The sequence below is a fragment of the Phyllostomus hastatus genome, unplaced genomic scaffold (assembly GCF_019186645.2).
Source record: "Phyllostomus hastatus isolate PE091 unplaced genomic scaffold, TTU_PhHast_1.1 phas_contig_1, whole genome shotgun sequence".
NCBI classification, from domain to species: Eukaryota; Metazoa; Chordata; class Mammalia; order Chiroptera; family Phyllostomidae; genus Phyllostomus; species Phyllostomus hastatus.
Genome location: NW_025333498.1, coordinates 19,225,746 through 19,369,924, shown reverse-complemented (window position 1 = coordinate 19,369,924; position 144,179 = coordinate 19,225,746). Strand labels below are relative to the sequence as shown.

Genomic DNA, 144,179 nt, shown 5'->3' with positions numbered 1-144,179 from the left:
TAATTTAAAGGGAATCAATAGTAGAGTAGATGATGCCGAGAATCAAATCAGGAATTTGTAATATAAGGAAGCAAAAAACACTCAATGAGAAGAGCATAAAAGAAAAAAATTAAAAAATGAAGATAGTATAAGGAGCCTCTGGGACAACTTCAAGTGTACTAACATTCACATCATTGGGGTGCCAGAGGGAGAAGAGAGAGAGCAAGAACTTGGAAACCTATGTGAAAAATAATGAAGGAAAACTTTCATAACCTGGTGATGAAAATAGACATACAAGTCCAGTCAGTGCAGGAAATCCTAAACAAAATTAACCTTAAAGAGGACCACACCAAGACACATCAGAATTAAAATGCCAAAAATTAAAGACAAAGAGACAATATTAAAGGTGGCAAGAAAAAAGCAGTTAGTTACCTATAAGGGAACTCCAATAAAAGTGTCAGCTGATTTCTCAACAGCAACTTTGCAGGCTAGAAGGAAGTGACAAGAAATATTCAAAGTGATAATAAGCAAGGACCTACAACCAAAATTACTCTGCCCAGCAAAGCTATAATTTAGGATAGGATATATAAAAAGCTTCCCAGACAAGGAAAAGTTAAAGGAGTCCATCACCACCAAACCAGTATTAGATGAAATGTTGAAAGGTCTTCTAGAAGAAGAAAAGATAAAAAACATAAACAATAAAATGACAATAAATACATATCTACCAACAATTGAATCTAAAAATCAAAATAACTAAGCAGAAAAGAAACAGACTCATAGATACAGAACTTGGAGGATACCGGCCAGCAGTATCCATCTCGGCTGCGGATGTTCATCAAAACATGCTAAAAACATACACAGACAACCAGGTCCTGTGGGGGAATAGGAACAGCAGGGCCACTCCTCACGTGGGGAGCACGCCGCTTGGCCACCCTCCCTAGTGGGGAGAGCTCCTCGTTCCCCTCTCTGGAGAGGCTTTTTATTGGCTTCATTTGAATAAGAATTCAGGTAAAAGCTCATTACTCATTGCTAGGAAGTAAGGATCAAACAATAGATAACAAGGAAGTGTGAGGGCCTATTTTGAGTCAGGGTCAAACAGCTGTAAAACTTTAGAGAACAAACTTACTTCTTCCTTGGAACCTTATCATTCAACTGAGAGCATTCTAAATAAAGCAGGTTTCACAGGATCTTACATATTCTTTCTTAGGCCTGATCACCCGGGGAACCCGCCCTTTTCAGCACAGAGCTGCACCACCCTGTCATTGTTTCAGGCTAGGGTGGAGCAAGGGAACTAAGGCAACCAAGAGATAAGGAGATTTTTCTCCCAGACAATGAGGACTCAGGCTATGTCAAAGCCGAGGATTGAGGGTCCATCACCCCCTTTTGCTGTAGCCCCCAAAGTCTTTCTTTTGGGGGCCTCCCATGTGATCATGCCTGTCTTAGATTGTTCCCCCCTTGGGGAATCTTACCCGTCATTGGCTAACCGACCAAGCTTTGGGGTTCAGTTATGAATGAAGCAGCAGAAGCAGCGCTCCTGCCAGGGAGATAAGCTTTTGTCTCCTTGCTGGTTTACAGTCCAAGGCCACTCCCTCAGCCTTAGCCTTGGTGGCTAAGGTGCTTGGTGGGGGTTACAGCTTCTGATACCAGGCAGGGCAGTTCCCAACAACAGAGAACATTTTGATGGTTGCCAGATTGGGGGGAGGGGGTTGCGGGAAGGGTGAAAAAACTGAAGGGATTAAAAAGTACAAATTGGTTGTTACAGAATAGTCATGGGGATGTAAAGCACAGCATAGGGAATGTAGTCAATAGTATCCCAATAACTATGTATGGTGTCAGATGGGTACGAGATTTATCAGGATGATCAATTAGTAAGTTATATAATGTCTAATCACTGGGGTGTACACCTGAAACTAATATAATGTATGTCAACTGTAATTAAAAAAAAATTTTTTAAAGAAAGAAATTGGCTTGTAGAACAGGAGAGCGGTCCATGGCACCGCCTCTGAAGCAGACAGCCTGGGGTAACTCCTGGTTCACCCAGCTCTGCACGTCACTGTCCCTCTCTGTGCCTTCTTTTCTTTACATTAAAACAGAGATAAGATACTGCCTCTCTCTTGGGGTGCTTATAAGATTAAATGTATTAATTTACAATAAGGTACTCCACATAGTGCCTGGTATGTAGGAAGCACCCCCCAAAATAATCTAATCCCTGACCTCCAAGACTCAGTGGGGCCTGTATACAATATTTATTGTTAGAAAAAAACATAAGAATTTCCTCAGTCATCAGGTGTTTAGCTTGCTGAATTAAGCAATGGAGAGCAAATGAGTTAGAGACCACCAAGTGACTTCTTTGCTTTTCTTTATGGCTTTAATGCTGCAGTTGTGATCATTGAGTCACACTTCTTCATTCAAAGAATAGAAGGGTAAAGGAACCCTCTGAATTTTTCTTTTGTGGACTCCAATTTTAGAACTCTCAGAATCTGGTTCAATCCCATGATTCAAATCTGGGTGAAGAGATGCCATGCCCAAGATCACCCAGCTCATGAGACGCAGATGTAGGATTTGAACTTATATCTAACTCCACACTTAGATTTTAAGTTATATCTTATACCTTCCAACTAAGAGAAGAAAAGCTTCAAGAAGTACATTTTAACTGTCAAAATTTGATAGTGGGTCATAAAAAGGATCAGTGTGTTTCCCACTCCTCATTCCCCAGTGTCATCAACATAGTTCAAGTCAGGACCCAGCGTGGCATCTGTGCAAAGATCAGCTCCTGACTGACAACAGAGCAAAGGGACCTACTTTCTTCATAAAATGGAGAAAGAGTTAGAAAAGGGGCCCCATGTGCACCATGAATTGGGCTAGAAGTCTGTGTCCCAGTGACGTTATCTCAGGAAAATTAGTCTTCCCAGTTGAGGCAACAACTGTAGGTGCATGTTTGGGAAAGCAGGGGGAACCTGGTGCTCTGAGAGCCTGGAGTTTCCCTAGCTCCTGCAGTGATTACAGTCTGGCTACCAATCCCTATCTGCCTGTACCCCTGCCTGCCTCGCAGTGATCTCTTTCACATGTCTTCATCCTGCTTCAAAACTAGAATGCCATCACCTCTGTGAAGCCTCTGGGAATAGCTAACCATTCCCTGCCCCATTGAGTTACCAGCTTTGGGCTGGTTTCATCCTGACATTGCTTCTCACACTATGTATTTTTGTTCTTTTCTTGTTACACCCAAATTAACCCACTGAGCTCAAAGAGTATTACATGTTTTAGGGTTGATGGGAGATAAAACTGAGATGATATAAATAAAGTAACAGACAGTGTCTGGTACTTAACTGGTGCTCAAAAAATATCCTCCCACTCTGTTGGCTCTGCCTCTGGAAGACCCGGCACTTGGTGCAATTCCTTCAAGGCCATGGTTACTAAACAGAGTTTTCTTGAGTAAGTGAATGAGTAAATTAACAAATGCATTTCACCCCTGCCTTGAGGGTAGGCATCACAGCTCCTGCGTTACCTTCTTTTATTTCTATCCTCTGTACAGAAATACTTATCTTATCCATAACAACTGAAAACAGTAAGTAACTGGATGGATTTCCTATTGTTGCAAGGATACTGGTAGACTGAGCATCTTCCTCTGGGACAGTGACAGGAAACATGTCTTCTATCATCTGTTTCACCTCAAATAGTGTAAGATTATCAGGGGCCTTAGAGATAGAGCTCTTGTCTCTTGTAAAACTTTAGCTTAACCCACTTGTTAAGGAGAGGACTGTTTTCCTTCCTTTCCTTCTAAACAGTTAATAACCAGTACAAACTCCAGAAGAACAGCACCCCAAAAGTGTGAACACTGATGGAATCCAAGTATTCACTGTTATGATCCTAAAGAGGCCAGGAAAGTCTCATTTATTTTCATATCCCTCCCACCCCCCTGCCCATGCCAGTGTAGTATTTAATGCATTTGAGGCATTCCAAAAAGCTTTTCTTTAATAAATGAAGTCCCTTTTAAGGAAATAAAGAGGAGGAAAATGATGAACTTCACAGTTTCATTTTGTGATAACCCATGACTTTAAAGCCACAGTACAGAGAAGAGGTGAGAAAATAATAATTCACATATTGAGATAGCATTACACAATTGTAAAAACATTTTCCCGCTTGTTTTATAGTATTATTTAGGTAGCATTAATTGAGCCCCTACTGTATAATAGGTGATTTACATACCATTGTGTTACCAATCCTGACAACAGATACCAGAATTGGTATCTGTTGCTTACAATAGATACCAACCCTGACAACAAATCTTGAAATGTTATAATAGTACAGAGTTTATAGTTGGAACAAAAGCAGCTTAGAGGGGCTCAGCGACTTGCCCCAGGTCTCAGACAAACACAACTTCCTCCCTGCCCCTGCGCCCCATTAAAATGTGAGCCTCACAGGGAAGCACCTCTGGCACCAACAACAGCACCTACCAGAGAGTAGATGCTGAACAAATATTTGTGGAAAAATTAACAATTTTTAATTTGTTTTAAAATTAAAACAAATTTAATTTTAAGTTAAAAATTTAACTTAAAAATTTAATTTTAAGTTAAAATTAAATTAGCGGCTGGCTGACTCTTTCCAGAATGCCACCTACTACTCTGTAAAACAGTCTTCCGCAGCATCCAGAGAAAGCAGTGCACTTCTCTGCACCTTGAGGAACCAAGGTCCAAGAAAGTGAAGTTAGTGTGCTTACAGCTAATGAGTGGCTGGGGTGGAACTAGAACACAAGGTTTTGGATTCTTAGCTGCATCTTGTTTTGGCCAGTCTGCCTGGAGGCCATGAGGCTAGGACAAGTTGTGGCCCACTGTCTTTCCCCAGGAAACTCCAGGAGCCTGGACTGGAGAAAAACAGTTAAGGAAGAGTTACATCCAAAATTTTCTGTCCAGGAATCAAAAAACAATCTGATGCTGGAAAAACATAATGTTCTTACAGTAGATGGGTGGACAGCAGAATCTGATGTTTTGAGATAGGACCAGTCTTGTGGTGAAGCCTAGCAAGGCAGCTGCAACTTGACAGTAGCTCCTTCATCACACAACTGTTTTTCTTTTAATCATTTCACTTAAGAGGGCCATGGGTCTTGAACTTCTCTATGAAGAGAAATGTGTTCAGTTAAACTTCTTAAGGTTATACAGACATGATTATATATATATATATATATATATATATATATATATATATATATATATATATATCTCCAAATAGATTCTTCTCTTTATCCATTCCATTTTAGTACCAAAGAAAATGTCTATGCATATCCTACTATTAATATAAGTTAGTAGCTTCCCTGGCAGGTGTAGCTCAGTGGATTAAGCACTGACCTGTGAACCAAAGGGTCACTGTTTCAATTCCCAGTTAGGGTACATGCCTGGGTTGCAGGCCAAGTTCCCCATTGTGGGGTGTGCAGGGTGCAAGAGTTAACCAAACATTAATGTGTCTCTCCCTCTTTCTCCCTCTCTTCCCCTCTGTCTAAAAATAAATAAATTATATATATATACACATATACATATGTTACAGAACAGACAAGGGGGGCCTGGGACGATATACTATTATTGAAAGAAGGCCCCGGGTCCGTTATGTCCGCCGCCCTAGGAAAGACGTCTCTTAATGCCAGAGATTCGTGAAAAGGAAAGGAAATGTTTATTTAATGCTATACAGACTTCAAGTAGTGACCTAATGTCTTCATCAAAAATCCTAAAGTCCCTAAAAACACCCACAAACAGACACAGTCCTTCCTTCCTTCCCCCCTTTGCCCAGTCCAGAGTACCGTATCTCAGGAAAGGAAATAGAAGTCCATGGCTCAGGCAGTCCTCTGGTTCTTAATTAGTCCTCCATCTCGACTGGGAGACCTCCCTGGGTTCCCGGCACCCTCGGCTGAGTCGCCAGGATCTCTGCTAAAACCAGGTGGTGGTTCCCCTTCTAAAGCTGTGGGGGTCTCCACTCTGTCAAGGCCGCGTGGTTCTCTCTCCTAAAGCAGCATGGTTCTCCCTCAATGGCTGAGGTCCTCCTTATTCTGCTAAAGCCGCATGGTTCTCTCTCCTAAAGCAGCACGGTTCTCCTCCTCAGGGCTGTGCATGGTTCTCCCTCTCAAAGCAGCATGGTTCTCTCTCTCAGGGCTGCACATGGTTCTCTCTCAGGGCTACGCATGGTTCTCTCCTTCCTAAAGCAGCATGGTTCTCCTCCTGTCAATGGCCGAGGTCCTCCCCATTCTGCTAAAGCTGCATGGTTCTCTTCCTCCAATGGCCGCCAAGTCTGGGTTTTAAATCCCCGCGGCCAATCTTCCTCTGTAGCCTCATTTCTGACTCCTCCCACACTTGGCTTCACATGCCAGAATTCATATCCTTCCAGCTTTACTGGGCTGCCATCTTGAGTCTGGGCAGGTGTGGCCCCATGTCCTGGAGCCAATCATCTCCGAGCTCCCACACAGGCGCTGTAGCTTGGGGGATCTGCCCCAGTCACATCTTGGTGGGGAAGTTACTTCCATTCCCCTGGCTCAGAGATGATCACAGCTATTTAACATATCCATGCAACCAGCCAAGGCTATAGATATGTTAAATGACCACACCAGAGGGTAGCTGCAAGGCTGTTGCTATGCAAAACAGCTCTCAATGGCCCTGCTCCATTTGTCCCTTCCCCCAACCCACACCCTGGGTGGGGGGGATGGAGACATCTTAAAATCTCCTGGACACCTTAAGTTCTGGACCCCATTTCAAATGCCCATTTGGGGTCCCCCCTCTTGGCTGCACCCTGTAACACATATACTATATGTATATGTGTGTATACACATACACACACACATAGCTACTATATACATATACATATACATACATATATACATACATATACATATACATACATACATATATACATACACACACACACACACACACACACACACACACACATATATGTATATATATATTAGTAGCTATGGCATCTCCTATATCTGTTTAAGTACCCAACTGGGTATGTCCCTATGCTAGGTATAAAATGAGTAAGTAAATATATACATAAATAAATTAGTTAAAGTTCACATATTCTATACAGTATTAAAGAGCACATAAAGTAGAAACATATACCAAACCCACAGACAATCAAATAAACCCATGATCTGATATAATGGTTGATGGAGTATTTATAACTGTATAAGCCAAAGGACTAGCCCATCTCAGTATCATTTCTTCCTTGTGTTCAGGCTCTCTATTCTTCCACTTCTTTCTTTCTTTCCTTCCTTCCTCTTCTCCTCCTCCTCCTCCTTCTCCCTCTCTCCCCTCCTTCTTTCTCTCTGTTTCTTTTTTTTTTTAAGTTTTTATTTATTTATTTTCAGAGAGGGAAGAGAGGGAGAAAGAGAGAGAGAGAGAGAGGAACATCAATGTGCAGTTGCTGGGGGTCATGGCCTGCAAGCCAGGCATGTGCCCTGACTGGGAATCGAACCTGCGACACTTTGGTTCGCAGCCCGCGCTCAATCCACTGAGCTATGCCAGCCAGGGCTCCCTGTTTCTTTTTTAAAAAAAAATCTTGGAGTACTTCCCCTGTCAATCTTTTCGAAGCATCAATATGTGCGTAGAGACAAACTGGAGCCTATTCTGGTTACATCCACCTCAGGAATCCCCACATATAAGCTTCTGGCAACAGGCCGCAGAAAAGCCATACGACCCACTTCTGGTGGGGAAAGAAGTCAGCAACTCATGTGCTGCCAGAGCCCCAACAAAAGGGACTATGTGTGGTCACAATAGCCATCAGATATGTCTGCCTTTTGCAGCTGACACACTGGTTCCTGAGTTCTCACATTGTGTCTGGTGTGTGCCCTGGCAAAGCTCACTCTAAGAACACCATGGAGTACTGGAGCTATGTCTTCCTTGGCAATTGTTTCTCTCCTCGCCCCCACCCTCAGTGACTCCATGTTGTGCGGAGAAATACTCGGCAAGGTAAGAAAGAAATCGAGCCTAGATGCCAGGGGTGACTCCTGTCAAGGGCGGGGTCTGTGGTTGTCTCTTGCCCTTCTCTCTTCTCCTCGGTGCACTTTTGCTCTCCACTAATTTTTCTATCTTATACATCTTTTATTGTTTTCTAAATATAGACACGCTACAACCTCAGTGGAAAGATCATCTATTGAAACAAGACTGATAGCAAGAGTAATGTGCTCAGTAGGCAAATTGTAAAACAAACAGAGGGTGCACTCAGCATTTTTGCTTTTGCTGCACAAAAGAACCCAAATAAGGCTCCTGGAAACATGGGTTGAGTAATCAAGTCCTTTTCCTGGATGTACAACAGCACAGCTTTGGGAGATAACTAATTCAGCTCGTGTAATTGTACACCCGTCTGGGAGAGCAAAAAGAAGCACAAAAAGAGAGAAAAGGAGAGTGGGCCAAACTTTTAACTGCTTGCCCTCCTTCTGCACCTGCCATGAATTGCAAGCATAATATCGTGTCCCAGCTGGCCACTTGTGCTGAATTCTGAGACCCCAAGACACCCATTGCCCTTGGAATTAAAGAATTACAAATGGAATTTTTGCACCTGCAAATTAAAAAAAAAAAGATAGTGAGAGGACTTAGAAAAGACCCTTTGAAACATTTCTATCACTCTTGTCAGGCTGTGTTTCCTGCCCCTGGTGAACGCTAACCAGACATATGAGTAAGGACTCTCGAGGACCATTTGGCCGTTTCACTGAAATTAATTTTTGTTCTTACAGATTAACCATAAAGACATGTACTGGCTGCAGGTGTGCCAAAGCCAGTATTAGGAGCAAACCCAGCAAATTTTGTGGAGATGGTTAATGACTCCTGCAAAATTAATTTAAATCGAAATAGGATAAGAACATATGGAAAGAATCAATCATTCCCTATTTTGAGTTCATATTATTTCAGCATGCATAGATTTCTGATAGAATTTTCTTCATTTCCCTTAAGGGTTGGGATGTACTCACACATGAAGTCATTTTGCAAAAGAGAAGATTCCCTCCCACCCCCAGGAAAGAGTAGATAGGTGTTTCATAAATCTTTTTCCTTGCCTACTGCTAACACATGCACCTGGGGCTCCAGAGACACTGATAAAAGCCCTTTCCGAAAACACGCCTCTGCTCTCGGGGTATTCATGCTTCCCCAGTGTCTGACCACTGGCTCCGGCTTCCATTTAGAACATGATCTGGGCCCACTTGTTATTCATGTCCACATAAGCCAGACAGCTTATAGAATTTAAATGTGAAATGAGAAGAAAGCACAGAGGCAATCATGCTAGAATGGAAAATATAAGAGAAAAATATTTTTCAAGTATTTGAGAGGAAATGACTACATTAACAAAAATCCCACAGCCACATGTTCACACTCTTGCACTCCCATCGCATGTGCAAAGCCATCTCCAAAGTGCAGCTCAAGTTTTTCTCGAGGGGAGGAAAGCAGAGGCAGGCACACCCATTCTAAAAGAAGGGTTCCCAGGGCAGAACTTACACCAATATTGTCTCCTCTTCTCTACAGACATTCTTCTAATATCATTTATAGTTTACTTGCCTGAATTACTTATACCACAGATACTTATGGATATTTATTTAATTATATTTATTTATTATTTATTCAATAAATTTGGATTAAGATTCTGTTTTGCAGCAGGTATTATGTTAGGCACAAGGTAGAAGAAGATAAGAAGAAGAAAGACTAGTGCCTATTCTTGAGTACCACATAAACTGGGGTGAAACTGACACATAACCCCCTAAATTTAAATACAGCAATATTGTTCATGCAAAAATGATCTACTGTTATTTTTTCTTCTTTTACTTTGGATTTATTTTCACATATCTTTATTGGACATCTTTTATGTGCCAGACAGTATGCTAGGAATTGGGGATATAAATTTGGATATAAAAAATCCAAAGAAGAATTTCAAAACAACATTCCACAATTCTAGGGACAGCAGGAAAGAAGTCAGAAGACATCTATTTGTAGTATCTGTGCCAATGGAGGTGGAGCAGAGAATTCAGAAAATACAGAAAAAGAAAACCATTCCTGTGTAGTTTTGGAAGAGATCCTAAATGCTGGGAAGAGCACAGGAATATAATTGCTGTGAAGAGCAAGGGAATAGGGAGTAGTGAGGAACTAATGACTATCTAATTCAACTTTCCTTAGGCTAATGTTACAGCTAATCCCTGTTCCCTAAGCATTCATCAGCTGGAGGTGGGGGCCTGATGGGAAAGATTAAATATACAGATTCTGGTAGCCAGAACTCAAACATTAATTGTATAAAGTCCACAAAAGAGATAATCTGGAATTGGCTGTATAAATAGTAAAAAGTAGGAAAAGAAAGGGGACATGAGATAGCCAGAAAAGAAGTCCTCAAGAGAAAAAGAGAGCTGAACAAGAGTAACATAAAAGACAAAAATCAGACAGTAACAGACCAAAATAGCAACACTCTTCTGACCTTGTCAGCCAGAACCCTGGTGTTTGAGCACGGAGCCAATTGGTGTAACCAGTTTTTGTGTTCCCTTCCCTGCTAATTCCTCGGGGCTGTGATTGTATTCTGGTTCCCTGAGTCTCCAAACCTCAGCACAGGGCCAGGCCCAGAGGTGGCCTTCAACAAGCGTTGGTTAAAGGGCTAAGAAAGTGAATCAAGTGGAGGAAAAGATAGAAATAAACACGCACATGTATTCTGTACATAGGAGGCATTTGCTGCATCCCATAAGTTTTAGTATGTTCTGTCTTCATTTTCAACTACCACAAAGTAGTTTCTGGTTTATTCTTTGACGCATTGGTTATCTCAGCCGCGTGGCGTTTAATGTCCACATATTTGTGAGTTTTCCAGATTTTCCATAGAGAAATAATAATCTTGAAGGGCCTCAGCTTGGGGTGCCCAACAAGAACAGCATTTAGAGAGGACACAGGTTAGAATGAGCACAAGGTTTCCTGGTAACCTCTGGTCAGGATAAACTCACCTATACAAGCCTGCCCCCCAGCTCTCCACCTAGAGAACACAGATGTGCTCAGCAAGTTCATATTCTTCCACATCATAGGTGAGAAATACACGTCCAATCCGCACGTGGAAAGGTGTGGCCCAAAGCAGAATCATGGTTCTGGGCAGAGAGCAGAGCATCAAGGTTAGGAGCTTAGGTTCAAATTCCTATTTTGCCTTTTCTCTTTTTTCTTTTCTTTTCTTTTCTTTTCTTTTCTTTTCTTTTCTTTTCTTTTCTTTTCTCTTTTCTTCTCTCTCTCTCTCTCTCTCTCTCTCTCTCTCTCTCTCTCTTTGGCTGTATGATCTTTGGAAAGATACTTAATTTATCTAGGTTTAAATTTCATCATTTGTAAAATGGGGATATCCCTGGTATATCTCCCATAAGGTTATAATAATAATAATAATAAACACAGAACCATAGGAAGCTTTCAATAAATGTTAGCTAGTATTATTGTTAGCACTTTGGGGCCTGGAGTCTAAAACCTTAAATAGCAACTATGCTGCTGTATTCCTGGGACCCCATTGAGTCCAAGAACTAGAGCCAGACCTCCTGGGTCTGAGTCCTGGCTTTCCCACGTAATAGCAGTGTGATCTGTACCAGACTAACTTCTCTGTGTCTCAGTGTCCTCATCCCTGAAAGGGGGTTAGAAAGACCCTCACCAAGTTATTGTGAGTAGGTAAATGAATACAGGTACAGCTCTGAAAATAGTGCCCTCTGTACGCATGCTGAGTAGGGATTCAGTCCCTGTAATGATATCAGAGATTTAAATTTTTGTTGAGGAAACAGACAAAAACCGATAAAGAGACAATTCAACACAGCAGTCACAAATTATGAGTGATGTGAAGGCAATAAAATAAGGGGATGGGAAGGGAACCTAATTATGATATGAGGTGGTCCGGGAAGCCTTTCCTGGGGAGGCAACATCTGAACTGAGAACATAGGAGAAAAGATGGAAGGGATGGTCACCCTTGCCAGGAACCGAAGGAGAAACTTCCACCCACAGGGAACAGAAGATTCAATGGCCAGAAATGCATTTCCGAGTGAACTCCTAACAACATCTGCTGTTGACACATTTCCTTAATGTGCACATAGCAAGTTCACAGAAACAGGGGTTCAAATGACATAACATGATGAGATATGAGAACATGTGCTAAATACACACACCCTAACCTTGCCTGGCATTTCATTGGGCTATGCATATGTGCTATTGTGGTATACTAACGTGTACAATTTTATATAAGGGGACATGTATTGACCTCAATTTTTATAAAAGACTAATGCAGACCTAAACCTTCCTAATTAATGATACTTTTTAAAAGAAGATTTTATTTATTTATTTTTAGAGAGGGAATGGAGGGAGAAAGAGAGAGAGAGAGAGAGAGAGAGAGAGAGAGAGAGAGACATCAATGTGCGGTTGCTGGGGGCCGTGGCCTGCAACCCAGGCATGTGTCCTGACTGGGAATTGAACCTGCGATGCTTTGGTTCGCAGTCTGTGCTCAATCCACTGAGCTACACGAACCAGGGCTTAATGATACATTTAAGACATTCAAATACAAGTGCAGAAGAGGCAGAAGGACTCCTATTTTTAGGCTTGACCCAAACCAAATTTACCTGGAAGCACAAGATATTTCCAATGTGTTCAAAATTTTGATAGGTAACACATCTGATGTGCATGTTGTGTTTTAACAGAATATTTTAAGTGGCTGGAAATATAAAACACATTAAGAAGTGTCTGTGGAACCCCTAAAGTGACTGCACTAAACTCTTAGTGTGACAGGACAGTTTGAAAATCACTGCTGCAAAAAGACCCCAGGTGGAAAAATTAATTTATCACTGCCCTCCATTCTCTCCCCACTGGTTAGTTTTCATTCATTCGTTCAACACATGTACTAAGCCCTGTGCTGATTATTCTTCATCCTCTGCTCGCTTCCTGCTCTGATCTACTCTCCACTTTGCACTGCTTAGTGCCATGGAGGGTGGGAGGTGACTCCTAAGGCCTGCATCATTCAGCATCTCCTGCTCTCAGATTTTTCTTTCCCTGCAGACAGTGGAAACACAGCAGATCAAAGATAGGTTCTCTCCCTCCTTGGTTCTAAGGTTCTGGCAGTGGCTGGGCTCTTTTATAATTAGAAGTCCTGCTGAATGATCCTCTGAATGCACCCCCATGCTCACCTGCTCTAGTAACATCATTTCTTCCTCCTTTCTTAGGTTGAGTGTTAACTGCTTGCCTCTGTTGCTAGTCACTTGGTGCTTCAGCTTCTTTGTGATTTCTTAACCTGCTCATACTTCAGTAAGTTGTCCCTTTGTTAACATCTCTTCAAACTGAATGTATCTTTTTTTTCCTACAAAGACCCTAACTTGAACAAGCCTCTCCTATGTTCTAGACCAATTCTGTCTAAAAAAAATATAATGGGAGCTACATATATAATTTTATTTTATTTTATTAAGATTTTTATTTTATTTTTTAGAGAGGGAAGGGAGGGAGAGAGAGAGAGAGAAAAAAAAAAACATCAATGTGGGGTTGCTGGGGGTCATGGTCTGCAAGCCAGGCATGTACCCTGACTGGGAATCGAACCTGCAACACTTTGGTTCACAGCCCGTGCTCAATCCACTGAGCTACGCCAGCCGGGGCATAATTTCCTTTTTTAAAGATTGTATTAATTTGTTTTTAGATGGAGGGGAAGGGAGGGAGAGAAACATCCATGTGAGAAAGAAACATTGATTGGTTGCCTGTTGTATACACCCTGACTTGGGACTGAACTCACAACCCAGGCATGTACCCTGACCAGGAATCAAACCAGTGACATTCGCTTTGCAGTATGATGTCCAACCAACTGAGCCGTAGCAGTCAGGACCACATATATAATTTTAAACTTTCTAGTAGTAAAAAGAAACATAAAATTAATTTTAATAGTCTATTTTAACTCATCCAAAATTTAAATATATAATCAATATAAAATTGGTTAATGAGATATTTTACATTCTTTTATTCATATATCAAAATATAATATGTGTTTTATACTTGCAACATGTCTCAATTTGAGCTGGCCACATCGCAAATGTCTGCTGGTGGCTACTGTGCTGGACAAGGCAAGTCTAGATGCTGTTAAGGCTGGAGAGACAGAGAAGAGATGCTGTCTCTACCATCATGGAGTCAGTGGTCCAGTCATGAAGTTGGATAAGCAAACCATTACAAAACAATGTGCGTACCAAATGCATAGTTAGTGCCATGCACCAGATGCTATGGAAGTAGAGCTCTTTCCACCAGTGAGATTTACAGAGAGGAGGTAATAGGTAACATCTGAGTGGATCCTGAATGTTCATTAGGATTCTGCCAAGAAAACACAAGTGGGAAGGACAGTGCAGGCACATAGAGAATCCTCACCTTTCCATCTGTCCTGGTTATGCCAGCTCTTCTCCGACTCCACACGCAAGGGGCACATCCTGACCACCTCGGGTGGACTTGGATCTCCCTGGTTATTCTGATCCAAATTTGGATACATCTCTGCAGTCTTAGCACAGACTCTGAGATGAGTTTTCAAAGGAAACTCAACTTGGAAATAAAGAGTGGGTGCTGGTGAGATATGTATATGAGAAGAATGCCTATAATCAGACATATTGGGAGAACCTGGATCTGTTTCCACAAGTTAACATAAATCTGGTCACTGATTGGCTTAGTTGGCACAGGTTCCTGGGCACAAAGCCCGGTTTTACTTTCCTCATCTCATCTATTTCTTTTGTTATTCAGTAAGTGTCGTCACTGGACAGATATTAGAACTCATTGTTCCTACACTTTGGAGATGCTTCTTTTGTTGTTATTTTTCATCACTTATCTTTATGAGCCTCATTTCTCTAGAGGTTCTCAGTACTTAAGGCCCAGCATCAACAGCCCTAATTCTGTGTCTCACATGTAAATCCCACTGCCTTTAGCCAAGTATGTCTGTCTTTTCCCACTTGAAAATGCACACTCTCTATATAAAACAGCTCAAGTTCTTGCTTCCTGTCTGAGAGGCACTGCTGATGCTTTGCCCTTTGAAGGGAAGAGATAACTTAAATGACATTCAGGAGTGGTCCCATCTGTCTTACCTCAACCTACCTTCTCAGCATACTTTGTTAGGTATTTTTGGAAGACTCACTTGGCTCTCCTGAATCCCCCAATTTCTGTTTCTAGAATAAAAGTACTTGACACATAACAACAGTAACAAAATAGAGATGTCACCTTACAAGCTGAGGGCCATATGTGAGGTTCCTCCGATCCCCCTTGGGAAGTAATCAAGTGCCCTACAGATCTCTTTTGGTAACTGCATGGTGCTTTCTAGCTGGCAGGAATTTTTAAGGATACCCAAACAGTAATGGGGAAGGAAAGGAGAATGACTATTCTTAGATTCTAAAAAAGAAGTGTGCACTTAACTCAGGCAAACATTCTGGCGCCTTTCTGTGTGAGCAGAGCTCCGATTTCCAGGAGGTTGGAGAGCGATGGCTGTTTACATCCTTGTCTACAGCAGTCAGATGGTATACGCTGTAGCCTTATTTTCCTTGTCTCCTTCTTAAAGCAACCATAAATCATTTTCAACACTGAGCTTTCCACAGAAATTCCCTGTGGTTTCTTTCCGTCTCTCACTCCAACTATCACATTGTGATTCCCATTGGCAATTATGTCAGCATCTGTTCTCCATACCAGCACTATTTGCAAATACTTTGAAACCAAGTCCTTGATTACTACTCAAAAGTTCAACTTCTGTTTTCTCAGAACCAAAACACATACTGTGTTACCCAGTTTAAATAGCTTCCAGTCCTCATTGGGGCAGTGGGCTTCTTCAGTTTCTCCCATTACTCATGATATTTAATTTATTGCTCTTAAAACTTTCAATCCACTCATTGTATGATGATCAACTTCAGTGTTTTTTAAAAAATATATTTTATTGATTATGCTATTACAGTTGTCCCAAATTTTCTGCCTTTGCCTCCCCTCCATCTGGTAACCCCCATTCCTTTTAGCAATCTCCCCCTTAGTTCATGTCCATGAGTCATGCATATAAGTTCTTTGGCTTCTCCATTTCCTATACTGTTCTTAACATACACCCTTCTATTCTGTACCTAATAATTTGTACTTCTTAATCCCTGAGCCTTTTTCCTTACATCCCCCTTCTCCCCTCCCAACTAATAACCCTCCAAATGACCTCTGTATCTATGATTCTGTTTCTGTTCTGCTTTTTTGCTTAGTTTGTTTTTAGATTCGATTGTTAATAGTTGTAAATTTATTGCCATTTTAATGTTCATAGTTTTGATTGTCTTCTTTTTCTTAAATAAGTCCCTTTAACATTTCATATAATAATTAAATTTTGGCAGCCTCCCTATGTTTGTTTCTATGTTTTAGGTATAGCTGCTTTGACCCCCTGTCTCAGTAGCACGGCCTATTTTAGAAAAGTGCACCTGTAAGTTGGATGGGGCAGAGTCCCCATGGTAATTGCCATGGTAGGGCAACTTGTGTGAACAAGGTTGTGAGGGTCTCCATATGGCGCAATAGCTCTGTGGCTCTGTGTGAGGGAGGACTCAGAAAGGGAACAATGTGGCTGCCTGGTCTCTGGACTTTTGTCCAGGAGGAAGCTGTCCCCTAGCACTTGCTGTGATGCCAGACACTTTATTTTCTCCCTGTATGCCACTGGTGCCCTTCCAGCTGCTGCCCAGGTGCTGGAGCCCAGAGGGAGTGAGTCTTTGTAAGTCCTAAGTCCATTGTGGGACCTTTAAGAGGAGACACCTGAGAATCCCAGTTTCTTCTGCCATCCCTGTCCCAGCCTCACTGGTTTTTGCAGCAGAAGGAATGGATACTTATCTTCATGGCACTGGAACCCTGGGCTGGGCGGTCTGGTGTGGGGCTGGGATCCCTTGCTCCGGAGATACCCCTCCTGATTTTTACCCACCACATGTGGGTGTAGGACCACCCATTCCACATCTCCACATCTGTGTGTCTCCCTGTCTCTTGCTCATCTGGATAAATGTGGCTTCTTTAATTCCTTGGTTGTCAGGCTTCAGTACAGCTCAATTTTATGACAATTCTGGGTGATATTTGTTTTGTAATTTAGTTGCAATTTTTGCTGTGGTTGTGAGAGAAGACAAACCATGTTTACTACACTTCCATCTTGACTGGAAGTCCCTCTCACCTAATTTCAGTCTTGAACACTGCTAACTTGACCCTTCTCAGCTGTGCATGATGTTGTGAACTCTATGAGTTCTTTTACTCTCAAAGGCAATTGGTTGACCCCACCTTTTTGTTTTCTTACTGAGTAGTCAAAGTTAGGCCTCTCTATGCCAGGAATCAGGCAACGATTGGGCACAAAGAATCAGTTACTCTTAAAGAGAAATTTCCATGGTGTATATCCAACTTACTTTAATCTCTCTGGCTTAAAACATCTGTAGTTCCATTTGCTTGTAATATGTGTTTGTGTGTATGCATGGTTTGTTTTTGTTTTTTGTTTTGTGAGTGTATGCATGTAGTTTGGCTTTGGTTTTGTTTATTTGTTGCTTTTCTACACGACTTGGTTGAACAGTTTTTCAACAGATCTGGGTGTGTCATTCTGAGCTCTGTCTGCCATGAACATTTTTATGAGCTGTCCCTTTCACACAGACTCTGTGTTTCTGGACTTGTGAGAAAGTACATAGTCATACACTTAGGTGTGCATGGGTATGCTCACACATATACAAAGCTAATACCAAAATTAAAACAACAATCTGGAGAAAACATTGTACCAAACCAGTGACCAAAGAAGTCACATCTATAGCATATGAAGTGCTCTCTTAAAAGTTAATCAAAGATATGTATGCATTTATATAAGGACTAAAAGAAATCATATAAATTATAAAGAGCCCTGGCTGGTGTGGTTCAGTGGATTGAGCACCAGCATGTGAACTGAAAGGTTGCTGGATCGATTCGATTCTCGGTCAGGACACATGCTTGGGTTGCGGGCCAGGTCTCCAGTGGGGGGTGTGCAAGAGGCAGCTGATCAGTGTTTCTCTCACACATCGATGTTTCACCTTCTGTTTCTCTCTCCCTTCCCCTCTCTCTAAAAATAAATAAATAAAATCTTTTAAAAAATTACTAATATCCTATTAGATAACTAATAATAGTGCTACTATTAACTCTAATTTTAACATTTTGGGGGGCAGGTTTTCCATATGCCAGGTACTATTATCGATGCTTTATATTTAGAAATCCATTCAATCCTTACAACAACTCTATCAATAGATTATTTTCCTGTTTACAAATGAGAAAATGGAGCCACAGAGAGGTTAAATGACTTATCAGTGGTTGCATAGCCAGGTACATGAAAAAGGGCACAGTGAGATAATTCACAGAAGATAAAATGCAATCACAAATGGAGAAATACTCAGGATTGCCAGTAATCAAAGGGATGTACATTAAGACAATAAGTATCATTTCATGCCCTACCATCAGTGAGGCTGCAGTTAAACTGTCACTCTCAGATATTGTTGAAACAAGGTAAAGCAATGTAAACTTTTAGGAAAGCCATTTGCCAATACTTATAAACAATCATTAAGAGGCGCCCGTGAACTCAGTAGTCATCCCCCTAGAACTTATTCTTAGAAAGTTATTCAAAAGGAGAGTCATATGAATAAAAAGTTTGCTGCTGTATTTTTGTTATCAAATATTGACAGCAGTCTAAATTTCCAAATATAGGAGATACTTAAGTAAATCATAGTATGTTAGTGAAATGTGTAATATTATAGTAGCCATCTAAACTGTAATTATGAGTGATAACAGTAATATGTTATATAATGTCCATTTCAACTATAATTATAAAAAATAACAGTAATATAAAAATGCTAAATAATGTCAAGTGAGCCAAATATAAAATTTTATCTACCTTATGGTTGCTTACGCATACATGTGTTCATGGACCAGAATGGCACACAAAATGAAAACACATGAGATGTTAGGAAGGAATAATTTAAGACCATTTTTTTCTATTTTTAATTGTCTTTATTTCTGTTATCTTCCCATTTGTGATGACAAAACCAGGAGTTGGGAAAAAATGGGCAATGCTGTTTTTGCCTTTTGATAATACATAATTTTTCTGAGAAGTCATACAATCATTGACTTTCAGAGACGGAAGGGAACTTATTCGACTATTGGTACAGCTTCCTAATTTTACAAATACATCCTCTGAGGCAGAAAAAGACTGACTTGTTCAATGATACATTTAATTAGGAGCCAGAAATTCCAACTGCAAAATGACTCTCAATCATTTAGGGTGTATTTGTTGTAGAGAGATTTTGTTAGGACCCTATCTTGAAACATGTCACATCACTAAAAATGACTATTTTAGCCCAGTTGTACTTTCTTATTTGCACTACCAACTGCCTCTTTTCACCACCTCAGATAAGCTTTATTTCAAAGCAAGAGCACCAATTCTTTACTGTATTGTATACTGTATGCATATCTTTGGCATTTCAAAAAATGTCAAAATATTTACATAGAGAAGATATATATATTTCAATAACAATGGGAAAGCTGCTAGTCACTTTCCTGTGAGGGTAACAGCAGGAACTCAATTAAGATTTGATAAATCCATTAAGTTGAATTTCACTTTGAAGTATTTTAAAATATGTTTTCTAACACTGTTGGACTCAAAAAACATTTAACCCTCAAAAAAGCTTGTTTCTGTGACAGAAATGAAGAATATGAGCGAGTCTATAAATGTTCACATAAGCCTTGCAGAGAGGCCCTCATCTACTCACCTGTGACTGCAAGAGAAAAGCACATCTTCGGGAAAGGAGAGGCCCACCTGGCAGGCAAAGTTCCGTCATCTTCAGCCCATTTAGATCATGACAGATTCTGGCTGGGCCCTCTGAAGGGACAGATGAAAAACAAACACACGTGAGAAGAGGCTAAAGAAATTTTGGAATTTGCTATTGGCATGGGGATACCAAGGTCATTCCAGTTTTTACATTTTTTCCCTTTCGGACTGGGGGCAGCATTATGTCCAGCCCACAAGGCTGACTTGCAAGGTGTGTGTTAAAAGGACATCTCGAGGCCACAGTGTGCTCACTACTGGGCTCAAACCCACCGGGCAGAGAGGCTTTAGCCTACTGAGTGGCCGGGGGCAGCCATCTGAGGGGCCAAAGTTTGCTTTGCCCTGAAGCTGCCTTTTGGTACATTGATTTTAGGTTGGTTATTATTAAGAACCAAAAGACTCAGAAAGAACCTTTGGCCTTCTTCAGGAAGGAAATCTTAGGAAGTCTGTGGTAGCCTAATTTGAATCGAGTAAAGTGGATGGGAGGGCTGCAGGCAGGGGCCTGGGAATTAGAATGCCCTGTGTTCCACTGAAACAAGACTCTGCTTGACAGACCCTATGCTCCGCTCTTCCCCAACCACCTGTAAATTGCCTGCTTCCTTTGCAATCCCGTCACTGCCCACTGGCTTCTCTCCTTTATCCAAAATGACCGTGTATACCCAATTTTACCACACTGTCTTTGGAATTTTAATGCTTATGTGGATTCCCCTTGTGCACATATTAAAATTTGGTTTCCTCCTGTTAATTTGTCTCTGGTAATTTGATTATTAGCCCAACCACAACTTAGAAGGTAGTGGGGAAAGTATTACATTTTTTAGCCCCCACAAACCAAACAGTACCAGTAGCCAAAGTGTGAGTGACAGCTGCTCCCCCCAGCATCGGCACCTGAGCCTTCAGCAGCAGCAACGGGAGCACAGCTCTTGCACTGGGCTGAGAGGGCAGCCCTGGATGTGCCCTGGCCCCATTTAATGGAAGACAGCTGTGGAGACACTCTAAGAACTGGGGATGTAGGAAAGAGAAAGCGAAGGCTTAAAATAAGAGGAGATGTTTAAGAAGAAATCACTTGTTATATACCATCTGTAGTTTCAAGTTGATATATATATTTCAGTTAAGAAACCTATTCAAATGTAACATTCTGACTCTGCTTTTTGCAACTCTAAACCAGTTCAAAATTCATGGAATTCTCTGTGGCATTTTCCTTGAAGTCACACTCTAACCCAGTGCTTCTCAACCTTGGCTAAATAACAAAATCTCAAGAGAATATAAAACAAACACACACTAATGCCCTGGCCCTCATGGAGGGTGAACTCAGAATCTGGTGGTAGGAGCCAGGCACCATATGTTCTAGGAGCTTCCCAGGTGCTTCTTGTGAACAACCCTGGTAGAGGTCCATTTCACCAATAGGAACAATTAGAAACCTTCTAGAACAGTTCTGGTTTGGGTGTGTATACGAATTATTGGGGACCTTGTTGAAATGCAGATGCTGGTTTGATAGAATTTCTGGGCTGGGACCTGAGATTCTGAAATTCTAACAACCTGCTAACAACCTCCCCTGTGATGCTGATGCTGCATCACCTTTGAGGAAGGGTGAGATCTATGCACATGAAAATAGGTGGTTCATTCCGGAATGGAGTGGGCAGAGATAAGCAACTAACAAAATAATGAACTTTCTCCTAAAAAATAGGGGAACACAAAGTATATGTGACCTCTTTTTATCTGACCAAAACTTTTAACTTGGTCCCTTAACCTAAATATTCTGTAAAGCCCAGAAAATATTGATATTGGTAGCAGAAGCCCTGCCTCACAGGTTTGTCATATGTGACTTGTAGTCATGTCATATTTGTTCAGAAGGGCCTGCTGGGAGTGACAACCCTTAGTACCAAGCTTCAGGCAGCACAGTAGGAGGGGACATTTGGACTGACACAGCAGAGAAGCTGAGGTCATAGGTGAGAAGATTAACATGAATTCTGAAGGGAGATGCAAGATCAGAAAAAGGGAAATGAATACTTTGGTCAGAAGGCAGAAGTCTAGAGAGCTGAAAAAAATATGTAGTGCTTAAAATTTGAAACTAAGGCCCTTTGGCTTCTGCCCAAAAACAAATGCTGTTTTTTTTTCTTTTGTGTCCTGCCAGCACACTTTGTGGGGAGAGTCAAGCATCATTCCCAACCACAAGTGCTGGTGGAAGGGCTGAAACTTTTCCAGGTTTGCTTGGTAAAGGGTTTGGATGATCCATACTTAGGGGCAGGGAGTTATAAGAAGCTACTGTGGTGATGGCAGCCCAGGAATTCTCATTCTTAAATTAAGCCCGCTCTCCTGGGACTGGGTGATGAGAGTGTGTGCAAATTGCTAGGATGAGTCCAAGTGGATTGGGCAGAGAGAGAAATAGTGGGGGAGAGGGTGATGTGTATGGAAAGTGGGTGGAAAGGGCAGGGAGCTGGAGAGAGAAGACAGCAAGTTCATGATTTTGGAAGGTCAAGTTAAACATAGGGTTATGTGGTTAGTTTTTTAATTGTGGTAAAATACACCTAAGATAAACTTTTACCATCTTAACCATTTTCAGTGTGCAGCACTCATTAACAGTGTGTGCCACCATCACGACCGTCTACCCACGGAACTCTTTCTCATCTTGCAAAATTAAAACTCTATACCCATTTAACAAAACTCCCCATTCCTCCCGTCTTCCAGGTCCTGGAAACTACCATCCTACTTGCTGTCCTATAAATCTATTCTAGGTACCTCAAATAAGGGGACTCATATCCTATTCCATTTTTGTGGTGACTGACTTATTTTATTTAGCATAATGTCCTTAAGGTTCATCCACATTGTAGCGTGTGTCAAAATTTCCTTTCTTGTCAAGGCTGAATACTCTTCCTTTGCATGTCCATGCCATGCTGTGTTTACCCATGCCTCTGCTGATGGACACCTGGGTTGCTTCCACCTTTCGGTTCTCACAAATAATGCTGCTATGAACATGCGTGCACAAGTATCTTTGGTCTCTGCTTTCAGTTCTTTTGGATACATATCCATAAGTGGGATTTCTGGGTCATATGATAACTCTATTTTTAATCTTGAGAAACCACTGTAGGGAAGGGAAAAAAATTCCCCTTTCCCTTCTCCGGTTCTTTTCAGCTGCCCAAATAATCAAATGAAAGGGGGCAGATTGACAAGAGAAAGTAAAATTTAATCTTGTGCATACAGGAACCCCATACGCATGATAGAATTAGTGGTAAAAAGAGGATTGAGGTATGTAAGATGCCTTGAGCTAGGGAGGAAGTAAGGTGCTTCAGGGGTTTCAAAAAGTCATGGCAGGGTAAGAAGAATGGATGTTCAGTAATTGGTAGTTTGCCCTGCCCTGTAGACAGATCAAAAGAGTTATCTCAGATCATCTCTTCTGGGTAAGGCCTTCAATTCAAATTCTTCTGGGTAAAGCGGCGGGGTCGGGGGGGTTTCTTCTGGAGCTTAAATCTAAAACCGCCTTTAGTTCAAAGTAATCTGCATACCACTGAGTCACGTCATGGGGTGGCTTGTTCTGGACCCCCCCCCCCCACCACCCTACTGTTTTCCATAGGTATTGCCCCATTTTACATCCCCACCAACAGTGTGCAAGGTTTCCAATTTTTCCTCATCCTTGCTAACACTTGTTATTTTCTTTTTGATAGTACCCATCCTTATGGGTGTGAGCTGTTATCCTATTGTGGTTTTGATTAGTGATATTGAACATCTTTCCATATGTTTACTGGACATTTGAATATGGAGAAATATCTATTGAATCCTTTGTTCATTTAAAAAAATTTTTCTTTGTTGTTATTGAGTTGTAGGAGTTCTTTACATATTCTGGATACTAACCCCTTATCAAGTAATTTGCAAATATTTTCTCCCAGATTGTCGGTCCTATATTTAGGTTTTTCATTCATTTTGAAGGCTAGTTTTTGAGTTTATGTGAGAATCAGGTGTGACGACAGCAAGAGGTAAGCCAGACCAGGTTCCTTCCTTGGATTACTAATTCAGATGAATGGTGCATGGTGCCTGGGATGGGGCTTTGTAGCACTATTAGAGGGATTTTGCAGATCTCTTGAAGGCAGCCCAGGTCTCATTTCAACTGTGACGAGTTGGATGGATTGTGGTGATGCTGAATGTTGCTGAGAGATATTGTGAGTGGAAGCCCTAAGTGCTAAGACGGGAGTTGGTCTGTGTAGAGGTATGAGCAGCATTATTAAAAACAATCTTGAACACCAGAGGGTATGTGGCACAAGGGCCACACCTTGAGGACTGTTTCACATGCTTTCTTTGGCTTTTGCTGGGTAGCACATGACTAGATTTATTGATGGAGGACTTTGAAAAGGGTCTGTCAATGAGGATGCCAATTGATATGATGGGGTTGGGTAGACTATGGTAGTCAAATGAGGGTGGTCACTGGAGCCAATAGATTTAGGCAGGAGAGACCACATCTCAGACAAATGGGTATCTATCCTAAGTTGTAGGCATCTAAGGAGCAAGAGCCAAGTCTTACTCATTCCAGTATTCTGTGGCCAGCACAGTTTCTGATACATAATAGATGCTTTAAAAATATTTGAACTAAATTGAACATAAGCCAAGGACATAGCAATGACTTTCTGAAATAAGAAAACTCAACTCTTCATAATTAGTGTGAACCCTGAGGACTAAGAAGGGCTTCTGGTGGCTAACTGGGCTCAAATGAAAAACAAACAAACACACACACACAAAAAAACAATCCCAATAAAGCCTAGCAGCCATTTCTGCATGGGTGCCTCTCACACAAACTGCACTTCCCAGAGTAGCCTCTGTGCTAAACTGCCTGCCTGCACTACTGCGTTTCTGACATCTAAGCTAGCGCTTATAAATGTTTTCTGGAATCCTACTTCAACCAATAGGATCAAAGCTTTCCCCATCCAATCAGAGCTGCACAGTTCTGACAAATCAGAGTGTCTCTGTTCTAATCAGTCAGGAAAGCACCTTCTGGACCAATCATAATTCGAGAATTTCTCATCCTTATTTGCATGAAGAAGGGCCAATCAGGAGCTAGGGGTGGGACCTCTGTCCACATTAGTCAGCTCCCCTCTGGCTCCAAAAGTGCCGTTTCCTCAGAAGAATGCATGTTCTGGATGGAGCTAAAATACTGAATGTGTCTCCACACACAGTAGCAGTTCCACAGCAATGTTTCCTTTTTTCTTTCCAAAGATTTTATTTATTTATCAGTCAGAGAGGGGAAGGAAAGAAACAACAATATGTGCTTGCCTCTCACGCACCCACTACCCGGGACCTGGCCCACAACCCAGGCATGTGCCCTAGACTGGGAATCAAACCGGTGATCCTTTCATTCACAGGCCAGCACTCAACCACTGAGCCACACCAGGCAGGGCCCACAGCAGTGTTTTCACAGGCATGCCGTATCACTGTTCGCACTGAAGAAAGTTTCCTTCTTCACTGCACCCCAAGTTGGGGATTCCTGTTGGCGCTGAATTGGCACCAATGACCATCAGTGGGTATTAGCAATAGTTACTTACAGCTAATTTAAATTATTTATACTGTAGGAAGAGTCCATTTCTCTTCTCTTCAAAAGAGATGAAGACCTAATCAATCCTTGGTTTAAAAAAACCTGTTAATAATGATATTGCCACTTATTAAGCACCAATCATATCCAAGCATCATGCCTTGCACTAGATGTGCATTATATTTAGTCCTTGCAACAGTTCTCAGGTAAGCAATATCTCCAATTTATAGTTGAGGATGGGAAGGCTCAAAGATATTAAGTGTCTTGCTTAAGGTTATACAACCAGCAGTAGCGAAGCCAGGGTTTATATCCAAATGGGTCCCACGCTTCTCTGCCTCTTTCTACGTGGGAGCTGTCATTTTCATCTCCTAGTGTGCTCTCCTTCTGGGTGAACAGACACACTCCCTTCCGCCTCTAATCATGACCCTTATAAACAAACTATTAATAATCTTTTATCTGTCCCTGGCCTTTCCCTAAGTTCTTCATGTTCTTTAAGTTTGGCATTGACCCAGCCTTTACAACACTGTTCAGTGGGAGAAAAAAAATCGTAAGTTTTCACTTTAACAAAAGAATAATATCATCTCCATTTTCATTTTAAGTCAGCACAGAAACTATTTTGCACTTACATACAAAAAGTGAAAATTTTAAAAGTGAACAAATAAAAGGAACAACAACCACCAGGAGCCCTGGTGACAGCCGGGTGGCCCAGTGTCTCTTATGCTTAACTCAGTCAATTGCATGAAAAAGATACAGAGAAAAGCACAGAGCACCTGGGCCAAATATTTTCTAGGTGCAATATAGCTCAGGTCCTGGCACTGCACACCTCGAGGTGAAGAGAGACAACAGGGTTCAGGAAGCAAAGCAGGACCAATACTATAATGTGGATGTTTAGTCCCCATGCGGTCCAGAGAGAAGAGCAGCAGCTCAAGGTGGGGGCGGTGGGCAGGTGCTGGTCTGCGAACTGTTTCCCTCCTCATCTGTGACAAGGTAAGTGGAGAAACCAAGTAAGTTTACACTTGTTGAATCTAATACAAATCTTGGGCTTATGTATTATTTATCTTTATTTCTTCCTGTCCATCCCTTCATTCCCAAAACCAAAGTGGTGCCTGGAATGCCCTGACTGGAGGTAATAAAGAGAGACTCTGGTGAGAGGGTGGAGACCAGGAAACAAAATGCTGGGAACTGGAGTTTGTCATTCTTTTCTCCCCTCTAGTCATTCATCTCCATTGTGTTTTACAAAAGTATTGGTCTGGGACAGGCTGGAAATGGGCAAAACAAAACAAAAAGCAACAACTCTTCCTTCACCTCAGGTAGTTGGAGAAGCACTGGTCTGAGCAACAGCTGTTTGTTTTGTGAGTCCGTGCAAGAGTGGGGCTCAGCACAGTTGCTAGACTTCCTGGCCACTTGTTAAGCAGTCTAGTAAAGATTTCAGAGTAGTAGCGTTCCCAGAATTAGTCACTGGTTATAACTTTGGAAACTCATTTTGTTTGCCACATCCAGGTGCCAGCGCACACCGTGCAGATTCCATCCCCCACTAAGGCAGATAGATGCTGACAGGTCAGGTGAGCTGCCTTACGCTTATAAGTGATGCTGAAGAATCATTGACTATCCCTCTGTGCAGAAACTCAGCAAGTGACAAAGAGACAATGTATTTTGCCCCTTTCCCCATTGTTCTAGCTTTGGTATATATGGAGTATGGATTACTCAGCACTTAGAAAAGATTTAGGCAATTCCCACTCCTGTTTCTTGCAATGTAGGACAGCCTGGTCTTTTTAGTCCCTCCCTCCTCATTCTTGGGAGAAATGGAATGATTTATCTAATACGTAAATTAAGAGATGAATCAGACGTTAAACCTAGTCTTCCTCCACCGTCCTGTAGAAGCCGGCCACTCTGTCCAAGGCTTTACAGGGGCAGAACCCCCATGAGTAGAGTCCTGTGGCTGTCCAGCTGTGTCTTGGTTCTTGAGATGGATACTAGGAAGGTGGTTGTTTCCGTGCATCCTGACCATTTTCTCCCATATCAGCTTCAAGAGTAATTAAACTCACATTTTAATTTTCATCATTTGACACCGTAGTTTTTCTCAGTTGGTTTAAAATTTGGTCAGGAAACATAGGGATATTATTTATTGGGCCTCTCTCAAACATCACTAGACAGCCGTGATTATGCATTGTAGCCTTGTCTCTTAGACTATTCTGGCCTGCATTCTTCACTTGCCCTCCTTTTATTTCCTTGCAGAGAATCAGCAGATTTTGAATCACTTGGTGATTCAAATCATTATAGTGATACGTAATCTGTTCCTTCTGCAAAATACAAGCTAGCCCTTCCTCTGCCACACTGGAGAGTGGGGGCAATCTTCTCACTTGGTCACTGTCCCCTTCCACCTGCATCTCTCTGGATATGTTTCTCCTACAGCTATATCCCATTGTTTCAAGTTTTTAAAGATCAATAAACTCATACTTTCTGACATGCCATGGTAAAAAACAAACACAAGGGCTTTGGAATAGAAAGGAGTGTCAGATAAAGGCAAGTCTTTGATCTTCTAAAAAGTGTCAGGAACAAAATGTCTTACTAGCCGCTTCTGTGGTATATAATTCAAGCAAGCAGAAAAAGCTCGTGGCCTCTGTAGGCTTTCTATTCTCAAGGCTCAGTTAGGGCTCTTCAACTCTCCTGAGCTAGGCCAGGGGCATTTCAGCTGACAGTCCAGTTCTCTGAGATCCATTTACAAGTCACTCTTGCCACAATCTTCTCTGACTTTGTGTTTTTCTTCGGGTCACTGGAAGAGTGTTTGGCTCATCTGCCTGGGAACACTATTTTCTCTGAGCCTGAATGTGGCTTCCTCCTGCTGGTAGTCTTTTGTAGCGGTGCCTGCCTGTGCCTGTCTAAACTTCAGAGGAACAGCTGACTCCAGATTCCTTGTCACCATATTGACATAGTCCATGTCCTCAGTTGGACCTTGCCTATACCAATAGCTTTGTCTTTGTACATTGCTCCCCCAAATATGGTATTTTATTTGCCATAGTACCTTATATTACAGATTAAGGCCTTAAAGAAAGACAATACCTACTCCAGATCTTTGTCATTCGGTGTTTCTTATTTTTATCTTTCAACTTTTCTAGTCCAAACATCTTTTAGTGTAAAAATGCATTAACATATAAAATTATAGGCTATAGGTTTAGAAAGCCTGTCTCTTTGGAAAGTTAGTGACCTCAAAACAAACTCTGAATAAATTCCCCAAGGTAGGATGAACCATGAGTAACTTATATTCATATATAAACATAATTATAGTATGGATAGAGTTGCATACCTAGAATAAAATTTAAAATAAATGTGCCAGAGAGAAGCACCAAAGATTTACAAAACTTACATGAAATAAGACAATGCTCAACTGAATATTAACCAAAATTTCATTAACTCAGCAATCTTGGGGACCCAGAAAGTGAGGTGGCCCAAGCCAAATCCCACTGTGTTCCAGCTCCTCCTGTGCCAGGCCAGACAACTGGCAATGGACCTGGGGTAGGAGTAAGTCCTGCATGTGCTGTGCGGCATGCCGTGGTACAGGTGATGAACAGCAAACAGGGAATTCATCACTCTTCAGCATTTCTCTGTGCTCATGGTCAGATTCTGCATTCACTCAGAGGAGAATCAACCCTATTAAAGTGTCTTTTAAAAAAGTCAAAGCTAAATAACTAAACATGACAACTTTGAGAAATGGGGGGAAATCTATGACAGCAACATCAGCTCGCTTATCCAGGGAATGAGCAGAACTTCATTCTCATTCCAGCCTGAGCCTGCTGGGCACCCAGCTCCTTTCACTCCCGATGGAAAACAAATCCCCACGTTGCTTCTGAGCCAAACTCTAAAGGCCAGTCAGGAAATGAGCAGTACTCCTAAATGGGAAAGCCTGGATCAGTGTTTTGTCTTTTTTTTTTTTTTCCTTTTCCTAAAGTAAACAAAAGATCTGCAAAAGTATTTCCTTCCACTCTTTGGCAAGGGAAAGAAGCACCTGGAGAGTGAGTCAGGAAGAGAAAGCATATGAGGTGTGAGTCAAACAAGGTTGGTGTGGTCGAAAACAGGGCCACATACTAAACCTGACAAGCTCAGGGGAGGCCTTACAAACTCAGAGACCTAAAGTAACCCCATAGGATGGTCTGGAATGAAAACTTCCTGATGGAAGGCAGTTCATGGCAGGCAGTCATGTCCTAGACCTGCATCTTCCCTGACAAAGGTCAACCTTTACCTTAACTGAGTCTGTCTGTTGTCTTTTTGTGTCTGCAATAATATATATTTGGAATGTCAGGGTAATTTCCTTTTTTAGACCCCTCAGGGCACAATCTCCTACTGGAGCATCAAACCACAGAAGCCCTCACTGTTATCTTGTACCAGGTATACCGTCTGTCTCTATGCATTATAAATGTTAATTGTTAACTACCCCCACCCACCAATGTAAAAGACATGTGTCTATCTGTTTCACTCTTTATCCAGTCTCAGAGATTCCCCCACTTTGCTTTCTCCGGCCTCCCTAATCTATCACCAATGGATTTCATGTAACCCCCTTAGGCCTTCTCCTGTCATTATGATGTATAAAATAAAGTGAAAAACTGCCATTCTCTGTAGCCTTTCCTCAATCCATTGAGATTTTGCTTCCTGGCAATTGTCATTGGTTTGGCTCAAATGAACTCATAAAAATTCTCTCCAGGTTTGGACATTTCCTACTTTGACAATGGTTATAATGAAGCTTTGTTTCACTAATCTCCAGAGCCCAAGTGTTCTATTAGGAAACAAGGCAGCAAATGGAGAGACCTCGGAAAGGCTGGTTGATTAAGGACACATACATTCATGGAAAGGATACACTCATAGAATAAATACTTTTCTGGATCCTAAATCTCATCTTTCACTTGGATTTAAAAAAGACACCTTTAAAAATATCTTCTAGAGGGTCAAAATGGAATGTATACATGAAAATAAATGAGGACTCTAAAGGAAGAAGTATGAGCAATGAGAAAAGCAATTATCCTCGGAGACAGAAATTTCCTTGCCTCAGTGCAGCATGTGATGCTGGCAATTTCAGCCATTCTCTTTCAGGTGATTTTCGGTGCTAGTTCCAAATGCTGCTTGAGGGGACCCTGTCTCAGCTCACCTGAGGGAGTGGAGCATAACTCAGGATGTATGAAGAGCTATCACATTCTTTATGCCAAACATTCTGTTCAGCAGGACAGCCTCAGGAGAAAGACAAGTCACTCTTGGGAAGCAAGAGCTAAGAGAATGAGAGAAAAGAGGCAGCAATTACGGAGCATTGGTTATGTTAAGTACATAACATTAAAGAAAAAAACTAATGCTATTGACACAACAGTATCTCATCATGAATTTTAGGATGTCACTTGGTTTTAGCACTTTTCCCCTATGAAAAAGGCTTCAGATACATGGGGTGATAGCTGTCCCCATTTTTTTTTTAAACAGTCAGTAATCAATATATAAAGATTAACTGAGAAAGGAGGAATGGGTTGAAAACTGCCAACAAATTTGTAGAAAGATAACAGAACTGTTTTCCGGGACCAACCCCCATCGGCCCAAGCAGGAGAGATGATGGTAGGGGCTTTTTAGGAGGCAGCCAATGGCTTCGCTAGTTTGGCAGGGAATAACTGGTAGAAATGCACGTGTTTTCTGGGGCCCAGCCTCCAGGGGAACGTTTCTACTGGAGAAAATCAAAGATGAAGATGCAAATCACTGGGATGCCAAGGACACAGCTAAATGGACACTATCTGTAACTGTATGGAGTCCATGTGCTCTTCAAGTATTGATCTTTTTTTCTCTATGTAATGTAAAAGGGAGCAGAATTTGTTACCCCAAAGTACACCTCTTTGGCATACCAATTATTTTAGGCTGATTATTTTTAAGAAAATAGCAGATATAGGAAAAGCTCTGAAAACTGAGTAAAAGTTACTCATATATTTTTTAAGATTTTACTTATTTACTTTCAGAGAGATGGGAAGGGAGGGAGAGACGCATCAATGTATGAGAGATACATCGATCTGTTGCCTCTGGCATGTCCCCACTGGGCACCGGTGGCAACCTAGGCCCGTACTCTAACTGGAAATTGAATCTTTTGGTTTGCAGGGTGGTACTCAATCCATTGAGCCACACCAGCTAGGGTGAAGTTACTTTTAAGAGACATTTACACAAGGCAAATCTCCATTTGTAACAGTGTCTCCCTCTCAGTATCGGAAAGAGAAGGATGACTCTCTCTAGAAACCCTTATCAATGGAGAAGGCAAGAACTCAAATCTGCCTAACAACCTTGCCCTTGTTTATTGTGCTTTTCCTGGTTACCTCCCTGAACTGGTTCCCCACCCTGAACATCTTTTGTCCTTAGCTGAAGGTGGCATTTAAGGTGATGGCTTTGGACATTTTGGGGAGTTACCCAGTTTACCTGGGGTCTCTCCTGTGTACAGGAGGAGGTATACATGGTATTAAACTTTTGTTTTTCAACTGTTCATCTATCTTTTAATACAGAGATGTCTTAGCCAAGGACTTAGAAGGGTAGAAGAAAATAGTATTTTTCCTCCCCTTCCAGTGTTAATGTGTATTTATTCATTCACCTGCCTCTAGCTGCTCCTTGCTAAAGGTTAAGTGGTTGTGAAACCTCATGTGCTGTAGAATCCAAGCAGCTGTTTACACTCTTGGACAAGTAGTGGTACCTTGTAGCTGTCTCTGATGAGTTGCAGAGGCAACGGAGGGTGGGCTGTCTTCCACCATCTGGAGGTTTTAATATGCTCCATCAATCTCATGCCAACCCGGCTTGCCAGAGCCTGGGTCGCGGTGCTCTGAGACATTTCAGGACGGTGCTCCAGGGAGCCATGCTCCGCGGCCGCCTGGGCCCCTCCTCCTGCAGGTGCGCTTGCCTTTTCAGTTCGGTGCTGTTTTTCTTACCCTCTGTGGGCACTCACAGCAGAGTTATTATCACTTGTTTGTTACTGCATGTTGCTGATTCATACTCAGAGGAAAAAGAAATTTTGTCTCCAAGACTTTTCCCTGTCACTTAAGACATGACAGATTTTGGCATCCATTCTTCTCTGTAGCTTTGAGGCCGCAATATCGATTCATTATAAATGAAGATGCAACTGTTATTTTACTTCTATTTGTATTTATAACCACACCAAAGCTATCCTGCTAGTACCTTTGTGTCTCTCAAATCCCAAACCATATTCTAAGAAATGCTCAATATTTCATGCTTGAATTGGCACTAAAGTACATACAATGTTTTAAATAAAGATATTTTCACTCGTATTTTATTATTGACACTCTCTGAATTCATCTATATTAGATTATGCTAGAGCTGAGTCCCTTTGAAGGCTTTCCCCTCCCCTTGCTGTACAGACTAATTTTTTCTTTAAGTGAGGAGCATGCAAGTATTGGGTGCTTTGCTTACTCAGAAGGAAGCCGAGTGGAAGACTGAAGGCTGAAGGCTGAAGTGGGTGGGGCGAGAGCAGAATTAGACAGAATGCTGGAAAGAATGGAGAGAAAGCATTTGCTTCATCATTGCTCCCAGTTCCTTTTCTTCTCTTCCTCCCCAGTTTGTTACTGGGGACAGGTGCAGCTTACTTATTGCATAGATCACTGGATCTAGAATGAGCCATAGAAACCTTGAAGGCTGTCTGATCCAAATCCCCATTCATCGTTATAACTCCCCATTTTATTCAGGAACTCTCTTTCTTCTCCAGCAGCTTTCTGAGCAGCCCTCGAGCCTTTCAATTAAAAGTGCACTGATGACAGGGGTGGGGGAGGGATGACGTATGAGGGACACACAGTAATGGACAAATATAATAAAATACATTTAAAAATAAATAAAATGTAAGAAAATGAAAAATTATATCCAAAGAAATAAAATAAAAGTGCACTGACGAGAGCAGAGGTTTTGGAATCAGGTCTGGGGACAAAGTGTGGCTGTCCCCAGAATCTAGCCAGCATCTCAGCATCCTCGTCTCATATGTTAGTCATAATAAAAACGAATTCGCAGGACTTTGAGGATTACATGAAGTAAATAAAAGTGTAGTCTATAAAAACTTTAGCAGGCAGAGCTAAGCTAGGGAAGCTAAGCAGTTCAACAGGACCAGGACCCGGGCTTCCTGTCTGTCGCCAGGCCACACCTCTCGTCAGCACCTCACCGACTTTCTCATCGGGTCTCATAAAGCCATTGAAAAAGTTCCTGCTGCTGGAGTCCTCGGCATGCTGCCTTATGTAGACTGTAAATGTTTTATTAATAACAACACCTCACATATATTCAGCGCTTTAGAATTTACAACGCACTTTCACAAGTATGGAAAAATACCCGAGCCAACACTGCACTGACGACTAATAGAGGCAGGAAGCGGAGGGGCCAAGGGTTCTGCAAGGTCTATTAGGGATGCGGATGGAAGTAATTTGCACTGGTGACTAGCATAATAAACATTAAAACCGACTAGAAGTAACAATGCAAGATAGGTTCCAGCTTGGAAACTTGGCTTTGATGAATCAGAAGACCATAGAAATATAGCATAGGAATTTTTGGGCGCAAGAATTTAAAATACTTTAAGTTTGACCATCCAAATGGTTCAAATGTCCAGGAGGACAGCTCTTTGCATGTAGGTGAATTTTCACTTACAAACTAGAGTATAGCAACGATTTAGACTGCATAATGGTAGAAGCTTCAGTGTTCATAATTTAGAGACCAAAGCATATGGAACTGAAACAAACAGCAAATAAGTTCTCAGAAGTCCACATTAACTGGGTGTTTCAATACGACAAATGTGTCATGCTGCATGCAAAACTTTTATAAATAGAAACTGTTACCTTGGCTTTTCTCACAACCTTCTCAAACAGCTCTTCCTGTGTGTGAGGATTTTCACATTTGGAAAATGCTCAAAAGTGAATTTTGAGAAATGGGAAAAAATTGAAGGTGCATTTTTAATATAGCATATTTCATTATTTCTGTATTCTAAGAAGATGAAGGAACATATATTTTTCTGTTAGAAAGAAAATGGTCCTTTTAACATCTAGTTCCCTCAGAAGATGAATTTTTAAATATCAAACACTGACTAACTCACTGGTCCTAGCTTTATGAACATAAGGGGAAAATTAGAATTACATGCAATTGTCATATATTTTAAACTAATACCCAAGCAGATATATTTGCAATACCTCATGCCATCTTAATACCTGTAGGCAATATTGCAAACCAGGTCTTTCTCTTTTTTTCCCCCCTCTGCCAAAAATCTACACTTTGTCTAGCAGGAAACTCAAAGTCGGTGGGGTGGGGGAGGTGGGGTTTGACTCAGGTAGACTAATGGAGAGAAGGGCTGACCACCAAGCTTCAGACACGGGTAGACATGGCCCCACTGAGCAGCTACGGGGAATAGGTCTATACTAGACAGAGCCCAAAGGAGGACAGTTTGTGTCTCACAGTCCAAATTTGGTGGATGTATTTTTGAAGTTTCTAAAGGTTAACTACATGCTGTAATACACTATAGAAAGAGGCGAAGATGAATTTCACTGTGCCAGTCAAGAGGCTGGCTTGAATCTGCTATTTAGGACTAAGGGAGACAGTACAATTTACATGTGTGAGAATGTGAGAATAATTTTACCTTCTGTTGTTTTCCAAACCACCTTGGGCCATGATTTTTAAATTGAGACACAAGAAGATCTCCTGAGGTTCCCATAGCAACATTAACTTATCTAACTGCCCTTGTGCTATGTAATACTTTCATCACTAGTTTGGCTTTTAAATGTACATTTTAGTTATGAAGTACAACTGAATTAAGAGTCTCAGGCAAATTTTAAGTTCTACATTTACTGACTGATGCATGTTTAAACATACCTTGATATTGTACTTGTAAAGACTTGCTACCGAGCAACTGGGCACAAAAACCTTTACATAGTCTTCCTCGCCCTGCCTCCCTGCTTTCCATTCCACAGATGACCCCTCACTCGACCGCTCTAGATACTCTGATGACATGTTGTGACTTGGATAAGAGAGAAACCAACAAACCTCAGATGGCTCCAGTCTGGAGACTAGAACCCAGCATGCCCTGTATTCCAGTCTTTCTATAATGGGCCGAGCCCCTCCCCATCTTTTCCCCGCCATTCTTCATCATGAATATCCCACACCAGATACAAGCCTTTTCTCACCATCTGAGAGGGCACGTCCAAGGACTAGCCTGGGACCTGCCCCTCCCAGGGCCCTGGTTCTACCCCCTTCCTTCCCACAGAGACCTTTCTGAACCACTGTCACTTCTCAGAACCACTATTACTGCTGGGAACACTGCTGTGTGACGTGTTGTTTGTGGCTGGGCAGCATGCCTCCCTTTTTAAATAACAGTGTCTTAATTTTCCTTTGAGGAACTTTCCTCCATTCTATACATTGTGGTGGTACCATCAATTAAGCTGCTTTGCCCCAGCCTATTAAAAGATAATCCATGACCTAAATTGGACCAATCACATTCTTCCAGGAAGTTGAATGTTTAAGTAAACTTAAAAAAGGAACAACAGTGGGAACTGAATTATTTAAGAGTGTCCATTTCTTCCAGATTTCTGTCACTCATAATCAATGTGCACTAGTTGTTAAGCTCCCCATTTGAGCACTTGTTCATATATTATCTTAAATCCTGATTTAGAGGCTTGGGATGTGCACATTTTATTTTGCCAGCTAGATACTATTTATATTATGCCCTCTGAAGACAGGGCTGGGTCTGTCTGTGTTCATTGTATTATTCCACAAGACTCAGCACAATGTAAGTACTTAGTAACAAATGGAAAACCAACTTTAGAAACTCCATTCTAATAATGTGCAACGTGTAAGCCAATTTATATCCTTTTTGAGGCAGGGTGGTAAGTAAATTTTTAATTGCTACAATTTAAAATTTTTCTTGGGTATAACAGTTGTCTTATGTAGGATTTACAACAACCTGTACACCTAATAATCTGAAAATAATGTTGATTAGCATGGGTCATACTTCCCCAATATTAGAAAAGGAAAGAGAAACTAAAATTCTATTTCAGACATTAGTCTCTGAATTAAAAAAAAGTTTTGGGGGAAACAGACAACAAAACAAAAGATAACACACCTCTGCCTTGGGTGTGTGATTTTCCCTGGAAACAAGGTGAGCTGTCTCTCTGCTGCCAGATAACACTGGAGGGGAGCGAAATTTTGCTGTTTGACTAATATGTAGAGTAGGTGATTTTTTCCACTTCTAAAAAATAAAAGGTTATGGTTTCTCAGAATCATCTGACTTATAACAGTAATTTAATTGAATGCTTACAAAATTCAAACAAACAAAATAGTTAGACATCATAAACCCAAACAAGCTTGATCATATTAAGTTTTGAAAACACAGAATATGGTGTACTCTTCCAAATCACTTACATATGGTTAGAATATACAAAAGTTCACCCACGATAAACAGCAGAGTATATGCATTTTCTTCTTCTGATTGTCTTTTCAAAAATGAAAAATTTATGGAAGTCTTTGAATCATGTAGTCTTCTGGTTTGTACCTTAACATGGTACATAGCTCAGCTATGAGAATGGTATGAAAATACCAACTGGGAGCTTTTTTGAGTCAAGTGTAATGGTTTCTGGAATTTGCCTTGAACCCACACTCGGTGCATTTTCACTTGTTTTTTCCTATTAACTTGTAAGCGACGATCAACCAGATTTTGCTTCTCATCTAACCCAGCCTTGCAGAACATATTGTGGACTTCCCCTGTGGGATGAAAATAGCAATCAAATGTATGACATGTGACTGGGGTGGGGGGAGCAGTCAGGAACATGGAACAGTAAATGGGATGACTGACTAACTTTCATTCATACTAACAAATATTCCAGTACAAACTGGTGAAGGAAGAAACATGTGAAACCAAGCAGGTTTCTTCTACTTCATACAAATACACCAAGTATAAATGGGTGACCACAGCAAGCACAGACATACACCACTATTGGTTACAACTTTCAATGTTTTGAAAGTTGTCCCCTGTTTGAGTTTTTGTTGGTTTGCAGAGACCCCAAATGACACATTGGAATAGTTTTCACAAAAGTCTGGGGGAAAGTCTTTGAATGCAAGATTCATTTTAAATACTTTTTTAAAATGAGAAATTAAAAAGAGCTAAGTAATTTTCTAAGGACTTTTATGATCATATTCCTTCCTTTGGCTGTGGCATATCATTAATCTTTTTCATATCTGGACTAACACTACCTCCAAAATGGACAAGACTGCCTCTTCATTTGGGTATAAGGATGGAACAAGTGATTATTTAAAGCAGTTTTGGCTGGAAAAAGATTAGCGGGCAAAAAGGCCATTTTCAAGCTTTTACATAGAGTAGTATAGCCACCAAAGTGTGAAGACACCTAATGTTTAATCAACCATTGAAGCCCCATTTTTAGAGCTTTTGAATTTTTTCTCTGCAAACAATAACCAAAAAGACTTTTTACAGCTAATTATTTCCTCTTATGGATAAGCAAACCTTTTGTAAAGAAATAGGCTCTGGTACCATCTCCTCGAACATAAAAATTTTCAGCTAAACAATGCCCTGGAAAAAAAACAACAACTGTGAGCAGAGAAAGTGGTACTTAAACAACAGAAACAAAAACAAACTCTTGGCATGAAATATAAATAAGGCATTCTTTGAAACACATGAAAATGATTTGAAGCAGAATATACTGTTACCCTTTTTGAAACGCAGCTGAGTCTTATCATATCTCCCATAGTCCCGAAATAGCAGCATTCCACCAGGTTTCAGCAGCTTGGACAATTGGTTTACAACACCTTGCATCCTTTGAAAACAAAGCAAGTTACCCTGTTTGCACAAATCTTGTTTTATATGCCACATTTAACTTTCTTAAAGATAAAATAAGAAAAGCTCGCTTGACAAGGCCAAAGAAGTCTAATCCACAAAAATAAGGGCAACAAAAACAAAAAATATTTTGTATAGAAAGACAAAAGGATACCAACTTGCTAAATTGTCAGATTCAAATGGCAGAGTATTTCTTGATTCCAGATGACCAGAGTGGTACTTTATAGAGCTTGATGTATGAGGCCAAACCTCAACTACAAAACCACCTGGACATTGGCCCTGCCTGGGTAGCTCAGTTGTTTACATCATCGTCCTGAAACACCAGGTTGTGGGTTCGATCTCCAGTCAGGGTTCATACAAGAACCAACCAATGAGTGAATAAATAAGTGAAATAACAAATCTCTCTCTCTCCTGCTTCCTCTCTTGAAAAATCAATTTTTTAAAAAAAGCCTACACAGACATTTTCTGATATTTATAGCAAATTAAGGTAGCTCCAAGTCAGATAAAAATGGGTGTTGCTCCATTTTCCTTGCAAGACAAACACATATGCCAGAGCCATTCCAAGTTGTACATATCCAAACAGGGTTCGTCTTTCTTCCCCCGCTAGCTCCTTTTATTCTGACTGTTTAGTTCAAAGGTACCGTCATTCACTGAAGTGTATATCCTCAAGCTTATCCTTAAACCCTTTTATTTTCATAGTCTTCCAATAGCCTCTCCAAAACCATCTGGTCATCAAATTCTGTTTTTTAAATGACATCTTTGATACTTTTTTCTATCTTTTGTTTCCCATTGGTACTCCCATAGGCCTGCTACCTCCTCAGGCCTGAGAACAGAAAAGCTTCCTATCATGTTTTATTGTTCTCTCTGTCAAATCTTTCTGGATATTACTGATGAACTGTTCTGTTTAAAATGATGGTTTTTGTCAAATCATTACTTGGCTCAATTAATTTTTACAACCTCTTTCCCACCACTTCCTAACCTGAAGCATCAGCTCTAGCCCAACTACTACATGCTTGGCTCCGAGCAGCCCCTGCCTTTGCTCCTGTGGTTTCCCCTAAAAGAACTCTCTTCTCACTCTCCATTTAAATTCTGTTCACACTGCAAGCCTCAGCTCAATAGTGGGAAGCCTTTACTTTCTTTCTTTTATTATTCATTCTATTCATCTGGTTCCCCATCAAATACGACCCCTTGTCACTGCTCTTGACATAATGTTTTTGGTTAAGTGTTCATGGACTTACGTGTGGTTATGGGCGAGCGATGGCAAAGATTTCAGATCTTATATCAGTGTCCAGTGTTTGACACTGGCTGCCGACAGCTGTACTGAGAACTGTTAGGGCTCATGGGGAATGAAGATCAGAGCACAAAACCAGTCATCGACGTCTGCCCTGGGCATAGAGTGGTCAGTGGGAGCCGGCACGCTAAGTCCCTGCCATCCTTGCTTTATCCGCACTACTTAGAGCTTCTGAGACTTTTTATTTTAAAAATGAGGGTTTGGGATCAGATAATCTGGACATTCCTTCCAATTAAAATGCTGTTCAGTGGACCGATGGGGTGAAGAGCCACCAGACTCTGGCAGGTTGTAAAAGAAATGGACAGTGAGAAAACGAAAATAACTGTGTAAACTAGAGAGAGGTATAGCAGAAAGAAGCGGCATGATTAGATGAAAAACTCCTTAAAAAAACCTGGAACATAAGTACATGAATGGGGAAAAAAGTACTTTTCCTTGTTTATTTTATTACAGGTTTTCTTTTTTTCCCACACTGTGCTTATATCTTTAGGCTTTGGCAGTTAAATAAAGCTACACCTAAACCTTAAAATAACTCACTTTCAGGGTAAGTGTTTTATTTACAGGGAAAAGTCTCTTTCTGCAATTGTTACTAAAATGAGCATGAAACAAAAATGCAAAAACATGAACAGCCAAATACAGTTGACCCACGAACAACACGGGTTTGGGCAGCGCTGGTCCGCTTACACATGGGCTTTCCCCATACACACACTGGAAGCTTTTTTGCGATTTCCTGACCACCAGGCAATGACAGTATTGACCACACTAGGCTACCATAAAGCAATCATATTGCCGATGAAATGTTATGCCTCTAAATGAGTATGCATTTCTTTTTCATAGTATCTGTTCACTTTTGGTGTCTAGTGTTGGCAGTATGTATAACATGACAGAGTTTTGTATCCTGTGAGACAGTACTGATGTAGGCGCTGACAATCCAGCTTGGAAACAGATGATGTAAACTTATGGGGTCAACAAATACAACACAATGCTGTAAATGTATCTCCTCTTCCTTACGGGTTTCTTAACAGTATTTTCTTTTCACTAACTTACTTTATTGCAAGAGTACAATAACATCCAAAATATGTGTTAATTGACTGTTTATGGTAAGGTTTCTAGTCACCAGTAGGCTATTAGTAATTGCCAAGTTTTGGGGGAGTTAAAAGTTGTATGCAGACTTTCAACTGCATGGGGGCCAGCACTGCTAACCCCGCTTCGTTCAAGGGTCAACTGTAGTTTAGAATGTAGCTGCCTCCTTCCATAAATCCTTCCTTCCCAACTTTCCTTTAGTGTCTGGTGTTGTGGCTAAAAGGCAAGCGGTGGGAGCTGCTTTTGTTGAACCTCCCACGGTGGCTCACGATGCAGTTCCAGGGCCAGGTCCTAGGAATTGCGGGTGGAAGAGGCTGGCAGTGAGATGGGCCCGACAAGAACGGGAGAAAGTCCCTTTTCTTTCTTTACCCAACTTGGGCCAACTCTGCTATCCTCACCTGTCTCTGGAGAAGGAAAAGAAGATATTTTAAAAAATGCGTATTGACTGCCCACGCTATGTTTGGGTCTGTGGGAAACATATAATGCTTTCTTTTATTTTAGTGACAAGAAGGGCAGTAAACGCTTCTCTTTTAGCCTCCTATGGTTTATTACCACTAAAGCTGGGCCCCCAGCCCTGCCTGGTGTGGCTCAGTGGGTTGAGCACCGGCCTGGCAACCGAAGGATCGCTGGTTCCATTCCCAGTCAGGGTACATGCCTGGGTTGTGGGCCACATCCGCAGGTAGGGGCATGAGAGAGGCAACCAGTCCATGTCCCTCTACCACATCGATGTTTCTTTTCCTCTCTTTCTCTTTCCCATATCTAAAATTAAAAAAAAAAAAAGCTGGGTCCTGTAGACTCAAGGTCTAGCTGAACTGTTTGCTGTTCCTTTGTGCATGAATTTTACAAGCTGGCAAGAAGCTAGTTTTCTAGAAATTACCTGGGCCTTAATCTACTACCACAATCCTAAATGACCCTAAAGATACTGCCTTTCCTTTTCACTGAACTATTGCACTCTTTCTCTCATTTACCTTATTTTTAGATCATTCCCATGTAGGTAAGAAAGTGACACGATACATCTGAGTTTACTCTACAATAAATAAATAGAATGAATGTACTGTACTATAGAAACAATCCAAGACACCTGTTTTCCCCTCTCTTTAACATTCAATTCAAATCATGAGAAAAATATTACCTAAACTAATTTCAAATAGTCCTTTTGTGGTCTTATTGGGAATTTAAACATTTCCTGTTATGAGTGTCAAGTAGAAAATCTTGTTCTCTATCCACCTACTCCATCCTTTTAACTATGAAACGAAACACATAGATGCCACTTTTCTACTAGTACTTGAATAATGCCAACAGTCTAAACAGATTAGCTGAAAATATAGGTTATAGAGACTGACAGAAGAAGTAGCCTTCTGGAATCTGATACATCTTACTAAATACAAATAATATCTTTCATTCAGATTTATTTAGAAATCTAATTTGTTTTCCCACAAGTAATCAAAGTGCTCACCTCTGAATGAGAAGTAGAAGGACTGTAAAGAGTCCTAGTGACCTTGTAATTGCAAAGAAAGAAGCGCACAGCAACTCAGCTTCTTTGGGAAAGGCCCACACTCATCAGACAAAAGGCGGTTGAGGTCAAGTCTGTATCTACTACCAGAGGCTCCTTCCTGGAGCTGAATCTACTCCCACAGTAGAAAACCCAATTTTAAGAAAACTTACAAAAGCACAACATCCCCTGACACCACGCATGGGCCTTAATACATATGAGATGGCAGAATCTTAAGAAAAGTGATCATTTTAATTGCTGGTAATAGCTCTTTATGCTTCCTCTAAGGAGAAAAGCTATGTTTACTGTTTTAGAACATTGTGTGTGAACCAAAAAATTTAAGTCATAAATATTTAAATAATACTGCTAGGTCAGTGTTAGATTATAAAAGTTCAAGGTTAATCTGGCAAATCTTGATAATCCGTAATTCCCTGGTGCACTTCTTTAAAACAACTTTCGTAAAGCCCCTTGACTGACCTGTGTGGGGCCAAGTACATTCCCAGCCCACCTCTTCACGAATGTTCAGTAAGATGCTAAATCAAAGATGTTTGTTTCTGATCACCAAGCACAATTTCCCTCTTGGGAGTCTATTAGGCTGTTCGGAATTTGTAATTTCCTTGAAGCACTGTCACTTTTAATAGATATGTGTCTTGCTGGAATGTGCTCACTTCATTCTGACAGTGACAGAAAGCTCACTAATGAAGTCGTTTGACCAGTTTCTTTCTAAAAGTCTGAACAAAGAAAAAAACTGTATTTAAAAGGCTGTGTATTATACATAATGTCGTTCACTAAGTAATAAATTCAAGAATTGTCACTTTTGCCTTGATAGCTCTAAAAACTACCACTGGTAAAGGGGCTCCGCGCATGTGCTCCACCCCTGTCGGGGTCGCCCACCTGTCGGGGTGGACAGAAGAGAGCACGAAGACGAGGAGGACGACGTCCAGGGTCCCGTCCGGGAAGGGGTAGGGCACGCGGTCATCACAAACGTCGCGCACGAAGGCGCAACACTGGGCTGCTCTGTAGGATGGGTGTGACTGTCATGATGAAGGAATATGAAGAAGAAAAAAGACTAGTTAGATTTATAGTATTTTTCTTAAAATTAAAACGTCAATTTTTTACTTCTCCCAAAGAAGTAAAAAGTATGCTCCCAAGTTCCTTTCCTCTACAAAGGTGAATGAACTTTATTTCCGATTCAGTATTGTTAGCTTATTTCGAAGCTGCCATCGAAAATCACGTCTAACACTTGGACTTGATTGCAGTTCCTCCTGCATTTTCACGGCGGAGCGGGGCAGTTTTCCTGACCCACCGCCAGCGCTGTCGGGAGACGGCCCTGTGTTGCGTCAGAGGCTCCTCGGCACTCTCCCTGACCGCTTGTTCCACGGCTCGTTTGGCTTCTAATGTACGGCATGATGAAGATGAGATAGTGGTGATGGTCGCACAACTTGTAAATATGCTAAAAACCACTGAATTACATATTTAGAATGACAAACTGTAGGGTATGCAAACTATATTTTAAAAGATTGCATTAGAGTCTACACACACACACACACACACACACACACACACAATTCACCTACAAAAACAACAGTACAAGGATATATACCAAAATATTGACATTGACTCACCCTCAGACTCCAGAAAGTGTGACTGGAAGTAAATTTTACCTGCCCCTTTAGGCTTTCCAGTATTTTAGAAACAGTCTAACTATCAGAAATTATTACTCTTACTATCAGAAATCGTGTTCCATGTGTTTACTACACACTTTTGTTTGCAGGAGTTCCTTTCCCTTCCCATTTCCTAACATCAGCAACACCTCTCCTCGCTAAGGTTATGCTCACTAGCATTTGGGGACTAGTCAAATAAGTCCAGGATCCCCACTGTTTTCCTTCCCTTCTAGGACATTTCAGTTGTTTTCTTTGTCAGAAATTTAAATTTCATGAGCACCTACTCTGTGCCAGACTGTGTGTAAGGCTTTACGGATGTAAATATGAACAGGATCACCTTGCCAGAGCTGTTGGCCTTTCTAGCTGTACTAGTCCCTTCAACTCTATGTTAAATTCAAAACAACGTTTATTGTTTTAGGGTTATATCTTAGGCATCAGTTAATCATATGGTTCCCAGAAATAGTAAAAGTTCAGTTAAACATGGTCACAGATAACATCTGAGGTGGAAACATCCTCCCCACCCTAGCCAATCACTTCAACAGCAAATAAATCAGATTCTTATGTGGCTCTCTTTAAAGAAAATGTAAGACATACCTTTACCAGCTCCACAGCTCCAGAAGCAAAATCACAACAGTAAAGAAAAGACTCTGGAGCATTCCTATAAACACAAAAGGCAACACTGAAATCCAGAACCCAGATATGCTCAGACTGCAAAAGAACAAAAACCACGTTTGAACTGGTTAATAAATATTTCCTTGGTGGACTTTTGGATGACACTTGGCTTGTCGTTTCTTCTTTGTAAATATCATTCTCTATAGTGGTTTATGGGTGGCCTTCATGTTGCTTCTGGCGGTAGTGGATTTTATAGCCTACTTGGGGACATAATTGGTTTTAACACAACTACTATAGGACTGGCTCCTAGAGGTGTAAGTCTTAAGAATTTTGAAGGAGGAGGATGGCATGGCTAAGTGGGGAGGAGGGGAAAGGAATACGGGTTTAGAGGTAGGAGTCACACTCCGGGGATGAGAACCAGAGCTGATCTCAAGGCCCCAAACTGGTAGGGGGCAGGATATGCAGGAGGGTTTGAGGCACACAATTAGAACTTCTGATTTGATTCAGGAAGCACCTCAAGCAAGGAATACTTTTAAATAAATATGGAATATAAGCACATTTAGCAAAATCTCCCCCAGGCTCAGATTACACTCTTAAATGCTACAAATTGATGACCACTATGTTCATGTATAATTCACTCATTCTGTGGCACTAGGGATTGACATTCGATTAAAGATCTGTCCAAATGACTTTAAGTATGAGGAACAGAATTTGGTTACAAAAAGTTAACCAGCACAGAATCAAAGTTAAAATTCACACTGGCTGTCCTTTCTCGTCTGCCCCACATGAACCCAGTGACTGACTGCAGCCAAACTCCTCTCATTTTCTATGAAATCCATGTATTTGTGACTGGTAATTGCCGGCGGTCACAAGTGTTTGGAATGTTCTCAATAAACACTCGGGTGCACACAGCACTATGCGATAGGATGGCTAAGGGTGAGGGCTCTGGAACCAGACCGCCTGAGCTGGAGACCTGGCTTTACTACTTAGTTGTGTGACCTTGGAATAGCTAATTTCTCTGAAACTCTTGTCTCCTCATCTTTCACACAGAGATGAACATGGCATCTAAGGTGGTTATGAGGATTGATGAATTCATATAACTTTCTAGAAAGCTGTCTAATTTAGAGCAAGCACCTAGTAACTGTTAGTCATTGTTATGTTTTTACTGTTGCTATTATTATTATCACTATCATAATATTAAAGAAAGATCTCCCTCTGCCTTCCAGGAACTTAGAAACATAAGAATTTAACAGGGTTCTATAAAAACTTCCACTTAACTCAAAATGCTGCTCTAGACACTGCCACGTGTAGCTCATTATGAAAGCTATGCAGTCTACCTTTGGGCAGTGGTCACTAAAGGCCCACACAGCACAGCAGTCTAGTTGCTAAAGGAAAGAATGGGCCATTTGCCCTGGGTCCTACCAGGATAGCAACACGACCTCTGAGACTAAATTCTCACTGCATCAGCAGCCCAAGTCGAAGTCTTGTGACTACTCAGTGACATTTCAGAGCTTTTCTGTAAAGTCAGCTGACCGCCTTGGCCCTTCTCCCAGCAAGCAGGTGTAAATATCACTACTACCACCACACCACCAAGCACTCTCCTGGAAGGGGGTTTAAGCATTAAATGATCTTTGGAGAATGATATGACTTCTCAATTCTGAAGGTGTAATTATGGTAAAATATTCTGAAAATGTAAAACATTAACTCTATACTCTCCAAAAGTATAATAAAACATAATTTCTTAGGTGGGGGAAAACAATCTGATCTTCCTTTGGGAAGGTTAATCACTGGTTGCCTTTTAAAAAATATTTTAAAATATGTTTATTGATTTGAGAAAAGGAGAGAAAAACACTGATTGGTTGCCTCCCATAGGTGCCCCAACCAGGGATAACCCTCAACCCAGGCATGTGCCCTGACTGGGAATTGAACCTGCAATCTCTTGGTGCATGGCACAATGTTCCAACCGAGTCACACTGGCCAGGGCACTGGTTGCCTTTTAAAGGATGAATTAATGAGCTCAGATTACTGAGGTACAGTGATTTCTAAAATAGGAATACAAGGCAAAATAAAGACACAGACAAGAAAAGCCAGGGACTGGAGGAGGCCAAAGCTTGCAATTATTAGTTGAAGCAAAGTGGAGAGGGAAAAATACAACTAACAAGTGGGGAATCAGAGATATTAATGAGTCAATATGTACTGAGCTCAAACTATCTATATTGTACTGATAGGCTACCTGGAAAAACAGATTAGGGTAAAATATGCTCTCTCCCAAAAGGAATATAAACAGTGGTTGGAGAGATAAGACATAAAGAAATGACATGCCAAATAATACCTTGAGATGAGTTGTAAAGTAACTCATAATCGACTGCCAATGTAATAGATTTCTGTGTATTATAAGCTTGGAGATCACTAGCTACGTGCTAAAAGAACAGGAAATTTCAGCCTAGAAATTGGAAAAGAGATAACAGAGGAAATAAGTACAGAAAGAGAAAGGCCATTCAGAACTGACAATCTGCTAGCATCACTTCTGCCTGCCTACTTTAACCAGTTAAATCTGATGCTATTAGGGAATACTCACTCTTCATTATGTTAGGTTTATCATGGTACTGGAGAATGTCCTGATCTTTTTGGGATACATCCTAAGGCCCATCATATTTAAAAATAAAGTGTCATATTGTTGGTTTTATATTAATAATTGTTGAATCAAGGTGGTGGGTACATGGAGATTCATTGTGTGACTCTTTACTTTTCTGAAAGCTTTTACATTTTCATAATTAAAGTTAAAATAGCATATTTAAATTAGGAAATATACATCTAGAAAAGACTGAAAAGAATGACAACAAAAATTCTGTCAGCAGCTGTGTTAGGATAACGGGTAATTCTCCCACCTCCTCGACGCCCCTCCCATTTCCTCTAATGGAAATGTCCTGGAATGTGCTTATGGTGATTGATAAGGGAAAATAATGTAGGAGCTATTGTGTAAATTTCCAACCGGGGTAAAAGGTGTTAGAAAAGTTTTGTAAGGTGTGTTCTATCATGGAGACACTAAAACATACAGGTGAGGTGTGGGAGAGGAAGGGCAGGGCAGACAAACACCTCCGTCCCCATCCTTGACTTCTTTTTGAAGCTGTTACCCCCAAACAGTTTCAAGTCTAGAGACAATCATTTGATGTCTAAAGGTTTTATCCTGGGTGTGGCTCCAGAAGTAATAACACAATAAAATGAGGATTAAAATATAAGCTTTATATGCTATTCTTTAAATGTAAAATGACACCTATGTGTCCTGGAGGAGGAAATCTTTGAAGTTTAGCAATTCACAGCTTAGTGGAAGGATTAAATCTCTTGGCCTTTTCTTGCTCTTTTCTTATTTACTCTTCTACACAAACACGAGCTTAAGAAAATACTTCAGTCCGAGGTGGACAATCCATGACTGTGAGACACTATTTTCACAGTAGTTCCCAGTTCACTTGAAATTAAGCTCTAAGACTAAGACACTACTTTTGAAATTTGCCTTACTCTTTATTTATATGCAAACAAGAACTCTACCTGTATATACATGACAACATTCTCCTAGAATTTCTCAACATCCCATATATACATATATATATATAACTCACTGCAAAGTGTTCAGAATTGGAAAAACGCTATTTCCAGCACCACAGCCAACCTAAAATCAAAGAACAAATAAATGTCTATGAAACCAGGTTAAATTTTCCTAATGTCAGATTTTTAATTAAAAAAACTACAAGAAATTTATTGGACCTCTGGATATAGGAGATTTTTTTTTAACTCAAAAGCAATGGAATTAATCACAAGAAAAATACTGAGGCATTTGACTATGGAAACATTTAAAATTTTTACACTCCAAAACCAAAATAAACTGAATTACAAGATGACCAACACAGTGTGAAAAAAACCCCACATTTGCAATAAATATGATAAAGGGTAGAGAGCTCATTTAAAAAAACTATGGGTAAATAAGCAAAGAAAATAAAGAGAACACGAAGTATAAATGGCTTCTAAACATTTGAAGAACTATATGACCTACTTAATATCAAAGAAATGCAAGTTAAAACAAAGTGTAATGTAATGTTTTGTCTTAGAAAGTGGAAAGCACTAAAAGAAGAGTATTCCAGTCAATGAGGATGGGAAGAAACACGCACAGGTTGCCATGAACTGTGTGTGAACTGTGTTAGTACAGCTTCTTACACAGCAATCTGGCAATACATCTTAAGAGTGTTAATTCACTTATATAAATTATAAACCAGTGAATCTAACCCAAGATAATAAAAGAAAATGTGAGAAAGTCTATACCCAAAGATGTTTGCTGTAGAAACCTGAAAACAATTTAAATGCCTAGTAGTATAAAAAAATAAGTAGAATTATAGTATTCCACATAGTAAAGTATTTTGTTGCCATGAAAATATTTATAAAAAATTTTATAGATAGGGAAAACAACTTATGATGTAATGTTAAATAGAAACGAAATAAGACCCCCAACTATAGTTCAGTTATATAAAACAGTATAAATAAAAAGAGAAAAGTCAGTAAAATGTTAACAGTGGGATCACAGATAATTTTATTTTGCTTATCTGCTCTTTAGCAAATTCTCTGTAATTAATATGTTCTACCTTTATAATCAGAAGGAAGAAGTGTATTTCTAAAAATAGAAAATCAAAGTCCACACCAAATTATAGCAAATTATATATCTCACATTTGTAGTTCACCTAGAAAGGGGTAATAACAGAAAGAGATGATGGAAGTTAAGGCCAAAACTTTATTAGTATTTAAAACTGCCTTTAAGTTAGATATTAAAACTGACAAAGTAAAAAAAAAATTAATATCACACACTTAACACCTGACTCATTAAAGATAAGAGTTCCTTAAATTTGTTCATGCACAAAAATATCCTGAAAATTTATTTAGTTAGATTTGATCATTCTCCCCTGAAAAAAGCCTGGATCACTAATAAAGTGATATGGAATGTGCACTTGAAGGTTATTTGCCACCTCCCGTCTTTGCCCTGCAGCACAGGGCAGTACCTCCAGGATCCGGAATGTGGCTCTGCTACCAGGAAACGACTCAGTCTCCAGGGTTCCTTTTCTGTGTGCTTCAGGGCCGAGGTTGGAAAAATCAGATTCCGCCTCACTTTGACCATCTGACAAGCTAGAACTTTCCTTATAATTTCTTTCTTCAGGCACAGTAGAACAGTGCTTTCTCGAGAAACAATTTGCAGCATCAGTTTTTACACGGTCCCATGACAATTCTTTTGTCTTCTCTTCAGTTTGTTGAGCAACTGGAAGAATTTCAGGAAATTCTCTCAACAGCCAATTTCGATCCTTGAAAAACTTATTCTTATGAATCTTGTAAAATGTATCCCAATATTTATTAGCTTCACTCTCATACTTAACTAAAATAAAGAGAAAAAAATTATTTTACTATGAATGATACTATTAGTTATTTTAATAGCAAGATATACTTAATAGTTAAATCTGTTAAGTATATTATATGCATTATTTATCATTTATAACAACTATGTTTACTATGGAATAACTTTAATATTATAATTATCTGATTTTTTTAACTTTTAAAGGTTAAAACTACAGAGTATTAATTCTCTCAAAGTATATCAACGTGTGGGGTATTTAGTTCATCTGTTTCTGTCTCAATAGTTTGGCCAGTAGGTTTTTGTGAGGAATATAATTATTGCAAACAACTTTCACAGTCTAATCTTGGAATCTTCATAATCACATTTTTACCAATAACCTATGAGGCTCTTTATTATCTTAGAGAAAGGACACCTCATTTTTTTATCTGTGTAAATGCAGGTTCAACACAATGTCTGTGCAAGTTGGTAATCAGACAGGAAATTGTGGTATTATACATTACATAATCTTAGAGCTAGAATGGCCCATTGAAATACTCTACTCCAATACCCTTGTTTTGCACTGGAAGAAAAACAGCACAGAATAGATGAACCCAGCCCCAGGGCCTGGAGTCCCATCACAGCAGAACCGGGACACTGTATAATATGTATCCTGGCTCCTGGAATCTAGGGGCCATCCCACACCTCCATTCGTCCCCCACCTCCAGAAGCATCTCTTCCTAACGACATCTCCCTACATGAAGCCTTAAAGAGAATTTCTGATGGCTTTTTAAAAGAGATATACCTTGTGATGTTATCCCTTAGATTTCACTGGATCCCAGGGTCAGGGTTAGGTCAAGAATCTCAAAACTTGAGGGAATTCTTAGCTTTCTGCCTCTTTCTATTTGAACCTTAAATTAATAAAATAATTCACTGATTCCCTCACTCACTCATTCAACAAACATTTCTTGGATACTGTTATGTACCAGGCCTACTCCCTAGGGCCTAATCTACGGCTTAAGAATTACTTTCACCAATGTAGGCACATGATATTTTTAAAGTGCTTCAAAAGAATAAAAACACCTACTGATATAGAATTTCCAAGATTCAATGTTAGGTGAAAAAGCAAAGTGTAGAACAGTATGTTATGATGCACCATTGGTTACAGAAAAAAGAAAAAGAAAAAGAAAAAATGTGTGTGTGCATAGACAGAAATGCACATGCATGTATATATACACATTTACTTACGTCTGTACAGAATAGTTCGGGAAGGATAATCACCTAATTAGTAATACTGGCTGCCCAAAAATAGGGGAACTTAGTGGTTTCCTAATTTTCATTTGAATTTTGATCTGTGTGCAATTACTGTAAACCAAAAACAAATTAAACTAAACTAAAAATAAAAATAACAAACTCATTGCTTTCACAAGTTTAGAGAGGTCCCTACCCTCAGAACAAGCAACGCCAATAATAGCGCTTATCTTTGTTACAGAGCCATGTCCAATGCCCTTGTTTTTTCTTTTTTTTTTCCATTTTTATCTTTATGGCCTTGTACCATGGATCTCCACCCATTTGGCCACAAGACTTCCTTCCCATCAAGGCTGAACTGTATCTGGCAGCAGGACTGCTATAAAGACAGAAACTCCCATCTGTATTTAAGGTCTGCAAAATGAAAGTAAATTTCTGTAACAAAAGGATTATGTGATGTTGAGGTCTAAGACATACTCATATCCGCACTAATGGAAGGAAGCCTATTTACGATTAATCTAAAACTGCTACATATTGATCTTCACAATAGTCCTATCTACTTTTGAAACTTGGAGTGTACCTGATATACAAAGAAAACAAAACATTCTGAAAATCAGACTCAAGAGGAAGTAGGAGCTACCTAATTTCCCTAGGGTCTTCTTGTACCTTGTATTTTTCCTTTTACCTTAAAAACTCTCTTTAACCTACTCTGTGCTGGTAGAAGGTTTTCCTGCTTATAAAAAGCAACCACCTAAAAAGACCTACATTTAGTCAAATCCATAGTACTTTCATTTCCAATAGCAAGCTACTTGTGAAGTAAGTTTGAACCTAACTATCAATAAATAGAATGTAAAACATACCTTGATTAATTTGCAGAATATTCCCCTAGGAATTAATTGGGGGTAGGGAGGTAGACAGCAGAGGAGTAACTTGAAAGAAAAGATATTCATAGCAGTGCTATTTATAAGAGAAAGAAGTGGGAAATATCTCAAATAGCCAACAAACCATGACCAAGAAAACTAGGCAGGTCAAAACAGAGTAACCTTGTACAAATATTACAATTTAAAGAATAATAATGAGATAACATTCACACAGAATGGTCTCTACACTGACTGCAACTCAAAAATCTATCTTACACTCATATATTACAATCAGATGAAAATTTGCAGTAATAACAATTTAATAATTATTATGTTGTCCTTCCTTTTGCAAAGTTTTATCTATATCTTACACAAAGGGAAAGAAACTTAGTTGATTCTTCATTCAACTTGCCTACACAGTTTCTTCATTTGATGAGGAGTTGAATGTAACTCTATATTCAAGCTCTAAAAAAATCTGTGTACATTCCTATTAAACCCCACGAACTTATAGAGAACATTAAACATTATCAGTTCTACAAACTACAAAATCTTGGATAAGACTGCTGTTACAAATATGAGCCTATATTACTGTTTTGATTTCTACAATTTAAAGAGAAAATGAATCTGCAGTAGGTGACTGGAATCTGGTTCAGATACCAAATACACCAAGTGTGTAAATTCAGCCCTGGCCCACAAAATCTTTAAACGAGATCTGATGACTACCAGAAGATGATGGTCAATGTCTGCGAATGTAGACACTTCCAAGCCTTTTTCAAGTATTTCCTACTCATGAATTAGGAGAAAAAAACCCGTTAAACAATTACATAAATCATTACACCAATAACATCATTGAAAATAACAATTATATTAACACATATTAAGTGTAGCTTATGTGCCAGGCACTTTGTCCAATGCCTTCCTTGAATTTTTCTTCTCATTTAACCCTAATAATACCCTCAAATGGACATACTATTATTCCAATTTACAAACAAATTCAAGGTCAAAGGGCTTAAAAAATTTTCCCCAAGGGCCAGCAGAGCTGGGACTCAGACCAAGTCTATTAAACTGTAAAACTCATGCTCTTAACACCATTACACCACATTGCCTTCCTAACACAACACAGTAACCCCCTTCAAAATATCTCTGAAAATAACTGTTTTCTTTTTGTTTTCAGGTTTCTGCTGACACTTTATTTTTATTTTTGTATTCAAACTATTTTGTATTAGTTTCAGGTGTACAGACAGTGCACAGACATTTGTACAGGTTACAAAGTGCTGCCTCCGATAGTTCAAATGCCAACCTGGCACCACAGACAGTTATTACAATATTGTTAACCAAATTCCCTATGCTTTACCTTACATCCCCATGACTGCTCTGTAACTACCAATCTATTTTTTAATCTCACCACTTTATTTCACCTCACCTCACACCCCTCCCCTCTGGCCTCCATCAGCTTGTCTTCGGCATCTGTTTCAATTTTGTATGTTCGTTTACTTTGTTCTTCAGATTCCACGTATGTGTAAGTGATATTATATGGTATTTGTCTTTCTCTGACTTATTTCACTTAGCAGAATACCCTGTAGGTCCACCCATGCTGTTGGAAATTAATCTCTGCTTTTTTGATTCTGTATTTTCTTCTCATTATGAAACATCAACTTAAGATTAAAACTTTGTCAACTGGAGTGAATCTTAATGAAAACAGGTCAGAAATACAGAATTAATTAAACCTCATTTGAATTATATAAGATATAAATTATGCAAGGTTATATGATGAAACTGACGTGAGCAATGGCAACATAAAATGCTCTATGAGAATAGATACGTTCGTGGGACAAAAACAAAACAGAAACATCACCCAGGACAGGCTGGGGAAAAGTTAACAGTTTGGACACTTTTTTTCCTTTTTAAAGTTGTGTTTTCAGCATTACTTCCAGTCAATTCTAGAAATTCCATACTTCCCAGCAATGTGTGACAGCTTCTGAGACCCCACAGGAGCTCAATCAAACTCGCAACTATGTTTATGAGACAACGTAAACACCTTCAGTGTATGATTTGATTTCCTGAACTGAAAGAGTATCTGTGATAACAGGGGATTTTGAAGAGTTACTTTCTTGACCATTAGTGAAACATTTAGTTTCAACCTGCTGTTAACGTATCTCAAGTTCACGCCAATAATAAAAAAAGAATACAGTGTGACGAAATCTGCCCTGTGTTTATCTTGTCCAACTGACCTTCTAGACAGGTCTATTAACGATCAGTTTTTGTTGGAGGACCATTTTTTCCTTTCACATTCCTAGGTTGCCGTATCAGAATTAATTGCTCTAAGCCAGTGGCAATAAAAGGGATGTAGTGATCTGTTTAACCACAGCCAGATGAAGCAACTTCTCAATTATTCACTTATTAATACAGAACTGCTGAGGGGAATAAGGAATATGACACAGTAACCATACTTAAATATTCAGAATTCACTCTGAATCACACTGAATATCACAACTTAGAAAAAGAATTAAACCATTTATGTATCTGACATATATGATATGATTAATATGAATTATGAAAATTTATTCTAAGTTGCTGTGAAACAAAAAGCAATTTAAAGTTATTTTTGCACATCAATTACGCAAATACCTGAGCTCTCAAAGTTGGAAATTTCCACATGTCACAAAGTTCACTGTCTAATGAAGGAGAACTTTTAAAGTTATAAAATGAAAAGTACATTTCTAAGAGCACTGTGAAATTTTAAACAATCAAAGCTTGTAAACAATACCTTAAATTTATCAGCACACAAAACTTTTAGCTACTTTTTATTTTTCACATAGGATATCTCTTTAAGTGGTAAGGTATTCACAAGAAAGGTATAGTGGGATTGTTTTACTATTTTGCTTGACATAGGTAACTCATCCTAGCTAGGTAGTTATTTACCAAGATATTTTAGAGTAAAAATCACAGCTGCCATTGTTATTAAGATTTAAAAACCCATTACATTTGCTAAATAACCAGCTGAGATATAACACACTGGGGATGTTTTTAGAAAATTATAAAATATAATCATGTTAACTCAAAAACTGCCAAATGAATCTTGCCCATTTCTCAAATTAACCTGCTTTTAAAAGAAACATGAGCTATAATAAAATATAAAAGAAATTACCAAAGGATATGTGGAATTAAAAATCATTAATCTGGGCATCTAATTGAAAGAAATACTGCAAATGAAAGCTGGATGCTATATATTTTAATCACAAAAATGAAATGTCAACCATCTCATAGCAAAAAAGACTATTAGTTCTGATGGATAAGTTCTTATTTTCAGAATTGTGAGGGTGTTTTCCTGACTTGGATTCTTACCAACAACTGAAACAATGGGTGAGAAATGGGACATGGGAATGACAGGACAGACTGACTGACACACACAGAGACCGAAAGAAATGTGCTGGAGAGTTGGCCAGCATGGGAGAACAGCCACTATTTCCTCCCAGTGGCATTAAAGTCAGTGAGATAAAGTCAATAAACAGTGCTCATGCTGTATAATAACCTGCTAATGGGATACTCTGTGATGGGAGAAAACTGGCCCCCTTAATGACTTAGGTCTCTCTCTCCTAGGTAGGAAGAGATGGTGGTTAAAAGAGGCGCAGGGAAAACTGGGTCAGAGCTTCCTTTGGGTTTTCACAAAGGTTGGGAGTAGAGCTTTTAAACAGATCTATTCCCCTTGACCCATATTCATCACAGACATTAAATAACAAGTCAGAAGCCTCACCTAGGGCTTCTGCAGACTAGCATCTCTATGATCCCTGGCAGAGACTGGACTGGGTGGCTGGGTAGGATTTACTCTCACTGTAATGTCCTGTCACTGAAGTTTCTCGAAACAGAAGTGTTCTTTCTTTGCCACCCTCACAGCAGCCCCAGCTGCTACTCTGTGCAACCCTGCTTAAGTGTGATGAACCAGTCACCCTCCCTGTGTGCCCCTCTCCTTGTTCCCCAGCAGGCAGGAAGTCCACCGCACTGAGCAGTGTTAGTGGGGGGAGGGGGGGGACACGCAGATGGGACCCAGCAGAAACCCTGATCACTTTGAGTCATTTTAAAATGGAATCTTTTGTTCTGTGTCTCCACAGCAGCCAGAAAACTTGCTCAAAAAGAGACTGGACATGCTAATAAGCAAAGCAAATGCTTCAAAGCAGCAGCATCAGTCTGCTCCAGCCTGCTTTTCCTGCTTCTTCAGAGAGAGCCCAGTCACCACCTTTCTATTTCAGTCACACTATGGTTCTGTGGGAACTGTCATTTTCCTTTACTGCGGTTTCCAAGGCCCTAAAATAAACTTCTCATTAGCTTCACTCAAGTTCATTGTTAACATAAATAGGCCAAAATAGGCAGCCGCATGCAGAGCACTGTAAGGGAACATTATCAGCACAGCTCATGTATTTATGTTCTAAACAGAAATATTCAAAGGAGCATGAAAAAAATCCTTGTTTTTTCAAATTATCAGGAAATATACTGTGTATAATTTTCAACTTCCTGGAAACGAATTAAGATGACTGATAACTTTTAATTCAGTTTAGGCTTGACTCTTTCTGTCACATCCAGGTGGCCCCTCGCAGAAGCTTGAGTAATGTGGAAAATATGTCTGTGCAGCTGCTGGCAAAGAAGCAAAATTATACTTCCTCAGAAACAGTGTGACAGAGTTCCTGCAAAGGAATGCAACGCTGGCTGATCTGTAAGCAGAACTGCCACTGGTATGCACCCTCAAATCCAACCCCAGCACTCCCTGGCCACATCCCACTCCGGGCTGCATGGCCCGGGCTCAGAAACACAGAACAGTTCCTCCGTGGATCAGGTACTCTTCTTTCTTGGCTGCCCCCCAGTACACACTCAGACTTAGAATAAGAAAAGAGAACGAGCTCTAAGGAAGAGCAAATGATGCCAGAGGGTAAGAGGGCAGCTCTGTCCCTTTCACTGGTCAAGGCCAACCAATGAGGGCTGTCTCATTAGCTCCATTTCCTCAATTGTAAAGTCACTAGAACAATAGTTAACTACCGATGGGATTAGTGATTTTCACAAAGCTTGGCTTGCACAGAGGAATGTAAACATCTTTCCCTAGGGAATCTCAGGACAGCTGATCAATCTATCCTGAAAATTGTGTCCCCAGGGTTGACAACCTTTTTCTGTAAAGGGCCAGATAGTAAACAATCATTGTGGGTTATATATGGTCTGTTGCCATTATTTAGCTCTGCAGACATAGCTCAAAAGCAGCCATAAAAAACCTGCAAAGAAATGAGTATGTTTGTGTCCCAATAAAACTTTATAAGAACCAGTGGGCTGGTTTTGGCCCATGGCCAAAGTTTGCTGACACTTGCTCTATCTAACAGGGACACTGTTGCTACAAGAGTGACTAAGAAATGGTCATGACCAGAACCAAACTGTTCTGGCAAAACTAACCTGTGGTATTGGAAGCCAGAATAGCAGCTACTTGCTTTGAGGTCTGAGGGGCTGGGGGAAGTGTGGTAATTGGGATGGAACACGAGGAATTTTCTGGGTTACTAGTAATATTTTATTTCTAAATGTGGGTGTTTGGAAAAATCATTGGGCTTTATGAGAATTAATTTATAAGTTGTATAAATTTCTGTATTTGGCATTTCAATAAACTACTTTTTAAAAAGAAAAAAGAACCAAGATGTTTTAAAGAAGAAGTGATTTTAAGAAAGATAAGGGTAAAAATCCTATCTAGAGAGCGTAGGTGTTTGGCCAAGTTTCCCAGCAATGTAGTAAGGACAGAGGCCATTTGGTGGGGGGGGGGTGGGGGGGTGGGGGGGGGGTGGGTGGGGTGCTTTTTAAAAAACTGTGGTTAAAACAACACCTAAAATAAAACTTACCATCTCAATCATTTGTAAGTGTACAGTCCAATAGTGTTAAGTATATTCACACTGTTGTAAAACAGATGTGTAGAACTTTTTCACCTTGCAATTCTGGAACTTTACACCCATTAAACAACAATTCTGTGTTTCCCCTTCACTCAGGCCTTCATAACCACCATTCTGCTTTCTGTTTCTGTGAATTTGACTACATTTGTTAGCACATATAAGTGGAATCAATCTAGTATTTGCCCTTCTGTGACTGGTTTATAGGGTTTTCTCCCTTTCTAAGGCTGAATAATAATAATCCACTGTATGTATAGACCACATTTTGCTTATTCAGTTTATCTGTTGATGGACATTTGGGATGCTTCCACCTTTTGCCTAGTGTGAATAGTGTTGCTATGAACATGGATGAGCAAATAATCTCTAAAGACCCTGCTTTCAAGTTTTTCTTTCTTCCTCTCTCTTTTTTTTTTTTATGTCCAGAGGTGAGGTTGCTAGTTCACATATGGTAGCTTCATTTTTAATTTTTTAAAGGAGCTTCCATACTGCTTTTCCATAGAGCATTGTACCATTTTACCATTCCACCAACAATACATAAGGGTTCCCATTTCTCTACATCCTCACCAAGACATTTTCTGTTTTTGTGAAAAATTGATCTATTTTTTTAAAGATTTTATTTATTTATTTATTTATTTATTTATTTATTTATTTATTTTTAGAGAAAAGGGAATGGGGAAGAAAAAGAGGGAGAGAAACATTGATGTGTGAGAGATACATCAACTGGCTGCTTCTTGCATGCCCCCAACTGGGGACCTGGTCTGCAACCCAGGTATGTGCCTTGACTGGGAATCAAACCAGCGACCTTCTGGTTGGTTCACAGGCTGTAACTCAATCCACTGAGCCACTCTAGCCAGGGCCACAGATCAATTTTTTAGAAGCCATTTTTGAAGGTTGGCAAGGCCTTACCTAAGTTAAACTCTAAATATCAATAGCTTTCAAGAAAACTACCTTAAATCCTTATTGGAAATTTATGTTTATCCTAAAAGACCAGTAACATTTTGATATGACTTTACCTTCTTTGCTCAAAGTTTTTAATTTGTAGAACTTTCCTAACAAGTGAAATGCACAAAAAAGACTTATAGCAAGAGGAAAATTTTAAAGTTATATTTCCATATCTTGTTTGAAATGCCACCCATGTGTGTGTTTCTTCCAGAAAAGCAACCATATGACAACAACAAAAGAAGAGCAAGAACAAGGTAAATACATAATTTATTTCATTAGCTTTAGTACCACAATAGTGGAAAAACTGGGAATTCTCCCAAAGAAACACATAGATTGGCATAGGGAGAAGAAAAGAACTGTCCAAAGTAATGACCCAGTAAGGAGGAAAAGACACTAAGGTGTGAACTGAATTAGTAGAAGGACAAACAGAAGAGCCAGGACCCAGGCGCTACAACAGTGAGTTGCCTACCTTGCTCTTCCTGAAGGACTCGCACAGCCGAGTTTTCCTCTACTTTTTTTCTGGCCGCTGCTTCTTCTTCTTTTGACCATTGCATATGATCCCTATCAAAAAATAAGACGATTGTAAAACATGCTTTATAATTGAAAAAACCAGAAAAGGGTGGCAGGGGATACATCTGTCACTCTACATTACTCTAAGACGAATGATACAAACTAATTCCATGATGACTGAATATAGTTTGTATCAGATGTTCCTTCTGATAAGTGCTGGTACAACCCTGAACTCCTAAGGTTTCTTTGTCTAAATCTGGTTGTGTTACAAGCCCCAAGCCACCTTTTGGACATAATTGCTGAATATCCTGGAAGCAGTATTATGGTGCATGATTATTTGGGTGCTGGTATGGTTTATTGTATTTTACTCTACAGCTAACTCCATTTGCTTTTTTGTTAATTTATGAACAGGGCATGCTTTATAGTTTTTGAATGCTCTTTTTCCAATAGTTGTAAAATATTTTGTATTTACTCTCAGTTTTTAAAGTAACTTTAGACTCTTCTTATTGGCTACCCTAATTCTATAATTGGTTTTATTTATATTTAAAGTATAGACTACTTGATAGAGCATACAAAAGGGTCACCTTTCTAAGACCCAACACTTCCCTCAGAATTTACTTTCCCTATACGAGAAGATATTATTTTCTGCCACACACACACACACAATGTCTTTCTTGGAATAAAAGCAGCATATTTTTACAAAGAGGTGACTTTTTTATTTTGTTTTTACAAAGTTTTTATTTCCTTTTTCAACTGGTAAAACTATAGTGAGTGATGTGATTTCCTGGAATAAACCATTACTTTCTAAGCAATAATGAAATCACATACTCAAAAATTCAAGTTCTATTAGCTTATTGATAATTGTAAAAAAATCACTAACATTAATATCATGATACCTGTAGCTATCTCATTGAGGAGAAAGGGGTAAATGATCAAATTCCTGATATGCATCATTATGGCAACTGATAAAAATTAACTGATATGTGTATGAAGCCAAGAGTATAGATAGTTTACACAAGAAACAATAAAAAAACTCATTTTGATTGGTTCTCTTGGGTATAATTGCAGATGAAGTTAGGAGCTGGGTGTGGTCAGAGTCAGAGGACCTCAAGTGTGAACAGCTTAATAGTGTGCACGAACAATGCGTTGAAGAGGGACTGAAGGGAGGCCCATTAGAAGACTGCTGCAGTGATCTGGGAGTACTGAGTCCCAGGACTAAGGTGGCAGCAATGGAAAACAGAAAGGAAAAGTGGAAGGAGAGACACTGTGGAAAAAAACCCCTGTTATGTCCTGGAGATTAAATAGATGTTGTGGGAGTAGAATAAGAGTCAAAAATGAATTCAAGGTCTCAAAACTGAGTATCGAGAAAACTGGGACCCTGGCCAGGTGGCTCAGTTGGTAGGTGCATGGTCCCATGCACCACAATGTTGCAGGTTCGATCCCTGGTCAGAGCACATACCTAGGATTGATGTTTCTTACATAGATGCTTGTCTGTCTGTCTCTACAAAAAAATCTACAAATATATCCTTGGATGGGGATTTAAGAAAAGAAACTAGGAGTAATAATGACAGAATATGGAGTTATTTTGGGTAGAATGATGATAAACTTTGTACTATTTTAAGTAATGTGTGTGCAATCAGATATGAGAGAGTGTATCCCAGTGAACCATCTATAAATATACCAGCAAAAGCTAAGAAACTGCTTTCTTTAGAAAGAATTAAAACTGGTATACTGAAGTCCCCTGGAAAAGCAAATGATATAATGTAAAATGCAGTTTCACAGATGAAACTTTAACCAACATTATTTTAATAAAACCTAATTTTTTATAACCCAAATAATTATTAAGCAGCTTTATCGCTTGCTTTAATAAGGTTAGAATAGATTTTGTTTTGACTTATTTTAATACATATGAGCAATCACATAAATAACTCTGAGCTGGTAACTATATACTTAGTATTCTGTACATGTAAATATACAGGGTGGGGGAAAAGTAGGTTTACAGTTGTTCACATGAAAAATACTACAGTAATTAATAAATAATAATAAGAATAAACTCTGTTTCATGTACTCACAACTGTAAACCTACTTCCCCCTTCTGTACATAGAATACTATGAAAAAGAACAAATCATTTATTTAAAAGGTATTATTTTTAGGGCTGGGGATAAGTCTCTCCTCTGTAACCTTCTATAACACATAGACAAGAAAAGAAAACAATTAATTTCCCTGTAAAGAATCAAGCTCTGAGACAATGAGAGTATATGTGGTCTTTAGCTTTAAGCATGTTTTAAACTGTTAGTTTAACTTGCTTCTTCCTGAGTATTTAGTAGATTTAGTTATTTCTTAAATTGCTCTAACTAACTTCCTTACACTGTTCTTTATGTTGCTTCATTTTCTTAACTGCTAAGTGCGGGTAATATTACACCCGAAGCCACTGCAGAACAGATTTTCCACTGTACAGTCACGGAAGCCCCACTGACACTATAAAACGTTCCTACTGTATTTATGGGACTTCCTGCAGACCTGCAGCTTTATGGCAGTTTTTACATCAGAGAAGTCTAATTCATGTATACCAAACCCCAACAGACAGCAATAAGAATCACTCAAGTTTATAAGTAATAAATACAACTGCAATAGAATTTAAGCATAGAAACAAATAACTAACAAATGAACTGAAAATTATCAGGCATTTAACAACAGACAACACTACCACTACCCAAGAAAAAAGAATGGCTTACACTGTTTGACCTGTGAATTGCCCTCTGGGAATTTAATGTCACAAAGTGACTCCAAAGAACAGAGCAGTTCCACACAGAGAAGTGTCTGAACCATGGTATTCACTAGAATACCAAAAATAACAGCAAAAATTTGAAAACAACCTTAGTGATGGGGTAATGAAAAAATTATGGTGACTCAAGGGAGTAGCATACAGACATTTACAATGATAAATATGAAGGTTATGTAACAATGTGGAAAAAATGTTTATGAAATAACATGAGGTTAGAATAGCAGATTCCAAAATTATATATGTATTACAATCACTGCTATATGAAGTTATATACATATTGGGTGAAATGAGTTATGTTAGAATAGTGGAATTAAGAGATGACTGTATTAAAATTTCCTTACTATTATAAAGCTGCTTCAACTAGAGAGAATTCTTTAAAACTACTTTTACAGGCCTGGCTGGTGTGGCTCAGTTGGTTGGAGCGTCGTCCTGTCCCGTAACCAATAGGTTACGGTTTGATTCCCAGCCTGGGCACATACCTAGACTGCAGGTTTGATCCCAGGTCTGGGGTGCATACAGTCCCCAGTCTGGGCATGCATGATCCAGGTCCAAGCTCGTACAGGAGGCAAACAATCGATGCTTCTCTCTCGAACTGGTATTTCTTTCTCTCCCTTTCTCTCTCTCTTCCTGTCTCTCTAAAAAGCAATGAAAAAATATACCCTTGGGTGAGGATTAAAAAACAGCTATATTTACACGAAAACAATACTGTATGTTTAAGGCATATAACAATGGTCATTAAAACTTTACATCACTCTCCTTGGGGGAAAGGAAACCCAGCAACCTTTATATTAAAAAGGAGAATATATTTTCTTAAAAAAAAGATAAAAAAGTAAAAAAAGAGAATTGAGCAGAGAATATTATTAAATATACTGATTTTTTTAAAACTTGAATTTGAGAAAGAGATATCAAAAATAAAAGGATTTTTGAGTAAGAAATTTTCATAAAATGATTGGTGAAATTAGGCTTATGATTTTATGGTTGTCGTTAAGTCCTATTGTAACCGAGCAGACAGGGGACTGTTCATGTGGTGCCTTGGTGCACGACCCAACAATCAGTATTGGAAAGAACAGGTCTTTATACACAATATTCCAATGCTGCGGGCACTCAGAGCACTTCTGCTCAGAGCCCTGTTTTCCCACGAGACCCAGCACTTCCCTTGTTCCCTTATAAACCAAAAGCAAACCCAATAGTTCCCCACATTCTTGTCGTAAGCCAGCTGCACAGAGTTTTGGCGAGCCCAGATGGGACTACAGGAACCTGTACTCAGGTTCCAGCCACATAGGCCATACCCACAATCCCTTTAGCATGGCTGTGGGGACTTCCCAAACTCAGAGAACTGCCTTGCATCCCAGCTCAAGATGCTGGTCTCCAGGAATGCCAGAATGGTGTAAAGGAGCAGGTTTAGGGAGGAAGGGAGCCCCTTGGCTTTGTGAGCTGAGCCTGCATGCATGTTGGGGTTTGGAAATTAAGATGCATGGGTGCACCGCCACGTTGGGTAAATCACCTGAATGCTCCACCATGGAGGCTGAGTCGAGGGGGCACTCCACTACCTTGGGTATAGCATGTGGCCACTCCACCATATTGGAAGTAGGCAAGGTGGTGGCTGCGTGTGCTCTCCAGGTTATGTGCTGCTGCCATGTGGGAACTGAACCAGACGGGTTCCTGTGCAGCTGTGTTCTGATAGGGATGGCTCTGGTCCTGAAGGCCGTGACCCGGGGTCTGATGGGGACAGCCCTGGTTCTGAGGGCCATGAATTGGCATCTAAGAGTGACAGTGTTTCTTGTACTTTATGCATGTGCTTGTAAAGCTAGGGACTTTCAATTGCCAGATACTGCGTTTGAATATAGTTCTTCCCAGTGTGGAAAAGAACAAGGATTGAAAGCATATATGGATAAATCTGAATGGGTAAAGATAAATGGAAATGTTGTGGAAGTTTTACATCTGAAGGAAGGAAACTTCAGCTCTTGGGTGTAGTTATTCTTTATTTTCTTGGTTTCTGACCTTGTGGGCTCCTGGTTTGAACCTTGCTGTTTTGGGTTCACCAGGAATCCTCTGTCTCTGCTTTTTTGGCCAGTGAGACCGAGGACAGGTTCTTTGTAACCGGCTGGGGAGAATACCTTTGCCATGCAGCACCAGGATGGGTCATTTGGGATGCTGATGAATGTGCCACCTGGGGCAAAGTGAGCGTGTCTCTGCCCAGAGACCAGGCCTGAGAGGGCATGTCCCTGCGAGGGGGTGTCTCTATGTTGCAGTGAGGTGCCGTGGAATGCTGGCGAGTACGCCAGCTGACTGGTAAGGACAGAGACAAGGTCCTAAAGCTACTCTAGTCCCCCTTCTTTTGGGACTCTGTTTTTGTTTTGAATTTTGATGTTTGTTCTGGAAGGAAATTGAGGTTTCCGAGGAGGAGTTAAAACTTTACACAATGTGAGAACATGAACAAGGGAAAACTTAAGGGATAAAAATGAAATTTAGTGAATCCAAATGAGTAAGAAGATTTGTAAAAGGGATATAGAAGGTTGTGAAAGTTTGTGAAAGTTTTAGAGAGAAATTGTATGGTTTTAGTAATGGTAGATATGATATGTGGAAATGCAGTTTTGAAGGACAAGGACTTTCCTTCACACTTTACATTTTTCTCCATCCCTGACCCAGAATTTGGCATTCTGAAGGAATAAGTGATGATACAAGGTTTCTTTCCATAAAACCAGAGACCAGTTGCCAATGGTGACTTTGTCAACCAAGACTTTGACTAGAATGTCATGCCTGAAGGAGGCGTGCCTGGGCTCTGGGTGTCTCCAAAACACCCCAAGGAACCAGGACAGACTTTCAAAGCTAGTGATAGCACACAAGACAAAGCCCGGTCCCTTGACTGGTTATGTGGTACATGGCAGTCTTTCCAGGGAAGGCACGAAGGTTGCTTTCCTAAAAGATGGCTAGGAAGAATCTTAGGACACAATGCAAACCTTAAGGATTTAAGAGAAGTGGGTGGTACAAGTGAGGCCAGATGGCAGGTGGGTGTGGCTCAGCTTCTGTGCCCCGAAGGGTGGGCTGAAGAATCAGTCTAAATGTTCCTTGTGTAAAGTCCAGCAAAGCTGACTTAAACATCATATGTGATCAATTACTGCTGTGGTTGTGTTTATGCAAACAAACAGGCAAAATTAAAACTGGACTTAATGCAGTCCCTTTAATGACAATGAGGGTGATCCTGGGGAGAAAAATCATGATTCAAGGAAAACCACAATGCTCAGTGGTGGATATTGGACTAGTGCAGCTAACTGTCTTCAAAGTTTGTTTGCATTTGGAAGTTGAGACTGGGATTGTGACATCACCAGAGATGCTCAATTTACAGGCAAGAAGGATCTGTCAAATTGTCACTGTTAAATGTCACGCCAGCAAAGGCCTTGCAACTGGATGCCTTCCCAAAAGACAGTCTTGCAAACTCAGAGACTGGTTTGTGGGTTGTTGTGTGAATTAACATGTGTGTTCTTCCTCCTCTTTTCATAGGGCATAAGCCTATAATCTCACTACATGAGTGGTTGTTTATACAATGTAGGTCTCACTTAAGAAGCCCATCTGCAGCACCACCTCCTGAGACTCAACAGTTTGACTGAACTGAGTGGTTGGGTTGGTGAAGTATGGGGCCTCCTGTGGGCTTCACTTTAAAACTGGTTCCCATCTACCCTAATGGCTTGGACAGAAAGGGCCCAGAAATAAAAAAGGGGGGAATCCTAAAATATCCCCCTCAGCCCAGCTAAGTATAGTAAGCAAAATGGCTTTGGATAGGTGTGACATGCCTTGACACCTTCCTCCAGACGAGCCACTCTTCCTAATGTAGGCCATTGTCGAATTGGTCCCTGCCTTTGTCATTTAGTAGTTATAGATTTACTTGTGCCTTCTAACCCTCTTGCCAAATCTCTTGCCTCCAGAATATGACAAGGATGTCAACATGTTGAGGAATGCCCACCCGTGGACACCGAGCACGTCATCCTTTAGGGACAGCCAACTGACCTGCACACTGCAGGGTCCTTCCCTACATGTGAAGGCCACTTTCTGCTCCACACCCCCACTCTGCTAGGGATCCCTGGGTCCAAGAGTAGGTAGGATCGCAGCTATGGCCAGCAGGAAGTAGCTCCAGAAGATTTCAAGACTTTCTCCCATTGTCCTTTATAAGATTAAAGAGGGTCCAATATCTGAAAGGGGAGAATTGTAATGAGGTATAGAGTTAGAATAATCCCCCCCACAAACCTTGGTTGGGGGATGAGGGAGAGTGGATGACAGGATTAAGATACTTTGCATATCTACAGCAACTCCGCTGCTAGTTTAATAGCTGTGTTAATAGCTGTGCTGCCACTTTGGGACTAGGTGGACATGACTTTAAGGGTATATCTTGACTCATGACATAGCTAGGGAGGTGGGTTCCCCTGGGTCACTGAGTCACTCTTGCCCTGGCTGGGAATGGCAGCCGAATGAATGTAAACTATACAGGGAAATCTGGCAAATGTTGCTCATAGTGGGAGGAGTTGGAGATGAGGTCATGCAGGAAGCTCCAGATCAGGATTTGAAACTAAGGGTGGGGAGTGAGGCAGGAGCCATGTTGGTAGTGAAGTAGCAGCTATGCAGTTTGTAGGGATTCAGCCATGTGGCTCGGAAGAGGGTAGGAGGGTCATGAGGGAGGAGTGATATAGCAGCCATATAAGAGGGAGAAGTAAGCAAGCAACTGTGTAGTTTGTAGCCAGGATCTGGCCATGTGGCCTGGTGTAGTGGGGGAGGAGACATGTTGCTGCTCTGATCATGCCTGCTCTAGCTGCCTCTGGAGCCACCAAGGACTTGGCCTTGTGAGATGCTGACCTGCTGCCATGCAAACCCGAACTCTTTCTGGACTCTTGAGACTTGTGCCTTTCCTGGACTTCTCCATGATCCAGTGTAATACGACACATACTTTACTGCACTATAACACAAAGACGGATGACGATGTATCCCAGATCCTGAAGAAGAGAACTGGTGTGTAAGGATGGCGACTTTGGTACCTTCCGGAGGGACTGGAGAACTGTTTGTGCAGCTGGCTTAAGAACAGAACATGGGCCCCAGGCTGGTGTGACTCAGTGGATTGAGTGCCAGCCTGAGGACCAAAGGGTCACTGGTTTGATTCCCAGTCAGGGCATATGCCTGGGTTGCAGGCCAGGTCCCCAGTTGAGGGCATGTGAGAGGCAACCACACACTGATGTTTCTCTCCCTCTCTTTCTTCCTCCCTTCCCCACTCCCTGAAAAAAAATAAATAAAATCTTTGAAAAAAGATAAGAACATGGGGAACTTTTGGCATTTCTGGCTTATAGCCTTTTGGGGAACAAGGGAGGTGCTGGGCCTCATGGGAAAGGTGGGCTCTGAGCTGAAGTGCTCCTAGAGCCCCCCAGAGTTAGAATATCATAAATAAAGACCTTTTCCTTCCAATACTGATTGTTGGGTCATTCACCAAGGTGCCATTGTGGACGGGCCCCTATCTGCTTGGTTATACTATGACTTCAGTTCATGTGTGTTTATGTGTGTGTATTTCCTATTCCTTTATGAGAATGATGTACTTCAACGATGATTCCTTACTTTAGCTTTAAGTTGATGGCTATAACAGCATAAATAATTGTGCATTTGTCTTGCTTTGGAAATGTTAAAACACACGTATCAGTTGTTTACCTTGAATGCTAATGTATTGAGGATTCTACCTATAGACAATTCTTCTGAATGTGATGTCACTTCCTCTATAATTTTAACAATCAGATGTAAACCAATCATCCAGTGTAAGCTGTGTGGGTAGAATGTTTTTCTGTTTTTGTCATTTATTGCATATGTAAAAATCTCATTATACAACAAAATTTAAAGACAACTTTAACAAATGTATTAGGTGACTAGTGATTTAAAAATAAAATATTATTAGGTAAAAGAAAAAATAGAGTTTATTAGTTTCAGCTTAAAACTATTTCAATAATCCTTAATTCTATAATAAATTTATGTTTATGACATAGTTATAACAAAAAATTTTAAAGGTAAAAAGTCTTGCCTGTCATTTAGGTATTCTAATAACCTAAGTCAGCTTTTCAAATTCCCTTCCTGTATTTGTGTATATACAAATACACATTTTTCTGCATAGCTACAAAATCTTCATAATTCTGATTTAAAACTTCTATATAGGACTTGTGATTTTGGCCCTGACAGTGTACTGGTAATGGGCTTACCCTCCTGCCATAAGCAATGGTGAGACTGGATAAAGTATATAAAGCAACCGTTTTTAGGCACTGGACTACATTTCAGACAGTGTAGGACTGTGATACTTAAGAGAAGAGAAACACAAAAGGTCAGTCTCCTCACTCGCCCTGCTGTCTGCCTGGGATGCATTCTAGACTGGAGTGCAAAAGTGGAGTCTGGGCAGAGAGTAGCTGTCTGACAGAGTGGCAGTTTTGTGCCTTGAGAAGGTGGTGAGACTTTGTACAGCAGAATGTTGAAGGAGAGGAAGCTGGACAGAGTAGAAGGCCCTTGAAGCCTGCAAGAGTTCTCCTAAGGTTTTTAGCTAGTGGTGGCTGTTCACCCACAGGACAGACTCCACTGGGCCTATGAAGAGGATTCTGGGGTGATGGTGGAAAGAGAGAGCTGACTGGACATAGGCGGTTCCGTGCTTGGAGATACCAGAGTTCTGGCTAAGGCAGAATGGAAAGATCTTTCTGAATACCTCAGGCATGCAGTTAAGACCCCAGGAATGCCATGCCATGGAATAAGAGTCATACTATAGTCAGAACAATACCAAAATAGCATCACCCTAACAACACCTCAAATTAAACGTGACCCGACCAAGAATTGGCAGTACTTTAACCACTTGCCAGACAATATGTCAATCTTAAAGAACGACAACATAATCCAGATTCATACAAGATATCATCTATAATGCCCACCCTACTATCAAAACTATAGGCATGTGAAGGGACAGAAAAACGTGACCCCTGTTACCAGAAAAGGCCGTCAAACACAGACTCAGAGAAACCCAAATGCTGGGATTAGTATACAAGGACTTTAAAACGGCTTTTCAAAATATGTTCAAAGATTTAAAGGAAGTCATGGACAGGATAAATAAACAGATGCAGACACCTCAGCAAAGAAATGGAAGCAATTAGGAGAAAATTCCAGAACTAACCCATATCCAATTATGAAATTATAAATTAATTGGGTTGGCTTAACAGCTAATAAATACCACAGAATGAAAGGGTCAGTAAACTTAAAAACTTAAGGTATATAAATTGTTCAAACAGAAGAACAGAGAGAAGAAAGAAAGTACAAATCTTGGTAACCTATGGGATAATACAAATTGGTCTAAGAAACACGTAAACTAAAGAGCCATAAATTGAGAAGGAGTGAAGAAGGAAAAAAACTGAAGAAATAATGCCCCAAATTTATCCAAATCTGATTTTTTTTTTAAAAAGGCAACCATTAATCCAAGAATCACAGCAAACCCCAGGCAAGAAAAATACACAGAAAACTACCGAACACCAAAGATGAAGAGAAATCTTAAAAACAGCTATTATATACAGGGAAAAGCAATGTGAACCACAGCTGACTCCTCATGAGAAACAATGGGGGCCAGAACACAAAGAAATGACATCTTTAAAGTGCTGAAAGAAAAATAAATCTGTTAACCTAGAATTTACATGCAGTGAAAATATCTTTCAAAATTTTAAAATAAAGATATTTTCAGATAAGCAAACTTTGGGAGAATTTGTTACCAGCAGAATTTACACTACAAGAAATGTCAGAGAAAGACTTCAGGGTAAGGAAAATGATACCAGATAGAGACTCAGATCTACAGGGTAGAATAAAAATACCAGAAGTGATATAAATATGTGGGTAATTACAAAAGGCAATTGTTTTTTATTCTTTCTTAATTTCTTAAAAAAATATTAACTATAAATAGCAAGAATAATAACAATGAATCACAGAACTTATAACATATAGAGAAGTCAATTATATGGCAACAATATAATTGAATGGATAAGCAGAATCATGTTGTAAGGTTGTCACATTTTATACTATGTGGTACCATATTAATTCTATGTAGACTCTTTAAGTTTAGGAAGCATTACACTGTAATCTCTAGAACTGTGGTTCTCAAAATGTGGTCTTCTGTTTCAGGTGGCCCAGTAAGTCAAAACTCTTTTCATAATAATACTGTTATTTGCCTTTTTCATTGTGTTGACATTTGGACTGATGGTGTGAAAACAAAGGTGAGTAAAAGTGCAACTGCCTTCACATGAGAAAAGGTGGAGGCCCTAGTGGTCACTGTACTCTACACTCCCATCCAGTGGGTGGTAAAGAATACACTAACTCTTGTTGGAAAAATTCAATTCGTTGAAAAATGCACTTGATGAAGCAGTAAAAATTACTTTATAAAACGCCGACCCCTGGGTGCACATGTTGTTAATGTGCGTTGTGACAAGCGGGGAAGCACACACAGAGCACCGCTGCGGCCGCACACGGAGGGTCGATGACCGACTTGTCGAAAGTCACTCGCACAAATGTTTGCACTGTGAACTAAACTGTCTGCATTTTTCCCACGGAATTCTATTTCTACTTGAAAGAGCAACTGTAGAGAAATTATAGTTATTCAGATGTGGGTATTTGGCAATCTTGAAAGTAAATGACATGAACTATTACTTTAAGAAAAACATGTGACACAATTTGTTGCTAAAAATAAATTGTGTGTTTTTGGGCAAAAATTAGAATTTTGGAAAAGTTATGTCTACAACCGTAAGTTTGAGAACTTCCCAATACTTAGGGACTTTTCATGATGAGAATAGTGATGATGTTAACCAATGTAATTTTTAAATATTGTATAATGAAATTGTTAGCATTTGGAAGAGCTACATAAAACATAGAACTAACCTTTTCCAAATTATCCATGTGTGATGTGATAAAATGATGAGTAAGTAAAAAATCCTCTCAAAGTGCATGGTATGCCAGTAGATTATGCAGTCCCCTCCTTGTAGCATATTTTTGTGAATAGATATTTTCATTAAATATATAATTTACGTTAACATGTAATAGGTTTACTGCTGTTTTAAAATGAATTAATAAATACTGGGTGGGGGAAGGGTGGGGAGAAAATACAGACAACTGTAATTGAACAATAAAATAATTAAAAAATAAATTCACAACAAAAAATGAATTAATAAATGCTTTCAATGTTTTAGTTTTAATTTGTAATATGGAATCTACCGATAGACATAATCCGCACAAATAAAAGGTCTTTGGGATCCTCGGTGATTTAAGAGTGTAAAGGGGTCCTGAGACCAAAATGTTTTAAACTATTGTTCTAGAATAACATCTGAAAATAAAGTAAAAATGTACAGCTAAAAAGCCAGTAGCGAAAATAAAAGATGAGACCAAACAAACAAAAAAGATAACTGAACAAACTGTATTAATTTACAATGCCACCAGATTTGGTGTTATCTTAAATTTTTCTCTCTCTCAAAAGGTACCGTATTATTTACTTTGTAGTTCCTTGGTTGCTGTACATTTTCCCATATGCTCACATGTACTTCCTACCTGTTGCCCGTTTATCCATATAGCAAAAGGTCTTCATACTTTTCTAACAATAAAACAAATACTCAAATGTTAACCTTGATGTATGGCAGTAGAAAATCATTTGAACTGTCATAGCCATACAATATATATATCTCATTTCTATTAACTGCAATATTATTTTCCAGTATATGGATGTAACCCTATTTTTAATGGTTTTATTGAGGTGTCATTGACATATTATAAATTTCACATATTAAAATGCACAGTTGGATAAGTTTTGATATATGTAGATATTCATGAAACCATTACCATGATCAAGATAATAAATACTTGTATGTTTAATTTTTTTAAGAAACTGCCAAGTTGTTTTCCAAAGTAGTTTTCCCACTTTATATTCCCACCAGCAGTGTGTGAAAGTTTCAGTTCCTCTACACCCTCATGAATGCTTGGTATGGTCAGTACTTTGAGTTTTAGCTGTTCTAATAGGTACGTAGCAGTATTTCACTCTAACTTTAATTTGGACTTCTGTAGTGACCAATGTCACTGAGCATCTTTTCATGTGCTTATTTACCATCTATGTAACTTCCTGGTGAAGTGTCTGTTCAAACACTTTGCCCATTTTTATTGGGTTTGTTATTAAATTTTGAGAGCTTTTTTATATACTGATTATGAGTCTTTTATCAACAATAAATGTGGACATAACATACAGCACAGTGAGTATAGTTAATAATAATATATTTGAAAGTTGCTAAAAAATCTTAAAAGTTCTCATCAGAAGAAAAAAAATATTTTATTTTATTTATTTATATTTAGAGAGAGGGGAGGGGAAAGGAAGGAGAAAGAAAGGGAGAGAAACATCAGTGTATGGTTGCCTCTCACATGCCCTATACTGGGGACTTGGCCTGCAACCCAGGCATGTGCCCTGAATAAGAATTGAACCAGAGACCCTTTGGTTCACAGGCCCACGCTCAATCCACTGAGCTACGCCAGCCAGGGCAGAAAAAAAACTGTGTGGTGATGAATGTTAACTAAATGATCGTGGTGATCATTTTGCAATATATACAAATATTGAATTAGTATGTTATATACCTGAAGCTAATATAATGTTATATGTTAATTATATCTAAAAAAATACAAAATATAAGAACAAACTATTGATACATACAACATGATAAATCTCAAAACAATTATGCTAGTGAAAGAGGCCAGACAAAAAAGACAGTACATATTCTCTGATTCCCTTTACATAAAATATTGGGAAAAAAGAAAACTAACCCATAATGCATGAAATGTTCTTTCTTCCCTCTTTCTTTTGTTTCATTCTGTTTTTCTGCAGATAAATTATCTTGATACTCAACCTTACCCAGAGACCTGTTTATCTTTCCCTGTAAGTTCCAGTTTGAAGCCTGGGTATATTTTCTCCAGTTTTCTGTAACTTGAGAATGTCAGAGGTGGCAGGGAGAGGGGAAGATTGTATTGGGTAGTGAGCAGTCTTTATGAGGGTCTGCTTCTTTTTCATTTTTTGTCAGATTCATTAAGTCCTATAGCTAGGTTTCATTTACCTAGTTAGGATATGTCTTTGGGTGTTGGATAGTTTCCTTAAAAACAAAGCAAAACATACTATTACTCATTTATTTTTAAATCCTCACTTGAGGATATGTTTATTGATTTGGCGGGAGGCAGGAAAAGAGATATCGATCCATTGCCTCCCATACTTGCACTGACCGGGGACCAAACCCACAACCTAGTATGCGCCCTGATCGGGAATTGGACCCGCTACCTTTTGGTATACGGGTTGATGCTCCAACCGAGCCACAGGGCAAGAAATCTTCCTTTATATGTCAATTATACTTCAATAGAGCTGAAATTAAAAAAGAAACAAGAGATCTTCCTCACTACGCCAAAACAGAAGTGATTTTGCATTGTTGAATTATTCTTTCAAGGCATATACCTACCTATATGCTTTATAAGAAGGTTGCTGCCTTATATCACTAATTATCAAAATTTCCTGTAAATCACTATCTTCCCCAGGAGAGGGTGAATTTCCAGAAAGCATGGACTAGGGTCACACCAGTGTGTACTCTCTGGTGTTTATTAAGCAGCAAGTATTGAATACACATTTGCTGAGTGACAAGTGCTTGCTGAGAAGAATGACCTGTGGGGCAGGAAGAGGATTCTACCTAGAAAAGAAGCCCAGAGTGATATACTAGCAAAGCAGGATCAGGGGTGAGCAGGGAGGGCCTGCAAGAAACCCAAAGCTGAGGAAAACACTTGAAAAGTTTCACTTTTACAATTCTATTTGCACAGGATTGAATTTGAAAGTGGAATTGGCAACTCTTAAGTTGGGATCAGTTAGCCTCAACCACATAAGTTAAGTGATCAGCATTCAAAATCCTTTCTTGGCACTAAATAAACATAACACTACTGGTGACGTTTAGTACACATACGTAATATCAGACGTAAGAAGACAACTCACCACATGTTATGCTCAAAAACTTTAGTTGGGTCAGTTAAAATCCTTGATCCCAGAGGGGCCGCTGGGTGACAGCCACTTTGGTATCTTTGAGGCAGCTTTTTTATCCTTAGACAAGAGAGAGAATTTCTCCAAATCCCATTCATCTTAATCAGGACCTAAAAAATAACAGACAATTAGTCATTATGGATTAAACAGTATATTGTTTATCTAATAGCCAAAAACTGGTCCAGAAGGTTTACAACCTGAAGAAAGGACACGAAAACTAAATACTTTTAAATGAAAGATGGGCGTGATAGCTTTTATCGTCAAGTATTTTCAGATTATGAGAAGGAAAAAGAATCTTTACGGTGTGTCACAAATTCTGGCATTCCTTTTTAATTTTTTATTTATTGATTTGAGAGAGAGACAGAGATTTGTTGTTCCACTTATTTCTGCATTTACTGGTTGATTCTTGTCTGTGCCTTGACTGGGGATCAAACCTGCAACCTTGGAATGTTGGGCTGACACTCTAACCAACTGAGCTACCCAGCCAAGGCCCTGGCTGTCGTTCTTTATAAGTCACAGCTTGACCAACTGTGCTTTGTTTGGTATTTGCTTATTTAAAATTAGTATATGGCCAGAGCATGTAAGCCCAGAACCTGGATTTGTGTGTTAAAAAGTTTTCTAAAGTGATTTTATTATTTTTGTTTTGGAATTCTAGGAAAAAATGTTTCTGGGGGATATTTTGTGACCACTAGACTAAAACCCTAAGTACAGTAGCAGAATAGGTAAATAAACCTATTGTCTCATCCTCTGGGCTGAGCTAAATAATATGAAAAATAGTCAAATAAATAAATACTGTATTAAGATATGACCCCAGCAATTCTTAACTCTGACAACCCTGTATACATATACTTTTAAGAACAGTCAGTAATATATTTGCAAAACAGGTTTCCCTGTACAAAACACACACGTTAATTCTAGCTCATTAGTTGACTAGCCAAATCCATTCTCACTTCTGGAAGAATAAACATTTAAATAGTATGTCATCTTCATTATGTATTGGCAAATACGTCAGTTTAAAATGTTTATGGAAAAGTATCAGAAAGAAGCTCTGAAGAGCTTACTTTCCCCAGTGAGGACACACTGCAACACGGCTGGGCGTTGCACTCCCATTCCGTTGTTTGCCTCAACACTCAGCCGAACACTGTAAGCTGTCAGATGGAAACAGATGCTCTAAGGTGTGTGTACGTACTACGCATCAGAGACCGCCCAAGGTGCTATTAGGCATAAAAATGACATGTATTGTACACCTTTTACCACCTTATTGAAAGTCAATGGCTTTTAAGGCCATGAATTCCAAAAGGAACTGTGGAATGACAAAAACATCTTGTGTTTTTGTACATAAGACTCAAGATACTCCTTTTGGAAAAAAAAAAAAAGCTTAGTTATACACACCAAAAAGGACTGTAATGGTTCCATTCAAATGTGACTAACAATGATGAGAAATGAAACATTCAATAGCTAGTGCTGATTTCCTGTTTCTTGTTTATTTTCCCTTCTCCACTAAAAACATGCTTTTTGGTGGAAGCAAATGAAGTTAAATGCTCCGCCTACCACTACCTTTCCTCTGATGTGCCTTTGTTCTTTTCCCCTGCCAGTGTGCCATGTAAGACTCACAAAACCCTACTTGCACAATTATTTTTAGAGCCCTCTTTCTGCACTGAACACTACTCATAAAATCTTCTATATGCTGAAAAGTAGAAACTGATTACAACTAGAAAAAGAGGCAATTCATGCTCAAAAGTGTAAAATGATGTAAACATATTCCACCCAGGAAATCTGAATCAAAATGAAATTTCAATTCTTCAAATAATCACAGGGTGCTTTTCTATATCTATATATAAAAGAAGAGGAAGAAAGAGAAAAATATGTATGTATTCCTCTCACTATAAATGACCAAGAACCTCTATAGACAGTTGGAGACAAAAAGTCATAACCAGACTGGATATGAGGCAGGCAGTTCAGGAAGATGTCAGAGGCGTGTGTGCCTTGCAGGCTGGCTGTCAGTCTGTAGAGAGAGCAGAGTGTAGCCAGGACCTAAATATGTGGCAATTTGTCCTGCTCAGGCAGCTGTTTTTCTAATTAACCAAATAAGTATCTTTATCTATTTTATTATTTGTAAACATCACAGCTTTGCATTGCTCTTTATCTTTATTATATAAATATACAAATTGACATAATAAATATAATATAAATACATAATAAAATTACATAAATGCCTTCTCAAGTAAATTGCAAGCTTTGAAAGGCGGCCTCAAACTGCTCATGAATTATTTGACTGATTACGCAAAAAATGATACTTGTCTGACATAAATTTAATTGGAAGGAGGCTACTTCATATTTTCCAGGGTGGCTCCTAAGACTTTTACAGTGTGGAAAAAGGAAGGGACAGAAGAATGTGACAGTTTATAGGCAGCTATGCAGTTATATTGACTATAGTGATTACGAAATGCATGCTTCACGTTAGGACTGTCATGGTAGCATGATGTCTACTAGGCCACGATTCCATTTGGTGATGGGGAAAGAAGAGCAGGGTTAGCCAGTATTCTGGCGGAGAAAGTTGGTTTCTGCTACCAGAGTGTCCCACTCGCTTTATGTGCCCTCTCCTAACTCTCTTTTGGCATACCCTAATTTGAATACAGGTTAACTAAGATACTATTTGCAAAATGAAGCTGAATGGGTAAGTAGTATTTTTATTTGAAATAACATAAAGAGGTACAGCTCAAATTATTCCATTCACCTGAAAGAAGGCAAGAAAGGAAGAACAGGGGAAAAACAGATGGGACAATTAGTAACCAAATACCAAGATGGCATATTTAAACCCAACCATAGCAGTAATTACATTCAATGTAAATGGATTCCAGTTAAAAGACATAGACTGTCAATATGCATAAACTATACAATGTCTATAAGAGAAGCACTTTGAATATAAAGGTACAAATAGATCAAAATTTTAAGAGATATCATGCAAATATTGCATGAAAAATATGGTGGAGTTGTATCAATAGACAAAGTAGATTTTAAAAAAGACTATTACAGAGCTAAAATGGAACATTTAATAATGAGGGGCCAATGCGTCAAGACATACCAACCCTAAATGTGCATATACTGTATTTTTAGGATGATGAGACACACCGGACCATAAGACGCACCTAGGTTTTAGAGGAAAATAGGAAAAAAATTTTTGAAGCAAAAAATGTGGTAAAATATTTAATAATCTGTGACCCCACTCCCCCACAGTGAGCCAGGTAAGCTATATTTGGACTATAAGACGTACCCCCCTTTCCTCCCAAATTTGGGGGGATGCATCTTACAGTCTGAAAAATATGCTACAAAATAACAAAGCTTTAAAACACACAAAGCGAAAATAGACAGGAACTTCTAAAAGAAGAAATTAACAAATTCGCAATACTACTTGGAGAGTTTAATATTCCTCTCTCAGTATTCAGTTACTATCAAAATATCAATAAAGATATAAAAGATTTGAACATAAGCAACTTAAATGACACAGAAAGAACACTATATCTCTAATAACACAGCAGAATACACATTCTTTTCAAGTAAACGTGGAACATTAGCCAAGGCAGGCCATATATCCTAGGCTACAAACAAGTCTCAATACATCTCAAAGTTTCTCATACAGAGTATGCTTTCTGATCATAACAGTATTAAATGTTGGTTTTTTAGTGAATTGACATAATAAATGCCCTTTCTTATGTCTAGTAATAGTAATTTTCTTGAACTGTGCTTTGTCTAATATTAATATAACCCCACCAACTTTCTTATGCAGTGTTGTGTATGGTATATCTTTTTTAAATGTATTTGTGTGTTTACATTTAAAGTACTTATCTGACAGAAGCATACTGTTGATTTTTGCTTTTTCATCCAAACTTAAAATAATATCTAGAAAAATCCTAAATATTTAGAAATTAAGCAATATACTTTTAAATAAACTATGAGTTAAAGATTTACACGAGTTAGTAAATGGGAAGGTAAATTATAAAATATATTAATTGAATAATAATGAAATCTTAAAACATCAAAACTTAGAAATTCTGTACAAGTTCACTACCAGAAGTAAAACAGAAATTTACTTGTGAGAATGAGTTTTGCTGTTAAGTGCTGCTGATTCACATCTTTCAACAAAAGAATAGCCTAAGAGTTTGGATTAATTTTCTCATAGAATATCATCTACTTGTACAGTCACCTTCATTCATTCTTTTTTTTTTTTTTGGTTTAAACAAGAGAAACTTATTTTCTCTTGATTCTGAAGGCTTGAAGTCCAAGGTCAGGGTGTCAGCACGGTTGGTGTCTTCTGAGGACCTCTCTTGTTGGCTTGCAGATGGCCATCTTCTCCCTCTCTCTTCATAGGGTCATCCCTATGTTCACATTTGTTTCCTAATCTCTTCTTTTTTATTTTTATTTATTTTTTATGTTAATTGTTGTTCAAGTACAGTTTTCTGCCTTTTACCCCCATCCCAGCCCATCCCCCCAGCCCTCCCCACCTCCTTTCTGTTTCCAACCCCACCCCTGCCATTTTTTGTCCATGTGTCCTTTATACTTGTTCCTGTAAACCCTTCCCCTTTTCCCCTGAAATTCCCTCCCCTCTCCCTTCTGGGCACTGTCAGCTTGTTCTCTATTTCAGTGTCTTTGGTTATATTTTGCTTGTTTGTTTGTTTTGTTGTTTAGGTTCTTGTTAAAGGTGAGATCATATGGTATTTGTCTTTTACTGCCTGGCTTATTTCACTTAGCATAATGCTTTCCAGTTGCATCCATGCTGTTGCAAAGGGTAGGAGCTTCCTTCATTCTCTATATATATATACTCACAAGATTAAAAAAAATAAAATTTATGGGGTATAACCAAAGCAATATTTAGAGGAAAATTCATAGTTTTAAATGCTTCTATTAGAAAGGAAGACCTCAAATCAATGATCTCAGCTTAAATCTTAAGGTAGAAAAATAGTAAATTAGATACAAAGTAGGTAGAAAGAAGGAAATAATAAAGAGCAGAAATCAATAAACAGAAAATGGATAAAACAGGGAAAATCTAAGTCAAAACCTGGTTCTTTGAAAAAATTTTAAAAACTAATCAACCCTTGGCAAGACTGATCTCAAACATCTGTGTTTCAGAAAATACAAATTTCTGCCCTGGCTGGCATAGCCCAGTGGACTGAGTGCTGGCCTGTGAACCAAAGGGTCACAGGTTCAATTCCTAGTCAGAGCACATGCTTAGGTTGCGGACCAGGTTCCCATTTGGGGGTGCACAGGGGGCAGCCACACATTGATGTTTCTCTCCCTTTCTCTTTCCCTTCCCCTCTCTAAAAATAAATAACTAAAGAAAAAGAAAAAGAAAATGCAAATTTCTAATAATAGAAATGAAAGAAGACATCACCACAGACCCTACAGATGTTGAAAAGCTGGTAAGCAGATATTATACACAATTTTATTCCATTTATTAGATGAGACAAATGTCTTGAAAACAACAATTTACCAATAATAATATACCAGAACGGCAGAAGAAAAAATTTAAATAGTCCTAAATCTATTAAATAAATTAATTTTATAATTAAAAAATAACAAGCATCAGCCCTGGCTGGCATAGCTCAGTGGATTGAGCGCGGGCTGCGAACCAAAGTGTCGCAGGTTCGATTCCCAGTCAGGGTACATGCCTGGGTTGCAGGCCATGACCCCCAGCAACCGCACATTGATGTTTTTCTCTCTCGCTTCCCTCTCTAGAAAATAAATAAAATCTTAAAAAAAAAATAACCAGCATCATACTCATTAGGATGGCTATTATTAAAAAAACAGAAAATAAGTGTTGGCAAGTTGGTGGAGAAATTAGAACCTTTGTGTGTTGCTGGGGGGGGACATAAAATGGTGCAGGTTCTATGGAAAACAGTATGGCAACTTCTCAAAACATTAAGCATGGAATTACCATATGATCCAGTAGTTCTACTTCTGAATATATGCCCAAAAGAAGTGGAAGCAGGGACTTGAGAAAGTATTTGCATACTATGTCTGTAGAGTATTATTTACATAGAGAAAAGGTAAAACAAGCCAAGTATCCATTGGAAGATGAATGGATAAACAAAACATGATTTATACATAAATTGAGTATTATTCAGCCTTTTAAAAAGAGAATTTTGACATGGTACAACATGGATGAGTCTTGAAGATATTATGCTAAATTAAGTAAGCCCATCACAAAAGGACAAATGTATCATTCCTCTTACATGAAGTTCCCAGAGAAGTGAAAAATGCATAGAGACAGAAAGTAGACAGTGTTTGCCAGGGTGCGGGGAGAGGAGAATGGGGAGCTAAGGGTTTCATGGGCACAGAGCTTTAGTTGGGGAAGATGAAAAAGTTCTGGATATGAATGATTGTGATGTTTGCACAACAATGTGCAACTGTACACTTAAAAAAGATTAGAAGAATCTCCACAAATCCTTATTAGGTGTTTTTTATTTACTGTTTGTGGTCCTGATTCTTCACTTAATTTAGCTCAAACTAATTCTGCGATATCTAATTCTAGTCCATATAATCAAGTGGTATTTCTTGTACTTACTTTGCCTATAGGTTCCTGCTTTCTTCCTCTCAGTGACCGCAGGGCCATGGCCCTCTGAGATCTCAATGCTAAGACTCAGTCATGAAGTCAACTGGATAAAGCAATCACTGAGGAATAGATCCAGAAAGAACTGAAGCTCATGTGAGTACCGAAGTGACAGAATTTCATTATAAATAGCACTTATTATACTATCAAGTATACAGAGGTATGCCATGAAGAGCTGACAGACTTCCTGCCAGCTCTGGGCCTATTTTAGAATGCAAGGAAAAGAACACACATATAAAATGACTTGGGTTTTGCATACAGTATGATAAGCCAAGGAGAAGATGGCTTTAGTACTTTAGCAGTTTTCTGGGCCCACCATTATTATCACATTGTGCTTGCAGCAGAAGAGCCCTTGGTATAGAAGAACGACATGCAGGGAAGCAATCTCTCCCCTCTCCAAATTTGGGCTAGCGGCTTTGCTTTCCACTAAAGTGGAGCCCTTTTCACAATGATTCACACATCTGCTTCACCACACCAACAAAATATAACATCCTATAGCAGAATAGGCAAAATATATATGCAAGGATATTTCACATTAGAAACTTGAAAGTATGCCTGAAAAATTGCAATTTTTATTTTTGGAGAGTAATAGTTTTAAGTACTTTTTAAATAAAAAGGATGATTTTAGTTAAAGAAAATACTCCATACTAGACATTGCAAATTTAAAAAAAAACTTTGAGGAAATAAAGCACCAACTCCAATTTATTTTTCATGTAAATCTAAATTTTTTTTAAAAAAATTAAGTGTTTAATGCCCTGGCTGGTGTGGCTCAGTAGACCGGGTGTCGGCTTGGGAACCAAAGGGTTGCCAGTTTGATTCCCAGTTAGGGCACATACCTGGGATGTAGGCCAGGTCCCCACTGGTGGGTGTGTGAGAGGCCACCAGGTGATGTTTCTCTCACACATCAGCGTTTCTCTCCCTCTCTTTCCCTACCCCTCTCTCTAAAAAGTAAATAAATAAAATCTTTTAAAAAATTAAGTGTTTACCATGTGTAAGGCCTTGTGCTAAGCACTTTACATGTACCGTATTATCTTCCTTAACTTCCATTTCCCTATCAAGGGGTACTACTTTTATAACCACCGATATTACAGAGGAAAACCCCATACAGTGTTGGGAACCGCCCTGACTGGTATCAGAGGCTGAAACCCCCGCCTAGGCTAAAGCTAAGGGAACGCCCTTGGAACCGTGAGCCAGCAAGGAGACAAAAGCTTATCTCCCTGGCAGGAATGCTGCTTCTGCTGCTTTATTCATGACTGAACCCCCAAAAGCTTGGTCGGGTTAGCCAAAGATGGGTAAGATTCCCCACGGGGGAACGACCTAAGCCAGGCACGATCACTTTGGGAGGCCCCCCAAAAGAAGGACTTGGGGGGCTGCAGCAAAAGGGGGGTGATGGACCCTCACTCCTCGGCTTTGACAAAGTCTGAGTTCTCAGTGTCTGGAAGAAAATCTCCTTATCTCTCGGTTGCCTTAGTTCCCTTGCTCCACCTAAGCCTGAAACAATGACAGGGTAGTACAGCTCGGTACTGAGAAGTGTGGATTTCCCGGGGTGATCAGGCCTAAGAAAGAACATGTAAATTACTGTGAAACCTTCTTTGTTTAGAATGCTCTCAGTTGAATGAGAAGGGTCTTAGGAGGAAGTTAGTTTGTTCCTCAGTCTTACAGCTCTTTGACCCCCAACTCAATAGACGGGCAGAGTTCTTTGTTTTCTATAGTTCCTTACTTCCCCTAATGAGTACTGTACTTTACCTGAATTATTATGTAGCATGAGCCCAATAAAAGCAGGTATGGACTGTAAATCGGCACGCTCCTCACTAGAAGGGGTGGCCATTTCGTCCCTACTTCTCCACAGAAACTAGTTTGTCTCTGTGCATGTTTTTTCTCGCGTGTTTATCGTCGAGCCATCCACAGCATTCCGTGGTCACTGCTGGCCGGTGACCCACGCGCAACAATACAGGATGAAGTAACATAGTAAAGGCCCCATCCAATGACTGATGGGGCTTCCATTCAAAGCCAAGCAGTCTAACTGGAGAGACACACTACTTTTTTCTAAACATCCTTGTTATCCACATACATATAATTCACCCATTTGCATTCTACGTTTGTACACACACACATGCAAGAAGGATCACAGTACTGACTCTCCAGTCTGTGCTGAGGTTGCTAATTGGTTGTAACTGATTTAAGGAGGCCAGAATTCCTTTTCTCCCTTCATCTCTCTCCATTCTGTTTCTTCTCTTGGGCCTTAATCAAGCAGCAAGTAATGCCACTGCAAGACACCAGGCCCCAGATTTAGGAGAGCAGTTATTCTTTCTAGTACTCAAGTCTCAAGATACAAGCAAAGCACTCTTGCCTCGCATAAATACTGTAACATTTTAACACTCAGTTCTTTTTAACTGGTCTACTTTTACAAAGCTGAGGAGAAGCAAAGAGGGGCTCATTTCCCTTGTTACTAAAGCTTGATCCTAAGATTGCATTATCACATCTCGAAACTATTAGCAGAGAACCAAGGAACTAGAGCAAACAGTACTGCTTGTTGTGTGAATCTATAATGATTATCTTTGGAGCACTTAGCCAGCTCTAAGGAAAAACTATTTGTAAGGCTCTCCAAGAAGGATTCCCAGTTGTCTCGCTCACTGAAATCTCAGCGGAAAAACACTGCTGTTAATCATACACTAAATGTCTGCCCTCCATTTAAAAGTTAACCTCCCTTTGATATTTCCTGGTTTCTAAGCATCCTTTAACTAAATAAATTAGTGAGACATTCATGTTTTTACCTTTGTAACTGTTTAGCTTTCCTTCTCAGCTGGGAAGAGGGTACAAAGTTTTCACTCAACGGAACAAGCACCATCTTGACAAACATTACCCGAGAGGCTAGCATTAATGAGAGCAAATTGAAATGCTATTGTTGTACTGTGTTGGATAGTGAAAGCCAACAGGTAAGAAACACTTAAGTATCAAATGCACTGTGATGAAAACTGAAGCTTCAATTAACCTTGCAAATTCCAGTGAACTCCAAGGGTGACCACGTGTGAGGCAAACACTTCGGGCAACTCATACATCTTGTTTTAATCTTTCTTTGGATGATTACAATTCGGGGGTATAAATAAGGTTATTCACAAGAACAGAACAACAACAATTACAGTAAGTATTTACAGAGCACTTCGATTGCGCTTTGACGTCAGTCCCTCTGCAGCTTCCAAATGGGAATCTCATGCTCAGTGCTTGCTCTCCATGCCCACCCTTACAGGTGCCCATCCCAAGTACTCACACACAAAAAAGGCTTATTTCTTTAAGGGAGTCCATGTAAACCCATCTCAAATCTGGCTCAATCCAAAATATCTGAAGGGTACACTACTCCAATTACTCTGGACGTTGTCTCCAAAAACATTGTGCTGGACCAGAGTGAAATCTGTTTTAACTCATCCACTTGGTATTTCACATTTGTGTGTGCTACAGAAACTTTGGGAAGTATTCATCAGGTTTAGTGGGCTTATACAGGATATTAAGTTACACTCAGACTTTATGCATTATCAGTCCTTACAAATTCCAGTAACAATTCACATAGATAAGGTTAATGGACTCGTCTATGTGAATTTTCTTCCCTTAATTGGACTTCTGCTTTCGTATTCATTGCAAAGGTCCCTCAGTATACTAGTTGACAGGAGATACATTTACCTTTATGCAGGATTTACCCAGTCATGTTTGGACTAGAGTATCAATAAGGCTGCCTTGACACAAAGCAAAATATTATTAACAATTCAAGTCATAATGAATGTCAGGTATAAAAATTTAAAATATAACAGGGAATAAAAGTGTCCAAATTTCACTTCCAAATAAAAGTGAAATTTCCATAATTCCAAAAGAATGTGAAATTTAGGTAGGTAGAGGTTATAGCATTTTGTAAATTCTATTTTAAAGAACCACAAATAGTTAAAACTCGAAAGAAAAGCAAGGCAAACGGCACCATAAACTGGCAGGTGAAATTCCTACCGCCACACCATAGGAGGCACAGCGCAGTCAGAAAAGGGACCAGAGAGTGAAAAGTAAAGTTCATAGGAATGGTACAATTTCTACATGAGAACAGATAAGTTGAAAGTTTCCAGAGAGCACTCAGAATTCTACATAATTACAGAGTGGGAGGCGAGAGTATGATTCCCACTTAGCTGCATCTGTGCTTTTGACCTTCAGATTGCTCCTTGGCTGCATCTGTGCTTTTGACCTGTAACAGTCAGACGCTGCTCCCACTGGGGGTCGCTCCTTTCCTCTTCTGATCTTGAAGAGGTCTGTCTGTCCTCAGACCTTTTATCCAATAGGAAACAAATCTCTGATTTCCTTGTGGCCTTGTGATTACGTGGAGATTAACTCCAACATTTTGTTCTTATTCAAAAGATTAGTTCTACTGACAAGGGCCAGAAGGGAGTGGGGAGGGGAATAATGGGAGGGGGGGAGGTCAAGTCAAGGAACTTGTATAAAGGACCCATGGAAAAGGACAACAGGGAGGGAGGGGAAGATTGAAGGTGGAAGGTGGGGGGATGGGTAGGGCAGGGGAGAGTAATGGGGAAAACATGGGGACATCTGTAATTGAACAACAACAACAAAATAAAAAGATTAATTTTTCTAAAAACTTACTTCTCAACTACTCTTGCAGCTTGGGCAGACATGTGACATGTTCTGGCTAAAGCCTTTGCTCAAAGGGAAAGGGGCTGGAAGACAGTTTGCTGGTACCAACACACCTGCCTCTTTCCTGAACTTAGATGTGGTGCTGTGTACAGAGGAGGAAAAGAGCCTGGTTCTTGATGGCATCATTGAAGAGGTAAACAAGCCACTGTTAGGTACCACCTTCCTCTGGACTTCTTGCTAGGTTTAGAAAAATAAATCCTTATATATTTTAGCCACTATTAGGTTTTCTGTTATTTTCATCCAAGAGGATTCTAACAAATAATTACCATTACTGTTAAGCCCTGGGGGTCCAGGGATAAATCCATGTGGTTCCTGCTCTCAAGGTTCTGACCATCCAGTGAAGAAGAATGAGATACACACACAGAGTCCTATACATGTACAGCAGACATGGGTAGAAGGTGGTATCAGAGCAGACAGGAATGAATAGATCTATTGGTAGTGGCTAGGGAAAGTTTCCTAGTAGGGGCAACATTTGTGCTGGGTCTAGAAGAATGAGTAGGGATATTCCAAGTAGGTAGGGGCAAAAGCCAGGGCATCTCAGGCAGAGGAATTAGCACAAATAAAGACAAAGAAATGTGAAAGTGCATGGTATTTTCAGAGAATAAAAAATAGTTTGGAAAAATATGCTAAGTAACTTTAGAAATGAGTCTGTAAGTCTAAAGGCAACAGAAACTATAATTAGCACTGTACTTCAGTTGATAAAAGGTCAACAATTCTGAAACCAGTATACACATATGCTGGAATCGAATGATTCAGAAATAGACAACAGATGGTGGGATCCAAGGTTCTCACCAGTGTAAATATGTATTCTTTACTCTGCCAGCTGAGAGTGCCTAGAAGCAACCATGCCCCAACGCAAAAAACCACACCAAGCACCCTGATCTTGTTTTCTAACACTGATCTCTAATAAAAGGAAGCAGGGCACCGTGGAGAAATGGCTGATTGTAGGACTGAGGTAGGGAATATAAACTAAGTCTGTAGCATCTTATAGTGCCAGAAGGTAGGAAAATGCTTAAAACAACAAACTAGACAAAACAAAACAAAATCCAACCCAACTCCTCGCAATGACAGGGACATGTCAGAGCCACACATGAGCCAAAGGAAAGAAAGAGCTCCCACTGGCAAAAGCTGAAACACTTTGAGAAACAAGATAAAGCAGTTCTGGATTATAGTCCAAAGTATAAATAAATATCCATATGTTCATACTAATATAAATGATTACTTATTTCTTATTTATAAGAAAATAAATAAAAAGGGAAGAAAAGGCAAATCTCCCATGCAAAACCATCCCAAATATTTTATGGAGACACTGCCCTCAAAGAGGTGTGGCATAATTCCTCATTCCTTAAATGTGGGCTGTGACTTCCTTCCAAAAGTACAGTATGGAAAGGGGGAACACAACTACAGTGGGGAAGCCTGACCAACACTAATTACCTCAGTCAGGCGATCAAGGTTAATAGCAATAGTGATTAGTTATGTTGAGAGTGGGAACTCTTGATACACGATGAGAATGGCACTTTACTTCTGTCTTCCTCCTCCCCAAAGCCCACAACCCCAGTCTAATCACAAGAAAAACATCACACAAACCCAGCTGAGGACCATAATTTGGGGAGAGGGGACACACAATTCAGGCTATAACAAATGCCGTCTTAGAGCCAGCCATGAGTGGGCCCGGCCTTAGGATGGTGTAGTACAACTTGAGCATGAGACCAACTCTGCGGAAGATAAATTGGGAAGATTAAAAGAGGTTAGTTGCCATTGTTAAGTGATTGGATTAAGTTTCATTTCAAGCCAGTCCCACCTCTGACTTTGTCAGTTATTGAGCCAAAATATTCTCTCAGTTGTCTGAGTTTTCTGTTATCTGCAACCTAAAGTAATTATGAGATTATGAGACAGAGAAATTATGTGATTTCTTCTACCACCTGGCAGTCTAGGGGGGAAACATTTGGTTTTACCTAGATTAGGCCTGGCCAGGCTGGTAGTACAGAAGGTGGTGATTTAGGATGGTGGCACTGAGGGAAAATATGACTGAGGCAGTAAGCCCCAAGTGACCGGAAATAAAACATAAGAAGGAGAAGGAGGGATGAAGGGGTTGGGGGGCGGGACAGAGCAGTTGATGAACTTGATGTGACTGAAGTCTGGGTTTAATAGAAACAAGGAGCAGGGAAGACAGAAGGTTCTGGTTAGTAATTAGGCCCTCTGAGTTTGTTAACCAATGTCGCCGAGTAACAGAAACAGCAACACTAACAATGTGAAGGAAACCCTACTTTGAATGAGAGGCTTTTGCAGTGTGGTTAGAAAGAACCACAGGTCATAAACACCTATAAAAGAGAAACATTTTGGACCAAGGCGAAAACAGGGACTCTCTTCAATCACCTCATTTTAATCTGAAGGTCATTATAATAGATCACCAACCCTCACTCTTCAAGAACAATCTCCCACTGGCCACATCTATTAAGCCAGAGTTTGGCAACTTACTTTGACAACTAAGGTCCCACAACAAATTTTGAAACTGTGTTTTTATGATGATAATGATCTAAAAAAAAATCAATAGGAGCAAATGTAAACTGCTAGTTGATTCCAGTGCTTGTATTTGCATATATGATCGTGTTGGCGACAAGCAGCACTGAGCTAACACGAAAGTGGTGCGCCTGAGTACATGGCACACTGTAAAAGACTCCGCAGTGCTCCGAATGGAGAGAAGCGGTGAGCGGACTGAGAAGACACACAGCACACAACACAGTACAGACAGGCTGAAATCAAAGGAACCTGAGAGGTGATGGTCAGTACCCTGTGTATAATGAGCACTGCAATTTAGTTTTGGTAAAATATCAGCAGTCACATTATAGTGCTGTTAACTTGAATTTTATTGGCTCTGTGGTTATATCTCTCCACTTACTTTGATTTTGTAGTTGAATAAGAGCTCTGTGCACAAGAAGCTTATACCTGACTTATGTAACAATATACTAAAAATATTTTAAGTCAACTTACAAATCTGAGAATTTTTTTCTTTAAATGGATGTTTATACATGTTTCAAATTGAGAAATACAGTATTAGAAGATTCTGTTCCACAGCATTCTACTCTTAGTCCTCCTTATTAGCAGAAATAACCCAAGAAGAGCATGACCACCTCAATTCTCCTTGGAAAGTAATTCCAGGTGAAGAGGTAAAGGGTTTGGACTAAGTTGAATCCAGGCTTTGCCACTGGCTACCACCACATAACCTCTGACACAATACTTAATTTTGTGAATCTCAATTTCCTCAATACAAAGTGGCTAATAAGATTGTTTCAAAATACAGGAAGGTTACAGGAGATGATCTCTGTAGCATATCTGTAGCACAGTGCTGGGTGCACGGTGCACTTGCTCAGGAAACTGCAGTTGATATCACTGTTGTCATTAGTGTGGCTCTTCCCACAGTTCCTACGGGGCTTTGCGACTTCGGGGCTTCGTGAACACCACAGGACCAACCCTTTTGTTGTGCTCCTTAGTTTAAACAGCCCTGCGTAGTCCCAACTTCCCAAGAAGGTGAAAGACTAATTTACCAATGAAGTGGGGGTGGTATAATAGCAAGCGCTGACTATAATAATATTGAGAATATAATAAGCCTCAAGTTCAAATCCTGGCTCAGCTATCTACTAATCATAATTTTTGGGAAAGTCACTTATTTTGCCCATAGGCTCATCTGTAAATTGAAGATAATTCCCAAGTTACAAAATTCTTACAAAGAACATTATAAGCTACCTAATGTTTAACAAATATGAAGTTAAATTATTAGTCAGTGAATTCTAGAAACATTCCTACAGGGCACCCCTTAAAGCTTAAAAAGGAAAAAAACACAAAAAATTAATAAATTAGGAAGAAACACTATTCCCATCTCCCACTGTTGAGCCAATCAGGTGTTGAGGTGGCTGATTAGGCCAAAAGCCAAGCTGAAAAGGACAACCAAGCTTTTCACGTACTGTAACAGTGCAAGCAAGAGACCAAAAGGAGCACGAGCTCACCAGTGCTCCATTTTTGTGTGTGGAATGGCACCAGGTGAGAAGCAAGTAGATGCAGCACAGACGGAGGAAACCGTCTGGCTGCCCAGGAGCCCGGGTGTGGGGAAAGGAAAAGAGCTAGAAGCAGAATGGTCCTGAGCCAAAGTGGAAAAGGTGTCTATGCAGAAGCCACCAATAAGGAGTCCTCTGAATGCAGTCCTTTGGGCTCGGGATTGTCAAATGACAAAACTAAAACAATTAAGTAACAAGTTTGATATCCTTTACTCAAAGGAAGCCAGTCCATGGATTGGGGATGTCGACATAAGACATGTCCAACCCTGTAGAGAATTTTTATGAGCCAAACTAATGACAAAAACTGGGGGCAGGGGTTAGGCGACTAGGTGGGGGTTAGGTGGATGGGTGGTAGCAAAGGCTGGGATTGGATTACAGGACAGTTAACAAGATTATGTGTTCTCTTGAGGGTTAATACCCCCTTGAAGGGGTATTACTTCTGATATTTCAAAATTGCATTAACCTAGTTGCACAAGAGCAATGGGAAAGTTTGGCTTAAAACCTTCCACTAAAGAAGTTGCAGGCCTGGGGCATGACTACCCACCACAACCTGCCCAGTTAGGAATTTATGATCAGATCACCCTTGAGGTTATTTTACCTAGAACCCCCTTTTCATCCACAGGGGAGCACAGTGACTCACAAGCAGTGGAGCATTCTTCCCAAGGGATTTGGGGCAAGAGCAAGAATTTTATAGGAACTTAGAAGAGGATATAAGAAAACAGGGCACGGTTGGCCAGAAGGGCAGGAATTTCCTTTGAAGACTAGCAGGGCCTATTTCCTAGGAGAAGGTAAACTAGCTGATGGCAAGCTGAAGGACTGCGGTGGGTGTGTGTAGGTTTCCATGACAGGTGTTTCCTAAAAGTGAAGGCTGGCTAGGCCATGGCAGAAACCTGGATCTTGATATAAAAATTAACTTTATCAGAATGCAGATATACATACGAATGTGGCTGTCTGGGGGGCCTTGACTGAAATACCTCCAGAAAACTGCAACGCACTGGCTGTGCATCGGTTTTTGTGTGGGGAGGCCAGCTTCTCCCAACAGCCCTTCCAGGAAAAGTCTTGTAACTGCCTATGGTCAGGCCTGAAAGATCAGGCATAGGAGTCTGAACTGGAGCCTGCTCCTCACCCAAAGAGAAAAGAATATAAATATTCTTTACCCAACACATAATAAACGTTATTCTGAGAAGTTATATAAACTAAAAACCAATAAATTTAATGGGGATGAAAAATGGGTTCTATGGAAAATAACCTCACAGGGTGATCTGATCATAAATTCCTAACTGGGCAGGTCATGGAGGGTAGTCACGCTCCAGGCCTATAAATTCTTCACTGAAAAAAAGGTTAAGCCTCCTCTGTCCATTGTTCTCCCGCATCTAGGATAACACACCTTTGAAAAGGTCTTAGCAAGCTGACAAATTCCATTTTCCTAAAAAGCTGAAACACAGCCTGGGGCAACTTAAATCTTATTTAATGTAAAAACAATCTGATTAAATGATCCTTTTAGAACAACAACAACAAAAACTCATATAACCTATCAGCCATCTCTTTGCCACCTGATCAAATAAGGTGTGTCTATAAAACAATGTTGTTTAACTAAAAACTAGATCTGTACATCAAAATAAGTGTTTCCCTTTCAAATAAGTCACCTTAAGAGATTACTATTTACTCTAATAATAGAAAAACATCTTTGAAATTCTATTTTCAGATAATGTCCTCATAGCAAGCTCATTGATTCTTTTTCATATTCTCAGTGGTGGCAAACTGTTTGCTTTAAGATGCATGCCCTTTGTTGTCCTTAGAGTAGGTTGTTGTTTTTGTTGCCATCACTGCATAGACTCCCAACATAATGCCTTGGAAGAATCATATTCATTGAGATAGAGCTCCTGGGATGTTCTGTTTCCTTAAACAGTCTTAAGCAGTCATACCTCAAATCCAATTCACACAGTACAAATTGTACTACCACAAATGATAGTATCCTTTTCGCTTATTCTTTTTTAAGAAGCCAAAACTATCCGGAAATACAAGCTAAATTTTTTTTATTTAAAGCTTTAAAAACATATATGACTGGCTGGCATAGCTCAGTGGATTGAGTGCAGGCTGCGAACCAGTGTCGCAGGTTCGATTCCCAGTCAGGGCACATGCCTGGCTTGCGGGCCATGACCCCCAGCAACCGCACATTGATGTTTCTTTCTCTCTCTCTCTCTCTGTCTCCCTTCCCTCTCTAAAAATAAATAAATAAAATCTTTTTTTAAAAAAGAAACATATATGGATAGCAAAAATAGGAAATATACAGAGGAAAAGGTCCTTCTTATGATTGCAACAAAAAACAATGTGAAACAATGTGAAATATCTAGGTACAAACTTAGCCAGAAATGTACAGGAATGACATAAAGGAAAGTATACAACTCTACAGAAGGGTGTGGGAGATAATTTTAATAAATAGAAAGACAGTACATGGTTTTCTGGAGTTGAAGATTGAACTCTATGAAAAAGTAAATTCTTGCCAAAATCATCTATAAAACTAAACTAGTTCCAATCAAAAGTCAAAGTGTTTTTGGAGAGCTCGAACAAATAATTTCAAAGTTCGTTTGGAAGATAAAATGCAGGGAGCACCAGGAAAATACTGCAGGGGAAGTATGTGGTGACATCGGGTAAAGTGGGGTGGGGGGAGGGTAAGTGCTCCCCTTCCAGACATGAAAATACACTATGAGGGGTCCAAGGTGGCAGCAGAGTAGATGAAAGGTACACTCGCCTTCCCCCAGGACCAAACTGGAATTACAACTAAATTATAGAATAATCATCCTGTATAACCAACTGAAAACTAGCTAAGGAGAAGTCTTATAAACAAGGATTTACAGAAGAAGCCATATCAAGACTGATAGGAAGGGTAGAGACATGAAAAGGGCTGGCCCCACTCCTATGGGCAGCTGAGGTTCCAGAGGGATATCTCGGCTGTGGGGGTTCCTCCTGAGAAGCTGGGGTCTCAGCCCCGAGCCAGGCTCCCCAGCCCAAAGAACCAGAGCTGGGAAGGGATGCATATATAACATGTGGCTGTGAAAATCAGCAGGGATTCTCTCTACCAGGGAGAAACAGGAGTCTGCTAGAGACACAGGTGCCCTCTTAAAGAGCCAGCACAAAAAAATCTCATTTTCAGCCACTTATTCTGGGCTCTAGCAGAGGGAGGGCAGTATGAAATAAAATGGCATGAGGAGAAACTGGGATTTGTGGCTCTGGGGAGAGAGCTGAAGGGACAGCCACCAGAATCCCTGTGCTGAGTCACACTCCTGCAGAGCACGAACCATCTTTCTTGGGTGGAGCACTCCCCTCTATAAAGCCTCAGTGTGGGAAAGCAACAGCCCCACCCTCTGGGCTCCCTGTCTCCCTACCCTGTGGAGCTTCTGCCCTGCTGAGGAGACAGCTATCTGAGCTGGGCAGATTCAGTAAGTGTCAGTGACCGAGTTGTGTGACTTTGGGGCAGCAGACATTTACCTCACTTTCTTGTGAACCTGACCAGCACCTCCCCCTCATGAGAAATTCACTAGCCCCATCATCCCAACACTGAGCAGCCCTGACCTGTTGAGACTGGGCTCCCTGAAGAATTTGGGACAGACTAAGTTGTGTGGTTCTAGGACAGGGGACACCCCCCCCCCCCCGCCCCGCCGCCACATCCAACTGGTGTAGAGTCCTCTCTTCACACAGCAAAATCTAAGTCTGTTTGGGCCTGCTAAACTCTACAGGCCTCACTCCGACGACTTCCTGTGACCCCATACCACAACAAAGGTGTGCAGTCCAAGCGGGTGGCAGCTAGACTTGGTATACCCTGGAACATTGGACCTCAGACCCAGCATTGGCACTGAGTTAAAACCTGTATCTATCTGGTCGCTAAACACCACTCACTCTTTCCTGGTAACTCACTGGGAATCTACCTCATGCAACTCAACTACCGCCAGAGGCTCTTTCAGTGACTGAGCCTAACAGACTGGTAGCAGGTGGAGACAAGTGGAGATGGATCTTGTCGTGCCTTGGGACATTTGCAGACCTATAATGAGGCTCGATTCTGGTAAAAGCCAGTCCTGGTGCACAGCTTGGTTCTTCCCATGCACTTCTGGGCCCAGAAGAAGAAGCCACAAATTATGGATAGATTGCCCAAAACAGATTGCCTAGGGCCAGTCACAGGCAGTGTTTCACACTTGTCTGCACCAGAATCCCTCCCAAGAGGCCCCAGAACCAATACACCCAGTGGGAATAGAGGGAACATAGCTCAACATAAGAAAGGACACATTTGACAAACCCCCAGCCAACATCATATTCAATGAGCAAAAACTAAAAGTGTTTCAGTGTTTCCCTTAAGATCAGGAACAAGACAGGGATGTCTACTTTTACCACTCTTATTCAACATAGTACTGGAAGTCCTAGCCACAGCAATCAGACAAGAAGAAGAAAGAAAAGGCATCCCAATTGGAAAAGAAGTATTACTTGCAGATGGCATGATACTATATATAGAGAACCCTAAAGATTCTACCAAAAAACTACTAGAACTGATAAATGAATTCAGTAAAGTAGTAGGATACAAAATGAACTTTCAGAAATCAGTTGCATTTCTATACACTAATAATGAACTATCAGAAAGGAAAACTAATGCCCTGGCTGGTGTAGCTCAGTGGATTGAGTGCTGGCCTGCAAACTGAAGGGTCGCTGGTTAGATTCCCATTCGGGGCACATGCCTGGGTTGTGGGATGGGTTCCCTGTGGGCAGCATGTGACGGCAACCACACATTGATGTTTCTCTCCCTCCCTTTCTCCCTCCTGTCCCCTCTCTCAAAAATAAGTAAATAAATCTTAAAGAAAGAAAGAAAGACTAAGAAAACAATCCCGTTGACAATTGCTTCAAAAAGAATAAAACACCTAGGAATAAATTTAACCAGGGAGGTAAAAGATCTGTATTCAGAAAATTACAAGACACTGAAGAAAGAAACTGAAGATGATACAAATAAGTGGAAGTGTATACTGTGTTCATAGTTAGGAAGAATTAACATAATTAAAATGTCCATACTACCCAAAGCAATCTATAAATTTAATGCAATTCCTCGTAAGTTACCAATGGTGTATTTCACAGAACTAGAACAAATATGTCAAAAATTTATGTGGAACCGCAAAAGACCCTGAATAACAACAGCAATGCTAAGAAAAAAGAACAAAGGTGGAGGAATCAGGCTTCCTGATATCCAACTGTACTACAAAGACATAATAAAACAGCCTGGTACTGCATAAAGATAGGCATATAGATCAATGGAACACAATAGAGAACTCAGAAATAAACCTACACCTTTATGGTCAATATTTGACAAAAAAAAAGAGGCAATAACATACAATGGGATAAAAATATCTATTCAATAAATGGCACTGGGAAACTGGACAGATACATGGAAAAAATAAAACTAGACTTTTCTTGCACCACACACAATAATAGACTCAAAATGGATTAAAAACTTAAGATTTGAAACCATAAAAATCCTAGAAGAAAACATAGGTAGTAAAATCTTGGGCATTGCTCATAGCAATATTTTTTCTGATATATTTCCTTAGGTAAAGGAAACAAAAGAAAAAAATAAACAAATGAAACTACATTAAACTAAAAAGGTTTTGCATAGCAAAGGAAACCATCAACAAAGTAAAGAGACAACCCACTGAATGGGAGAACATATTCACCAATGATACATCTGATAAGAAGTTAATATCCAAAATTTATAAAGAACTTATAAAACTGAACACCAGACAACCAAGCAAACAAACAAATGATTATTAAAAAATGATCAAAGGCTCTGAATAGACACTTCTCCAAAGAGGACATACAGATGGCCAACAGACATATGAAAAGATGCTCAATGTCACTAATCCTTAGAGAAATGCAAATAAAAACCACAATGAGATATCACCTCACACCTGTCAGAATGGCCATCATCAATAAGTCAACAAACAACAAGTGTTGGTGAGGGTGTGGAGAAAAGGAAACCCTTGTGCACTGTCGGTGGGAATGCAGACTGGTGCAGCTACTATGGAAAGCAGTATGGAGATACCTCAACAAATTAAAAATGGAACTGCCTTATAACTCAGTTTTGGAAATATATCTGAAGAAACCTGAAACACTAACTCAAAGAATTAATAGTACTTGAATGTTTTCATTGCATCGTTATTTACAATAGCCAAGATTTGGGAGCAGCCCAAGAGTCTGTCAGTAGATACATAGATATATAAAGCTGTGGTACATTTACACAATGGAATACTACTCAGCTGTTTAAAAAAAGGAAATCTGCCCTGAGCAGATAGCTCAGTTGGTTAGAGCATTGTCCCGATATACCAAGGCTGCAGGTTCAATCTTCATTCAGGACACACCCAAGAAGCAACCAATGGATGCATAACTAAGTGCAAAAACAAATTGGTGTCTCTCATGTCTCTTTCAAATTGACAACTAAACATTAATAATAATAAATCAATAAAAAAGAAAGAAATCTCACCCCCTGCGACAGCACGGATGGATCTGCAGAGTACTATGCTAAGTGAAATGAGCTAGTTAGAGAAGACAAGTAGCATATGATTTCACTCATATATGCAACATAATGAACAAAATAAACTAACCCAAACTAGAAACAGACTCATAGAGAATAGACTGACAGCTGTCTGAGGGGAGGTGGGAGATGCAGGGCTGGATAAATAAGGTAAAGGGAGAATTAAGGGAAAAAATAAACAAATGAAACTACATTAAACTAAAAAGGTTTTGCATAGCAAAGGAAACCATCAACAAAGTAAAGAGACAACCCACTGAATGGGAGAACATATTCAGCAAAAGAAAAAAAAAGAAACTCATAGGCACAGACCACAGCATGGTGATTACCACAGGGGAAGGAATTGGGTATAGGTAGAAGAGGGTGTAGGGGGGTTAAATGGTGATGGAAGGAGACTTGACCTTGGGGGGTGAACACACAATACAATATACAGATGATGGGTTGTAGAACTGTACACCTGAAACCTATATAATTTTATTAACCAATATCACCCCAATAAATTCAATAAAAAATAAAGTACAAGACATATCTACAAACAAACAAATCTCAAAACAATGTATTACAAAACAAGTACATCTTGGCCATGTCCATAGTGCCAGGATATACAGTTTAAGCAATGGAATGAAAGAGAAAGCCCAGAAAGTAGTCAAAATGTACATAAGAATTCCATTTGTCACTTGATATCAAACTATATTACAAGGTCACTATAATCAAAACAGTCTGTCTGGTACTAGCACAAGAACACACATATAGACCAATGGAACAGAATAGAGAGCCCAGAAATAAACTCTTGTCAATACGGTCAGTTAATATTTGACAAAGGGGGCAGGAACATAAAATGGACTAAAAATAGCCTCTTTGATAAATGGTGTTGGGAGATCTGGACAAGTACATCCAAAAAGAAAGAGGAAAGAACAAAAGAGAGAGAGAGAGAGAGAGAAAGGGGGGCGGGGAAGGAAGGAAGGAAGGAAGGAAGGGAGGAGGGAGGACAGGAAGGAAGGAAGGAACTAGACCACCAACTTATACCATGCACCAAAATAAACTCAAGAGGGATAAAAAACTTAAATGTAAGTCATGACACCATAAAGGTCCTAGAGGAAAACATAGGCAGGAAAATTTCAGATATTCCATGCAGCAATATTTTTATCAATACACCCCCTAGGGCAAGGGATATAAAGGAAAGAATAAGCAAATAGGACTACATCCAACTAAAATACTTCTGCATGACTAAAGAAAACATCAATAAAATGAAAAGAAACCAATCTTATGATAAGTAAAACATATTTGCCAATGATACCTAGGACAAGGGTTTGATCTCCAAAAATATAAAGAACTCACATGACTCCAATCCAGGAAGACAATCCAATTAAAAAAAGGGGAAAGGACCTGAACAGACACTTCTCAAAGAAGGACATACAAAGGGCCTAGAGACACATGCAAAAATGCTCAACATCACAGCCATTAAAAAGATGAAAATTAAAACCTCAATGAGATACCACTTCACATCCGTCAGAATGGCCATCATTAATAAATCAACAAACAAGTGTGACTGTGGTTGTGGAGGAAAGGGAACCCTAGTACACTGTTGGTGGGAATGCAGACTAGTGCAGCCACTGTGGAAAACAGTATGGAACTTTCTAAAAAACCTGAAAATGGAACTTCCTTTCAATCTAGCAATCCCACTGCTGGGACCATACCCTAAGAATCTTGAATCACCAATTCAAAAGAACCTATGCACCCCAATGTTCATAGCAGCATTATTTACAATAGCCAAGTGCTGGAAACAGCCTAGGTGCCCATCAATAAATAAGTGGACCAAAAAACTGGTACATTTACACAATGGAATACTATGCAGCAGAAAGAAGGAACTTCTACCCTTTGACAGCATGGATGGAACTGGAGAGCATTATGCTAAGTGAAATAAGCCAGGTCGTGAAAGAGAAATACCACGATTTTACCTATAAGTGGAACCTAAGCGACAAAACAAACAAATGAACAAAATAGAACCAGAGACACTGAAATAAAGAACAAACTGACAGTGACCAGACAGGAGGAGGGAGAGGACAATGGGGAAAGAAAGGGAGGAAGCAAGCAAAGGAACATGAATAGAGGACTCATGGGCACAGACAATGGGGGCGGATTGACTGTGGGAGTGGGGTGGGGATAGAGTGGGGGTGAGCAATGGGGAAAAAGATGGGACAACTGTAATTGAACAACAGTAAATTTTTTAAAAAAAGGAATTCCATTTGTAATAAAGATAATATTCACTTTAGGGGGTAGAGGCTTGCTTATTCAAAGAACTGTATTAATAAAATGGGCTACATATTTGGAAAAATAAAGTTATATCCCTACCCTATATCTAACATGAAAATAAATTCCAGGATATTTTTCATATAAAAATACTTCTTAATAGACCTAGAAAAAAACAGAAGTGAACACTTATTAAAAAGTGGGGTAGAAAAACCTCTTTTGAACATGATATCAAAGCTATAAAGTATAGAAAGAAAGGAAAAAACAAAAAGGTAGCTTACAAAAATGTGTGGAAAGACATGCTATAACCAAACACCGTTTGGTGATGGGGGGTGGGCAGGGACAAGCTCCCTCACGCACTGTCGGGGGACATGCACTGAGCAAACTATGGCAACACATGGAAAATTTTAAAGACAAAATTTTATGGAAAATTCCATTTATAGAAATATATCCTGAGAATATAAGCAGAAGTATTTTAAGGATTTGTCATGGCATTGTTTGTACATTATACTGAAAATCCCCCAAAAACCTAAATACTCATCTTTAGAGAGATGATTAAATTATTGTACATTCATATAAAGATTATGTATCCATTTAAAATGTTGCTAAAACATAAACTTATTGACATGTAAAAAAGTCCATTATTTATTAGGTGGGGAGAAAAGGCAGGTACCTTTAGTGTGATCTTATTTTTAAAAATTAACATATATACCAAAAAGTACAGAAAAGGTCTAGAAGAATTCACAATAGTTATCTTTCATTGAAAGGCTCAAGGAAACCCTAGTATTTCTTCTTAATAATCTGGAAATGTACTTTTCTCTTTCTTTTTAAGTAAACTCAAATTACCTTTATAATCAGAAAACATAAAAATATTTTTAAATCACTAAGTATACAATTCTATATAATATTCATGGGCAGAGGATCCATGCTTGAGAAAAAAGAAAAAAAAACAAGATAGCATAGGCACTAGTAACAGTAACACTAGAAAGGGTTCAAAAATTTTCTGGTAGACACCATGAAAATGTAGGGAAGAGGGCATGGAATTTCTAAGAACTGGTTAATGGTGGTTAATGGGACACAGAAAAGCTACAGGCCCTTTAGACACGGGGCTGGGGAGAGGGGGACTGGTGACAGGGGGCGGAGCATCGCTCTGGGGGGGTGGGGGTGGGGTTCCTAACAGGTCCGGGACTGGTGTGGGTCTGAGGGCGGGGGGGAACCCCTGCTTTAAAATATCCCAATTTGTTATACCAGGTAAGGAATGCAGATGCTGAGCAGGCAGGGCAAAGAACCCTGAAAGAAATTATTGGAAAAGGCAAAGAGTAGCAGTAGGAGATGAAAAAGAGATAAATAATCCGTACTAGAATGTCAAATTCCAGTTACCCAGAAACTTCCTAGTCACCAACTATGGCAGGGCCGTGCTACTTGCTGCACTGCTGTTTGACATTATGGCTGCTCTCTCTTTCCATTTGGTAACTGTTTCTGATGTGCCAGAACCTTTTCATTTATAGTACTTGTTAATCGTCATCAGGCAGCAAACACAGATGGCACCAGTCAGATCAGCCTGGCCTAACTCCGGGGAGAGCTCGCGCGCCCTCTGCCGGTCAGCTGCACACCAGAACAAGAGGGTGTCTGAAGGAGACAGCTTCCCCAAGCACAGGGATGCACGTGTGTTCTCTACACAGCTCATTTCAGTGAAGAGTACGGAAACCATTTCCTCAAAATGCATCCCCACCCAAAGAGACAATTCCAGATTAAAACGACGCCTTCCTTTGTTACACCAGAGAAAACCATAAAAACCAAAGTTCTATGTGAAAATACAGCATGAAAGTGTTTTAAACTCAAATGATATCACCTTACTATATAATAAATAAAAAGGTATGCAGATGACTGCAACACAATATGACTATAGAGCCCATTAGAGCTTTATTCTGGTTGAAAGCCTGAAAATTACTGTAACAATAAGATCTGCATAGGTTTTATAACTTACAAAAAGCTCTCATTTTCACACCTAACCCTGGTAACCATCCTATAATCCAAGGAGGAAGGCAAGGCAAGCTTTTCTACTGTCACCATTCTACAGATGTGGGAGATGAGACTCAAAGAGATTCCCTGAGGTGCCTCAATCACACACATACAAGAGCCAGGGTCCAAGCAGGCCTCCTAACCCCAAATTCTACATTCTACTTGCTATACTATTCCGCCTGCGCTGCTGATCTCTGAAGAGTTTTCCAAAGAGTTGGCATGTATTTTAGGTAGAGACATAAAAGGCTTAAAACACATGCTTTTATAATGCATTCCATTTTGTTTCAGATGCTACCAAAATTTTAGGTGCTGAGCCCTAAATTTGAGGGAGTTTGCACTGGGCGCAGAGCTTTGCCCTAAAGGAACATCAGTTTAACAAGGGAAGTGGTCATTTTAGCAAGGAATCTCCTAAAAACCAAATGAAGTTAGCTAAACCATTTCTATGTGTGGCATGCCTATTCCCATAAAAAGTAGACCCTGTCAGGCTTTCTGGTTTCTGCATTCACTTAGTCACGCAGCATGAAACCACCAATGGCAGTCCTCAAGTTCTGGTTCTGCTTTCCCTTGAATCTTTATAATCCTAATGATTTCCCCCTTATGAACAAAGCATTATAGACACTGTTTTGTTGGAGTGCCAAGCTAAAAATCAGTATGCCGAAAGGAGATTCAGTGAAATTCAGCTATTATCACAGAGATCCCCCAAACTAAAGAAGCAAAGTAGTAATGATAAATAAAATCAAAGAATTACACAGTGCTGACTATGTGCCAGGCATACTCCAGGTGCTTTATACACAATAACCCATTTAACAAACAAATACATTGAGGCACAAAGAGGTAGTAATTCTAGTTACTTAGGATAACCATATTCACACAGCTAGTAAATAGTGAGGCTGAGATGTAGACCCAAGCAGGCTGGTAACGGAGTTCATTTCCTTAATCATTAAAGCTATGTTGCCTCTATATGGTGGTGTTTTCCATCTTTTTGTTGTGTTTTTAAAGTACACTTTTAATTTTAGAACAGTTTTCAATTTACAGCAAAGCTGCAGATAGCACAGAGTTCCAATATATCTGAGTTTCCCCTATTATCAAAATCTCACACTAGTAAATTAAGCCAATATTAATACATTATTATAAACTTCAGTCCATACTTGATTCACATTCCCTTCATTTTTACCTAGAGTCCTTCTTCTCCCGCAGGATTCCATCTGAGACACCACATCACATTTGGTCATCAGGACTCCTTAGGCCCCTCTGGCTCTAACAGTTTCTCAGACTTTCGCTGTTTCCAATAACCTTGACAGTTAGTTTTGGGGAGTACTGATCATTACCTGGTAGAATGATCCTCAATGAATATTCATCAATGTTTTTTCATGAGTAGACTGGGGGTATGGGTTTTAGGCAGGAAAACCATGGCGGTAAACTGCCATGCTTATCACATCATATCAAGAGCAAATGATGTAAACACAACTTATTACTGTTGATGTTCAGTAACCTCGATCACTTGGCTGAGGCGGTGACTGACAGCTTTCTCTACCGTAAAGTTGTCCCCTGCCCCCTTTCCACACAGTATTTTTTAGAGGGAAATGGCTATGCATAGTCCACACTTAAGGAGTGGTGAATTATGCTCTCCCTCTTGAAGGTAAAAGTAACTACATAAATTATTTGGAATTCTTTTGCGTGGGAGATTTGACTCTTCTTCCACATTTATTTCTTTATTCAATCATTTGTTTATATCAGTATGGACTCATAGGTAATTATTTTAAACTGTGGATTATAACCCAATACTACTTTATTTCAGTTGGCTCCTATATCCTTTGACACACTTCCATCATTGTGTTTTTGGTTTTTGGCACCTCCTTACTTTCTGGCAGTACAAGCCTGCATTGCAGGCCCATGTTGTATGAGCCTTGACTCAGTCTCAGAATTAGCTGTTTCTCCAAAGAGCATTTGTTCTTTTCTTAAAGAATGGTCTGGGTACCAGGTGTGTATCCTCACTACAAGGCTGCTTCTAGGCCCCCTCAACTGACAAAGCAAGGAAATACATGTGTACACTGAATCAAGCATATACATATATCTTTACCAATAAATGTTTCTCTATGTATCTATCTATATCTATAGTAAGCTAAACTGAAGTTCATACTAATGTCTCCAACTTTAATCCATTACCATGGGGATGGATCATTCTAGCCTTTACCTCTTGCTTGTCTGTAATCTCTCACTCCAACAGTAAGAAACCTGGTTCCCATCATCCACCAACCAGTTATTAATTATTCAATTCCAGTACACATGTACTGCAGCTTCAGAATTAATCCATACCTCTACAGGAAACTATCAGCTACAGTACAGTGCATATGTACAGTTCCTATTGTCTTTAGTCTTGAGTTTCACTTTCAAAGTTACTTAGGTCAGCACCTCTCCCCTGACCCTTTCAGTGAGGTTATTGCCTACATTTGTAATGCAGTTAGATTCTTATGTTACAGTCTGCATTCCATCCTGGAGTTCCCACTTCCCCTTAATTATTTTTTAAAATTTTGCATACATTAAGGTTTACTCTTTGTGCTGTAAAGCTCTATGGATTTTAACAAATGCATAGTGGCATTATCTGTCATTAGAGAATCGTACAAAACAGTTTCCCTACCCTAAAAAATCCTCCATCCTACTAATCAACCCTCACCCCTCCCCAAACTTCTGTTACATTTTCCTAACAGTAGATGCACTCGACATCATTGCTTCTCATTTTTTTCCCCTTCCAACAATGTGTTCACATTTATACACTCATGTGATTCTTACTTCAATCCTGAGTGTTTCCACTCAGCAGATGATTGAGTGAAACTCATGAGAATAAGTGGCTTGGGCAAGATCTCACTAAGTGGTGGTGCTTGCTGGAACTATAACTTGTGCTTTTTAGCTCCTGGTATGATGCTCTCTCTACTACGCAGCACTACTTCTTGTTTTTTTCAGCAAGGAGGGAAATGGCTGTGCATAGAGACAAGAAGAAAAGAAGACAGAAATGATGAATGGTAAGTGATCATATCCGACATTAATGGAAACTTTTAGACTGAAAATATAAGACAGTGGAATTCGAGTTCTGATGATTTGGTGAACTCACACTCCAAAACCTTTCTTCTATAAAATACTCCCAAAAGGCTGGTTAAATTCATTTAAAACTATATCTTGTTAACTCTGTCATTGAGTCAGCAAGAAGGAACGAGAAATCTTCAGGAAGGAACAAAACCTAGCAAAGATCCAGAAAGCTGAGTAACCACTGAAGCCATCACCTGCCCCAATCCCACAAGGTATTAAAACACACACACACACACACACACACACACACACACACAACTTCTCTAAATAAACTCATTTGGTTTAACATTAGGAAATATTTCTGTGTAATTCACTAAATTATCAGATTAAAGAAAAACAATTATATGACCTCCTCAGCAAATAGAGAAAGTAGTTGATTAAATTCAACACCCATTTGAGGTTAAAAATCAGATAAATAAAACTTTTAGCAAACATGGAATGGATGGTAATTTCATTAACCTGATAAAGGGTGGCTACCAAAAGCCTACAATGTTATCTTTAATGAAAAAATATTAGAAATGTTAAATATGAGTAAGACAAGAATGCCCACTATCGCTGGTTCTGTTCAGCTACACTAAAGGTCCTGGCCGGCGCTGGAGAAAAAAGGAGAAATCAAAGTTGAGAAGGCGGTAACAAAACTATCAGGGTTTCCTGAGGTCATGATTATCTACACAGAAAAATCTCCAAGCCCTACAAATGACAATTATTACTTTTAAAAGTAAAGTCTGGCAAGGTTGCTAAATCGATATACAAAACAACAACTACATTTTTATATACTAGCAAAAAATATAGGTAGAAAATCTAATTTTAAAATATACCATCTATAACACTAGTCAAAAATATAATAATGTACTTAGGAAGTTGCAAAATATGAAATCTTTTTAAGAAAAAATTACAAAACTTCATTGAAAGACACTAAAGATATAAATAAATGGAGAGACATATTGTCTACATAGGTAGGGTAATTTTATATGGTAAATATGTCAGTTCTCTTCAAAGAGATATACAGATTTAATGCTGTACCAATCAAAATTCCAGTAAGGTTTTTTTTTTGTGTGGCACTTAAGCTGGTTCAAAAAGAAATATGAAAGTGCAAACTGCAAAAAAAGAATAGATACTCCTGAAGAAAAGAGATAAGTAGAGGACTTGCCCTACTAGCTCTCAATCCTTACTACTAAATTGGTCAGGTATTAGGCTAGGAATAGAAAACAGAACAGTGGAAGAGAAAACAGTGCCTAGAAACAAACCTGACTGTAAATGCAAACTTGATACACAACAAGACTTACCACTGCAGATCTGTGAAGAAATGAGGGACCCTCCAATAAATGGTTCTGGGATAAGTGGTTATTCATGTAGGAAAAAAAATAGGGATAATAAATGGCATCGGGTTAGGCTGCTACATTTTGGTAATTTGTTACACAGCAATAGAAAACATATACATGCTCTAACAGGCGTGCCAGGAGGCAGGTTTAAGAACGCCTATAGCAGAACTTTCTAGGGATAAAACACCTGGAAGAAACTAAAGCCCAGCCAGTAGGAAATTGGTAACTTGTGGTACATTTATACAATGAAATACTATACAGCAGTAAAAATAAATGAAATGAGCTAAGGCACTTTGTCAAGTGTACGTTGGAAAAAATAGGCAATTTGTAGAAGAGTACATATATACAGTATGATTCAATTTATATGGAGTCCAAAAACATTAAAAACTTAATATTTTATTTATATAAAGAGAAAAGAGGGACATGGCAACCAGGAGGGGCACATAGGAGTTGTCCAAGTTTAGGTAATATTCCATTTTTTTTAAGTTGGTGATAGATATATAGGTATTCATTTAAAAATTATTATTTATATATTATGCTATGTTGTCTGTATATATTCTTTGAATAAATAAAATATTTTTGACTGTGACTGTAATTTTATTCTTTCCAATGTAAATAAATTACATTTTGATATTTAATGACACTCATTGATTGGCAATATAAAATACTGTCATCCAATGTAAATAAAATAAGAGGAATAGTTTCCAAACTTTACTACCAATCCTTTAAGCCTAATTCTTTCTGGATTTTATATATGTATTATATGTTATACACACACACACACACACTACATGTTCAGACAAATATAATTAAAGTATATATAGATAAAAAACACAAGAACCAAATTTGTGGTCAAAAGCTTCAATAATTTTGAAATAAATTTCCCAAAGTGACTCTCACTGAACTACTATAATTACCTGCCAACTGGTCTCTCTATTTCATTCTTGTCCCTGATGTTGTTCCCAACTGTCTCTTAAGGGCTGTATCTCTGGTGATTTTCACACCACATTATCATGATGCCACATGATATGACCCCTGTCTACTTTCAGGCTCTGATTTATTCCCCTCTTTCCACATGCCACAGCCACAGAACAGATACTAATATACTTTAGCATTAACGTCTAAAATACTGATGTATATATTTAATAAAATATTGACATTGTATCATGAGTAGTTCCCTGTTTTTCATTTGTTCTGGGGAATTTGGGGATGCTTACTTGTGGTCCTGCTTTGTGATGATTTCACTAGAATCTTTTTTCTTCATCACTAATATCCACTGCATTAGAAATCCTGTCATCTCTACCTCCAAAATATGTCCTGAATCTGTTCACTTCTTTCCATCTCTCCTGCTAGCACTCCAGTCCAAACACTATTATCTTTTACCTGGACCAATGGAACAGCCACCTGTCTCCTTGTTTCCATTCTTGCCTGCTGCCCATTACATTCTACACACCACAGCCACAGAGACCTTATTGTAACACAAATTAGATCATGTCACTCTCCTTCAAATGCTTCCCATTATAACAGAATAAAATCTGAAATTCCTTACATCTGACATAATTTGATTCCAGCCTACCTTCTCTAAGTTCAGCTCTCTCATGTACAATAAAGAGCCACACTAGCAGTTCGGACAGTTTCAGAGTAAGCCAAAGTTGTTATTGCCTTGGGGGCAACCTGCATTTAAGCAAGCATCTCTCTACTTGGACTATTCTAACCATAGTTCTTTGCAGATTCTTTCCCATCATTCAGGGTTCAACCCAAAGTCCCCCATTCAGAGAGGCCTTCCCTGACCACTCTGGCTAAAGCAGGGCTCCCAGCCACTGTTTGTCAAGCTTATCACCCTGTTTTATCTTCTTTGCAACATTATCTATCTCCGGACAGGTAGGGACCTTGTTCATTCTGTTCACTGTTACACTCTATGCCAAAAGGTTTCCCAGAATGTTGTACATGGAAATAATTACATGTTGAATGAATGACATCTCATGCCCTTGGTTCAAATTGTTTGGTCTGTGAACAAATGTTCAGGTTTAATACCTGAGTGTTTATATATTGACTTGGTTATAACATGCTTCTTTAAACAAAATATATGAACAAAAACCATTTTAACTTCTGATTTCATTATCTCCTCTTCCTTGTCTTTAAAATATCATGGCAAAGGTGTCTAAGTATTTTGTAAATACCACATAGATACAGACTAAAAAAAAAGGAACTAAAGTCTGTTCTATGCCCCAAATTAAGAGAAGTCATTTCCAAATCCTAAGCTAGGGGTATTTGTTCATGCCATTTGACTTTCAACAAATGGAAAATAATTACTTTATAGGTAGAACTGTTGGGGTTTAAGTTTTTAAAGTTATTTCTTCTTATTGACATTGTGGTTTCCTACTGATTTAAAAATTGAAGGGAGACTAAATCTGCATCTATGTTAAAAATACTTAGTTGCTGATAAAAGATTGTATACAAACATTGTCTCTTTTTTTTCACTCACCCAAGGACATTTTTTCATCCTAAAGAGAGAGGGAGGGAGGGAGGGAGGGAGAGAGAGAGAAAGAGAAACACTGATGTGAAAGAAACATCGATTGGTTGTCTTTCTTGTAGGCACCCTGACTGGGGATCAAACCTGCAACCTTGGTATGTGCTCTGACCAGGAATCCAACCCATGACCTTTCGGTTACTGGGTGACACTCCAACCAACTGAGCCATATCGGCCAGGGCCAAACATTGCCTTTAGAGTAGTCCATTCATTCAGTATACAGATGCATCCTTATTACACTGCCTGAGATATAGTTAATGCACATGCATGTTGAATAAATGAATGGACTACCTAAAAACAATGGTGGGAAGTCAAACAACAATTCCAATATAGTGCCACAACCTCCATATGCAGAGTAACATGCTGGAAGAGGGCAAAGCTACAACCACAGCGGAGGGGTCAGAAAAAGTGTCTGAGTGGAGCTGTCATACCTGGGGGTGAGTCTTGAGGTAAACAGATAAGAGACAGACAGGAAGGGAGCTCCAGACAAAGAAAATTTGAAATGTAAAGGCACGATGGCTTAGCAAGAGAGCAACATCAGAATCATGAGAGCAAATGTGAAGGGTGGAAAGAGATGAGGCAGAAAATGTGTGTGAGTTGCAGATAACAGAGTACTCTGTATGCAATACCTAGGGATTCAGATTTTGTCCTATAAGGTACTTAATACAGACCCCTATGGAGTCATGTATGTACCCTCCAGGCTAGGAGATTTCTCTTAGAGAAACCTTTAATTTTCAGTTTGATAAAAACCTAACCAAAAAAAAATTTCCTAACAAAAGGACACTCTATATCACCTAGATGACCACCTTTTAATCAAGTACTGTCACAAGATTTCAGTTCACATTTGTGTTTAGAAGTGGTACCATTTGTCATGGGCACAGGTTAATGAGAAAACAACCAGGGGTACTTCATGTGAATGATGTTGTTTGCCAAGCGAAGGTCAAATAAAATCATGACACATTGGAAGGAATGAAGACTTTACAGTGGTTTAAGGAAAGAAAAGAGGTGAGGGCATTGAGCGACTGATCTCTCAACACAAAGACAAAATGGATGGGCCTTTCTATAATAAGGAAGTTATAACAGGGAGGACAGAGAACATTTTCTTTTAGAGTTTCTTAGGCCTGGCAAAAACAGTCTCATTGGTAACAATGAATAAGTATTCATTTGAATTTGTTTTTAGTTTTGCTACATTTAACTTATAACTATTTATAAGTTACAGTTGCATAAAAGATACAACATAAGGAATTTATATATAGTTTTATATTTGCATATATTTAACATACTGAAAATACTTTAACAATAGAGAATCCTGGGTATACACTTGGGTTTGACAAATTCTGCTCTGGGTGATTGGGAGCCACTCAAAGATTTTAATAGAAAAATAGCAGGGTTTGTGCTTTAGAAAAATCACCAGCAGCACTGTAGAATGGCGGAATGGAAAGTATTTAAGGCAGAAAGGAGGTTGCTAATAAAATAATATCCTACCCAGGGAGTATGATAAGGATGGAGAAGAGCTGAATCAAAAGGACTCAGTTATGTGCCCCCACCAGGTGGCTCAGTGATTAGGGGATGATCAATTGTACCCAAAAGGAGCCAAAGGGGGGGTGGGATTGAGGGTGGGAGGTGGGCGTGGGTAGGGCCTGGGAAAGTGGAGACAACTGTATTCAGACATCAATTTTAAAAAAGTTAAAAAAAATTGTACACCAAAAGGTTGCATATTCCATCCCTAGTCAGGGGACATACCTAGTTTGGGGATTTGTTCCATCCAGGTCTGAGCATGTGCCAGAGGTAAACCTGTCTATGTCACTCTGTCTCTCTCCTCTCCCCTCTCCCCCCTTCTGTCTGCCTCCCATCCACCCTCCCTCCCTCCCTCCCTCCCTCTCTCTCTCCCCCCTCAAATCAATAAATATATCATCAGAGGACATTTTTTTTAAGGACTTGGTTGTGGATGAGGGGGTAGAGGTATCTATTATGACTGTCTCTTGGGGGATTTCATGCTGAGATAAACACCACAAGAAGGCAAACAAGTGACCATGAAGGGGAAGGAGAGAGGAAAGAGAAATGATGGATTCAATTTAGCAATGATTTGAATTTCATTTCAGCCAAAGAAAATCCAGTTATCTTTTTTCTGAGTCTCAGTTTTCTCAGTGACAGCTGCATTCATGAATTACCAAATTAACTATTTTAGCGCTGTCTAAAAATACACAAAGCACTCCACAGTATGCTGTAAATAAGTTATGAAAAATCAGCAAAAGCCCAGCCCCTAAAGGGAATTCAGCAGGGTTAAAAAGGTATAAGGCAAATTTTTACTAAACTATATGCTTCAACTACGACCCAATGCACCCACTCAGTATTGTACTTTTTGCTGTCCCATGCCATCTCTCCCTCGCGTACGTATTGAACAAGAGGTAGCACGCCAAGCCTACGTGGGAGATGCAAAGACAGCATTCTCAAAGGACTTACAAGCAGAGCAATGGGACGCATTTGGTGCAAGATTACTGAAAATGTAGTGTATTCGGAACTTTGACCCGGTTAGCTATTTTAGTGTTATTTAGAGGATTCAACATGGAATTGTTTAGGCAGTCCAATAAGAATGTAAACGGTTCACATTTTATTTCCATGAAGGAAGGGGAAAAAGGAAGCGAGTGGAAGGAAAATGCTGCAATTATCGCAAAATCAGCCTGTGTCCTGGCAAGCCGCAGAAGGGCGGGCCTCTGGGAAAGAGTAATTCAACTCTGGTTGGGTGGGCATGCCTAGCATCTTCCATCACTAACTCATAATACAAAAGCACAGGGTGTATAGACCCAACATGTTTAACAGTTAACCTCAACCACGTCGTCCAACGTGTTACTGAAGGGGAAAGCCGCGGGGCGTACCTTTAGTACAGGACGCTGCTTTGGGGGGTTGCACTGGACACAGCGCCTCCCACAGCGAAAGTCAGGGGCTGAGAGACGTGGGGGCAGGCAGGCAGCCTGGGACAGGACCCTGCGTGCGGGCACAGCGGCTCGCAGGCTTCTCCCCGCGCCCAGCGCAGACCGGAAAGGCGCGCCAGTCCAACAGCGCAGCCTCCGCAGGGCCAGAGGGGACGGGGCGGGGCCATAAGGAACAGGGCGGGGCTACGGGGCGGAGCGGGGCTCTAGGGGCGGGGCAGAGCGGTGCCGCGGTGGACTGGTGCCGCTTCGGGAGTCGGTGTTCGGTCTCTGTTGTCTGATGGGAACTGTAGTTCTGGGAGCAAGCCCGGCTCCCTCAGAGGGCACCGGGAACTACATTTCCCGAGGAGGGAACGGCCCCGGCAGGCCAAGCGTTCTGGGGGCGACGCAGCCGCAGCCGGGTCCAGAACCAGAGGGTGTTCGGGGACCAGGCCGTAAAGAGGGGTGGCTTTTCCTTCTCTCTTCCTGGTGCCCAGGCGGTGCCGGCTGTGTGCCCTTGCCCCATTGCCGTGCGTCCCCTGCCCGGCTCCCTTGTTTTTCCTAGTCCCCGCGGGGAGTTGGGGCCCCGAGGTTCCGAGGTAGGGGTCGCCGTCCCTCGCGGGGGGTTAGGGGCGCGCCCCTCCTCCTCGGCCCTGTCAACTTCGCGGCCCGGCCCGGCCCGCGTCTCTATGGGCCCCACCCGGAAGCCCAACGTGTGTCCCCGGCTGAGTCGCCGGGCGCTGGGCTTCTTCTCGCGCGACGCAGGCGTGGTACAGAGGACGAACCTGGGCATCCTGCGGGCGCTGGTGTGCCAGGTGACCGCCGGCCCCGGGGCGCGGGGCGAAGCGCTGTGGGGCACCTGGTGGCCAAGCCTTCCGGGGCGCCGATTTTACGCGGTCGAGCCCCCCTTTTTTAAAAGGTTTTGTGTGATGGGCAGGAGCATCATGCTGTGAACCTGGGGAGTTAGTAAATAGGTATTAATAGGACCACCAGATGCCTTTAGTTTTTTAAGCTGCTTATGTCTTTCCGCAGACAATGTTTTTAAAAGTCACCCCACTTAAACCTAAACGTGAGAGTGAGGAAAGATTGAACATAATGTTTTTAAATAACATACTTGAAATTTCTTTGAAAACCCTAAATTTAACTATGCGTCATAAAATTGGTGCACAGTAGAGGATTATGAGTTATCTCTGAAACTGAAACTCTTTGTGTCTTTCAGGAAAGTACTAAATTTAAGAATGTTTGGACTACTCATTCCAAGTCACCTATAGCCTATGAAAGAGGAAGAATATATTTTGATAATTATCGGTGCTGTGTCAGCAGGTATCTTTTGGGGGTAAATTTTTTTTGCTATGATCCACTTCACCTGCGTCTGGGGGCGACGCAGCCGCAGCCGGGTCCAGAACCAGAGGGTGTTCGGGGTGTTTTTAAGAAACACCTACATTAGAGCTTAATGATATCGGGGAATGAAAAATGTGTCCAAAGTACGTGGTAAAATGCATGTAATTTGAAAAATTTGTGAAATCTAAAGTTGCGGGTTTCATCTGTGTAAGTACCATTTAAAGTGAAATTACTTTGTAGTGCAGGCAAAATGATAAATTGCTCTTTAAGTTTCTTTAAAGTAACACTGTACCTCTCCATAGGTAGTACCGCCACCTCATAATGGTGTTTCTAATTCCTCCCTACTGCCTTTTATAATATTGCTGTCATTCATTTTACTTATATCCATAAGTTACAATCACTGAATACCTTGTTGCTATTATTGACAAGTTTTTATCTGTTATTAAAAATAAGAAGGATAGCCATAGCCAGATGACTCGTGGTTGCAGTGTTGTCCCATAGACCAAAAGGTTGCAGGTTCTATCCCTGTCAGGGCACATAGCTAGGTTGTGGGTTCCATTTGTACTGGAGGTGACCTATTGATGTTTCTCTCTCTCTCTCTCTCCTCCTAGCCTGCACCCCTCACCCTCCCTCTCTCCCTTCTTTCTCTAAATTCAATAAACATATCCTCCAGTGAGGATTTTTTACAAAAGAAGAAGAAAGGATTTTGTTTTACCTTCATTTATTCTCTAACATTCTTCCTTTCTTTATGTAGATCTGAGTTTCTGACCCAGATCATTTTTTTTCTTTCTGAAGAACTTCTTTGAAAATTTCTTCTAAGGCAGGTCTACTGGCAGCACATTTCCTCAATTTTTGTTTGAGAAGGTTTGTTTTGTCTCATCTTTTGAAAGATAATTTCACGGGATACAGAATTTTAGGTTGGTGGGGTTTTTTATCACTTCAGTATTCACTCCATTCTCTGCTTGCATGGTTTCTGAAGAGAAGTCCAATGTAATTCTCGTCCTGTTCTACCACAGGTTAGGTGCCCCCCCACCCCCCCTGCTCTGGCTTCTTCTTTTTGGAAAAAAAGATTTTCTTTATTTTTAGAGAGGGGAAGGGAGGAAGATAGGGAGAGAAGCATCAATTTGTGGTTGCCTCTCGTGCGCCCCCTACTGGAGACATGGCCCACAACTGAGACATGTGCCCTGACTGGGAATGGAACCAGAGACCCTTTGGTTCACAGCCTGGCACTCAGTCCACTGAGCCACACCAGCCAGGGTATCCCTCTGGCTTCTTACAAGATGTTCTCTTGTTTTTTATTTTCTACAGTTAGACTATGATATGCCTAGGTATAGATTTTTTTGGGGGGGAAGGTATTTACTTATTCTTGGTGTTCTGTAAGCTTCTTAAATTTGTGGTTTGGTGGCTGACATTAATTTGTAAAAATCTCAGCCATTATTATTTCAAGTGTTTCTTCTGTTTTGTTTTCTCTTTCTTCTCCTTCTATTATTCCTATTAAGTATATATTACATTTTTTCTACTTATCCCATAGTTTTTGGATATTCTGTTCTGCTGTTTTTCATTCTTTTTTTCCTAGTTGGGAAGTTCTGTTTTTCTCATTCTTTTTACTTTCTAGTTTGGGAAGTTTCTGTTGACATACCTTCAAGCCCATCCAAAACATTCTTCATTTGTGTTAGGGTGTTTTTGATTTCTAGCATTTCCTTTTGATTTTTTTCTTTGACTTTAAAAAAATTATCTGCTTAATTTTCCATCTGTTCTGGCATGTTGTTTACCTTTTCCATTAGAGCCTTTAGCATATTAATCATAGTTATTTTAAGTTCCTGATCTGATTACAAATTCTAAATTACCAACAAATTCCCAACCTAAATTCCAATATCTTCACTGTATCTGAGTCTGGTTCTGGTACTTACTTTATCTCCTCAAACTTTGTATTTTGCATTTTAGTAGGCTGTATAATTTCTTTGTTGAAAGTTGTCTGTGATGTATTAGGTAAAAAGGAATTGTGGTAAACACGTCTTGAGAGTGAGGTTTTATGTTTCTCTAGCTAGAAGTTAGACTGTGTTTTCTGTTAGCTGTAGCTGCAGGTGTCAGAGGCCCAATTTCCTCTACTGTCCTTGTTTTGTCACCCCAGTACTGACACTAGCGGCTTCCTTCTGGGTTTTGCTGCTGGTAAGATGTGATTCTTGGTATCCAATTCTCTCTCCAGTGTTAGGAGCTGAAGTTTGCCCTGTAATCTCAGTTGTTTGATGGATATAATAAGAGTTGTTGATTTTTAGTTTGTTCTTTTTTTTTCTTGTAGTGAAGACAGGAGTGATGACTTCCAAGGTCTTTATATGGTGGACCAGAAATTAGAAATTAGGATAGTTTTTTTAGGTAGTGTTTTAAATTTGTTCTGACTCAGGATGGCTCCTTCCAGCAATCTTTTTCTGGTTCTCTCTAAGAAACTAGCCAGCTGACAGTTTAGTCTGCATGGCCAGTGAATCACCACCGATCTCTTCCCATTTGTTCATCACAACCTTCAGTGGTTTTGAGAGTGCTCTTAGGCTAGAGCTTATCCATACTCTGTTGCAAATGAAGTCAGTTCCTGTGAGTAGGGACTAGGGGCTATCTGCTTTATGACCTGCTTCTCCACCCAGGCAAAATCTTGGTATCAGGGCTCTGGAACTGGTGATGGTGGGGGTCAATGGCATACTTCTCTCTTAAGTGACTGCTTTACTGTAAAAGCTGAGCATCTGGTGATGGGGCAGGCATTAGCCTCAGGTTTTCTTGCCTTTCTCAATGTGGAACCACTACTTTATTGATGCAGACACCGGCCCGCAGTGTCCACATCATTATGGATGAAATGAGACATTCACACGGACTACTGAATCCAGTGAAGGAAAAGGGACAGCATGGCTTTTTTCTCAAGGGGAACAAAAAGCCCTGGCCCTTGCCATGACCAGTCTTTATTGGGTTTCTTGGCATATTACATGATGGTCCTCATTTACTATGCACAGGTTTGCTTTAGGTAGTTACCTTTTACAGAAAACAAAGGAGCCAATGCTGCTAATCACATCACAGAAGAGGGATATTTGCAAATGAAAAGGCAAAAGTGGTTGAACCAGTTAAACTCATCCTTGGAAGGTTTAGCATGGATTTTAGGAAGTTACTTTGCAGTAAATGTCCTTAATTCAGGGTGAGGGAGTTTTTTTAGCAAGAGCAAGACTCAAAGCAGCCTAGGTACATTGCAGTCCTGATTCCCCACAGGAGAACCTATCCGTGGGCATCTGTCTGTGCATCTCTGAGTGGGAACTGGGCCCACGCCACACAGAACGATCTCCTACACTTTATGAGATGGAATAAGACAAATCCAGGCTCTAATGTTCTAGGGCAGGCCATGGCCAAGGCAGAATGTCTATCCCATGAGTAGGGGCTAGGCAGAAGAAAAGAGCCCCACCTCTTGGCTTTACTTATCTAGGACTCAGCCCTAGCAACAAGCAGCTAGGGGCTGGATAATAATGCTGCCCCTCAGGATGACAGCCCTCTGGGAGCTGGGGTAGAGGGATCCCTGTGCTCTTGGCTGTTATCAGTGTGGAGTGGAGTTTTTGTCTTCCTGAACTGAGAATAGTGGGGAGGAAGCACATCCTAGTTCAATCACCACAGACTCGCTATTCTTACTGAGTTTTTATAGATTTTCTGGAATAAATATTTTGTCATTTGCTGTATGCCCTAGAATCATTTTCAGAGACTTTAAAGTAGTTGTTCTTTAATCATTTCTACCAGTTTTCCTGGGGAGCATGCCCACAGAGCTCCTCATGCTGTCATGCTGGAAGTGGCAACCTGGATATTCTCTTGCATGATCATAGTGTCATCATACCTTGCAAAATGAGCAGTAATTCTTTGGTATTATTTAAAGCTCAATTCATAGCTTCCCCAATTTAGAGGTATCTGTTTTAATTTAAAAAATTAAAGTAGTGAGAGAGGTATTGGTTGGTAAATAGTATTGGAGTTCTTTAATGTGCCATTCAGAATGTTTTCCTATAGGTTAAAATCACATATGAAGTCGCTTTCATTCTTATGAAATTCTGTTTGATTTAAACCTTTGAATCAGTGAAAGAATATCAAAGGTGAATAAAATTATTACCCTCAACATTGTGTCTAATAGTTTAATTTGAAAGTTCATCAGTTAAAAAAATGAAAACACTTATGAGCACATTTCAGTAGTAACCAGAGAAGTTCGAATTAAAGGTAAGAGGCTATTTTCATGTCAAAAATGTAGTGTTCAATATTGGCAGAAGTATAAACTTGTTCAACCTTCCTGAAAGGCATTTGGGGAGTAAAAATTCTTAAAGGGTGTTTCCCTTTTTTATTTACTAATTTGCATCCTAAAATAATAGGGCTCTTTATCTGATTAATTTTCATTTAAGAATATTAGGGTAATAAATATGAACACCATGGATTTCAGCTGAGATATTCATAGTAAATGTTCATGGTTATGTTTTAGAAAATAATCTGCAAGTAGATATATGTATATAAAGAAAAACTAGAGGGAAATGAACCAAAATGTTAATAGTGGTTAGTTTTGGTATTTTTATAGTATCAATCTATTTAGATTTTATTATATTTTAAAGAATTTTTCTGTGAATATGCATTATAAATTTTATGGTCAGAAAAAATGTTAACTAAGAAGAGGAAAGCAAACAGGGTGAAAAAGAAGTATTTTGGTAGTCTGAATCTCTGAATAGAAAAAATAATCACACAAACTTGAGCAAACACTGTCTCAGTTAACAAGATGATCATTAGTAATTTATTTTCTTTTTTCTCAGTGTTGCATCAGAACCCAGAAAACTTTATGAGATGCCAAAATGTTCCAAATCAGAAAAAATAGAGGATGCTTTATTATGGGAATGTCCAGTGGTAAGATTTGTTTTTAGGCCTTTGTTTCTAAAGCATTTTTAGCCTAGAACTGGTTATTATTAATGTATTATATAAGGGAATAAAATTTATTTATTTATTTATTTTTAAATATATATATATTTTTAAAGATTTTATTTTATTTTTATTTTATTTTTTTTTAGAGAGGGAAGGGAGGGAGAAAGAGAGAGAGAGAAACATCAATGTGTGGTTGCTGGGGGTCATGGCCTGCAACCCAAGCATGTACCCTGACTGGGAATCGAACCTGCGACACTTTGGTTCGCAGCCTGCACTCAATCCACTGAGCTATGCCAGCCAGGGCAGGGAATAAAATTTAAATGTCATGGTGATTTTTGAATCTTGAAAGGAATCATGAGAGTTTATATTTTGATTATTATGTTTCCTCATGAAATAATAATAATATTATAAATGTATTTTTTAAATGTGGTAGTATTTGTTACTCTTGAAAATTAGAAAAAGTATGATCTGATTAAAAGCTCCAAAAGAAATAGAAACTAGTTAATAGTTATTCTTAGTGCATATGAAATCATTCTACTTATTATACTGGAGCAAAGTATTTTTGTTACATGTTATGCTGCACATCATGGGCAACAGTGATGTTACATGACTGTTTGAAAGGGGATTCTAATGAGTTTCCTCCAGGAATCCTGTTAAGAAAATCATAAGCTAAAGATAAAAAAAGAAAATAGGATAAGCTCATTTTATTAGACCAGCATTGCCCTAGTGTGTATTTTTCAGAACACTAATTTCCTTTAGATGTGATTGTCTTGTAGTTGCTAAAGGGGTTAAGAGGAAGTGGGTTGTAAACAAATCATCCTGGGTTGTTCTGAGTGTAAAAAGTTAAACAAATTTATAGAATTACTTCTCAGAGCCTTTAATAGTAATAATACTTATAATAATACTAAACCACATGATGATTGTCAAACCATTTTTCTGAACTCTTAATCCTATGATCCTATGAACTTCCCTTTTTGAGGTTTATTTCTAAATATTAATCTTCCATGGGATCAGTGTATTAGAAAATGCCCTAGAAGATACAACAAATTAATCAGGTCTTGGAATCTGGTTGGTTCTTCTTTAGGAAAAATAGACCTCACAATATGCAATCAAAAATAATGTTTAAAGGATAAGAAGGTATATTTTAAATTTACTGTTAAAATCATTTTTTAAAGACACTGTTGTTTTTACATAAAATTGGTGTTCTCTTTAGCAACTGCTTTCTTTTTCCCTGGGCACTTATTCTTTGTTCATAGAAGGATCCATTTAAAAATCAGAAAGCTTTAAATCGGTGTTTTCTTCCCTAACTTCTTATCAAAAGCTAAAAATACCGGTTGTGCCCCAATATCAAAAGCCTTTGCATTCATTTTCATTGGTGCAGGGAGGACAATGATAAAATTCTTATTTGAGAAAATTTTTAAAGACACTAATACAAAGCACCAAAAATTTAGGGCAGTTCTGTAAAAACAGAGTTTCAGGTAACCTAATTCCCAGTCTCATTTCTCATTAAACATTTTGTTCTCATTTGAAGTGAAGCAAGATTTCCCCTTTAAGGAAAACTAAGAAGCATATTGTGTTGTTTTTAACATATTGATATGAAACTATATTTAGCACCCTTCTTTTCTGAGATATTGTATGGGATACAACTTTTGGTTTAGAAAAATAGCTCAAACCTATTATATATGCTCATATATATATATATATATATATGTATGAAAAACATATATATATATGTTTTTACTAGTCGAGGTATAAACAGTACATTTTTTAAAACTTTTAAAAATCTCCATGAGATGATACTTATATAACATACCATAAAATTAAAAAATTGATTAAAAGAAAAACCTGTTGGTTTACAGCCTAAGCAAATACTAGATTAATCTTAACTTTCCTGTTTTTAACTTTTCTCTTAGAACTTCCTTTTTATTCCACAAATCAAAGTAGAACCCTTTGCTTTCTTTCTCTTCCTGCCTCAGACTTCTACCTTGTGGTGGCTCCTCTGTAGCAGATCCACCCAAGCAGCCATCCTCTTCCTTTTTGGGGTATAGTTCGTTGGCGACATAGGTTACCTTCCAAACCAGGTCTATCTTTTGTTCTTTTCTGGCTCCCCTGATTCTGGATTATAGCTTTTCATTTGGAGTTAGAGTAGAGCTGGTGAATAGTGGGATAATTTGCCCTTTTGCCATTTTGACTTCTTTCAAAAGGAAAATAAGTCTTTGAATAAGACTTTCTATTCTAGTGATGACTCTTAATTCCTATGCTATTCAATATGTGTTTAAGAACTTGTTATTGCTATTATCATCATCATCACAGCAGCATCATTGGTAATACTCCTACTACTTTTATGATGATTGGTTAACATTTGTTGAATACTTAATGATCAATAATAATTAATAAGTAATAATTTATTTCAGGTACTGTTTAAGTGCTTTATCTGAATAGATTCAGTAAGTTAATGATGAAAATACTCATATATTATCTTTCCTTGTCTTAATTCTCTCTTCGTGCATTTGAACATTTGCTATTTCTTTTTTGGTTTACTTATTTGACTATTTCTTTAAGTGTTTAGCTATTTTCTTTGGACATTAAGTATTGCAGATTGTTCGTGGCCAAGAAGTTTTATTTTCACATCTCATTTTTTAGGGGGAAATGCTGCCCAATGCATCGGATTACAAATCCGCACTCATAGCACTGACTGCTCATAACTGGTTACTTCGTATATCAGCAACTACAGGAAAAGTCCTTGAGAAAATATATCTTGCTTCGTATTGCAAATTCAGGTATTATTTGTGACTTTATTATTCAAGGTTTTATTATAAAAATTTGAGACTTGTGCAGGAAATGCAAAGCTGCTTTTTTTTAAGTTTTCCCTTATATACCTGGATCTTGATTTATAAACCTATTCTTTTTCTTTCTTCATGACTACATTTGAAGATCTGAGCATACAGACCTTTTATAATTTTCTTTGTATGTATCCTCATAAGTAACAAATGTATGGTAACTAGCAGATAAACTTTAAAAATTCTTGTGTTTTCCATCTATAAATAACATTCTATATGTAAGATGTAGTTTATGGTAGGTTTTCCTGAGGGCTAGTCTTTTATTTAAATTACCTGACTAGTGCAATCTAAGAACTGTTATTTAATTACTAGTTTTATAAATTAGGTATGAATTTTTTGGAAAAAGTATGTGCTTTCAGGATATGAAAGCAACATTTTTTATGCTTTTTATAACTTCCATTTTAAAGCAGAAATAGTTATTTTGTTTCATAAGTTTTGAATACTGTTAGATCAAACAATTTTTATTCATCAAAACTAGGAAGGAGGGAATTGTTTTAGCTATTTACTTGTTTTTAAAATAAATTACTTTGCTTTTATAATTTAAATAACTAAAAAACTTACAAAATATCTATTATATTTTGATTTTAAGTACCAGGAAACCTTCCTTGCCCCTTTCCAAATGAATAAACTTTGCTTCATTCTTTTAAAAGATACTTGGGCTGGGACACTCCTCAGGAAGTCATTGCAGTGAAGTCAGCATTGGCCCGACAGGTAGGCATCTTAAAAAACATTAAAAATGAACTTTTTTTCCCCATAGGAATTTGTCTGCAGATTGGTCATGAAAGAACTAATGATATTTGTTTTCTGAAGCATGCTATAAAAGTTTACCACAAATTTAAGTAATTCCCATTAAGCCCTGGCTGGTGTGGCTGTGTTGGTTGGAGCTTTAAACCTGAAGGTTGTGGGTTTGATTCCTGGTTAGGGCACATGTCCAGGTTGGAGGTTCGATCCCCAGTCATGGAGCCTACGAGAGACAACCAATTGATATTTTTCTCTCTCTCTTTCTCTCCTTTCTTTCCTCCCCCACCCCTCCCTTTCTCTCTAAAAGAAATGAAAAAAAAAAATGTCCTCAGGCAGGGAATAAAAAAGAAATTCCTGCTAAGCCACTCTGGGGTATTACAGATTATTTTACATTTCATAGTAGAAAGAAATTGACTGGATACTGTTTTTCAAAGTAAGGAAGTAATCCTCTTCAAGCAGAGAAATCACTCAAGCTTTTATTGGCGGTGTTTTTTTCTCATTTCCTATAGGTACACCAGTGTAACACTGCTTTCAAATGATGGGATTATGATAACTACGTGTGTATTTTGATTAGATGCTTTATAATTAGAATTCCAATTTACAGTATAAATTATTAACATTCTATTAAAATAGAATATTATTCTATAAATAGGTATATTAACTTATTCTTTTAAAATAATATAATTTGTTATGTCACTACAAATATGTGTTAATTTATATCATAATACAGTAATATACAGTATGTAATATACAACATATATTTTGTCATACAGCATATAAACTATTTCTGTTGTACAGTACATAATGTATATTTTGTTGCTAAGAAATGTTTAGTGTTATGTTTACTTTGGTAAGTTCTTATGTGTATGTGCATGTGTGTGACTGAAGGGCTAAAGGTCTTGTGGACGTATTTTGCACATGTATGCCTTCCTTTTTAAATAACTTCACAGTGTAGATAGATGGCTGTTTTCACATCATGAAAAACATCTATAAACTGCATGCTAGGACAGGTGGATGTTTTTGACACATGAAAGCAGACTGTCTCTGAAATACTTTAGAGAACTGCCAGTAATTTTAGTCTTTTCTTTTAGGCAGGCCCTCAACAGTCTGTTTTGCTGTACCTTGCAGTGTTCCATGTTCTACCTTTTTCACTCATAGGGATTCTGGAGATCAGCAAAAAGGTAAGAATTCATTTCTTATTTTTTTTCAAAAGATGTTACTTATTTAGTTTTAGAGAAAGGGGAAGGGAGGGAGACAGAGGGAGAGAAACGTTGATGTGAGAGAGAAACAGTGATCGGAACATCTCACACACCCCCAAAGAATTCATTTCTGAGTTAACTGCAACATTAATTTTTGACAATAAGATGTAATATAATCATTTAATTATTTCTTAGGTGTTTGATTATAAATGTTCCCAACTGGCCATGATAAGTGTGGCTGTTGGTTGGGCCTCGTCTTGCAAACCTAAAGGTCACTGGGTCAATTCCTGGCCAGGTCACGTGCCTAGGTTGCAGGTTCAGTCTCTGGTAGGGGTGCATAGGAGATGCAAACCCTTGATGTTTCTCTCTCACATCAATGTTTCTCTCCCTGTCTTTCTCCCTCCCTTACCCTCTCTCTTAAAAAAAAAGTTCCTTACTATAAAAAGCTTGCTGATCTAGTTTATTTATTTCAAAATATATGAGAATATTTGACATGGGAAGAGAGGTTAATCATCTCTTCACCGTTCTGCATGTTTTTATGCCCCTCATGTGGATAGTGTTAAATACCTGTGGTCATTAACAAACCACTATTTTATAAAATTATGAAATGAGTAAGGTATTTTTCCAGAGGGCTCTTCCAAAGTTTGTTAAAATGACCATTAAATAAAGGCAAAAGCTGCAACAAAATGCCTCATTTTAATGGCAAGATATAGATGTAAAACTTATGATATATAAGCAAGCCTTATAATTAAATATACAAGTTTCTAACTCATTCAGTTTTGGATTTTATTATTATTGCCATTCTTCTTAATTTGTGGAGCAGTTATATGGGAGAAAAGAAAGGACAAATTTCTTTTGAGTAAAAGAATCAATAGTCTACTTTCTTTTAAAAAATGGTTACTTATTCTGGGTGAATGGTTATTTTTTTATTTTACTAGTCTTTAATTAAGCACCTAAAATATTATAAAGTGGACCCTTATGGGTCCACTAAAATTAATTAGCATAATATACTAAACTGCATAAAGACTAAAGAATAATATTAGTTCTTTATTAATTGTTTGTTTTATACCAGGCAGTTTGAGCATTTTACAACATTATAACCTAATGCATTCAACTAGGAAGTTAAACAGGTAGTAAATGGAGGAGCTGGAATTTTAATCTAGATTTGACTCCAAAGTACAAACCAAGTCTTAAAAATAGAATGGCTACTTTATTATAGCACTCATTATTTGAAACTATGTTTGTATTATACAAGTCCTTACTTCAAAGTGGGGAAGGAGGATCAGTGAATAAAAAGTCATGAGCTAATCAAGATCAAAGCAATCTATAATTTACCTTCTGAGAGATGACTAAAACTCATGAATGTAATATTTCTCTTTGTGCTTGTGGATTAAGTAATTGTGTTTACTTATTACAGTCTACAACAGGAATGAACATTTAGCAAAGTCATAAATTATTTGTTTATTCTTACATGTTCAAGATTAAATGGTTACTTGGACTACTTTGATTATGGTTACTTGGAATTGAAGTGTATCTTTCACTTACCATGTATAATAAGGCTGCCAGGCCCCCAGTTTAGAATGCACTTTAAACTATTTATTGGGGTAGTAAATCTTTACTATGTAATTTGTCTTGAGTAGAAATAGACACCGATTGTCACATAATTTCTAGTTGTTCTTTCATTGCTGTGAATATTTGTCTATGTTAGCTTTTGTTAAATATTCAAATAGGCATAGGATCAGAGCTCTGTGGAGAATCAAGGCAGGGTCCAGTGCACAGAAACAGAAAGAGAACAATAAACTGAAGCCTTACTCAAGGTTAGCTAGGTTAATGGCTTAGTAAGTGTTTGGTCTTTAATTTGTTTGATTTTTATATGACTAAAAAATTAAACACTATTAAAGATTTAAAGAACAAGGTAATGATAAAAATCTGGGCTGTTTCTTATTAGAATTACTTTCTTAGATCCAATCTCTCTCCCTCTAATTAGCTTTAAAAAAAGTCTCTTTATAAATAATATTTTAACATAAGAATAGGTCCCTGACAGGATATGCATGGTAGAGTAAATATTCGTTTAGAATTAGATGGACCCAGTGTCAATCTATATCTGTGAGGAATACAATTTGTTGTTAAAAGATATTGACACAACTGTGAAGCAAATGGATGAAGCAAATGAATGCTGCTGCATCTCTAATTAGTGCTTTAGCCTGAGACTCCAGTGGCTTACCACTCATTCCTAATAACACCTTAGTTTCAAGTTTCTAAATTATAATTACCGTATGATCCTAGGCGGCAATGTCATAGTGATAGCCTGAATATTAAGCAAATGTGCAAACCACTGTGAACACTCAGAGGATTGGCCTTCTGGTCTTTTCTCAGGTGATATCTACCTTTCCCCTCAGATTTTCGGGAACGTTACAGATGCTACGTTATCTCATGGAATACTGATTTTGATGTACAGCTCAGGACTGGTCAGACTCTATAGCTTCCAAGCCATCACTGAACAGGTAGAGAAAACTTGAGTTCACCACATGATTAACTTGAGGTTTGGGCTGAGTTATGATGTTTTTAATGCAGAGCTTTCTGAGTAAGACACTTGTATAAATTTCTACTCTGCAAAACTATGTGAATGCAGGAAGACAAACTAACCTTCAATAGACGGGTGGGAAGATAAGCTAAAAGGCCCTTGAATAAAGAAACATTTCTGTTGTATACATGTGAATTTGATTTTTTCTCTCTCCAGACAACAAATAAGTAGGTGCTAAAGACACCATTTTTGTTTTGTTTTGTTTTGTTTGTAGTTCATGCAACAGAAACTTGACTTAGGGTGTGCATGCAGATGGGGTGGGACTACTGGAACTGTAGGAGAGGCTCCTTTTGGCATTCCTTGTAATATTAAAATCACAGGTATGGCTACTATATAGTATTTTTTTACCTTAAAAAATAAGTGGTCATGTAAATTATTAATTGTAATGATCCAAATGTTTTCCTTATAATTTCATTACAGACTCTATTTTATTTTTGTACAGTATACTACTTGCTATTCAATAGATGTCAATGAAAATCTATCATTCATTCATTGATGAGTTGCAGCAAACGATACTATCTTTTGCTCCTTATCACTTAGTATTTTATAATTCTATAAAATTAACCCACTTCTAAGAAAGGTATTTTCCAAGGAAAATATAATTACCATTCTATCTGAACATAGATCTTAGACACAGAGAGAATCTTCTACTATACCTAATAGTTGATAAAACACAAAAAAAGAAAATTGTATATAATTCTATAAATATAATGAAAATGTTCCACATTTAGCTTATTGAGTTCAGTTTAATAAAGAAGAAATTAAATATTACTCAAATTCAGCAATGTCTGTTAAAAGAAATAAACCATGACTGACCAGAATTCATCTTAGAAACACAAGGATGGTTTAATGTTTGCAAAAAGATATTAAAATCACATGAGTAGCCCTGGCTGGTGTAGCTCAATAGATTGAGTGCTGGCCTATAAACCAAAGTGTCACCAATTCGTTTCCCAGTTCAGGGCACATGCCTAGGTTGCAGACCAAGTCCCCAGTAGGGGGCATGCAACAGGCAACTACACATGGATGTTTCTCTCCCTCTCTCTAAAAATAAATAAATAAAATCTCTTTAAAAAGTCACATGAGTAAATTTAAAAATAAAATACATTTTATTATTCTGATATTTGTTTATCTATATTCTTAGTTCATTAAGAGTCATTCCTTACTATAGTGAGGATGATTTATTTCCAACTAATAAACATCATATTTTTGGGTGAAACTCCAAAGGGTTTTCTAATATAGTCAGAATTTCTTAAGACAGGAATTTTTGTGTCATTATTTAACATATTATCAACAGATCAAGAAACAGAAATAGATTTAATTGTTTGAAAGATGTTCTTTTTAGTAATAAATGACAAACTGTAAAATCCACTGAGCATTCAATATAACCAATTAAGTTACCCAAGTTTTTAAATGAATTGGACCAGCTGAATTAGGCAATTTTGTGAAAACTCAGCCCAACAATAGTTTCTATATTCAGTACAAACACTCCAGCAGGAATCTTAAGATTTTAAAACTACCATCTCTCATGGTAACTAAAATGTTATTTTGAAAAGAATTTCCCAAAATGGTAGCATTGTTGTTGTTGAAATGCAGATAAGTTAGTAAAACAAAGAATAAATAGGGTGATAAAGCACATAAAGCCTGCAGGATTGTGCTATGGGTTAGGTAGGTACCCTATTTGTAGAAAGAAGGCCGGATTTGGAACCAGAATCGTAGTCTGCTACTAGTAACAGTGAAACCTGGCTGCTGACCCGGTGGTGTGATAGTGGGCAAATCACCAAATCTCTCTGGGTATTGCTTTCCTCAACTTCAAAATAATAATGTTTGAAAACATGATATATAAAATCAGTTGTCATTGTAAAACATTATAAATTGGTACTTTTCTGACATTTGGCTAAGAAAAGTAGCATGTTTTATTGGAAAGTTTGAATTTTTAAATAATCTGTAGAGACTCAAATCCTATTCATTTCTTCAAATTTGTTTTAAAGATCATAAAAGTCTGTACAATATAATGTTTATTTTAATTTTAAATAACTTTTTCTTAATGTAAAACATTCATTTTTACTATAGAAAAAATAGAAAATAAAAATGAATGAAATAGAAAAAATTTAAACACTCATAGTCCTCCTGTTTGGTGTTAACTATTATTACCTTTTAGAGTGTTTATTAGTTTTTTTACTAATCTTATATTGTGTGTATTTCTATATGTCTAAAACTAAACAATTACTGTAAATACTCTTTCATAACTTGCTTTTTAAAAAGTCAACTTTGTTGTGGTATAATGTACAAGCACTTAAATGCACTCATTTTAACTATACGGTTTGAGTTCTGCCGAATGTATATAATCATGAGACCACCACTACAATTAAGCTTTAGAATATTTTTATCACTCCAAAATGTTCCCCTGTGCTCTTTCCAGTCAATTTCCTACCCAACCCCAGCCTTAGGCAACTGCTTTCTTTCATTATCAATTAAATTTATATTTTCTAAAGTCTCATATAAATGGAATTATATGATGTTTTTTGTCTGGCTTCTTTCGCTCAGCATATTATTTTCAAGATTCATTTTATATTGTCACATATATCTGCAGACTAACGTACTCTTAAATGTTAAAATAATGGATTGGTAATTTGGTTACATGAAAATAAAGTTCTATATAGCAAAACACAACACAATGTAAACCAACTAAAAAATCAAACAACAAACAGGACATATTTGCAAAATATACTATAAAGGGCTAATTTTCTCAGTATATAAAGAGTTCTACAGATGAATAAGAAGTGGTAACAACAAAAAATGAGCAAAGGATATTGTTCAATAGGAAAAGAAGTGTAAATGGCTTTTCATTTGGGAAGGATAAAGCCCAATGTCACTGATATGAGAGATGTAAGTTAAAATTATCATAAGATACATCATTTCAAATTCTAAAATATCAAAAAGTTAGGTAACGGGATTGGTGGAAGTATAAAAGAGGCACTTTCATTTATTTCATATATTGCATGTTCTCCTTGAGCAATTCCATTTCTAAGAATTTATCCCAGATATATCCACATGTGAACAAAATGAAATATGTAACTATCCCCTATGTTATAAAATTACAGAAAAGTTACAGCTATTACAGTTGTCCCATTACCCCCCTTCATTCCCCTCCACCCTGCACACCCTCTCCCACCCACATCCCCCCCTTTAGTTCATGTCCATGTGTCATAAGTTCTTTAGCTTCTACATTTCCCATACTATTCTTGCCCTCCCCCTGTCTATTTTCTACCTACATTCTATGCTACTTATTCTCCGTACCTTTCCCCCCTCTCTCCTTCTCACACTCCCCTGTTGCTACCCCTCCATGCAGTCTCAATTTCTGTGGTTCTGTTCCTGTAACTATTCTTTTTTTATATATATAAACAATATAACAATCATTTGGAACACTTGATGTTAAAACCCCCCTTTGAAGTATCATTGTTTGGCCTTTCACAGACTCAAAACCTTATAATTACTATTTTAGTTTTAATGAGTATCTTTTTACAGTCTAGCCAGAAGGACTCATTTTTCTGGCTCTCTTATTCTCTTCACACCCCCCAGACATTCTTGTAAATATCCTTTATAGTGACAACTAGAAGCTTTGCACCTATCCTAAAATTCCTCACCCCAAGACATGGAATCACTACTCTCTGAGAACTTCTAGGACCTTTGTAAAAAATTGGGAATAGCCTTAGAGGTTAAGATCTGGACTCTGGGGTTAGCAGGGGCCTATCAGAGTTGTGGTGAGCAGTCTTGCTGCTTCTTTTGGGCCATTTTTAGCAACTGCTGGGGGAAATATTTCTTTTTAAACACATCTTTTTGCATTGATTTTTTAAATTTGAAACCTCTTTTATATTCTCATATCTACTTAAAATTTTAATCCCAAATTCAAACTCTAATTATATTTTTTCTTTTTATAACTCCTCTTTTCCTCATCCACTGCCATTTGGTAGCCACCATATTATTGCATATGATGTTTGTATTTCTTCCAAATTTACTTATGTCATTTGTTCCTTTTTCTTTTGGGGTGCTCATATTTTTCTTATTACTTAAAAGACCTCTGTATATATTAAGAATATTACCCTCTTCTTAGAAGTTTTAAAAAACTTTAAATACATTTAATATGTTTATGCCTATCTTTTCCTTCTCAAGATTGTCAGTTTGTGAACTCACTCTTCATTATTTTTTTTCCCCTATGTGTAACACTAAGTAAACTGTGCTTATGAAGAGGCCTAATAAAGCACACATTTCTATGATAATATGACTCAAAATAAATGGTCTCCCCCTAGATAAGCCACTTTACTGACAGTGATGGCCTCATAAACCAAAGATTAAACTCTCAAGTAAAGGAGTAAATAAAGGAATCATAGATCAGCCATTTGCCCAGACAGACATGTGGTGCTTCACAAGGGCTGCCCAAAAGGAATTCTGATCTTCTAAAGCTGCTGTACCTTCTGCTTATGTATTTCTTTAAGAGTAAGTCTATTACACTACCTAAAATTAATTGTCGAAGAAGACGATGAAGTAGCACCTACAAATTATGGACATACTTTGGAGATATTGTGGATTTGGTTCTAGACCATCACAATAAAGCATACCTCAAAGATGCTGTGACCACCACATCAAAGCAAGCATTGCAATAAAGTGAGTCAGAATCTTTTTGCTGGTGGAGGGTCTTGCCTTGCATTAAAAAATGCAACCCTTGTGGGCCCTGGCTGGCGTAGCTCAGTGGATTGAGCGCGGGCTGTGAACCAAAGTGTCTCTGGTTTGATTCCCAGTCAGAGTACATGCCTGGGTTGCAGGCCATGACCCCCAGCAACCGCACATTAATGTTTGTCTCTCTCTCTCTATCTCTCTCCCCCTCTCCCTCCCTCTCCTTCCCTCCCATCCCTCTCTGAAAATAAATAAATAAAATTATTTAAAAAAATGCAACCCTTGTGAAGTGCAATAAAGCAACACACAGTAAAACAAAGTCTGCCTGTATTTCTCACATGATGTCAATCTCCAAAAGACAGTGACTGACTAGATATATCTAAACTACCTTAAAGCTAACTTGGCTAATGATGATATAGTAGTACTGGTTATCCTTTAATAAAGCTTCCATTGTGACAGGACTTAACCTAATTGGTTACATTTATTGTGACTAATATCGCTTCTGCACTGGAAATCCGAAGCAAGACTACTCTTGCAAAGTTTGACAAGTATAACCTGTGTAGATTATGGAAGATGTCTTCCTCACGTTTGAAGGAATTGCTAGACCTAATACCTTATAGGATTGTTATGAGAGTTGGAAATAGTATCTAACCCAGTCTTGTATGTACAGAGCAGATGCATAGTAAATGGCAGCTGCTTTTGTTGAGTGTACTTTGTCATTTTTGTCACCATAAGCACCTTCAGTCCACTGTTTATCTCCACTCAGCTACAGGTCACACATATCTGATAAGAGATGTCTAGAAATTTGGCTCATAGCTTAACACTTGGTTCCTATCAGCTTTCTCTTTTCTTAGCAATAAGTGTCTTTCCTGATTATATTTTTATTTCCTTAAATGCAGTAATTTTTCATTAATGGAAACTCATAGATGATGCATGCAAAGAAAGGTTGAACTCATTTAATCAATGTTCCAAGGCTACCAGAGCAGAGAAAGCTAATAAATTCCTTTTGCCATCTCTACAGACACGCCACCGCTGCTCTTCGAGGTCTCTTCCCTGGAGAATGCCTTTCAGATTGGAGGCCATCCTTGGCACTACATCATTACACCTAATAAGAAGAAACAGAAAGGAGTTTTCCATATTTGTGCCCTTAAAGACAATTCCTTGGTAAATCATAAGTGATCAGACCTTGTAGTAGCAAATTAGTATCAAATTCTCTTTGCTACCTCTTAATAGGTTCATGTTCCTAAGAGTTACTTTTTTGTCTGTATTAATTTGTGATTAATGTATAATAGAGAAGAATGCAAAGAATGTAGCAAAGGCCTGTGTTATCTAGAATTTAAACATTAACATTTGAATATTTTTAGGGCACCAAAGTTTACTTAAGGGTTTTTTCTTACCAACCTCCCAGCAAGCAATTCCCTGCAAAACATCTCTGAAGCTTCATGATGGGAATCATTGATGAAATGTGTTCATGCTGCATCTGAAATTGCTGGTGGAATGTGTTGTTGGTTCTGCTTTTTCATGGTTTGTTGCTATTTGCTTTCCAGAGCAGAACCAAATAGAACTCTGATGTTCAGAATGTAAGCCATGAAACACTTTGAACTTTCAAGGCTATTCTTAAATTATTTATGGCAAAATAGAAAGAAATAGTACATGGTAAGACAATATAAATTTCTACCCATTAAATCAATTTTTCTTCATTTAAAAAGTTATTTAGGCATTGATTTATCATTTAATAAACATTATCTAGGGTCCACTGTGTGCCAGATATAACTGGGGTACATTTCCTTCCTTCAGGCTGCTTACACTCAAAAGAAAGCAAATATGTACCCAAATTATGAATAGCTGCTGTCCGTTAAGTTCAGTGATTCAGGTCAGTGCAAAAGGGTGAGCGCACAGAGGAGAGAGTTCCATCTTGTTTCGTATTGCTGATTTAGTTTCATTTATTTCTGGAACCTCTTGATGTATCAAATGAACTTACTTTTCTGAGGCAGACTCAGCTTATTTCACACCCACCTCCTCCAGGATCTTCCTCAATCCCTGTTGGACCCAACAGCTTTTAAAGTCATGAGTCACCTTTTACCATGCTGAAGATCAGCACAGTCTTGGGTTCATTTCTCTAGTTCCCTTGATGTCATGGCCACCAGGGGGCACTCTGTATAGTGTCTTCTAGTTTTCTTTTTGTAAAAGCATTGTTCCTTCTGATTTTTCATTTACATCTCACATATGGCAGCTCCAGGTTGGCCCAGGCCAGTGATACCTTCTACAATGGACTGTCAAAGGGCACTTTCCTTCCATGACGAGTCTGGTTTGATTGCTCACCTCCCAGCCAGAGGACCTCCCTTCAGCCAACAGGACCTCGTCTCATTTTTTACTTAATCCTTCCTTCCAGTCAAACTTTACACACTTCATAGTCTGGATATTTAGTACATATTCTTATATAAGAACTGATAATACATATTCTCTCGTGTCCGTGTGTATGTGTGTGTGTGTGTGTATAAAATGGCCTTCAAAGTACATATCAAGCATGCCTGTCAAGCTCTCCTTCTGAAATAACTGATTATGATCGTAACATTTAGTCAAATCTGTGTTTCAGCATATTCATAAAAAATTGCCAAATCCAGGGGAAGTTAAAATCCGTGTGCCAGACAGCTTTATTGCAGTGCCATAACAATGGATATACCCATTACCTCTCCACCTGTCAGTGAGGAGAGTAGATAGATAACCACAAAACACATGCATCCAAACTGAAGAATCCAGAAAGTGTTTCATAGCCTTCTATTTAACTGAACTTTAAAATCTACCATTCGAACAAATAATAAAAACTACAGTAAGTTGGTCATAATGCTGCTCAGTGTTTAACACAGAGAGGTGATGTTTCCTTTGTGTTACAGAAGACACTGTAGTAAAGAGAATGGTCTCCTAAGGAAAGACAGGTGTACTATGTACATGTTTTACAGTGGAAGGGCATCTGAAACCAGTGCCATCATGGGCACATTCATTTCAGTGGTGGCAGCCAAGATGTTTAATTTTGTTGATTTTCTTGTAAAATGTAATAATACCATTATTCCTATTAGGATATTTATTAAATCCTGAAAAATTAAAACTCATTCTCTAATTTGGTACATAAAGTGTGTTAAATTCAATTTTTAAAAAAGCATGGCATAGGAAGCACTTGTGCTGGAGCCCAGCCTGCTTCTGCAGTCTCGTGGCTGCACTCTGTACATTTCTGTTTTATTCTGGCTGCTGCTCGTATTGATGCACACACGTGCTCTGTGGAATAACATTCATGTGCTTTCGATTTTGCTGTCTCTTCTTTCTAGCCATTTTCTGCTCATCATTTAAGGCTCTATTTAAGCCTCTTTTCTTCCTGAAATTCTGCTCACCTGGATGGACGCTTGACAGTATCCTATGTGTGGCTTGGTCACTCTGTTTCCCACACTGCCTCATTACTGTTTGTTCTTTTCTGCCTCCCCTCTCAATAATGAACTTCTTCATGGCAAGGATAATGTTACAGCCATGTCAGGTACAAATGCCTAGTGTAATACCTAAAACATAGTGTGCTGTCAGTATATGCCAATGAAATGAATACATTCATATTTCAAAACCTGTTGTGAGTATCAGATAGAAAAGATGGTATCATTTCATATTAAATTGGAGAAATTAAATAATTTAGATGACTTGGATAAAGCAGTGAAGTTTATATATTCCCAGTGCTCCTGTGTATAAGGTAAAACATTCATGTACATTTGTGATTGCATGTCATGCAGGTATCTGTACCTTTATTTCAATGTCTAAATATATTACTGTGAAATAAATCTCTGTACTTGTCTTAAAGGCTAAGCAATATTGGACCATTTCTTCAGCATTAGAGTTTAATATCTGACTTATCCAAGGAGATCATATGACCTGTGTCTGAGATTTTGGGTTTAATTACATGTTTATTTTCACATTACCCACTCCTCTGAGTGGCAGTTTGCTTGGGATAGGGTGGTAAGGAAGGGGTAAGGGTTGCATGAGCATTGTAATAGTAGCAGAGTTAAAATGGGAAGTCCATGGACTTTGGAGTCATATCTGCTGTTTAATAGGTACAAAACATGGAACAAATGATTTATACTCTGTGTTTTCTCATCCATAAAATGTAGATAACAATATATACTTTGAGTGTTGTTAAGATCAAATGACATGATGATTGTAAAGCATCTAAGGCAGGGCCTGATACAAGTTAGGTGTGTTTGAAGTGTGGTAACTAAATTATCATTTGTGAGGTATAATGTACGGTACAGGGTAAGTCTTTGAAATTTCTGAATTTAAAAGTTCTAGATTTCTCAAGTTTGAGTGTCCTAATTCAGCCCTCATATACACCCAAGTTCAACTGGTTAATATTTTCCCTACCCTGTCCCTGACTGATCTGTCACTGCTGATAGAATTTAAAAAAATTATTTTCTTTTAATCTGTGTTTTCAATATTTTTTCCCAATTTCAGGCAAAAAATGGGATCCAAGAAATGGATTGTTGTTCCCTAGAATCTGATTGGATCTATTTCCATCCTGATGCTTCTGGTAGAATAATACATGTTGGCCCAAATCAGGTCAAGTGAGTATTTTCATTAGTTATTTTAAAATTAAAAGCAGTCTTTGGTAGCATTTATTGGCATCTTAATTTTTTTTCCAGTTAACTTTTGAGCCAAGTATGGAAGTAATTAGCTGCTTATAGGATGCTTTCTCAGAGATTAACATCTAGAAAAACAAACTTTAATTATTTTAGCCTCATTATTACTGCTTATAAATATTACATTTGAATAAGTTCTTTGATGGATGATATATAAGTGAAAGAAGATGACAGATTGGCTCCTCCTTACCAGGTCTTAGTTTTCCAGGATTAATGAGAACAAAAATGATTTGTCCTTGTTCTTCTTTTTTAAAAATACTTTTTATTGATTTTACTTATTTATTTCTAGAGAGAGGAGAAGAGAAGGAGCAAGAGAGGGAGAGAAACATCAATGTGTGGTTGCACTCCCCTCTGGGAACCTGGCCTGCAACCCAGGCATAAGCCCTGACTGGGAACCAAACCAGCAATGCTTTGGTTGGCAGGCCCGCATTCAATCCACTGAGCTACACCAGCCAGGGCTTTTAAAAACATTTTTAAAATTTATTTTTAGAAAGGGGAAAGGAGGAAAAAAGGCAGGGAGAGAAACATCAACGTGTGGTTGCCTCTTACACGTCCCCTACTAGGGACCTGGCCTGCAACCCAAGCATGTGCCCTGATTGGGAATCGAACCAGCGACACTTCGGTTTGCAGGCTAGCACTCAGTCCACTGAGTCACACCAACCAGGGCATGATTTGTCTTTGTTCTAAATGACAGCCTTACCACAGGAGAAATAGCAGATTGTTTGTCATAAACCTTGTTTTGCTTTGTTTACCTCCATCTTCCAAGAGTTAGCCTCTCCTCCTCGGAAACACTCTTCACTTGACTTTTCTGACACCACAGTTTTCCTCTCTTTGTGATCTTTCTTAGTGTACTTTCATGTTCTCCTACTCAGACTTTAATGTCAGATGTCCTCAGGACTTGGACCCTCTCCCCTTGTCACTTTTTTTTCTCCAGGATTCTATATTCTCTTGGCTTCAAAGATCACACAATTTCAAATTTTTATCCCAGCCCAAACCTTTCCCCTAAGATAATGTTAGGAATTTGGCATCATTCTTGGCACTTTCTTAGCTTCTTGTCTTTCATCAATGTTCATATACTTAAACAGTCATGTGCATATTTCCTCTCTCTCTGTCTCTCTCTGTCACACACACGCACACACCATATATCTTGTCAATGCTGTTTATTTTGTTATTAAATATTTCTTAAATCTACGCCTTTCTGCCCTTGGCCACTGTCCCATCTTGGTCAGATTATTGTCATCACTAGCCTGGGCTATAGTAATTCAATAGTGTACTCCAAAAATCCACTTTTGCACTCTCTAAGTCTATTTTTTTTCTCAGCAGCTAAGAGTGATTTTTACAAATGTTAACAAACACAAAAAACTAACCACGTGAATTCTGCTTTAACCTTTTCACGACTTCTTGTTGCTCTTGGCATGGTCTGAAAGACCCTCCCTCCAATGCAGTCTGCTTCAGTCACGCTCTCTGTTCAGAAAGCTGAGGACCTGTTCCCTCTGTTAGGAGTCTTTTTCCCTTAGCTACTTTCCTACCTAATTTCTATTCATATTTAATGCCCCAGCTTAAATGTCCCTTTTTCAGAGTCCTTTCCCGATACCCTTGTTAGATGAGCTCCCCCATCATATTTTCATTGCACCCATTATGTAGTCTTCTTCTGTAGCACTTACAGCAATTTCAATTAATTATGTGTGTGAATATCTGTTTAAATATCTAGCTTTGGAAAAATGAGCTCCATAAGGGAAAGAGTCTGGTTTTCTGATGCCTATAATCCCAGCACTGAGCACAGTGCTTAGCAAGACTAGGTGCTCAGTAAGTGCCTGTTGAATGAGAAGGGCAGTGTTTGCTTTCTTTATTCCTTCTGCTTTCTGTTGACTAGTCTATTCTGGATTGAGTATAAGGAGGATGACTGGACTTAATGAAATAAGATTATGAACTTTTATTAAAAGTCTTAAAAACTGTGGTTCAGCTTTAGTAAACCTCACTTTTAATGTTTGTTGCCACCATCTTTTAATATTAGTTTTAGTTTAAGAAAATAAAGTCCACAAAGAGTGTGTGCCCTTTTGCCAGGTTTTAAGAGATGGGCATTTTAAAACATTGTCACTAAGAATTGAGTAATTTAAAATTACTATGATTTCTTTGTCTCTGGCAAGCTCTAAGGCCTCTGGCTCTTCCTGGTCACAGTAGCTGCTACTCCCTGCTGTTCTCTTTGCTGGCATTTGAGACTTTAAACTTTGAGAACATTGTGCTTTTGAAGCTCGTTAGTGGTGTGAACAGATTTGTGTGGGCGGTGAACAAATTATTTTTTCTTGATCCAGGGAGACCATTTGCACTCAGAAAACTCAAATCTGCAAAATCAACCCTAAGAAAAAAGAAAAGTATTAAGTTAGTTGCAGTTTTTAAATATTACTCTATTCATGAAAACTCTTAGGTTAGGCTTAGTTGCTAATCCAGTCTGTTTTATAGTTAACTCCAAGTGGTGTCCATTGATAGCTTGTTCTGTCTTTAGAAATAAAAATGCAAATATTATAGGCATACCTCAAAGATATTGCGTGTTTGGTTCCAGACCACAGCAATAGCACAAGTATTGCAATAAAGTGAGCCTTAATGTTTTTGCTAGTGGAAGGTCTTGCTTTCAGTTTGTAAGAAGTGCAACATCTGTGAAGCACAAGAAAGCGAAGAGCAATAAAATGAGGTATGCCTGTACTGCAATGCCACTGTGAAAGCTGAAATGTTAAAGACCTGTTGCAGGATGGCAGAGATGAGGTTATTTAAAAGTTACTTTCATTTCATTGGTTTGGAAGATCTCTTAAGGCCAAGCACGCTAATTCATTACCTACCTCGGTAGCACTTAGTGGTCACAGATTCTACATTTTCCTGTTTAACAAAATCTCTGAATTTGAAAGAGTTTATAGACACCCAAGTGATTAGACATTAATATTTCACACCAATGAAAAAAGAGAACTCAGTGTTGTTACTATAATTTTCATTTGTTGAGTTTCATTTTAATAGTTCAACTTTGGCATTTTGATGGTGCATTGAAGTCTTAAGTTCTTAGTATCCTTTTTTTCCTTTTCAGAGTTTTAAAGCTAAAAGAAATAGAAAATAGTAGTGCCCAGCATCAGATCTCTGAAGATTTTGTCATTTTGGCCAACAGGGAGAACAAAGTAAGGAATACTTTAAAATCCTTTATATATCACTGTCGTTTTATATAAGAATATGATAAGTGCAAGTGTGTTTGTCTTTTAGTGTGGTTGAAAAGAACAGCGTAATCCTATAAAAGTCTGTTCCTTTTGTCTACATGGGTAGCTGGTCTTAACCCCAAATTCCCCCAATACGAGATTTGAAGAAGAGTTGAATATATTGAGTTTATATTTTGCTTATTTCTATTCCCTTTCTGGATTTCTCTTTAAGTTTTTATTGATGAATTATCAACCATTGGGTTTAATTAATTGCACAAACTTAGAGTAACTGGGGGAAGATATAAATCTTTAAAAATCACATACCATTTTTTAACTCCAGATAGACTTTTTCCTTTAGCACATAAATTAAGAATATGAAGAAAATCATGCAAAAGGAAATTTCCAAAGCATATCCACTCTATTTGCTGTACTATACTAACACAGAATCAGAAGGGCAAATAAAGTAGCAAATCTGTAAATTTTGTATTTATTTTTTGCCTGTCTTAGTATTTTATCCATTAAAAACTTTACTCTGTTTTTACTAACTGGAAGATCAGAAATCTGATTCAGAATTTTATCAATTGAGAAAAGAATTGTGGATGTTGGGGAAGGGTTAGTTAATTTTGCCAAATCTAGTAACATAATTTTGCAATTGACTACATATTATGGGACTTGTCACATCTTTTTATTTCTTTCCATATGATAGAATGAAAACATACCCACTGTTACTGCTTCTGGACGGGTGGTAAAAAAGAAATTTAACCTTCTGGATGATGACCCAGAACAAGAGGTATTACTTTAGCCAGAGATAACAAACCAAACTAGTGTGCACTTGCCCTATGGTTTTTAAATTATGCTTCCCAGACTCTAAGGTAGAGATTGGGAGTGAGCTCCATGCAGGCTTGCTTAGTAGGATTGTGCATACTACTTCAACTGATGCATCCCCAGTATCCTCTCTTGTCAGGTTGAAATTATTCATAATATTTTATTTGCAGAAAGATTCATAGGACTGAAATAATTTGAAAACACCATTAACTTATTGATTTGTTTTGTTAATGTGCACACTTTCTAGGGATATCTCTTAATAGAAAATTCCTGACTTATATCCTGATGACTTTATGGCTTTTGCCTTATTTTTACCTACTAGACATGGATATGTTTGTTAATGTTTGGGGGCCAGGGAAGGAGGGTATTAAGTATAGTAAAGCAGTTTGGCCTCTGGCCTCACTTAGCGCTACCAGTCACTGAGATAATTCATTTTTATCCTTTTCTTTTAAAGAGGCATTGGAAGGGCTTTTGAAATTAGCTCACAGTTATCATGCTTCAGATATATAACCATTGCATACATACTAAATCCATTTAGACCATAAAACCTATATTGTTTGTGTGACTCTTTCCAGATAGAAATATTAAAGTAGTCTTCTAAGGATAGTTTTTGAAAAAAAAATTTAAGTATATTTTATTGATTATGTTATTACAGTTGTCCCATTTCTTTTCTCTACTTTTCCGCCTCCGCCTGGCACCCCCGTCCTTCCTATATTAGTTCATGTCCACGGGTCATACATATAAGTTCTTTGGCTTCTCCATTTCCCATACTATTCTTAACCTCCTACTGTCTATTTTGTACCTTTTCTCCCCATCCTCTCTGCTCCTCCTCCCTGCTGATAGCCTTCTATGTGATCTCCATTTCTGTGGTTCTGTTCCTGTTCTAGTTGTTTGCTTAGTGTGTTTTTATTTTTTAGGTTCAGTTGTTGGCAGTTGTGAGTATGTTGTCATTTTACTGCTCATATTTTTGATCTTCTTCTTTTTCTTAGATAAGTCCCTTTAACATTTCATATAATAAGGGCTTGGTGATGATGAACTCCTTTAACTTGACCTTATGTGGGAAGGACTTTATCTGCCCTTCCATTCTAAATGATAGCTTTGCTGGAGAGAGTAATCTCAGATGTAGCTCCTTGCCTTTCATGACTTGGAATACTTCTTTCCAGCCCCTTCTTGCCTGCAAGGTTTCTTTTGAGGAATTAGCTGATAGTCTTATGGGAACTCCTTTGTAGCTAACGGTCTCCTTTTCTCTTGCTGCTTTTGGTGGGTGGGTGGGTGGGATTGTGTACATTCTAGGACCCTGTGGATCCCTCCAATAGACTCTTCTGTGAGACTGGCAGTACTCCTGCCACCGCAACCCCTGCTGATTTTTACAGTCAGAGATTTGGAGGCTTTATTTCCCTGTGCTGGAACTCTGATTATGTGCTCTGTCTTGCTCCCCAGTTGTTTCTCCTGGTTTATCCACATGCAAATGTGGTACCACCTGGTCCGCCAGCTGCACAGTCCACAAGCTGCTGTCTCACCACACATCTTTTCCACTCTGGCTGCCGGTCTCTGCCCTTCCTGCCAGTCTGGATGAATGTTTCTTTAATTACTTGGTTGTCAGATTTTTGTACAGTTCAGTTTTCTGGCAGTTCTGGTTGTTTTTGTTTTTAAATCATTGTTGTCCTTCTTTTGGTTGTGTGAGGCTGCTAGGCATATCTACCCATGCCTCCATCTTGGCTGGAAGTCCAGTTTTTGAAAATTAAAAAAACTATGTTGGAAGTGGCCTAGTATGAGGCTGTCAAAAAAAGAAAATATGTATATTTATCAACCACAGAAATCTGTTGAGAGCAAAGCAGAAAGCTTCTTACCCTGTATATAAGACTATACTCAAGGAAGACATAACTAAAATTACCAAAATTTGCAAGTATAATTAAGAGGGGAGAAGATAGTAGCAAAGACAGAGAGAGAGAGATTCTATGTTATGAGAAAACAAAAACTTTTAGCCTGTAAAAGAAAAGTTGGAAGGGGTCATGGCTAAAATCTATAAAATCACTGACACCCATGCAAGAAGTCACTTTTTGAAGTTTGACCAAGTTTAGATTAAGGCAAAATCATAAATGAAACGGGACCACAGGCAATAAATTTATATAAATTTTCATACCACAGGTGGTAAAGGCAGAAAATACACATGGATTAATCCTACACATACCAAATGTACGTGAAGGATTAGTACATGGTGATTAAGAGAAATCTACTGTGCTGCCAGGATGTATCTCTTGGGGGTGGGGGGGCTCCCCGGGAAGCTCTTGGAGCCCCAGGTTTTCTTCCCTGAGTTCTGGAGTTAGGTGTTTCTCCCTTATGTCTTTACCATCATTAATCTAACTAACATCTCTTCTGTGACTCCTGTTTTGTGGGATGGATTTCAGTTCTTAATATTCTCCCTCAAGTATAAGCAGCAGTTTTTTGCTTTCTTTGGGGAACCAAAAAGGGTTTAAAAGAAAAAAAGATGGGGAAAAAAGATGACAAATAGAGTCATAAATAGTGTATGATAAGCTATCAGTTTTTCTTAAAATGACTTTTTTTTTTCTGTCACAAGAACCTTCCTAGTGGAGTGGGCAGTCTTCAGATATCTGGGAACCAGTGAGCACTCATGTCAGAGACAGTGTTTGAATACCTGTTTTAAATTTGGAGAAACTCTGTCACAATAAAGAATTTCAGTTACAGTTTGGCTGAGATCTACATATACTTGGTTCTGTTTGTCAAAATCTGTAGGATACTGTTTAAGTCTTGAAAATCCCGAGACTAGTGTTTTAGGCACAAAAGTAGAAACACATTTCTCCCTTTGTTTCCACCTATTCATTCTTTTTCTACATATTTTCCTAAGTAACAGTGTAGACTACAAATGCAGAGATAATCTAACTGAATAACTGGATTTGCCCCTCTTTTCCTCTGTCTTATCCATCTATTCCCCCAAGACTTTCAAAATCGTGGACTATGAAGATGAATTGGATTTGCTTTCTGTGGTAGCTGTTACCCAAATAGATGCCGAAGGAAAAGCTCACCTAGATTTCCATTGTAATGAATATGGAACTTTACTGAAAAGCATTCCACTAGTGGAGTCATGGGATGTGGTAAGTTGAGTTCATGGAATACAAAGTAGTATGAGTTCTCTTTATAGGTGGCATTTATTGAAACAGATGTACTGTTTGTGTCAGTCCCAGCTCACCTGGAACAATGGCCACTTGGAAGAGGTTACTGGACTACACTCAGGACAAAATGAGTACTTCGTAAGACTTCCTCCTCTTGGGACTAGAGGATGTTGCCTTACCAGTGGCCTTAAAGATAAAGCCTTATGTTTTTTTCCTGAGACATGCCATTTATTTCCTTACCATAGTCTTTGGTTTTCTCTCATTTTAAAAGTTTGGTAACATTTAAAAAATTAAAAGTATACTTACTATTTTGCATCCCCACAGTTATTTAATAGAGGTCATATCTCAGTATGGAGGGTTTCCAGGCACTCTCGGAAGCATTTGCCTACTCTTCTGAGTATTATAGAATATACAAGTTGTAAGGAATAGTAGACATTACTTTATCCAATTCTTGTTTTAGTAATGGAAAGCCTGAGAGGTTTAGCAACGTGCCTGCAGTCACACAGTACAGCCGTTGCAGGGTTGGCAATAGAATCTGGGTATTCAGACTCCTAAGTCCAGGGCTCTTTTCATCTAGGCATTTTATGTCATGCTTTTCTCATAAGTGACCTGCATATCCACAAGTAATGAAAAGTAAACCATTTCTGGCAACTATTTTGCCCCCAAGTGTATATTTGAAGATCGCTAACATAGGCGCTATGACGTTTTAGTGACATTGGAGTGAATATGGTTATATGAAGAGCCTCCATTTGACTGTGTTTCCATTGCAGACATACAGCCATGAAGTTTATTTTGACAGAGACTTGGTGCTGCACATAGAGCAGAAACCCAGCAGGGTCTTCAGCTGCTATGTTTACCAGATGGTCTGTGACCCTGGGGAAGAAGAAGAAACCACCAACAGAAGTTGAAAAAAAGAGTGAGATCATTTTAAATTTTGAGATGTAACATATGAGACTTTTAGCCATACACCCCAGCAACTGTGTCCAGTCCTTTTTATTACCCATATATCAAGTTCTCCAGTATTTTCCAGAAAAGATCTTGTAATTACTTTGGATGACTGTGACTTCTTTTGTAAACTCTTGCCATACAGGGTGGTGAGAACTTCATCTTATGTAAAGGAGTTTTAGAATGCCCCCCCCCCCAAAGAAGCCTAGACTTTTAGAGCTTTTACCTAGGTGGTGGTAAATGTAAAATGTATTTCAATCAGGTGTTTAATATGGCTCTTAAAGGGTATTGTGGAATTGTGATTGCTAAGACTAAGAAGGAGAGACAAAAAGAAAGATAAAAAAGATAAGGGAAGAAATCCTGTGTCCTCTATACCAAACTTTGCTTAAGGATGAGAAATGACATCTGGAATGTGAAAACGTACTTTTGAACCAAAAATGTGTCATTGCAGTTTTTTTTAATCTTATACATGTGTCTATGTTCTATATTTGTACAGATTATTTTTTCTTCCATGGCTTTATTCTCTTGGCTTGATGTTTCCTTTGATTATTTGTGTTTCTATCATAGACTAATGTAAAAGGTTCCAAGCAAAATTTAAGTGAAATTTTTTCCAATATGTAGCTTGTTTAGCTGTTGATTATTAAAAATATTATACTTTTTCACCATTTTGTATATTTGGTGTATCTTCCAATTGTGCTTAGGCAATATTTTCACACCTGTACAATAAGATAAAGGTACTCCGGGTTGCACCGGTTCCGCTCCTGCAGAAGAGCAGGTAGTTCGGGAGTAGTTTGGGAGATGACTACTTAGCTACAAAAAACTGTTGGCTTTATCATGGTTGTGAAACGAGTATTTTTTTCTTCTTTGTTAGAATTGATCCAAATATGACCCTTGAACTCAGATAATCATTCTTCAGAATGTTAAATAAAAGCAACCTAAGTAAAAGGAGAAAATATTTCTTCATGCTTTCTGCTTGAGAAATCTGATTGTTGCAACACACGTGTTGAGCACGTTCTGCTGAGTCAGCCTCACACGAATAACTAGTGAAAATATAAGGGGAGAAAACGGCAGTGAAAATCATTGCTCATTTGAATTTAAGGGTAAAAATGAAGGATTTTAGCTTTGATGATTTACTAAAATCCTTTCGTTTTTCCTTCAGTTTTGGCTTGATCTCAAGTTAAGAGTCATGTAAATTCTGCCCTGTTCTGCCCTTAAAGTTTGTGGGTAAATTTCAAGCTTATTATAACCAAGAGGGCTGAGGACAGAACAGGTATTAGCTATTCTAAAAGTCAAGAAATTAGTAGCAGAGTCCATAAATTTAAAAGAAATAAAAGGAACAAGCCTAAAGCCATCTTCTGTGCAACAAAAAAGGAGATTGGTAACATTTTAGAATAAGAGAAAACATTTATATGTGGGCTAAAAATTCAATCTGTGTATTATAACCAGTGATTACTTCATGTGCAGGATGATAAAACTATCTTCATATATTAAATTTGAATACTTTTGTAGCCACTAATTGAAAATTTCATTCTAGTTTATGCATATTTAATAATACTATTCAATTCAATATTTGAAGCTTTCAGAGCATTTTAGAGACATGATGTGATTACAAAGCAGTTGAATAGTTTCAATGTGCTAGATATAACCCCAAACTTCCAATTAGACACTAAGTAAATGGTCCTGCCCAGTTAATTTAAATTTTGAAAAAGAGGGAATAGATTAAAAATACCAGAGAAAAGAAAGAAAGCAGTGTTTTGTGGGTTTCAAAGCAGATGTATAAAGCCTGCTCTTTGTTTCCAAGAATGTTTCAGGAAAGGATGTCCTAAGACTGGAATCCAGTAAGATTTTTTCAAAAAGAGGTTTATTGAGTTTCTCCTTGTCCTTTAAGTTATTTCCTTCTTTTGATGAAATGCTAGAAAGGAAGTCATCTACTCGGAAAGGCATCTGAGAACCGAGATTCCAGTCTGCTTTGTTCATGAGGGGTGTGTGGGTGTATGCTTCTAGACTAATCCCATCTGACTCCTTCGAAACTCCTAATGTCTCACCACTGCCAAAATCAAACCAGACCAGGATCTAAATGCCATATGGGCCAAGCAGGAAAAGTGCACAGTGTGAAAACAGTAGGGAATTGTGGGCCATGTAACAAATGGGAGGGCTTTGCCCCTGTTGAAAGGACAAGGACAACTGCTACTACTTAGTGTCAGGCAGTTGCAATGTTACATGGGAATGTGGGCTGCATGAGGGTTAACAGGATGTTGATAAAAAGATGGCAAAACATACTGAAGATAGCAAAGAAATGGGAAATTTACAGATAACACACATACCAGGAGACAATATAATGCTTCCCAGAAAGGTAGGGGCTCCCCAGCTTCCCCCAGTGGCAGACAGCTGCTCATTCTGTCACCTGCCAGGCCTGAAACTGTCCTTCTCATGGGGATGTAGGGAAGCTGTGGTTTAGAGCCCACCTCCCCCACCACCGCACCTTAACCCTCTTCTCTACCTGACTGTGTTACAGGCCTTCCCTGTGTGCTGCCTACTTAACAGTTGCTAGCGCCAAGCACACAATATTATGGGGTGACCTTTCTGAGTGTTTAATGCAAGACTAGATGAGGCAGAGTAGCTTCTTTCAACAGGTCTAGATGGTAAGCTATAAGAGGTGTATTTCTTCATTTCGTTTCTTGATCTAAGATTCTGTATTCTCACCATATCAATGCAGCACGATTATCGTTCTTTGACTTTCTAAAGCATTTCTCACGACACTGGGAGAAAACAAAAGAAATCTTATCACAGTTACTATTTGAACTACCTAGTGAGGTGATGTCATTCTACTTAAACAAATTAAGGTGCTCCACATTCTTCCACCAATTGAATGTTTTGTGTCTTGTACATACGAGTTTTTAAATGCTAGGTTATATTTACTGCATGCTTTCTACCTACCAGTCATTGTGATACAAGTGAAATGAATTGTTTCAGCATTCAACATAATGATACGAGGTGTGAAGTACAACATGCAGATGAGAAAAGTGAGGATCACAGAAGTTAATTTGCCCAGGTCCTACAACCAATAAGTGCAGAGTTGGGAAACATCCAGATTTGTTTGATGGAAATTCATGCTGAATTTCCTCCAAAGCTCTCAAAAGGCAAAGGATGCTATTTTACCCCATATATAGCATACTGACAATTACAATGTTGGGTACATAGGAAAGTG

The 144,179-nt window shown here is 38.9% G+C and overlaps 2 protein-coding genes across 13 annotated transcripts; one reads left to right on the top strand and one right to left on the bottom strand.

The window, feature by feature from the left end:
• Nucleotides 1–36,506: 36,506 nt before the first annotated feature.
• On the bottom strand, nucleotides 36,507–110,070 carry METTL8 (methyltransferase 8, methylcytidine). 6 transcript variants are annotated; one of them, XM_045831891.1, is made up of 11 exons: nucleotides 109,905–110,070; nucleotides 104,463–104,507; nucleotides 73,875–74,029; nucleotides 59,017–59,108; nucleotides 49,266–49,633; nucleotides 47,841–47,890; nucleotides 44,206–44,269; nucleotides 42,842–42,981; nucleotides 37,958–38,064; nucleotides 37,755–37,820; nucleotides 36,507–36,997 (listed from the first exon to the last, which is right to left on the bottom strand). In XM_045831891.1, the coding sequence occupies exons 3-11, from the start codon at nucleotides 74,015–74,017 to the stop codon at nucleotides 36,807–36,809; spliced, it is 1,221 nt and encodes a 406-aa protein (XP_045687847.1). In that variant the 5' UTR covers nucleotides 74,018–74,029; nucleotides 104,463–104,507; nucleotides 109,905–110,070; the 3' UTR covers nucleotides 36,507–36,806. The 6 variants fall into 6 exon arrangements, with proteins under 6 accessions (XP_045687847.1, XP_045687815.1, XP_045687806.1 ...); XM_045831859.1 differs by lacking the exon at nucleotides 104,463–104,507 and adding an exon at nucleotides 106,984–107,002 and having other exon boundaries at nucleotides 109,905–110,005; XM_045831850.1 differs by lacking the exon at nucleotides 109,905–110,070 and adding an exon at nucleotides 106,984–107,002.
• Nucleotides 110,071–110,197: 127 nt separating this feature from the next.
• On the top strand, nucleotides 110,198–141,916 carry DCAF17 (DDB1 and CUL4 associated factor 17). 7 transcript variants are annotated; one of them, XM_045817422.1, is made up of 14 exons: nucleotides 110,198–110,536; nucleotides 111,157–111,260; nucleotides 116,084–116,174; nucleotides 118,833–118,969; nucleotides 119,680–119,740; nucleotides 120,862–120,951; nucleotides 123,369–123,473; nucleotides 123,768–123,873; nucleotides 129,246–129,388; nucleotides 132,710–132,819; nucleotides 135,968–136,055; nucleotides 136,777–136,860; nucleotides 139,853–140,008; nucleotides 140,797–141,916. In XM_045817422.1, exons 3-14 carry the CDS (start codon nucleotides 116,115–116,117, stop codon nucleotides 140,932–140,934), a joined length of 1,278 nt encoding a protein of 425 aa, XP_045673378.1. In that variant the 5' UTR covers nucleotides 110,198–110,536; nucleotides 111,157–111,260; nucleotides 116,084–116,114; the 3' UTR covers nucleotides 140,935–141,916. The 7 variants fall into 7 exon arrangements, with proteins under 7 accessions (XP_045673378.1, XP_045673200.1, XP_045673049.1 ...); XM_045817244.1 differs by having other exon boundaries at nucleotides 111,157–111,273; XM_045817093.1 differs by having other exon boundaries at nucleotides 110,198–110,752.
• The last annotated feature ends 2,263 nt before the right edge of the window (nucleotides 141,917–144,179 follow it).

Excerpts from the sequence above, each read along its gene's own strand:
- METTL8 (XM_045831850.1), bottom strand. Across the intron at positions 49,634-59,016 it reads AGTCCTTCAGGAAGAGCAAG|TTAAGTATGAGAGTGAAGCT; the intron begins GTAGGCAACTCA and ends TCTTTATTTTAG. Across the intron at positions 44,270-47,840 it reads CCAATTCTGAACACTTTGCA|GAATGCTCCAGAGTCTTTTC; the intron begins GTGAGTTATATA and ends TTGTGTTTATAG.
- DCAF17 (XM_045817093.1), top strand. The coding sequence starts at position 110,627 with ATGGGCCCCACCCGGAAGCCCAACGTGTGTCCCCGGCTGAGTCGCCGG. Across the intron at positions 120,952-123,368 it reads TTCTGGAGATCAGCAAAAAG|ATTTTCGGGAACGTTACAGA; the intron begins GTAAGAATTCAT and ends CTTTCCCCTCAG. Across the intron at positions 136,861-139,852 it reads ATGATGACCCAGAACAAGAG|ACTTTCAAAATCGTGGACTA; the intron begins GTATTACTTTAG and ends TATTCCCCCAAG.